The 139804-nt window shown below is 41.2% G+C and overlaps 4 protein-coding genes across 4 annotated transcripts; 3 read left to right on the forward strand and 1 right to left on the reverse strand.

Annotated features, from left to right (window-relative positions):
* Positions 1–52156: 52156 nt before the first annotated feature.
* Positions 52157–58382, forward strand: smu1a (SMU1 DNA replication regulator and spliceosomal factor a). Its single transcript, XM_070913185.1, has 12 exons — positions 52157–52258; positions 53033–53243; positions 53743–53895; positions 54161–54271; positions 54479–54607; positions 54771–54890; positions 55026–55142; positions 55531–55658; positions 55805–55931; positions 56091–56258; positions 56576–56728; positions 57206–58382. Exons 1-12 carry the CDS (start codon positions 52233–52235, stop codon positions 57302–57304), a joined length of 1542 nt encoding a protein of 513 aa, XP_070769286.1. The 5' UTR covers positions 52157–52232; the 3' UTR covers positions 57305–58382.
* A 751-nt stretch (positions 58383–59133) lies between these two features.
* Positions 59134–77531, forward strand: LOC139291031 (probable carboxypeptidase X1). The gene is made up of 15 exons (XM_070912920.1): positions 59134–59458; positions 61019–61147; positions 64310–64419; positions 64505–64644; positions 65073–65157; positions 71421–71580; positions 71674–71765; positions 72621–72744; positions 74691–74887; positions 75002–75181; positions 75361–75558; positions 75669–75765; positions 76183–76322; positions 76603–76705; positions 77099–77531. Exons 1-15 carry the CDS (start codon positions 59134–59136, stop codon positions 77404–77406), a joined length of 2388 nt encoding a protein of 795 aa, XP_070769021.1. The 3' UTR covers positions 77407–77531.
* A 2969-nt stretch (positions 77532–80500) lies between these two features.
* On the reverse strand, positions 80501–94301 carry elp1 (elongator acetyltransferase complex subunit 1). The gene is made up of 36 exons (XM_070913021.1): positions 94234–94301; positions 93117–93318; positions 92642–92794; positions 92389–92470; positions 91871–91951; positions 91644–91729; positions 91325–91515; positions 90995–91118; positions 90779–90872; positions 90011–90241; positions 89760–89930; positions 89411–89489; positions 89086–89241; positions 88818–88924; positions 88161–88264; positions 88009–88062; positions 87806–87911; positions 87205–87320; positions 86956–87029; positions 86593–86671; positions 85961–86040; positions 85709–85846; positions 85163–85248; positions 84903–85051; positions 84250–84373; positions 83666–83763; positions 83083–83284; positions 82868–82929; positions 82680–82742; positions 82500–82560; positions 82270–82383; positions 81971–82070; positions 81711–81838; positions 81191–81342; positions 80863–80941; positions 80501–80612 (listed from the first exon to the last, which is right to left on the reverse strand). The coding sequence occupies exons 2-36, from the start codon at positions 93264–93266 to the stop codon at positions 80545–80547; spliced, it is 3942 nt and encodes a 1313-aa protein (XP_070769122.1). The 5' UTR covers positions 93267–93318; positions 94234–94301; the 3' UTR covers positions 80501–80544.
* A 4898-nt stretch (positions 94302–99199) lies between these two features.
* On the forward strand, positions 99200–116020 carry arhgef37 (Rho guanine nucleotide exchange factor (GEF) 37). The gene is made up of 15 exons (XM_070913676.1): positions 99200–99314; positions 99678–99789; positions 102373–102881; positions 104812–104941; positions 105437–105584; positions 105686–105885; positions 106089–106219; positions 107290–107394; positions 108277–108390; positions 108634–108803; positions 108917–109064; positions 109266–109394; positions 111451–111646; positions 112862–113031; positions 115775–116020. Exons 3-15 carry the CDS (start codon positions 102384–102386, stop codon positions 115991–115993), a joined length of 2358 nt encoding a protein of 785 aa, XP_070769777.1. The 5' UTR covers positions 99200–99314; positions 99678–99789; positions 102373–102383; the 3' UTR covers positions 115994–116020.
* The last annotated feature ends 23784 nt before the right edge of the window (positions 116021–139804 follow it).

Consider the following 139804-nt stretch of genomic DNA (forward strand, 5'->3'; position numbering starts at 1 on the left):
GGAAGTCGGTGTGAATGCTGGACGTTTAAAAGCTGATGTTAAACTGGATTGCTGGCTTTAATTTTTATTAAGAAGCAGTTGAATGAGTATGAAGACTTGGACATGAGGGAAAATACCATGTGTCTAAATACAATGAATAGGATTCAAAAGTTGATTAAACCTCATTGCTTGAAAGATGTGGAACATTTTAAGATTTGCTTCTAGCTAAAAGTATGAATAAAGAGATACGACTTTAAAAGTGCTTGAAAAAGTGTGAGGATGAGTCCTGTATGTGAGTGTGTGTGTGTGTGTGTGTGTGTGTGTGTGGTGTCAAAAATGTGAGAACTGTAGTTTAAATTGTGGGAATAAGAGCAAGTTGAAGAGAAGACTTTCAGAAGATTTTACAGCTCCTACACTTTAGTGATGATGTCAATACACACTAATGCAAAAATCTCAGAAGGTCTAAAATTTCATGAAATTTGAACTACGATTGTTTAAAAAGTATGAGAGCTATTACTATTTATTACTTAAACAAAGTTGAATAACAAAGTTGAAAACCTGTTGAGGACACAAATATGTGGCACGCACAGACTCTCAGAGGGGGAGGTTTAGGGTTAGGGCTATTTTTTGGGTTCATTTAGTGATATTAGTGTTTCATTTGAAGAAAAAAGAAGGGAACTTGAGACTTTGGGCAAAAAGAAAGCGTGTAAATGTCTCATTAGGGTTTAGATATGTGCTGGTTTTTCAACCCCTGAACATCCAGTTTCAACTTTGAAGTTTTCCTTCAAGTAGCTTCAAGGTTGGAAAAACCATCATCTTATTCCACACTATCTGACAGCATCATATTTTCATAATCAGCTTGTTCCAATTCTTCAGTGACACTGTATGATATTTATATTCAATAAAATATTCAAAGTCTATAGATCTCTATAGACTTTGAACAACTTTGGCTGCACAGCATGAGTTCGTGTTGACAGAATCCTACTGTTCGGTCCGTGGGGTTTAAGAGGTTAAAAAGGGGCACAAATGGCACAGGTAGTCCATCCCATGCACACATTACTCTGCCTTTACAGAGCGTCCTTTCCACTCTGCTGTTAAAAGGTTTTTTGAACGACTTACCAGATCTCCGTCTTTATTAGTGCTAAAGTATTTCTCTCACTTCTGCTACAAAGAGTATGTTATTTTAGGCCATTTTGTTCCATTCTCCAAACTTTCTTGAGACCAACAAGAGAACAAGTACGTAATTATATTGAAATGTCTCTGGGCCACTGAGAGAAACCTGTTCACTCCACAGACTTGAGAGGCATTTGAGAAACAACCAATTTTTCTCCCTTGTGTGTTGAGCGTGGGGTGTGGCGCGGGGGTGATGTTTATTGGAAGAGTATGAGGGGTGTGTAATTGGCTCCTTGTCTTGAAGTGAAAGAGAGGGTTTGGTAAAATCTAATGCTCTTGTGGGAGTCTCTGAATAGGTCCTTTTGTTGGAGCGATGACGAGTCATCAGTTATTGTGGGCTGCACAATAATCATCATTTCTGCAGGGAGCTTCCACAGCATGTACACTCACAGGCTGGTGAGACGGGAGGAACAGAAGCTTGTTGATATCAGTTTTCAGTGCAATTAATTATCAATCACTCCATCCATGCAAGTCCGTGTCATTTTGACAGCAGGCTAAGCAAGGCAGTCCAAGATGCTCAGGAGGTAGAACAAGTCGTCCAAAGCAAATGTTCCTCGACCCGCTATGGACCTGCATCTTTGGTGTTTGTATGGTTAAATGCTTGAGGGAACATTTTCTGCGAGCGCTTCCTGCACATTTTATGTCTGCAAATCTTTAGACTATACTAAGAGGAAAGATGGCAGGATGGTTATTTCCAAACATGTTCACATTAGATGTTGTGGTTTAATTGAGGAAGTTCACTGAAAGAGGAAGATGAGAAGGACAAATAGAAGCAAAGAAAAAGCAGAATAGTTGATATATGCGACGAGGAACCAAAACAATGAGCCTAAAGAGGCTAAAATAATAGCATAAATTATTAATATATTATTTGTATCCTGCCGAATCCCTTGGACTGCAACTTCTATCTTCAATTACATAGATATAAAACTATTTTTTTCTTCAGTTGTGTGGTTTCTGTGAGACGATATTGGGTCAATAACCACAATAGAGTGCTTTTTTATTGCTGAATTATGCTTAATGTCTTGTGCAGCTAATGATAAAAAACTGTCCCCTGTCCCTAACCGTTGCTGTGTCTTATGATTCATTCATTCATCTACAATGACAACGCACATTCATTAACAGTTCTGAACATGAATTTTCGTCCAGGATTCCACATGAAGTTTCTTTGGTGCCATGTCGTGGTGGTTGTTCTCACATTCACGGCATTAGAAAGAAATTGGCACAAATAAGCAGATGAGTGTTCATATTTTTTTTCATAATACATGAATATTTCATTTGGAACGATGAAAACAAAAACACGCACAAGAAGGCAAAGATAGGTGCTGTTTACATAATGAATATTTTATAGGGTTTATCCAGACACTCAAAGGATGGTAAACATGAAGGGAGTGACTAACCATGTACAGCAGACTAGAATAGTGTCGATGCAGGGTGCAAATCCAGCCAGTGGCAGTCTTCAACCTGTACTGCAGTCTTTCAGGTTTTGGTGCATCACAGAGGATATAGTAGCAAAACAACTGGCTTGCTTAAAGTACAGACATGCCTTCTACCTCCCGCTTATTTATTTATTTTTGGTTGGAGTGAACGGTTGGGTCCTCGGGGTCCCTTAGACTAATCAACTGATGTATGGTCATCAAGAAAAACAAAGTACAGTAGACGTTGAATCATCATCCATTTTACACTGTTTGTTTGAAACTATTAAATGCATAATCACTGGAGGTCTTTTTCAGTCCTTTTCAAGTGTGAGTACTGTTGTTACGGTTACCTCTTATTAAATGTACCTTGCACACTGATTTCTAATGGCAGTTAAACTATTGACCAGAATTACATACCAGGAGTCCATTTATACAATATTAATTCTCACCTGGCAGCTAATCAGACGCAAGGATACCCATGGATAAGACACTTCAGCTCTGACCTTTTGCACTGCTCAATATTGGTTGCTTGTAATATGGGTGATGTGGGAAATTAAGCGCTAAAGAAAATGTGTAGCGCTGAAATACCTCAGTTTTCAAAATGTCACTCAACAGTTTCTCCTAATCCAAATTTCTGTACAAGTCAGTAGTTATACCCCAAGACGTAGAAGTTAACTGAACAATGTTAATCTTTCTTTTCCATCACTAAAATGTCCCATGCTGTTGAAGTACTACCATATTAATATAATAGTTTCCTCTCATACCTCAGATGCTGTTGAAGATTTTCATCAACAGTCGGTTCACTCTAAGTTCACGAAGACACTGTTGCTCTGTCATGTTGGATCAGACATTTCATGTTCTGAAGGGAAACACTCCGACAAGAGAACACAGTGAACAAAAATAAACAGCTGTACAAGACGAAGCAGTGCAACGAGATTTTCTCAGACTTATCTGACTGTTGTTTGGAGAAATGACATGAAAGTCTTACCAAGGTTTAACAAAAGTTCTGCAGAAGCTTCTCATATTCTAAGAAAGACAACTTTATTTATAGTGATTTAGTGATTTACCAACGTACTTTCTCCATGATGGTAACTAAATTTCATCTACCAATCTACTTTCCACGGTCCACGGACCTCCCCCACAAATGTTTTGCATCAAGTTCAACTTTGGTGAAGCTTAAAGCCCTGAAACAGCAAGCCGTCTTGACAGTGCTGACCTTTGAGGGGAAAAATGGAAAAAGCTAACATAGCTTATTAGCTGTGTTTCACCATCCACTATTATTTAACTCTCCTCTGTTGTTCTGAGTATAAACTGCTCTTCAGCAGAGAGAGACTGTTATGAGACAGGAAGCGATGGTACAAATACCTCTTGTGTGAAATTACTGTACAATTAGCGACTGTGCTAAGCTAATGAGTTTCCTAACTCATTGTTAGCAAGTGTAATAACTTGGAGACCTTTATTTTTCCCCTTCAATAGAATTTTATTGAATGAAATGGTGTACAATGGTGAACAAAATGCAAGTGGCTACAACAGAGCAGCAGAAAAAAAGAGAGAAGCTCACAAGCTATTGTGACGCTAGCCCAGCTGGCTAACAAGTTAGCAGTTAGCTCAGCAGCCACAGCAGTTCACCAACTAGCCCTGTGAGTATCACTACGTCACCACGTTTCTAGAACTAAATATTTTGCACAGATGCATGGATTAATGTCACTGTACCAGTTTCAGGTGTGACCAGGCCTTGAGGATTCTGACTTTGGCTCACCATCATTGATGGTTTGTGTGCCCTTAGGAAGGAGATTTTTAAAAAGCCTTGGCACAATAAAATTCAGAGAGTATTAGTTTTTTCTTTATTTTACATCATATGAGTAACTCTCTTATTCCCAGAGAATCTCAAACTAATGAAATCTACCTGTAGTTTAAGCTGGATAGAGCAAAGGGTTGCATTGCTGATACACATGCAGTTCTGTGCAATCATAGAGTGTATGCAAATTCCAATATCCCAAATTCTTCTGGGCCATTTATTCTGGCTGTCTTTCATTGTGCAAGTCAAAGCTGAAGGAAATAAGTTCTTACCTGGTGGCTCACCCAAAAGCAGGCTGCAGATTTTAGCAGCTGGATCAAAATGATAAAAGGAAATCAGACCTGGGATCAGAGCTCTGAGGAGGTGTCAGGTTCTGTTTTCTTTTCTTGATTGTAGGAAACCTTCCTCCACTCCTTATGCATGCAACGTGAAACCAAATAGGCTGTCGCTGCACTGCAGTCAACCTCAGTAGGTAATGGGACCACTGATGGTGAAAACAAAATGTTTGATCAGGGCTGACTCATTTTGGCTGATTCCCAGAAGAAGACAGAAATAGCTCTGGCATGTATGAAAAAAGGCCAAACTAGAAACTTTTTAGGACTTTAGGAAATGTACTTTCAGAGGAATTAAAATGTAAACACAGCAAAGAGCAACACATTCTCAAACCTTCCAGACTTCCAGACACTGAACTTCATGTGGTACAATATTACAAAAGAACAGCTTGTGAAAAAGCTTGGTATCTACACAGTCAGTTTCAGCAGTTAAAAAATGATTTCCATACACACCTCAGGCCTCGACAAAGCTTTCACTGGAGTTAACAAATAACCAGTTACCCCATGATGCATTGAGGCGCCTTAGTCCCCAAGCCAGTTTAATTAAAATGATCAATCTTGAACACAGTGGAGGTTTGCCTTTGTTTGCATGCTATGCCCTCATATTGCATTAATATAAATGATTAATATCTAACGACAGCTTGTGTGGGCTTTCGGGGACCTTGTGTGGGCCACAGGTGTGCCAGAGAAAGTAAACTCAATGAATCAAGTTTGAAAGAAATTTCTAAACTCAATCAAGTTGGAGAAGAAAGTTCTCAAAGGTCATCGCAACTTTCTAAAATGTCAAGTTGTTATTTTTTCCAAACCATGGACTTCAGTTGCTGTTTGGGGACACGTATACAGCCTATTCCAACATTTGAAAAACACGTTAATACAATTATTTACAACCCTCAAGCAGTTAAATGCTGAAGGCAGTAAAAATGTTTTTTTCCAAGAGAAATGCAAATCTTGGTCGTTGTTAAGGATCCAAACATAACAGCAACATAATAGAAGTGGACAGTGCATTATGTTCCAAAGGTGTGTGAATACATTAACACCTGCAAGCTTGACATTTTGGAGTGCAGACATCTGATGAAGAGCGCAGCACTCACGGCATCACCTTGCAGATGCTGATAATTTCCTACACTCTGGCTCTGCTTTCTTCCTTGTTGCATTTATCAGACCCATCTCATGGTGCAAAACATCCAGGCAGAAACATCTGCTTGACAAAATGGAAGACTCAGAAACACACTGTGCAGACGGTAAATGGGCACATCATTTTAACCAAATTATGTCAAGCCTAAAAAGTAAGCAGGCGTGTGATGAAAAACACTGAACAAGGATGCAGTTTTCTATGAACACCCTTACAATTTTCAAAACATTAAAATCTGGAAATTAACAACCTCATCCTGAGATTTGAGTAGGCAACATGACCCCTTCACATAACAAAGATACACGTGGGTTGTATGAATGGGTTTGAGGTACACCAAAATCCACAGCTCTCAGCATGATGAATCAATTCCTAATTTAAATCCATTGTGGTCAGGTGGCTACAAACATGCTAGCACATTAGCTTGTTAGCAATAGTGCTACCACACTCAGCCATGTGAGCTCCACTTTACAAGTCGTAGCGGGGCAGGAGTGCCTCTAGTGGCCAATACTGTCGTGGTTGAAAAATGCAGCTTTAAAAATTCAAGGTGTTATCCGTTCCTACCACTTGAAGCGTTGAACCTATACAGGTCATTGAAAATGTTTTTTTCAGCTCTACCTCTCCATATATACATCATTATCTCTTCACATCAGCAGGTCAATCCACATATATTCCTGGAATCACTAGCAGGATGTCCAACCAAGACCAGACAAATACTGTTGCACACACACAGAGGCGGAGGAGGCAGGAACGCTGTCCTGTCAGATTTATTAGGAGCCTTAAGGTCACTGAGGCTATCATCACACAGCCTTTATTTGATTTGGGCAGAAGGGTGAAATCTCGTTATACCTCCTAATGAGCAGAAAATAATACCCAGAACCCGCAGAGATTGCGAAGGCCTGTCTGGCACCTTGTGTTGCTGACATTTCTGTCCCTGCTCAGGCTTCAGAGGAAGGGACAAGGACGAGCTTGGGGACAGAGCAAGTGTGCAGGGACACTCTCACCCGAGCCACCTTGGAGGACGTGTCTTCTTCTGCTTGTCTTCCCCCGGTGAGACGACCGTCAGAGAGCGAGTGCAGGCTGCTAATGAGGGCAAAGCTCACTCGCCGTGACTCTCAGCTCATTCCGAAGGTCGCTGTCGTTACCGGCGCGTACACTGAAATAAGTGAGAGGAATGTGGTGTTAAGGCAAATGAAAATTATTCATCGTCACGCTGGAAGAAATGCCATCCATTTTCTAAAGACAGAAGCAAGAACCTAATATCCTAATTTCAACTTTTACTCATTTGTACATCAGGACTAATTCAGCATCTGCAGAGTCATAAAGTACACTGTATCACACCAGCTCGCCCAGACTGGTTTTCTTGTTTTTCATATCTTCTTTTTTTTTAACAGATAAAAGATGATACTACCCACAGTAGTCTGAGTGATGGCTGGGCATTCTGAGAGGCATTTTAATGTTCTTTACAATGTGAAAACGCTGAATAGCTTGCTTTGTTAGGCTGGCTAATGTATGCCATTAGCGCTGAAACGAAGAGTGAGAGACCAGGTGAGATAAAACATTAAAACTGAAAACAGATGAACCCTCAAAATAAGGAGAGAAGGCTACAAATACTGCAGCTTTCAGGACTGAATGTGCAAAGGATGAGTCATTTAATACAAGTAACCAATTAGTTAATTCAGCAACCTAAAATTCAGACCACCAAAGAGAGTCTCACTTTGTGAACTTTTGACCCTGATGCGGTTTCTGGCTGAAACAGAAACAACAATGAGCTGCATCAATCGGCTGTTCGTGCCTTGTTTAGCCTGTTTGATCTTTAAGACTTCAATTTTACGCTTGTTTTCTAGCTAATCTACGAGGACTTTGGGTATCATCTTTTAAACGTGTGTCTTATAAATTGGAAATTAAGTAGATGAAACATGTCATTTTTCTTACAGTCTGAAAATGTTAAATCATGTTCCTGAAGACATCAGTGTAATAAAGTGATCCGTGTGGGAATATCAGAGATAAATGAGATGGAGGTGGATATTCAGCTGTGTTCCCACATGTTACTGTCCTTCCTTTCCCTATATGGCAGATCTTTCTATCTAAAACAATAACACAAATGTCAGTAGGATTTTGTGTGCTACAGTGTAAAATCATCTGTGTTGATATATATACCATCTTTCATTAAGTTCTGTGCATGAATTGAAAAGTAGCTAAGGCAAACATCCAATTTCATCAAGAGGGGAGTGACACATATTTGTTAAAAGGATTTTTTGTGTTTTCCCCGTTGCCTCTACTAGAAAGTGGTGATATATAAGGAGGTTCCCATGGAGATGAATATCACTATATCTTCTAAATAACATGAATATTTATAGTCTGTTACTTCCTTTGGAAGCTTTGCAGTTGCGTCTCGTCTCTTTGCAACCACACACTGTTAGAGGTTCACTTGGTCATGATGTATAAGCAACTTCTAAAGTAATGCAAAATATGTAATACATAAAAGAATATACTGTACATATGAAACAAAGAGTGGCGAGGGAACTTGAATGCTTGTTAAACCACTGTTGAAACACACCCCTTGTCATTCCACACCTGTTCATGCCACAAAGAAATATACTGCCTCTGCCAGTCACCTGACTTTGTTAGCTGTCCTTCATGCCTGACGTTGACCTGATCGGTAAACTAAGCTAGTCAATTAAAATGGAGGACACTCGCTAAAAGTGCTCTGCATATCAGATAATCATGACACTGAAGCGTGAGAAGCAGTGTGCGGAAGTATTTTCATAGATGGCAAAATTACCTACAAAGACAATGCTGTTTGCTGACTTTGTACAAAGCAGCTGCCTGGCTTTCAGTTAAACCTGAATTTGACTGCTTTTGAGTTCACCTCCTCATTGCATGACAGTCTGTTCCTCTTTTCAAACTGTGGTGAAAGTTATTTACCCAAAAAACATTTAGGCTCATGACAATTAGCTCCAAGTAGCTTAAAGTCAACCCATTAAGTTATATTATTATTATATCTGCAGTTATTTTTGCAGGTAGAGCATCTCTGCCGTTAGTGACAATCTGCACAATTACAAGAAGATTAGGAATACTGTGCGTGTATTTACATACAGATTTATTGTTATGTTATTGTTTGCTTTCTCGTGTCTTGATGATTTTCTTGATGGTGGTCTTGTCCCAAGGACCCATATCCAGCTCCGGTTGGATTAAAATGTTCTCTGTTCTATTATTCTATTATTTTAAATAACCACAGGAAACACTTAGGAACACAATTGACAATTTGCACAACACTGAGTTGTGCTCATGTGCTAAACCCCACACATTTAGTCCTCAGTGCAGGTCAACAAAAGCTAAGCATTATTATTATTATGCAAATACTAATTCACCCTGCCTGTCGGAGGCACGAGCAGCAGTGGCTGCTCTCTCAGCACTCAGGCTAATGTAATATTACACAGACGTCTTCAGGCATCGTGGTTATGTCGGAGGCCCCTAAAAGCTTTGAATGGACTCAATTATGCCTTCATCAGAATGAGTGAATCAGAATGTATTTCCCTTATCTCCCTTTGCCCCAAGCACCCCCCCCCCCCCCCCCCCCCCCTCCAAGAAACAGACGTTAAAGCCTCCAAATGCAGCTCCCTAAGAGATTAGATCCATACAGGCCAGCTGCAGTAACATAGTCAGAGATGGAAAATTAAATCCAGCCACCAGCCAAATGATGGAACAAGAAAAGTTAATAGTGGTTGGCTCTCGCTTCATACAAATGTAACGGTTTGATGATATGTTTATGATAATATGTCATATTAAATGTTATATATCAGCCAGCCAGTGTCAGCAACTGCTCATTTGATTTCCTTTGTCAGCACAGAGAAAGAAATTACGCGGAGATATACATATACATACTCTCCACATAGTATACATCCTTCAGTCATGCCTCTAAATCAGTTGTTTTAGCAAAGATTAAAACCATGAGACCAGATGATGAAGAAGGTATAATTCTCACTCTCTTCCTACTTGCTGGCTGGGTTTGCGTCTAATGTGTCTCTCACATTAGAAATGGTGATCAGGCTTGATCATATTCCCTCTAAGAGAAGAGCTTGACTTTAATGTGAAGAAACAGAATCTGCTGCAGTTTTCTTTGAAGTCTTTTGAACTTGGATTTTTAACTTTCATGAAGTCTCTTGAACTTGGATTTCAAGATCTGACATGTGGGTCCATACTGTCCAAATATTATCACAGGGCCAAGTCATACTGTATTAACCTATCTACCTATTTGGAATCGGTACATGGCACATCACACGTACAAGAAACAACATAGGCCTCAGTGTGTTTTAAATATAGTGCTTCAGATAAGGCAACAGTGGCCAGGTGTGCAGAGCTGTGACAGTAAGTTTCACACAGTCGAACACGATGAATGCCTTCCAGGAGAGACAGCCCAAAAGTGTCTCCTCATTTGTACAAATGATCTCGTCAAAACAACAAAGACACAGAGTTCTTGGAGAGAGATCAGGGATGCAGTAGGAGGGAGAGGAGAGTAGGAATTCAAGATATATGTACACGTTTACCATTTACCTCATACCTTATTTCTAATTGTCCGTCATGTAGCGACATGAAGTGAAATATCAAAACTTGCCATTTTGTCGGTCAATTGCGGTGCATTAATGGATTTTTATGCTTCTGATCATGTGTAAATCTCTGATTTTACAAATAATGTATTCTTTTCATGTCCTCCATTTTTCCAAAGGTGGCAACCAGAATAAACCTCATATTTATAGTATTTATGTTCGAAATTCTAGAGAAAACCAATACATACAGATACTTATTGAAGCAAAGAAAAACCATGACAGCAGGATGTACTGTAGCTGGACTGGAGATGCTACGTGAGGTCCGACACTGTGCCATGAATGAAACAAAGAACAGGAAGGATTGGAGTGCTGTGATTGTTGCCGGAAAAATCATGTTATGTTTGCACATGAGCAACTCCTCTATCAGTCCTCTGCCCCATGTGGGACCAGTCCCAGTCAGATGAATACATATCATATTACCTCACACACAAAGATGAGAAAATCCATTAAAAAAGCTCATGTCTTGGGAAATGGCAGAGGCTGCGAAGAGAGAGAGACCCAGCACTCTCTCTCTTTCTGTTTCTCTTCCTTACAGGCTGCGTGGTTTGCATAGCGCATGTGATGAAAAGCCGGTAGCCATGTGTATACTGATGGCCGTTTCTTTGTCCAGTACCCCCTCATTTTGTGCTGAGCAGATCTGGTTCATTTCAGAACAAATCGGTTTGAGGAATATTACACCAGCACAATAAAAAGTGTCATTATCCTGCTATCTTACAGCAGTTTGAAGTCGTACCTTGGCTGTGCTGCAATCTGTTATGAATTTATGAGGATTGGTTTTTGTTGGCTTCATATATTCAGGAAGATTCTCTCCAAAATGTCTGACTTCAATGTGAATAATGACTGAAGTAATGCTGTTTCTAGAAAAAAAGTAAGATTTTGATGGATGTAATCATCTAGGTTTTGCTAAGTTGCTTTGGGCACGTTAAAAGTTGGTTATTCCAAATGGCAAAGACACTCTTTATTCTGTCAGGTTTAACCAGAAAGCACCACACAGCACATTTATGTTTACCAATCTCACCAAACCGTATTTAGGCTGCCTCCCACTACAGTGCTGTATGCACGATAAATAAATTCATGCAGCTTGCCACATACTGTCTCAAGTGTCTTTCCTCATCTAAATCTTTGAGCATGTGTGTACATGCAACTATTTTAAGCAGTCATTGAATTTTTATGGAAATGTTCAGGCCCATGCAGGAGGCAGCGTGATCACATAAAGTAGAGAAAAGTGAAGGTGAGGAGATCAGGGCGCGTGAATAGGCCTGTAAAGCAATGGGAATTGTCGGGTCTCTGTAAATAATATTGACTATATAAATAAAATTGAATTGAATTACCTTCAAAACTACCATGCTGGGTTATTATCCAGCCTCATACTGGAATCATAAGTTTAAACACGTCAGTAAGTTGTCTGGTCTGTCCTCTGGGATCATGTTATTGTTGTAACTAAACAGCTAAAGTGCACAAGTTATTCATCTTCTGGTGTGTTTGGTTTGTGTTACCAGACAGCCTCAGGTGCTGTGCATGGGCACGTATTGTGGGAAAACCATGATGGATTGCAATCAGATTCCTGATCTGGCTGACGGAGACGTATACGTGTGGTTAAATGAATGCGTGTTAAATTGCATGTGGAGTTTATCTGGATATAAAACAGTGCAAACAGGACTACGGTTTCCCCCAAAATGGTTAATGTAAAATAGTTAATAAACGTAATATATGCAATTTATATATGTAATTTGTAGGAGATCAGCTATTTTAAGATACATCATTGTAGTGTTTTCTGGTGACCTGCTTTGCTCTAACGTCCAGTCTGTTGCATGTAGAAAACTGGCATTCCTGTAATGTCAGCAGGCAGCAAACTCAAGTCACTTGCTGTGTGCTGTCAGTTCAAGGCGTGTCGTGAGTGTCGGAAGCACCCTGAACTCTCAGTGCCACGGGCAAGTCCAACACTCCTCAAACACCCGGATCTCTCACTCGGCTTTGAGAGTCGATGATGACTGAAGTGAATGTGAAAAAATAACTACTTTCCCTTTAGCCTGTTAATTCATTATTCAAGGCATGTTGCTTTTTCGTTTTGCTATTTAAAACCCTGCAACCAATCAAAACATTTACATTGCTTAAACAAACTTAAATAATTTTGTAGTCTTCGCACAAACTACAACTGGAACCCCTATATCTTGTTTATAACAGCTGTACAGATCAATAGCTTCATTTATTGTCATCTACATTTGAGTCTTTCAGGGGCACAGTTAAAAGCAGACCCACTGAGCAATTTAACGTTGATTACGTAATTGTATTTACTAAAACTGGGTTGTAAATAGCAAAAACGACTGTGGGCGCTATGGGAGCTAAAGCATAGTTACCATGTTAAAGTCACCTGCAGAGCTCTGTGGGGAGCATGTAATGAGTCAGCAGGTAGTTATTATGTGCTTTGCTAATGGACAATTCTCATTTAATAGACACATTGGCGGTGTTTCCATACTCACACACAAAAACACTTGCCAACATTAAACGGCTGAAGCAACACAGGTACGCTCACAATCCAATTTAACCTGGTTAACATGGTTAAAATACCAAACTTATACACGTGTCAAACTGGTTACTTAATTTAATGATATTAGGGGATATTATGATATATTTTAATTGTATTCTACAGTACTATTCAATTATTTTTTTTAAATATTTTAAATAGTATTGTATATTCGCTGTATATTGCAGGATATATCTAATAGTGTACGTAGCTTATCCTAGTATATTTGCTGTATAATTTCCATGTTTACCATGATTGTGTGCAACATCAGATGTGCACGACATCATTTTGAAGTCAACACTTTTGAGACCATCTCTTTGCTCTGTATTGGGAGTAATCTCAGTCAAAGGGTGGGTGGCTGGAGACTCAAGCTTTTGCTGGCAGACGCTTTTGCTGTGAACAGGAACACTCTGTTAAATGGTTTATTCACAGCAACCAGAAGAGTCAACTGAGAGGTATCAAAGGTTCAAGTTAAACCTGAATACCACCGTAACCAGAGCTCAGCTGCTATTCACGCATGTAAACACAAATATTGGCTGTTGCCTCAGAATAAATCTGGGACCTTAAGGGTTAAAGGACTAACTGAATTTCCCACACAGTTTTCCTTTAGTCAGAGGAGAGGTTGGTCCAGAGACTGATCGAGTTGCAGTCTAGACTGTTGAGACAGAATGAATAAAAAAAGCAATAACTACTTTGTTCCACTTCAGTTAGGGAGATCACGGGTGGGTAACTTCTCTCTTTGCCCTGCTGATAGTTCTAGTTGTTATAGTTCTAGTTTAAAAGTTGTTTTAAAACTTCATTGTAAAATTCACATTGATAAATATAACGAGATAAAGTGATGCATGTATTCACAGATTGTTTCTGAAGACATAAACGCACCATCAAAGGTAAAAATCTGAAAGACTGTAACAAACAATGAGGCGCCGTGAGGTGAAAATTTGACTTTTAAACTGTCACAACTCCCGCCGGCTCCGAGAATTCATTGTGTTGTCTGCTCTGTTTACTCAATTCAGATCCAGTGAGCCCTCTTCACCTGACCTTCCCCACCAACATACTCGCCTGCTTACCATTTACCTAATCAGCCCCCTAGAATATAAACCGAGCCGTCTCCTCTCAGTCTAAGCCAGCCATTGCTCTGCCTGGCTGACCTACTGCCTGATCCACGCTTTGATGATTCTCTGTTTACCGACTCTGATTGTCTACCTGGTTTTGACCCTTCGCTATTTCTTGATTCAAAGAAGTGTGCATTTTTCTAAGCTGTTACATAAACATGTCATGTCATTTACAATTATTGTGGAATTAAATACTGTTAAATACTGACATAAATTGTCAGACAGTAATTTCAACCCTCACATCCAAGTTAACAGCTGACTTGAGCACAGCTCTGTCATCGCGACAACGGTTTGTCGTTGTTTGACGTCATGCTATCCTATAATACGACCAAATGAGATGAGATTAAATGCTTCACAGTGATTACAGTCCTGTCATTGTGGCAATAACAGGAAGACTCATGTAATCCAAATGAACAATTAGATTACATTTCCGTACATTAGATTACATTACAGTGAAGCAGATTTATTTTGTTTTAATTAGTTTCATTTGACTAATGCAAATTCCTGCACGATAATGCACCTTGAAAACAGTGCAGCTGAAATTGTGTGATGTCATTTACCTTCTTCATTCATCATTAATCAGCATTAACATTAACGTCGTTCTCATCTTGTGACTCGATCTTCAGTCCTGAGTGCAATTTGAATCCCAAAACACCTTTACTCGCTACCTCCTCTTTCTTTTTCAAAATATGTCCAAGTCCTGATTGTCCAACATCAATATCCCTTTGACCTTCATTCCTCAGTAAATAGCACAAAACCTCTTGAGACATGATGATTGAACGCAGAGCTTCCCTTTGGCCTTAGCCGTTGCTTGTTAGCTTTTAAGGAAGATTGACTAACAATACGTTTTTATTTATAACAGAGGCCCGTGGAGGGGCCACGTCGGCAAGCAGGGTTACAAAAGGAAGAAAGAGACCTGGACCATGTTTTGTCAGCCAAGTGCTACTGTATATCTTCAGCCTTATATAATATACACTCTAACGTTTCAGAGCATATAGTTGTAAAACCTAACTATACTGTTAAATGATTTAATTTCACTTCAAATCTTCTCATTGGGAGCTTAACTGCATGAGGAGGAGAGGGGCTTAACAATCCATATTTGGCAGAATAATCTTTATTCTTTATCACAGCTGTGATATTTTCTTGGCATCAGATCATCACAGTTATCACAGTAGATTGAGTCTAATTTGGTGTACTGTGGACTCATTTAACTAATCAAATTTAAGACAACATGCACCAAAGGATTGAATTTAGATAATATTAAGTAGATGTACATGATGTACAATGAGCCATATTATTAAATGATACTGATACTTAGATGTTAAACAATAAACGCAACAGAAGTAAAGAGCATTCATACTCGCTTTTTGGAGCTAAAGTCCAACTCTTCCTATCAGCCTCCATTTCATCATTTAGCCCACATTGTGTGATAAAGAAACACACTCTAATCATGTTTTATTCCTCGTCAGCTCTGCAACTGATTGGAGCCGTAATGACTGAAAAAGTGTATTCTTTGTCTGCAGGATGTGGTGACAGAACATTTTGCTGGCAGTACATCCTCTGATTTGCATTCTAATTAGTACTCTAACAAAACGGTAATAGTCTCAAAACTGTTGTTGCCAGTTCTGCCTGCACACTCAGTTCGCTCTTAATGGCAAAACACATTTTGGAAAGCAAACTTTCAGATTCTGGCATTCGCAACATTCGTGAAGTGCATCTTTTTCCACACCAAGTTGGCATTTCAACAATGCATTAACCAGTTTCACAAGCAAATTACAATATTGGATTTTCCAGTATTGGTATAGCTCACATTTAACATGCATTTAATTAGATAGTTGATAGATGGAGGTTTTAAATTGTTATAAATTAAATTGTGCATCCCTTCAGGCATCAGCCCGTCAGAAATAAACTTAAGCAAAGCCCAGAACTCATACCTGTTTGCTCAATGCAAAAAATCGTAATTGTTATTATTAATTATTGTGATAATCAAGTTCATTGCTGATTTCTCTGCCATTTCGTATAGACAGAGCATAACTATACCAAGTGAGAAAGGAATGGTCAGTTCTTAGTTTGGGGTCTGTACTGGTCGTACTGATTGGCTGGCAGGTGGTGGTTCAATTTTCACATCAGCACATAAAAACTGAGATCTGATCAGCAGTTCCACCCCTACTGTAATTCTGTGTGTAAGGCACATTAAACTACAGGTAACTATAGCAACAATACTTTTGCTTAATGCTACATTACCAGATAATAACAAAGTTAAACTTTGAGGAAAGGATTGTGATTGGAGCCTGCCTTGTTGTGGTGTTGCAGGTGCTGACTTTCCTCTCCACCACTTGCAAACCAAGCAGTAACAATCAAAGATACTGCAGTGTCTCAGCAGGTCCCCAGCTCCTCCTGTCCACATGTTTAAGTGTCCTCGGGCAAGACACTGAACCCCAAATTGCTCCTTACGTGCAGGGGAAAATTGTAAAGCTCTGCCCTTGTAATGAATGTGGTCTCACCCTTTTGTAAGGACCTAAGAATTGTGTTATCGAGACTCCCATCTTCCTGTTTCTAAGGCTTTTTCCTCCCTGACAGACATTTAGAAGAAACACTGAATTCTTGCAGTTTTTATATAAAAAAATAATCAAATTTTAAAGCAGAGCCATTCTATGTTCTATATATTGTTGTTTGCAGACCGGGGGCTTCCAGGTTTATTTCACAGCAATGCATCTCCAAGTTGTTTGGCTTCTCCGTCACGTAGAGCGACAAGCCATAAATCTCAGCAGCTGATGAGGCCGCCTGGAAACACAGACGCTTTAAAGTCAATCTCCCTCGATGCAAACTCACCCCAGCTTTCTCGAGGCAGTCCCCTTCCTCACAAACAGAGATGCCACTTAAGCTAGAGCTGCACTTCAGGTTTCACATTTCAGTGCAGAATAAATCTTCCAATCATCCCCAGGACGGATTGGTGTCACACAGAGAGCTGTCTATATTTTTATCTGATTTTGGTCAGAGTTTTGATGGTCTGACTTTTTTTACAGCCTGGTCTCACGAAATTTTGACAAAGTCTGTGTCAATAGAAAAATATATCCTCCAGTTCTTGTCAGTAAGTGAAGTTGCAGAGAAAAGTTAACTTTAGGGAGCACTAATGACCTGCTTCCTGTAAGTTCTATTGGGATTTCTTAACAATGGCAAATAAATCTTCTCATTCAGGTTTGGAGAATTAATGGAAAAAGTATTGGCAGAATAACAATAAGGTCAGTGCAGCATTTGACACAAGCCACAATATGTGATTAGGGACAACTCTACATAATCTGTATTGAATGGCCCTGCTAGTTTCCCTGCACCATCATTGTCACATTTCTTCTATTGTCACAATTATAGATCTGCAAATCCCCCGCTGTTCAGAGCTGCCATTTCATTACCATAAGGTTGACAGAAAAGAGTCGATGCATTGACTAATCATTTATCATAACCACTAATGTGTTTTAAAGATTGAAATAAGCTCAGACCAAGCTCACAGTGTACCACTGTCTTCAGCCAACACATTTATTGTCCTTATTTGCAGACTCATTTTTTTTCTTCAGCAACTTTTATGTGTTCTGTCTTTGCAGGTGGGGAGGTAACAGGAGAGATTCCTCCTCTGTCAGTGATGCCTGATACCAGAAACATTTTGATCCGATAGAAAGAAGGACAACTTTTAATTGGTATACAGTCTACGTGGACACTGTCTAACTCTCTAAAAGGTGTTCATGTGTCTAACTGGGCTTCTGTCTGCTTGCAGCTCTGGGTTCTCTGGCATAATGCACATGGACACAGAGACGTAACCTGAAGTCATTCGGTATTTTGGGTAGTTCGACATCAGACCGAGCCCGGGTCGATCAAGTAGTGTTTGTAGTATACGAGACGCCATGCATCTCGCATGCATAGCGGGTTTATCAGAGCTTGTTTGGTGAAAACTTGTTAACTGCTGTAGTTAAAAATGAGGTTGAAATGAAAGAGCAGAGATTGAATCACAAATTAAATGTGCTGTAAAACCAAAACAATGAGCAAAAAACGGCTAAAAAGCTCTGTGGGTTTGTCACTGAGCATTTTCACATGACACAGAGTCATTTGATTAATTCTTAATATAAAAATATTGACTAGTGGAGCGTTGGACTATTCTTCATTTGGCTTGGAACCCTTTGAAGCTGCCTTGTGGACCTTTGGGTGTTCCAGGGCCCCCGACAGCAAACCACTGCTGCAACCTTTGTGCTGTGGAAGGAGATCGGCTGCACTGCGCAATTTGGTTTCACTTTTCCTTCACCAAATAAAAGACAAACACTATCCCAAGACGCAGCAGGGGAATAGTGCTACACCCGTCAGAGGGAATAGTTAAAAGCTCTGCTCGGAAAGAAAAGCATTCTGGGGGTTTTGAAGCCGCAGTACTGCAGAATTGAGCAGAAACTTGATGGCAGCGATGGCGCCTGCTGCTCGCATTCATACATCTGCAATGCATCTACATGAGTGGAATATGGTTGTTTGTGTTTGCGTGTGTTCTCCCTCTCCCCTTCTCCGTTTTCTTTTCTCAGTTTAGTGTGATTTTCAGACATGAATACAACACAACTCGCTTTACAAAAACACCCATTACAATTGGAATCCATCAAAAGAATCTCCCTTTTTCAATCTGATGTCTGTGACATAGTGCACTTGTAAAGGCTGAGCATGCTGTGTATGTGTATTTATTGTATGTGTGCATGTGTGATCTGCATTGCGATGTTCTCTATGTTCACTACAAGCAGAGACGGGGATTTGAAAGATTTCTGCGTGGGAGTTTGAAGCTCCCTACAGTGTTTGGGTTGTGTAGCGAACAAAGGCGGCGCATGGTGTTCATGTCTCCCATGTTCCCCGGCATCAGATGGTAATATTTTTGGAAATTGGGGCAATGAAGCAGGTCTCTGATGAAAAAGCAGGGATGGTATATAGCCTTAAGTTGCCTGAGGGTGAGGGGGTGTGATGCTGTGTGAGGTAATTAGGATCTGTTGGGAACTGACAAGTGATACAAGACAAAATCATTTACATCCAAACAATGGTTCAAAAACAATATTTGCATAATGAAACACAATTAATCTGCATATTGTGTATTTACTTTGGCAATCTGTGGCTCAGAGAGGTCCTAAAGAAATGTCTGTGCTATTAGCAACCATGTGTCAAACTGTCACCGAATAAGACTGTTATTAAGACTGAGAACTGCCTCAGTCACTCTGCTGTAAATTGCCCTGAATAAGGGCAAAAGTTAAACACCCCCAAACAATTGTGGCTTTACAGCTGTGACAAATCTCCCAGCAGCCACGTCTGGCTCCATCGCTGAGCTCCACAGAATAAAATCTGGTCGAGAAAGCTTGTGGTAACTCCTAAAGTCCAAATGGAGTCCCGACACAATGATCAATATCCACGGCAGAGTTGTGTAAGTCATATGTTTGGCCCCGTCCTGAGAGAAAAGCATACAGGTTTATAAAAATGGATGTGGCTGAACGTCTGCACGCTTACTGCTCCTTGCAGACATGGTCGAAACAACCCTGATGAAGTATTGATTTTTGGCCTGGTCTGGGTAATGAAGATAACTTTAAGCATTGACAGAATACGTAAACGATCCTTTGGTAACTGCATGACTGCCTCTGCTACATCTCGGAGCTTGCCTCCTTCAAAACCTTAACGGTACTTTGTAAATATAAATATAAATGTAAATGTAAGCAAATCAAATTGGCCACAGTGAGATTAGGAAGCAGTGAGCAGTAACAAATCAATTTGGGCCCCACAGCACAAATATCATGAAAAACAATAATGTTTCTTGGAAAAATTGCTCTAAAATGTGTATGTGTCCCATTGTATGCTTCTCACTGCTGTGTCTAGTGTCTTCATTTCTGTATATTTCACTGCTGGTATGGTCCTGTTCTATGATAATCTTTGTTCTCTGGTCATTTTTCTGTTTGATTGGCTTGCTAATGCCGAATTCACGCCATGTTGGCAAACCTGATGTTATAACTTGGGAGTTATTAAAGACTCACTTTGCAAGCTGGGTAGTCACAACATATACACGGAAAAGTAGCCTAAATTAGTTATATTCCAGCTAGGCTTTATTTCATTTTGGATTAGCAGAATCTATTGTGTGAGATGAGTTTTATGGCATTAGTTGAATTTTATTGACATTGCAGTGCAGGCAATGTTAACTTTACAGCCATTTTGTTAGAAATTCCCCAACATCCCCCAAGTAGAAGAACTGTTTTCTTTCCCATTCGGCTGCTCATCATGTACAGTGATGTGAAAATGCTCCTGTTGGGGTAGTATATCGCACTTCCAGGTCACTTAGCTTTTCTTATCTTCTGTTTCTTCTGCAGATTGGTACGTGAGATAAAATCAAGTTGCGAGTTGCAGATTTATGCGTTTCTTCTTCTTGTGATTAGAGTATATTGGTAGCACTATGTACTGTGTACGTATACAAATGAGATACATATGTCTTTGGCTCAGACCTAATCACAAAAACAAAGAAGCAAGCAAGTATCCTACATAGTACAGAATCATTGTCTGATCAAAAGGTCAGTATATTTTAAATCCTCCCTTCAGCAAGACACAAGCTTCTCCTGTAAAGTGACTTTTATTGTATTGAATTTGAAGCAGGATGTTTAATGATTTTTGTTAAATACGAAACATATATGGTTTTAGTATATTTGTTCCACCTCCTTTAACTTCTCCGCAGTTTAGTGGTTTAGGGCTGATAAGCGATTTGGAAGATAACTTTCCTCTTTTTACACAAGATAAGATGTTTAAGAAAAGTTGCCCCTGTATCTGAAGCCCCAGGATATAACAAGGACAGATAACAGAAACCACAACAGAAATAACACAACTGCCACTGTATACTCTTTGAAATATGTTGTGCCTCTTCACTGCTTTTCTGTTCAAAAACACGTCTTTCCACAGTACAAAGTAGAGCTCTGCATACCCATTCAACTTGCTTACATAAGGCTTAGTGTTCTGTGCATCACAGAACTGATGCAAGGACAACAAACTGTTTGTATATTTCAGCTGTATCCAGAACATCACAGGAGATTATAGACAGCAACATACATGGGAGAAGTCTCTGTATTTGAGACTAATCTGGTGTGAAAGAAAGATACCAGAAGAGTGCTTGAGATGTGTTTGCCAATTTGTGTTATTATTTGAGAGCAGGCATCCATGTATTTTTGTATGTATGCCAGTGCATGTATGCATGTATATCAGTAGAGAAGCCAAAGTATAGGTAACATACAGAACAGCCCATAAACACAATTGTTAAGGCAAAAAACAACAGTAATTTGTTGGGGGGGTCGTGATAAATAGTGTTTGTACAGGTTATTATTCTCTTCAGGCAGTCGATACAAGCTAAAGCAGGGACAGCAAACTCAGTACGGTGTGGTTACAATCTGAAAGGACAGCATGAACCTGCAGGAGCAATAAAACACAACATGCAACACCAACAGGGTAAATGGCTGAGGCCAACCAACTTAAAACTATAAGAGAGAAGTAAAATCATCATAACTTACTAACTTTTTAAAAGGAAGTTCACAAAGAAACTGTGTTAAACTCACCACACACCAACAGTAAGATTAGCCAGGCTAGCAAACACAATACTTACTTAGGTTTTCTTCATTGTTTTACCTTTTGACGAAACTGTGTCCCACAAACCATTTGCAGCACATTATATTCTGCTCAGCTATCTGTAACTGTTGACAAGACACCTTGAATGTCAAAAGAAATCTCTTATTATTATTCTTATATTGTGAATTTAAAAGATTAAGATTTAATATTCAACATTCCTGAAGCCCAAAAAGCAATTTTGTGGGGAAGAAAAGTTTGGTGCGTGCACAGGTCGAGCAGCCTTTAAATGAAAGCATCTTGGATCACATCTAGATGTCTCGTGTCACTTCTAAGACTTGCTTAAACGAAGCTTTAACACATGAGAACATCTGCTTATCAGTCTATAAAGAGGTGCCATGTGTGAATGTCTGTATGCGTACATGCTTGGCTGTGTTCATGTGTGTGTGTCTGAGACCTGGATGCAGTGTATCTGGGTAGACTGGCAGTGGGTAATTAAAGTGCCCATTTAGCAGCGGTGCTTCTTATGTCCGCCTTATAGGTGTCAGCTGTGGAGTGCAGTCCTCTTTATATGTGATGGATGCTGTAATTACAGCAGGCGGGAGAGCTGGAGACTAAAGTTAACTGGAAATAAAATGCAGTTTTCCCCATCATGTGACCCTTTTTAAAAGGATCCACGTCTCTCAGCCAACAGTTTCGAGCCATTTCAAAACTTTTTCGTTGCTTTAGATTTGCAGGTTTTGTTTGTGACATCTTCACTTTTCAGACTCAAGTCCCGAGGAGTTTGAGATAACTTTGCAACTCCACCGCTGTGGATCCTGGGACAAATGGCTTCTGGGTGCAACTTTGCAGATGCCACAGATGTATAGTCTGCCTCAGAATCTGTCATTTTAATTTAACTACATCAAAGGATAAATCTAGGTCCTCTGAATAATGCATTGCACCATGGGAAGCAGGATACAACTCCTGACAGCTGCAGTTTGAGGAACCTGCAGAGGGAAGAAGAGAGACTGCTAGAGACTCACAGAAAGAGTGAGTTGGGTGCTCCTCGGCTTAATTGCATTGTGTTTGAAATCCTGCAGTTCCTCAATAATCGAACTCTATCTGAAATTATCAATGAAAAACTTTTTTTTCTGCTGACACAGCTTTTTTCCCTGCCTCCGCTGACAGAACGTTTTTCTCCTGCAGGTAAATGGAGGATTGTTGTTTAGCATCTCAACTAACGGTGACGAACTGCTCCAAGGACTACACACATGCTGTACACCGGCAGCTGTAACTATCTCTTGTGCTATTTTTGGGAGTTAACCTGGCTTGAGGGAAAAGATGGGTGAGAGCAGGCAAGTTCCAGGAGTTATCAAGATGTCTTTGCTTTTAGTTAGAACCACAGCAGCTCCCAGAAGGACAGTCAGGATGTTCTGACTATAGCAGAACAGAATGGTACAAAGACTGAAGAGCTGGCTGGCCCTGCTGGCTTAAAAAGACCACTCAGCAGTTCACTGAATTGAGGCAGGAAACAAAGGGAAAAAAAACAATAAGACGTCAAACCATTGTTTTCTCTGTAAACCCACACAGCGATGTGCCAGGAAGTGTTATGTTGCTGAGGTACATACTGGGATGATAGAAATATATCAAACAAAGAATTTGAGGTTTGCAAGTATAAAAGCCAATTAGGAGATTAATAGGAAACATAGGAGCAATAAAAGATGTGAACTAGTAACTTCATGGTATGCACTGGCCCACAGGGACACCCCATGACCATAAGAGACTACTGTCCTCTAATGTAGACCAACCTTTAACATGGCGAAGCCTAAAGACAAACCGGAGGCTCCTGTGTTTAGCGTGTGTTTACTGTGACTTTATTCCTGACAGAAAAGATTAATAGAAATAGTGTTTGGGTTGAAATCTGCCTGTTGACCATCTGCGCAAATCTACTTTTTCCCCGACACAAACCTTCTGTACGCAGCTCTGGAGTTTGATTTACAGAGAGAAAAACATGTCTGTTTGGTTTTCTTCACAGTGAGTGCAATTATTTTCATCCAGTATGAATAAACATTTTTGACAAAACTGATTATGATCAGACCTGCACAATAACAGAAGGAAAGGAAAGAAAGGAAATATCTGACAACGACTATCCAACAGTTTTTCAGTTTGCTCCGTCCCTGAGGTTGATTTCCCGGCTTACTGAGCAGCTCTACTGGAAGTATGTGACTAATGTGAAGCTTAATCAAGGCAATTGTTTGAAAGGTCATCTAATGAGTAGGAGTGAAGATCATATGTTAGCCTTTATCCCTCACTGCGGGATGCCGTGGTGAGCAGGGAACACCTGCCGCCTCCTGTCAAAACATAAGCTCATGTTAATTACCTGACGTGATCTCCTTGTTTTACCAGTTCGACCGTCGGCCGCCAGAAAAAGTAGTAAAGATCTTATACTGATGGTTTGTGAATACTGGATGCATATTTCATATAATTTTATTTTAAAGCAGAATTCAGAAGCTCCTTAATGGACTCATATCCATTCTGAGCAAAAAGATGTTTGATTTGTCTACACACAAATGTATCTGCCAAGGTGCGAAATGATCAAAATGTTCACAGATAACGTACTTTATTTGTTTTCCCAATAATTTGTGCTCTTGCTTCTAAAGGTTTTCCCAGATGAGGACATCAGATATGACTTCTAGTGGGTGCGTTACATTATTGAACCTCCTCTGCACACCTAGAGAATGAGAAGGAACCTTTCAGAACTCTTACCTCATTCCATTTGCGAGATACGTGGTTCTCCTCCTGTCTGATGTTGTTTTCCCGCAGTGGTGAAAGAAATAATACATTTTCTACATATATTGGACCCCTTTCAAGGACCACTGGGTCCCTTAGCGACACATTTCTTTAAGCAGGTGCTCACAAAAAGCCCAGTAAATTGATATACAGTACAGTTGATCCATTCATAAATAGCTCGATTTAGTTTTTCCTGATTATCTTCATTGCTTTAGTCTTACTCTTTCTTCCACTGTAACATATGTAATATATGCAAATTGAAAAATCCACCAGCCACATTACTGGCACTAGAAGCAGTAACAGAAGTACTATTACACCCTTCCTGATTTCTGACTCCTGAGTGAACCGCATTGCAGCAGATTGCGTTTTTATGTTCCCATGAATCATGATCTCAGTTGGCTGCAGTCACTTTCATCAGCCAAACCACACTCTTTACAGTCCTCTGTCAATGCTGCCAGTATTTAAAGCCAAGGCTTTTCAAAGTGAGACATCCCCCATTGAAACAAGGCACAAACACCCTGCACTCGGTATGATGTGATTCTATAGGATAACCACTGGACTGTAAAAAGCCAAAGATCACCTGAAGGCCAAAGCATGACTAGATTTAATTTGCCCCCAGCATAATTAGTTGGCTGGGTCAGGCTGTGTTTATGTTGGGGTTTCCCATAATTCATTTCCTCGAACTGAATTTGCATTAATTATTTTCCTAAGATACGTACGATAAGATGTACCCCGATGTATCTGAGGATGTGCCTGCCAGAGGACAGACGTCTGCCCCTCAAATGAGTCATGTCCACCGTTAGTCATCTTATTATTCTGAAATATTTTGCCAAATTAATTTGTGTCTAGGCTTCTTCCACCCATGGCTTCGCCTTCGCTTCGTCTTGTCTTGTCTTCTCTTCCTCTTCCCTCCTTCCTCTCCTGTCTTCCACTTTTTTGTGGTTTTTCGTCTCATCTTGTCTCCTCTCCTCTCACTCAGAGGACTCCTGTGGATACCGAAAGGTCAGTGACTGTGAGACTATTAAATGCGCACACACGCACCAGTCTGCAAAACACCACAACATTATGGCAAGGACACACATACATCTACACACATACACATCGCCAGTCCAGCAGTTCAGGATGTGACACTGACTAGAAAATAGCGTGTGCAGGTTGACATGTTTCTGAAAGAAGAAAATCCCAATCGGTGCCCTGAGACGTTGCTTTAACAGGTATGAAACACACACACAGCTGTACCATCTACACAGCAGATACAATATGAGCCATAGACTGTGACATTTAATTCACACTTGTTTGTGGCGCAACATGGTGATACATTGAAAGTAATTGGTGCGTCTTTTGAGGAAAATGCACGACATTTGGTTGAAATGACAGGCTGACAGTATGTTATGTGTCACCTTTATTCACATTTCTATATAAAAATATACAAAAGCCCCAATTCATTACCTTGTTTTGTCATAGAGAGGGAGAAAATTACCTTCACCTTAATGGCTGACAAGGTAAATTCATTGTATGTGCACAGCTTTCAACTCACACATGCTGATTTTAAAAGAAAGGCCGTCTTTTACTCACAATTTATTACGTTCCCTTCTACTTTGCAGAGCTTTTATTTGGTGTTGTGCTACTTTCTACTACTAATGCTACTTATAGAAACAACACTTCCTTAAATTAGAAGACTATGTACACAATGTGAGCCGCACACCACTCAGTTTCACCGTAAGTAGAGTTTACATTTGCGGGAGCAGGTCAGAAAACAGGGAGATATCTTACTCAAATATAATAAATTATACTTGAAATGGCTGAAATTGGGATTCGAGGCTTCTCTGTAAGGTGCATTTTGAATAAATGCCTGTTTCTCTTTGCAGCTGAGGCAAAGGATAAAGAGAATTTGAGGAATACAAGATGACAAATAAAGAAAATGGCATTGATGTGCTGGATCAGGCAGAGGGATCGTTCCTAACAAACCTCAAAATCCCATTTGATGTGATGTCTGTGTTATAATATCAATTGAAGGATTAAAGTTACAAATGCATTTTCAACAGCCTCAAAAAAGAGACAGAAAAGCAGCTTTTCCCCGTAGACATAACTGCAACAATTTGTTTTTTATTACAAAAAAACAAGCTTCACTGGTTTCAACATGGTGTCTTGTGTTTTTTCTAGGCTCATGGAAAGATTTTCATTCAGAACACAAAATGTTAATTGCTTTTTGAAAACATTGTGGTTGAATTTAGATTGAGTGTAACCTTCTCCTTTCTCCTGCAATATGCTCTGAGTCAATTGACCTGGTCAAATAAGATTTAAATCTATTATACCCGTGTGTTTGTGAGGTGCGAATGCTTTGTCGTCACAGTGGTTTGAGCGTTGTTGCTTTCTTTCCACCAAATTGCCATTAAACATCCCTCTGCACAGAGTCTGTTTTCACTGCTGCACTCTGACGTAAAACTCTGATGCTCCTGAGAATCCAACATCTGTGATGCAGTCTGCCGTGAAGTCCTGTCACATGCTAAACCTCAAACTCATTCTGTCGATAGAAACTTATCTTTTTCTTATATTTAAGTGAGCAGCCACATGTCCCATTAGATAGCTCATATGTAGTCCTGGATCAAATCCTCATAATACAAAGAGTCATTTGGGGATATGCTTTTTGGGCCAGTGTCGTGTGTAGGGTGGGCACTACAGCCCAGCACTGTTCCTGGATGCTTGGTCCAGAACCAAACAGCACACAGACAGTGACTCTGGTGAACATAGTGGAGCTCTGGAGCTTTCTCATAAGGTGAAAGTATGTCGTATGTCGTGTTTACAGCTTGTTCCACTGCCCCCAAGTGGCGAAAAATAAATAAATAAATTGAGCGACACTGCTGTAAATTTCAGATTTTTCCCAGCAGCCTTGAGGCACTGTACCCCAGTGGATGGTGTGGTTTCAAACAAACTGCAGCCACTCAGCGTGTTCTTCTACTTTGCTTTTTGAGCAGCAGACTGTACGAGGTCCTGCTGGAGGAACTGTCTTTGAAGGAAGCCTTGTCACAGAGGCACAACAGCCTGCGGGGCTCCACGCCTCAGTGGATGTTATATTTTGGTGCAGTCTGTTGTTCTGTGTGTGTGTGTGTGTGTGTGTGTGTGACGGACACTCGGACGTTGTCTCTAGCAAACAGTGAAGACAGCTGCTGACAGGGATCCGCTCTCAAAGCAACCCAGTCTTGTTAATTCAAAGCCTTTCCGCAGAAAGTTGCTTCAAAGTTGGAGAGCTCTAACAAGCTCTAAAACTTATCCAGGAAGCTTTCATGTCAGCGCTCATCATCTCAGCCACGTGTACTAGTCGCCCGCTAATGAGACTTTAGCCTCCGCACTGTGATCCTGGCCTTTCTCTCTGGTCGTCGGGTGATGTGTTAGATGGCGAGATGCAGAAGATGCGTTGTGGATAAAGTGCTTTTAAAAGCCTCATTTGCCGTTGTCATGACTGATGTGATCGCCCACCCCCTCCTCAGTCACACACAAACACTCATTGTGGCTCTGCTGTGAATTTCATATTCCCTTCCCATGTGTATACTGTTGTGTTTGTCAGAGACAGAACAAAAGACAAAAAGAGACAGAGAACAAGAGACAGAGACTCTCTGTGTGTGTGTGTGTGTGTATGTGTCCTTTCTATTTCAGGCCTTAAGAGCGAGGATGTTTTTGGAAAGTGAGGACATTTTGTTAACACTTGCTTTTAGGGTTAAGTGTAGAATTGGGTTTAAGGTTAATGTTAAGGTTAGGAATATAGCTGTGATGGTGAGGGGCTAGGGAAAGCATTATGTCATGGGGGTCCTCTCAAGTATAGCATCAGAGCTCTGGCATTTCCTTACGCCAAGATCAGAGTAAGCCTCCTGGAAATTAATGTAATGTTAGTTAATGTCCTCAAAATTGATTTCCAAGCTTTGTTTCAGTTCTTTTTTGTCGATCTCTTATTGTAAATGCTGCATACTGTTGCACAAAATGGCCTTAGTATATCTGTGAGGCGCTGATGGGGTCGTTGATCAATACCAATGACTCAACAACTACTGGCCTCGAGCCTTTAAAGCTCCTCCACCGCTGCATTTCATTGATGGAGGACCGACCTTTCTGTCAGCAACAGACATCAAGCGACATTTCATTCAAGAGACCAAAGACAAATGACTTTGATTATTCCAGTAGCCACCATGGTGACATTTTACCTCTTTACCAAACATTTCCGCTTGTTTCCCGCTCTCATTAGCTGGCTTACTTGTCAATATTGTGATAATTAGTTGTTTATGTCATTTGCAGGTCCGGCCGGGACTTTATCTTTTCAACTCTCATGTAAAAGCAACAAAAAATCCTAAAGCTTTACTTTCCTGCTGCAAAAAGTGCAGGACCATAGAAAATCTGCTCTAATACGACAGACTTTCAGCTGTGTATGTTAATACGTTCACACACAGGGTGTTAAGGGTGAAACTAAATTAATTACTGACCGACCCAAGGAGGATATTGACTTCCACCTCTGAGGTTTTGTTTCTTCATTACCGACCAGTGTTGTTTCATTGCGCTGGCTGAGATATTGTGCTGACAGCACAGATGTGGTTTCTTTTTTTTCAGTGCAGAAAGAAGCAATTAGATCTACTGAATCACCAAAAAAAAAGCTGCTTTTGGCAGGAATCTGTTTGTTTCGTTGATTGTTTTTGTGTATTTCATTCACTGGCCAGTCCATTTTATGCGTGCATCATTAAGACATTACCAGCCTCTGCTTATTTACCTTAAAGGTTGCTGGAACCAGCTCAAACCTGTGCAAATTAAAAAAAAACGTACTGAATTTTGAATATTTTGAGAGAGAAGTCAGTGGTTCTCCCACAAACTTCAGCTGAGTCTGACTTGTTTTGGAGCCAGCATCTTTCAGCCATTGAACCTTGTACTTGTGCACTGGCTTTTGCATTCAGCTCAAGTGGTTTCTTTTTGGTTTCCAGTTAGCTGAAATACATTTTCATGCAGTTTTGTTCCCAAATAAGGTTACAGATCAGATACATCATCTCGTCCCAACCTGACTGAACCAAGCTCGTTGCCGGTGTTACCTTTTCTGTGATAGCTGAATGCTCTTCCAACTTGCATCCACACAAAAATTTGATTCAGAACCAAACACCAGAGGCTGCGTCGGATTCTTGGACAGAATGCCATCTCGGATTGGCTGCGAGCTTTGACGAACCATGGTCACAGCAGTAACAGCTGACTGCATCACTCTCATCTCTCCATGACAGCTAATTAGAGATGAGATGTGTGCCCGTTCACCCAGATGAATGACAAGTTTCTGCTGAAGCCTGAGAGCCAATATAGCCAACGGAGCTGCCTGTAACATGAGGAGAGAGCACAAAGGAGGTTTGTTGTCGGCCATACTGTGCGTGCAGTAGAGAGGGAGATGGCGTGACTGCAAACTTACTGCGTCTATAGTAGTCGTAGCAGTAAATTATTCAGAGCCTGTACCTCAGTGTTGACATTTCCACTAATGGCTGCAGAGAGTGATCCCACCCAGCTGAAGCGACTCAGGCTGCCGACTGACTGACAAACGTACTCTCACTATAAATAGGCCAATCGCAGGTCCTGCTTGTTCTTTCTACCCCAGCTTGCTACGAGGGAGAAATTACAGGCTGTTAGTGAAATCACAGGCTGTTGTACCAATAACAGGAATGAGCCATTTGTGACATGCTGTGTCATTCATTTCATGTAATTTCTCATCATTACTGAGGTCTTTATACAGCAGACAATCGCTGAGTCATTATGTGAACCGGAAAATATCCATGAAAGCAGAGGGAAGCACTCAGTATGTGTGAGTTAAATGGTAGTAAAAATAAAAAAAAAGGATAATGGGAAGTTGTGAATAAGGCACATGTCAAGTCGACTTGCAGCAGAGGTCTGACTTCACAATATTAGAGGCCATTTAGGTGAGAAGACCATCATTTGAGAGAACCCATTTTCACCCATGTTTTTCGTGTCTCAACCTGCTTTCAGTAAACTTCCATGAAATGAGCTTGATGAAAGGAGACGGGTGGAGAGAGGTGGTGTGGGGGTGTTGGGAGTTGGCGAGGACAATTTTGACTGTCAACTCTTACAACCTCAACCTAAATTCCTGACTTATGCGAGCAGCGTTCTATTGTCAGTAAAGTTTATTTTCTTTCACTAAAGCTGAGCTTCAATTAAAGCCACTGAGTGTAGAATGGTTATGTGATTATTTCAAATTACTCTCATGGCATAAAATGAGACAATCCCAGTAATAATTGGTGAAGTCAATGTGTTGCTTTTAGCCTCATTACAGTATCTTTGTGTCCCTGGGTCAATCACAGTCGACCAGTGTCGGCCGCCACCACTGGGGGGCGCCAACGTCTGAAATTTAAACATTTTATACATTATGGTTTTAAATTAATTTACATACCGTCACTTGACTGTTCTTTAACTTTTTCTCATGATGACCATTAAGGGCTCAGTGACACATTGTGTGGACTCAAAAGCAGGGCTCATACATAGCATACGTTTGGTAAGAACTGCCTTCACTTGAGATGGGATTTGTCACTGTCACCCCTACTGTAGTTGCTTGTAACAGAAATGTGTAACTGTTAAGACGTTCAGCAGAATCTTTGATAATGGTCACCTGAGTTAAATTATAGTGTAATTATTTCATAAACTCTGTAAGTGGAGAATTTAGTGAGAAACTGTTATTATTTGACTTGAAAAAGCAGGTTCTGAAATGACGGGACAGATAGTGACATGCAACCTGGCAACCTGGTTATGAATTATCTATCACCATGATGTGACCAAATTAACATATCATGCCCCCTTCATCTATCTCTTCATCTATGTTTGTAACTCTCAACATATGATGTACATGCTGGTTAATGTGTGCATACATTATAAATTGTAGTTGGATATACAATGACGACACACTGTAGTAGCTTCCTTCATATCATATTAATACCTGTAGTTGGGGCAGGTTGTAACACATGCACAATGTAATTCCTGCTAAAGGGAACCTGCAGTGTCTTAATCTTATCATGCGTCCTATGTATGCTGGCTTGAATATAGTAGATTTTAGAAGCTTGTGACTTAACCTGAGCTATGAGGAATTTCTGAACGTGGAAAAGGAATCAGAAACACGTATACTTTTGGAGTACTCTTTATCAATCCACAGTCCTCCATCTGCTCCAGATATTGCATTTAAACCAAAACAGCACCCGTGTGTGCATGTGAAGCAACATTACTGGAGATGAATCACCTTTCCCTGACTAAATAAAGGTTATAAAAACCTGACATTTGTTCCACCCACTTGACGCCGCGGTAGCTGGCATGTGGTGACACTGAGAAATGCCACGGTGAACGGCGGAAGTGTGCGCGCTCTCTGACACGAGATGCGAGCTCACACTGCTGTTGTGCATGACAGTTTTTTTTCATAGCGGCTCAAGTTGCGAGAGTGCTGGAACATGACGGCCCATACGTTGGCTGCTCTCAACTCTCAATGGGTGAAACAAGCAAAAAAAAAAAAAGAAAACTGCCTAAAAAAACGGAAAAAAGATTGTTTTCTGGTGAAAGACACAAATTCTCAAACAGCAAGAGAGATGATGTCAGGGTCTTTGTGACATGGAGTCTCTGAACGCTGAGAGGATTCAGGCTGGCAGAGAGAAACTGGGTTTGTGTTGTGGCTGTCCATCACAACAGGGAGACGAGACAGAGCTGTGGTGACAGGGTGTGTGTGTGTGTGTGTGTGTGTTGGGGGTCAACCGAGGCACAAGACTTATCTGACAGTATAATGTAACCACACAACTGCAGTGACATTGATTTATATCCAGGCCTGATCTACCTCTTCTGCCTTTTTATATTAATATGAAATGTGTGAAAATATATGTACATATATTCTTTTTGTGTGTCTGGTTTCATTCAGTCTGTCATTTGCTGCAGGATGAAATATTTTACCATGCACTTCTGAGAAGCAAAGTAGACGGCGAAGACGGTTTTGATTTTTTTTTTCAAGTTTATTTGCACATGAAATGAATAAAAACTGAAAGGAAATTGAAAAGGAAAGGCGGAGAATAAAAAACACAAACTGGAGGTGAGATGATGAAACTCCAATGGGGCTACAAAAACAAACGGAGAAAAAAACACACCTCATTCAAGCTGTCATTTGTTTGGGTAAAAATTCTCAGGTGAAGGGTGAATCAGAAAAATGTAAAATTGTCACCTGCTCAGAGATTTTCCCTTTGTCTTATGGAAATTAGACTCAACACCAGACCTAATGAAGTGGAAACAGAGACAGGTAGATGGGACAGAAGTCCTCATTTTACACAATGTTTTTATGTTTTGTTTTATGACAAAGAACAAATCCCAATCCGCTCAAGTTGGTAAATAATTGTTCAGCGGCCCTGTGGTCAGGACCGGAGAGTACCCAGTAATGGTAGCTGACCGCCTCCCCAGATCGCTGATGGAGGGAGATTGGACTGACAACACTGATAACGTTGATCGCTCCATCTTCCTCCGCGCTCTCATTCGTCATTCTGCGCCACCTTGGTATAAAGGTTACACATCTATCTGTCTCAATGGAGCTGCGGCCGTTGTTCCAGGCGATGAACTGAGGTCTTTGTCACCGGGGCGAGAAATTAACCTTGTCATCCACCGACCACAGCGGCTGATGAGTTCCAAAGCTCCTAGCTGAAGAGGTTATGTCCTTTATAACGACTCTGATTTGGTTTATCGACAGTATTCTGAGATGTTTATACATTAAAACATGTCAGAGTTTGAATGGGATAGAGCAGTAAAGTCCGGGGCCCTGTTCTGTGTGTGTGTGGACAACTGAGTTAGCTTCATTTGATTGTTTATTTGACACAAGTCTGGATTTTTTTGGTTCTTTGAAGCTGGCTTAAAATTGATCTGCAGCTGTTGTCATAGCAACAAGTCCTTAAGCCCATGTCTGCAGAAGCGCAGTCACGGTTAGCTGGATCATGAACAAGAGGTTGAACGCTTACATACCTTGAAGAAAAGGAGTTGTTTGTGTCTGAAAATGTCTCCTTTTCTTATAGGTATGATGAAAAATGTTGATTCACTCCATATTGTAGCCCCATTTGTGAGCAAAATAGTAATGTTGTCCTAGTTGAAAACACACACGCACACACACTGCTTCTCGGCTTTTAGGCTATCTCTGAATTGTGATTTTCTCTTTAAGCAAAGTCAGCAGGATTGCAGACCTACAGGAAGTGTGTATGAATGAGGGAGAGAGCCCTCAGGCACTGGTTTCAGAGTAAGACAGCCCTGAGCCTTTGCAGACGTCTCGGCGACACATGTCAAACTGTGTGAGGCTGAACACTGGGACAAGACCCCGATGGCTGGTGGGTCTTTCTAAGAAAATCCCATAGCTTTTAGGAAGTTCTACGTGTTATGTTTGCAGTTTGTTTGGACTAAACAGAAGAAGAACTGTGTCCACCCGCGTGACTGATAAGAACGCAACATCTGGATGCAGCACCTGGTGGCTTTCAAATATATAACAACTGAAAATAAGAAACATGGAAAATAACCAAAAAGCATCATGTAGATAATCTGACATTATCAAAGCATCACAATCACGGCAGCCTCTTTACTACAGCAGCACTATGAGTGTGATAACTGTCTCATTGACAGAGGGAAGTGTGTCTCTCTGTGGACTGTGAACTGAAGACAGATATTCATGATTAATTCATCTGTAGCCTTCTTAATTTGGGACAAGTGACTTAATTTCTTACTACTGCACATGGTCAGCTCCCCTCTGCTGGGAACTTGACAGTTGCTTGGAGACACAGACCTTCCCAGCAACACTTCAGCAGCTCTGTAGTTTCAACATGAAATAGCACTCACAAGCTTTTGTAGAGAGGACGGAGGCATCTTAACTCCTCGTCTCTCGCTGGACGTACAATAAGTCCCCGCCGTTCACTAAGAGAGCTGCCATCCGATAGTGAACTTGTCCTGTGTTTTATCAAAGCAGCGAACCCAACAAAATGAACTCCTGCTATTAATAAAAGGAGAACATGAATATTTCAGTAAAAAAAAAGGTTTAATGCATGCATACACAAAGTGAACCAGATTATATCTTTAAAAATTGTATATTATTAATTGAGAAATGTTCAAAACGAGAGCATTTATTCTTTGTTGTGAATACAAATGTAACCTGAAGATACGCTGTGAATCTTTCTTGTAAACAGACAAAGTTCACTTTACATTCATGTTTACTTCCAGGTAGTCTTACATAGCCAGACTTCTGGGGGGGGGGGGGGGGGGGCGCTCTGGCTTGTTTGTTTGTCTTTAAAGCAGTCACATTCGTCTTGGGAGGCGCTGAGCCCAGGATGCAGCATATCGCTGAAGGGGAGGAGAATACCGACCAATGGTAGACTTCATCCGGAGAGTCAGACTAACTCATCTTCCCGCCCTTTTGCTGGCGCATTGCTGCGTTTCTTGGCTTCCCCTCAATCACTAACTCCATATCTGCGTGGTTCAGTGATTTTCCAGCGATACACTGGTGGCTGTTTCTGCCTACAATCACAATGTCGTACGTAAGATTAAGAACGCAGACGTCTGATGAGCCATTGTGGATTTGTGGATGAGATCAACGCAGCTATACAGGTTGTTGTACTGTACAAAGGTTAAGTGCTCCTCGACTGGACATGATGCTGACGGGATGAATACGCTGAATATGTTTTCACTGTATATCTGCTCATAGCAAGAAAACCATGATTAAGGCTCTTGGTTAAGGTTAAGGAAAGATTGTGGTCTTGGTTTATTGTTGTCCTATGTGATAAATATATTTATAACATTTAGTATATAAGTATATACACAAAATTTTTAGTGGACCTGGGTTGCTCTACTGGTTACATTTGTTGTGATTTTAATTTTGTTAGGAAAGTTCAAATGTTTTCAAATTAGTGAAGAGTGGATGTTAAAAAGATGCTTGTTGTTCACAGTGAGCACCTGACATTAGAGCACCTGCCCCAAACAAGACTGAGGTGGACCAAACAATTGCAGCATTCGTTTGGCCTTGAAGCTAATAGAGTCTGAATGGAATCACATTTCCCTGTGAAATTCTTTATGCCTTGTATCTCTGAAAGCAGACATTGAGATGACACTTTTAATCCTCTGTGGGCGAATCTATGTATAAAAGTTTCCCCACGCGACATCTGTGAACTTGTGACTCCTTCTCAAACTCATTTCTCACTGTGAAATCGCACAATTGCAGCGTAAGATCAGTGTTATGAATTGCCATGAAAACAAAATTCATCAAATCTCAGTAAAAGCCAAGTGAATTTCATGGCATGACTCCTCACCCCGCTGCAAGATAAAGTGGCACTTCAACTGCAAACACAATCTGCTTCCCGGCAACTATTTTGAGAAGAACACATTCACTTATCTGCCGCTCGAGTGGTCACCAGAGACCAGCCGTGTGTGCAACATCCAGAGGCAACATGTGATTAAGCTATCAACTAGCTGCTCAACAGCCATTATTTTATTGTCATACAGGATGAGAGGACATCCGCGGGAAAGCCAGAGGAAGAGGAGGCTGACTGGCGATCCTCTGAGAAGGAGCCGCCTCAGGGAGGAAGCTGACGGCTGAGGAAGCACCACAACACTTCTGTCTCTAACGATGGCTTTTTACCTGCACCAGGCAGAGATAGAGGACATTATGCACAGTCACACACACACACACACACACACACACACACACACACACACACACAGACTGATGAAGGAGCCTCTAATGGCCTAATGGATACACCAGAGCACTGGAAAAACTCTCCCATTACTGTGTCTGAAGATGGATTGATGCTCTCTGAAATCTCTTTCCCTGCCAGTGTGTCACTGAGGTCCTCCCACAGGGGCCAAAATGACATACAAGATTTAAAATTGAAGAAGAATGTTTATCTGCCAGCAAGATATCTCAAAAACAAACGAACAATGTTAAGGTAAAAACAGTGGACCATTAAGCCTCGGTCTGAGTAAATACTTCTGAAAAGACAGTAATCCATATCTGCCCTTACAGAACAAACATGTCGGTAAGTAATGAAAGAAATAATGTTACGTAGTGGTGAGTGATTATTTTATTGCCAGCAACAGGCTAACCATCAACACTTACCTGTCAAAAACCTTCTACTGGGGATAACTGCACCAATTGTGCACACAAAATAATTTGCTGTCAAATGCGTTCGCTCCTTATATACAAGGATAATGTGGGAAACTCTGTTGAACACTGTAACACCAGTGACATGTAGCAACATGCAACGCTGTCTTCTAGAAAAAATGTTTATATACTACTAATTTGTTTTTTAGGATTATTAGACTATTACTTTAAAGAGGCAGACAAGAAGTAGCTTTGCAAACACTTTTATTAAAGACTGAATGTAATACGGGTGACATGTTTCTTTGAAAACATATTGTAAATTTGTGGTATATAAACAGCATTTCTAGAAACAGGGTTGGTCCATGAGTCTCTTGCCCCGGAGCAATCTTCCTCTCATGCCCACTCAGGGACACTTTAATACATTAGAAATGTATTTGAAAAAATAAAAGAACCCAAATATATTGAAATACATGCCACCGTATTGGTAACAAAATAATTTGTATGTTCAGAAATACATGCAAAGTCACCATGATATTTTTTACATGCCAACGACCATTTACAATTGCACTTCTGTTGGATCACAGTAGCATGTATTTCATTGAGTTGTTAACATATTTTAGCCGTAACTGCGACACTAACAGTGATTCCAAAGCGATGAGTGTCTGTAGGTCGAGAAATCAATCTGTTGATGTTGTGGTTCAGTAGTTGAGTTTTAATGCAGTCGCTGTTGAAGCTGCAGATGTAAAACTTGAACTAAATCAGATTTGGATTTTAAGCTGTAAAAGGCTAAAAAGTGTAGTGGATAAATTGTGAATTGCATCGAGGAATTCTTCTGCCCGTCTCTGAAGATGAACTCTATCAAATGTACCATAATTTACCATAAACTAAAGCACAGCAAAATGCTATTGATTTTTGTCCAAGGGACTACTTTGAGTTTCATTGACTGCTCGGTATAAATTGCAGAGTCAAATGCATGCTTTCATCGTGAGGAGCCTTTCAACAAGATGGATATTAGGAGCGTATCATCAAGCGTAATGGAGTGGAGGTAGTGAACATACAGCCAGGACTGAGTGCGCTGGAGTTAGGAGAGGGATTCTCTCTATACAAGTGCTCAGTTTTTGGACTTTATAAACTAAGTCTAAGGGTGATGTCCACTTTCCAAGGGGGGGGAAAAGCAATTCAAACACATCCGAACATTATACTCACAAGACGGAAGATTGATTAAAACTGTATGTGTGAGTGCATGAGAGAGAGAGCTCGCAGGAAAGCAGGACGGAAAGATTTATTGCCTTGCGAGAATATAAAAGACAAGGGAGTGAATTAATCAGAGCAAAATGAGATGACCTTTAATATCATGCTGAATCTGCCCTGAAATTCCCCTGAGTCGCTCTGATTGTGTTTGGCATGTTTTTGCAGCCCTGCGGCGGAGAGGCCGACTTCAGGAGAATGAGTTTGATAGTCGATAAAAGAAGCGAGAAGATGAGATCTCATCCATTCAGATAAGATCTGCTAAAGCTAAAGGAGGCCGTTTGTCACCCGTGTCTGCAGCTTTTGTTTATGCCTTTTCTATTTCCAAAGTGTCAACTAATGGACTGGTTTATTTTCCTCATGAATACTATATTCACCCTCAGCAGGTTCTGAGCGACGTGTTGTCTGGCAACGCTGGGTCCACCAGGAATGTGATCAAATCCAAATCCTTATGAATCCTTTTTTGGATTTATAGGTTTAACTTACTACATTGTTGTTGTTGTTGTTGTTGTTGTTGCTTATTTGTGACAAAGACCAAGTTATAGACAGAAAACAGAAGAGTGCTTCACCAAGATTTCAGACATAATTTGAAATATTTTAATCCAGTCATTACAAATATTTGGGCAATTGCAAAACAAGTGTGCTGATAAGGCTGGCAGGTCTACTGATGGAACATCTTTGAACATTTTCATTTGGAGAGGTGCAACTGAGTTATATTTTTATAATAAATCTTTATGCTAAGCTACGCTAATCAGCTCCTAGCCTCAGGTACAAACTTAACGCACAGACATGAGAGTGCTATTGGTCTTTTCATCTAACTCCCGGAAAGAAAGCAAAAAGGCGTACTCCCCCAGATGTTGAACTGTTCCTTTTTTTGTTTTGCCAGATAGACCACACAGTGACCACCTGAAAAGAGAGGGTGAATATAATATTCAATATGAAAGTCACACAGACTACACTATCATTAAACAATTAAACGAGTTTAAGCAAACGAGTTTCTGCAGATAAGACTTGCTTGATGCTTTCAGGAATAAAAAGATAAGTGAGCCATTTCACAAGACTTAAAGTAAACACTACATTATCGATGAGAAAGAGGTGCATGTGACTTTAGGCTCACATGCCCCGTCATCCTAAGTTGATGCCAAGTTGATTTATCTGAATCTGGCCTTATAAATTATTGACACAGTCTGTGCTATGAAAGAGCAGCCAACCCCAAAAACTCTAAATGTCATTGGTGTTAATGAGAAATACACTTTTGAGTGTCTGGAGAAATGTCACGCTGTGGAGGTTAGATCGCAGCCAAGTAGAGAGCATCAGGGCTTGATCTCATTTCCGCTGTTAAAAAGAGAAAGTTTAGCTTTAAGTGTGTGTGTAAGTGTGTGTGTGTGTGTACTGTTGGTGCCGTTTCAGTGTGTTTTTCTTGCACAATTTTACTGTGGAAGTCAAAATATAGAAGGGATTGCTTTCCGAAGATGAGCTATATATCCCATACTGTGCTTCATCCTTCTGATTTAGGCCCTAAAATTTGATTAAACCCTTAATGATGTGTAGGGGGGCGAGGCTGGCTCAGCATTTCCAGCTAGAAATAATGAAGTGGATAAATCCAGTTTTAAACAAGACAAAATGTACATTTCTGCTATCTGATGAATGGACATTAAGGGTTTGGGTTGTTGAGAAGGCTGGGAGAAAAATGTCCCTCTTATAATGAATTATAATATTGTATGACTGGAATCTCTTATATGTAAGTGCAGAAACACTTAACCACCAGGCAGACCAGGATTTGTCCTTTATAGAGTATCTCCCAGAGTTTCAGGGCTCAGACAGCGATTAACACAGCAAGACTGAACTGCACTGGGAGGACCCCGACCAAGTTCAAAATCCACATCTGTTCACAAATTATTAACACTGAGAGGATTTCAAGAGTTGTACTCTGAAATACTGTGTAAGTATTTGAGGGGAAAGGAAAAGGAGTTTCTCAATATGCTACTAATGTGGAAGGAAAATGGAGCTACACCGTCAGGAGCCCTTGAGCAAGGCAGAGAAACACCGAACCGCTCCGGTGGAGCTGTTCAATCAGTGTTAAACAGAATGTGGTTTTATTAGGCAGCATCCCGGCGTGAATTAATTTAACTGTGACTGAGTCTGATCACATTAGCGATAAAGAGAATGCATGCTCGGTCAACTTTCCCCGGAGAAACAAGATAAGATAAAATAAGGTTTATTGATCCCTGAGGGGGACGAGGCTCGCTGCAGCAGCAGAGAACAGAGATGTCAGTTCATGAAGAGAAGATCTACAGATACTAAGAAATAAGAATGAAAAAGTAATGAAGGAAATAAATAAAGAAAATATATTAAAGATCTTCCTGATTTTTAATAACTAAATGTAATGGTATGATGTCATGTTACACTGACTATGAATACAAACGGAGAGAGTTCATATGAGGAGACAGAAGATGGAGAGAGACTTTAACTCGACACTAGCAGGACTTTTCTTTTCCCTGCAGGATACTGAGTCAGGATTTTCTGACACTAGTCAACAGGACACATCATTTAGCCCTGAGGCACTGGCTTCCGCTTATATTCCCACAGCCAGCAGTGTCCTAGGAGCATGATTTTATATTAGCAAAAGAAAGCTGCACAGTTTCCCAGTTGAGTTTTTTTCTAGCTGGACCACTATGAGGAGGAACTTCTACAATCCGATTTTCAATGAAATGCAGTTCAAGGAGAATATAACATGTTTTTCAGGAGTGTCTTTCTTCTGTAGTTTGACATAGAGTATGTTCAGCTGGAGCAGTGTAAAGCAATGGTAGCATAATGCACCATGAAACCAAGAAGACATTGGATTTGAATAAACATTATACACATAATAAAGTAAAACGTCTGTTTGTAGAAACATGCTTCTGATGGAACATTCATTAACAAGGTGGAAAACTACTATATAAATACTACAATTTTATTATACTTCATATTTTCATGAAATTCAACCATTATGTGAGATTAAATTGTCCTCTTTGGTTGCTGGAATTAAAGTAAATGAGCTCAATATTCAACATTTTCATTGCATTTATGTGAAGGAGCTAAAACATGGACTTTCACGTCACAGACCTGCCTCTCGTGTCTTCATTAACTGTGGACACACTGGGGTTTTTTTCCTCTCTGCAGGGAGAAACCAGCACTGGCATCCTCCTGTACTGGATTTGCTTTCTAGTCTTATCAGCTCTCCAGTGTTGTCTTGCGTGGGTTTTAATGTTGTATAAGCTTTTTACTCCACTGAATAGAGGTTTGGAAACACCTCTGCTCTCTGACATCATTCATTCCCTCCATTCTCCTCGGCCACAAAAGACATTTAGTGTTACATAATGTCTCCCTCCAACAGAAGAAGCCTGAGGATATTTTTTTTCTTACGCCTCTTCTCAGAATTAAATCAGCAAAATGGGATTGATAATGATTTTCAGAATAAATATTGACTAAAAGGAATGTGGAGAGTCGCTAGAAGCAACAGCCTTTGCATCCAGCACTCTTTATTTTCACTGCAAGGCTAAAGGGATTGTGTGCAGCTCAGTGCAAAGGGCACATGTTAAAGATATGATTCATTGTGTGTCTAAAAGTAATAATCTGCACATTTTCACATCAGCAAATGTCTGTTACATATAGTAGTGATGAGTTGAAGTGTTTCTGGTTTCCACTTTGTCTTGAAATAAATAGAAGAAGAACTGGGCAGGTAGGATGAGCATAAAATAGCCATCGCTGAGCAGACAACACATTTTTTGCTATCTACAGGACTTCATCAACAACAACAACAACAACAACAAATATGGACTATTTTTGACTGTAGATTTCGGGGAAGTGCAGTGCAGAGCCACATCACAGAAATGAGTGTCTAACACCAAAACATCAATCGAGATTATATAAATTATATATATATATATATTGCATTTAGCGAGGCACGACCAGATGTGCTCCTGGCAGCAAGAACTGAGGTGGAGACGTGTCCGTTCAGGTTTAAAATGTTGACGTTCGAGAGCAACATTTCTATTTATCCCAAAGCTGCTCGAGTGCATGAATGTACAGAAACAGCAGAGTAAAATAAATGAAACAACATGAGTTCCTGGTGAGTTTTGAAATGTTTCTGAGTCACCGCTGTCTCTCACACACATCCGCAGCTGGTGTGTGTGTGTGTGTGTTGTTAGCTAGCTATAGCAGAAATCTGCACTGTTGTGTCAGTAATAAACACAGACTGCAAAAACATTCCAGGGGTTGAATTCACACAAATACATTTTATTTTTGGTAAATAACAAAAATATATTTATTATTTGATTTCTTTGAACTAACAAGGTGATCACTGCACACATGCAACAGCAGCAGAAAAGCTGCATTGCTGTCAGCAGAACGTGACATAACGCTTTGGCGCTTTTTATTTTCATTTTAATTATATGTGCGAGGAGCTAGCTAGCTCCCTCATAACAGTACTAGCTGGATAACATTACTAGCGACAGATGAAACAAGCAAACATTTTAGAACTGTGACACAAAATTGTCACACCATGTCCCTCAGAGGTCAACAGTTTGCTGTTGGTCAATGGCACAAAGATTTGCTTTGCTGTTGTGAGCAAATCCTTTGAACGCGAGTTTGGTGTAAAATTTCACTGAAATAAATGGAGGTGTGACTGTGCCCTAAGACTTTATTGTCCTAAATCAAGGACAGCTTATATGACAATATGTTACAAAATGTGGAAGACATAGAAAAACATCAATCAAAGTCCAATCCTACGCAAGTGCGTTAAATAAAGGTTGATGGACCAGTATGAATCGAACTGTAAGGCACATCAGATAAAAAGCATCCACTTAATGACTTTGTCTAAAAAAACATTGATTTAAACGTTCAGATATTTTCTGAAGCTTCAGGCCGATTCTGTCTCTCAATCAGTAATTAACATTCAAGCTGCAAAAGCTTGAAACAACAGAGTGCGGTCTGTTCCACCCGTTCAATTAGCCGGGAGCCAAATGTTTATGCATCAGAAACTTTTTGAGAAGATGCTCATGCTTCTCTTGACTTGGCCCTCACTCCTCACACATCACGCAGAACTAAGTGAACACACACATCCACCTGTGAGTTTCGTTTGATTAGCAGGATATGTTCTGTGTTTCAATACTTGCTCTTGGGGGGGACTGAATATAAATGTGTTTAATTGATATAAATAAACACATAAAGAAAACCATGTAGGATGCACATACGATACACCACAATCTCTACTACAAAATCCTCTCCAGCCCAGAGTAGATCTAGTGTAATGCGATGGTACAGTGTGAGATCACATTGCACCGGCAAATGTCTGCGGCCTCCCCGGCTGCATCAGACAGCTGTGGAAGATGATACCACATGATGCTGCAGCCGGCGTGTTCTCTTTCTCCTCACGTCCTGCTGATCGTACTCCCCCTTTGAAGCTTTGAAGAGATTGACGGATGCTCACACTCTGCTTCTTCTGCTTCACACTCCAGTCCACCTGTATGTGTGTGTGTGTGTGTGTGCGTGTGTGTCTGAGTGCGAGTGAATGCGCTGGATAAAAATTTGCATCTGTGTGCATGTGTCTGTGTTTTTGTTCGCAGGTGTTTTCTCTGCATCGGTGAGCATTCATCCTCCAAGAACACGGCAAAGTAAAAGTGTCTCCTTCGGTCAGCAGCTGATTTTTTGCATTTGTGTTTTTGCCTAGAATAAAGTCATATGCTGACAGAGAAGCATCGTATGATGTGTATGTTTTTTAAAAAAGGGACATAAAATGACGACCAACAGGCCGTTGGGTCTAAGCTTTGTTTCAATGGAGCAATTTGTATGATTTTTCCAGGCTTTTCTCTTGTGGAATGGTGGACAGTTTTACCTTCACTTTTTTTATTTGGAGGGGTAAATCATGACTCCTAGACACATGTGACCTGTGACAAGGGGTCCTAGGTACTGCTAAGTACTGACGTCACAAACCACTGAGGGACTTAGATTACAAAAAAAAAGAAAGAATAACAGCATAAATATCCATTACCGGCCGTAATATCAATGTAACGTCAATTACACCCAGCAAGAGCAAAGTGTTCAATCTATTTCTAGAGCGTTATCAGTTGTGGGTTAAAAATGTATAGTTTGAACAGATCGGTGGCACCAGAGGAAAGACCACCTGATTATTAAAAGGTTTGGGAGCATGAATGTGCCATGTAAATATCTTGGCACTGGATGTTGGGACGTTCTAGCTGCAACCCAGCAAAGGATACGTGGGTATAGGAAACGGGGTGGATAAGAGGACAAATGTGTATCTCCCATTACGTATATGTGATTTAAGGAATTGCACGTGCACACAGAACACATCCGTCATGATATCTGTGATTAATATTATATTCTACAAACAGATGGCAGGAACATTATTAATCCAGACAGGTTTTTTCCTGACCTTTCCTTTGCACACTGGAATGTAAATGAGTGAGTTGAAGACTTGGTAACAAATGTGGAATTTGTAGGCACGTGTTAGGGACAATGTTCACGTGCGAAAGCAAATGGTATGATCACAGTGTGTATTCTGATGTTGATGTCTGTTGTATAATTTGTATATATATACTTTCACATGCTTTTAGTTTTTTATATGTTTTGTAATAAGTCCTTGTAAAAGAGAGCTTGCTCTCAATGGCTCTCCCTGTTTAAATAAAGGTTGTAATAATAAATACAATTCTCGGTAGTGACCTATGAATCTAAAAATAAGACTTCACGTAATTTCATCTTGACGGACAATAATTATATCTTTTCATATCACACATTATAAATCATACATTTAAAATGCTGATATGAATCTGACTCTCATTATTAGGCTGTGACCTTTGCAAATGGGTTATTCCCTTACTCTCATTCAACTGTGATATCCAGGCCCATTGTTATAGAGACAAAATGCCATTGAAAAAGTAATATAACACAGAGTGGTGCCATAGGACAGATGAGGAGAGGCAGTGACATTTCAGATTTCTTGTTCCATTTCTGCAATCGAACCCCTGAAAAACCCACGAGTGATTTTCAGCCCGATCCAATATTTGAAAAGGAACCATGCATGCCGGGCCCGTCTCTATAGATGACAACTGCCATGGGGCACGGTGACAGTGCACGGCCCATTATTTCAGTTTGAAACCGGCTCCATGCTGGGATATGCTACTGTGGAACAGTGAAAATAGCCTCAGTCAGAGAATGAAATGTCGAGGACTTCCTTTCAAAACCAACGGGTTCTCGGAGGCCAAGTGGACAGTTGACATGTATGCTAACATGTGACAAAAAAGCGGTGTGTGTGCTTCAGGAAGGGGCCTCAGGATTTGAAGAATAAGGAAAAATTTCTACTGAAATACTTTAGTTAAATACTTCAATATGTCTGTATCTTGTTTCTCATGAAGTGCACTTATGTCTTTGTTTGAGTGTTTATATCCCATCAACTAGCTTTGTTCCACTCCAACAGCACACGTTAATTAAACCACCGAGGATGAATTTATTCTATTATTGGATTCTCTCTGCTGGTGAGTATCCCAAATGTGTCTGAGTCCCCGTGCACTTCATGCGTTGGTGCTGCTCAGTGCGGCGTGCTGGAACTCGACAGCAGAAAACAATACGATGGTAATCCTTAACAAAAGGCAGGAAAATTGGACCTGAATATGTTGCCCTCTTCCCCTCAGGACTGCATTCCCTTCGGTAGGGGCTGACAGAAGATGGATTTACTTATTATTGTGCCTGTGCATGCCAATGAGAGAATTACTGGGAATCAATAACTCCCCGGGAAGATTGTGAGGGCCATACAAATGCACGGTCAAGTCAGGTTACAAACGAGGTAATCGATCCAGTAAAAGTAAGCAGAGAGGCCTAAGCATTCCTTCAGCTGTATAAATTATTAGAGTTACTAATAACACTTACTAAGAAAATTACCACCTTAATTAACTGCAAATAGCCTCCCTTTGTCTTGTATGTTTTGCATAATAACCTCATTTCAACGTGCCGGATCTGCCTACTGTGAGCTCTGTTGAATGGGTTTCTGAGCACAATTAGGTTTTAATTGTGAGCCTCAATAATGATCAGAGCCTTTTTGTGGCTCTGCACCTTCGAGGATTTTACACTATCATATGAGAAGTCAGTTTTATTCTTGAGGCTGGTTTGACGACTAGAACAAGAAATGTCAACAAGTCGCTGTTTCCTTCAACAGTGCAGCTGCTCAGTGAGTGCGTAGTATGCTTTCAGGAGCTGTGGGGAATCCTTACCTGTCCTCGTACCAAACATGAAAGTGAACATAGTTTCCAGGAGGTAAAGCATAAAAGGAAGAGCATTGTGTCTTCATTTTATGCTATGAAGCAGCTAACTAGCTAACTAAGGGTCACATTGTGGATTATGATCTTGAGATTAGAGGACTGGCACATTTGGTGTGAAAGCCTGGCTGAAAGAATGCAGTCTTTAGAGGCAAATATTTTACATGTGAAGTTGGCAAGGTTTTACCTGTTTTTATTCTTCACACAGCTACTTAGGTCACCATGAATCCCTTACAGGGGATATCTGGGAGGCATTGGGATTCAGCCAAAGGCTACGGAACAAATATACCAAACATGATACCACAGGAAAGGTGACGTCTACCCCCATGTTTTGATGGCCAAGGATTAGAATGATACCATATGCAACATCATAAACTGTTCAAGTGAATAGTTATGAATTTGAATTCAGAGACGTTGTGAGAAGGAATTCACAGGATCTGAGAACCTTGGCTGGACTTTACAATATCATGTCTGTTTTGAGTTGTGCACAAATAAAAGAAGGAGCAATGGAGCAAATTTCCCACTAAGGATGCACTGACACAGCACCTCAAAAGAGCAGTTTGCCAAGAGGGGACAAGCACCAAATATGCCATCTCCTGCAGACTGGGGCTGGATGGACTGGAGACCATTATGGTCAACTCTTCCACAGTCCATCCTTGAACATTGTGGCTGCAAGAAAGGCTGCCGGGGGCCATTGGAAATGCAGAAAAGCCTCCTTAAAGTGCCAGTTAAAAAGTGATAGGTTCAACAACAACAACAACAACAATAAAACAAACGTGTTTCTGAAATACATTTTTTGCAGTAAATCTCACATTCTTTTTAAGCGAAGTTGCTATGGTCATATTGAATATTGTTCTACTCTTTACAGTCACTGTATTGTCAGGGGTAATGAACAAAAGGATTAAGCTTTTAAAACTCTACACAACAGGCATGCAGTTGACGTGACATCGTAAAGTCTTGCCAAGGTTCTCAGATGCTGTGAATTCCTTCTCACAATGTCACTGAATTCACCATTAACTATTCCCCTGAACAGTTTATGATGTTGTATATGGTATCATTGTGATCCTTGACCATCAAAACACAGGAGTAGGCGTCACCTTTTCTGTGTTAACATGTTTGGTTCAAGAGATATGATGCAATCATACAGTTCAGTTACGGCGGGAAGCAAAATGGCTGCCATGGCCACCACGAGCCGTTTTTGAGATGGCTCCATTTCTGAAAATGTGCAGGGCCTCAGACTGTACTAGAGTACCATGTTTCATGCTTTTATGAAAAAGCGAACATATAACCTCAAATTTGGCACATATCACCTGGACTATATGGACCTTTCCATGAGACGTAGCCAGACAACACATCGTATGGTCATTTGAAGCATACTGAGGCCTTAAGGATTGATTTTTTTTTTTGCAACTTCCAATAAAACAGCATCAAAAGGAGTCAGAAACCTTTGAAGCGATTGCTGTTTTTCTGCTTTAAGTCCCGACACTACTTTGCAACTACAGACTGTCATGCAAGCTTTTGTTGCGTCTTCAGCAACTAAGAATTGGCTGATATTTCACATGTCAGAGCTCATAGCCATTGCGACACTCCAAAAAGGCCTTCAAAAGTCTCCAAAAGCATGCCTTTCATACTCACTCCAGCTTATAGGTTCTGGTATGTTGCATGAATGTCCATAAAGCCCTCCAGTGAATTCCCAAACAACATGACAAAAAGGACGCCTCGAGTTGTAGATGTCAGACTTGTGCCAATGCAAGCGAGGGAACAAGCAGAGATAAACCAGTAATTGAAAAGAAAGAGCTTACCCCACTCAAAACCATCCACTTGTGTCAGCACTTTGTGGGTATATTTTATTTCTGTAAATACAACACGGCCCTGGGAGCTTTTCAGCTGAGGAGAGGAAGCGGCATTTCCCCCGATAAGTTAATAGCCTCTATTTACATTGTCACGGGTAAAAAACGTGCCCTGCTGTGTACCTCTCTTATCCAGACTGCTCAGGGACTAACATATATCAGTTCACATGTGCGCTGCCTGGTACAGCGCCTTACCAACACAATCCCATTTCCAGCTCAGTGCTTTATCACCTTGATGACCTGTAATTTATCGCGCTCCAATGCAAACTGCCACGGCATGAACGAGCCCAATTCTACGTCTCTGAAGGGGTTTGTGCACCTCCTCTCCAGCAACAATGTGGCTCCTTGTTCCTGTTTTTGTGTCAAGAAGATTGAGAATATCAATAAGTGTTTCTCAATTAGGCCTTTTTGCCTTTCTAATGGGTCCATTGAGAATAATGAACATGCCAATAGGACTGAGGATCCTCCGCCTGGACGATAACACCCCTCACCACCCCCAATCATCAATACCTCTCAAACATATGCTCACAAACACACACACACCTCCCACCCCCTACTACTCGTGACTCGAGGGCTGACTGACTGGCGGAGAAATCAACCATTTGCAAGGGGTTGTGAGTAGGTTCTCAGCAGCGAATTAATGGACCCTTCTTCGTTGTGTTCGGCCACAGGGTACACTCAAGGGCAAAGCTCTTAAAGAGACATAAACAAAATCAAACAAAAGCAATGAGGCTTTGTCGTCTGATTTAGCTGTTTTTATTCCGTTTTTGTTTGTGATGTTCTCTGCATCACCTGGTTACTGTAAATGTTGTATAAAAATGCCAATAACCTTTTAACTTTCGTGCTCCGTGCAAGTTCACATAAAAGAGACATGAAAGAAAACAGGAATATAGGAACAGTATGATGGATAGATGGATATATTTGCCTTCAAGTCCAACATATCGATTTCAATTTCTAGCTCATGCTAAGAGTTGACTGGTGTGTATCCTCCTCCAGCAGCTTGCTTAGCCATGTCCGGAAGCATTACATTTTCGGGTTGTCCGTCTGTCTGTCATTCTCTTGAACGCGATATCTCAGGAAGGAATTTCTTCAAATTTGGCACAAACATCCACTTGGACACAAGGAGGACCTTGACAAACACATTTTTGGCCATAACTTAAGAATTGACGCGGTAATTCTAGTTATCTCTGAGACCGTCTTCACCAGAAAAACAATAGCATCAGTCATGTGTTCCAGTGCTTAGGATTACCTATGTGTACTCTTTCCTTCCAAGCAGCCCCTTGCTGTTGTGCAAGTAAAGGCTTTCCCCTCTAAGTTAAATTCAAAACCATCACAAAAAGTCTTAAAGAGGGAGAAAGGGGTAAATGAATGAGCATACAAAGGGTCTGACTTTGACACCAGAGACCACAGTTTGTGTCCCGTTTTCAACAATACCTTTTGGTAATTTAAGGTGAGCTTTCTGTAACTTTAAGCCAGTAGCTTAAATTGCTTTAACTTAACCAAACCTTAACCACAGATCATGCAAAGAAGAGTTCATATGCATTGTTTGTGGATATGGAGTTGCTTTGTAAGGCACTGAAAAATGTTGTATTTTGCTGTTTATGTATGAGGACTAAGTCTTAGACTCATCAAGAAGACCACTCCAATGTACATTCAACCGATTACAGTGTGGAATAGGTCTGCAGAGCTTTTGGACTAAACTCCATATTTGTTGCTCACTTGTTCATATTCCTTAGACAGTGAGAAACATCTCACTTGAACAAGGTCCTTAAGGTACATAATGCTCCACTCAGTGCCCCATTCATGTTTTTTCTTCCGTCATGTATACATATAGATCTCAATCAGTTAGTGTGAACTGGAAAATGTTGCCTCAGTGATCATTTTTCTAGTCTGATCTGGATCATGAATCTAACCCTGAGTCAAATCATCATTATAAAATGTTGTTTTTTTGGTATCTGCATCTTGGTAATGTGCAGAGCTCAGTTGAAAAACAACATGCATGTTAAGCATCTTTGCAGTTCAAATCTCAGAAAAGCCAGTGCATCCTACTCCAACAGCTCACCTGTAATCCCCTCTTTAGCTGACAAGACATCTCAAAGATTTACTATTATGTGTAACTTCTTCTTATCTGGTTTTATCCCCATTATAAAAGTAATGCCACTGAATCTCAGCTATGATATCCAGCAGGCATTCCTGCTTCCCATGTGAGTTTGTGTGCATTTTGTTTTGTAATAATTGGCACACTCAAAGTGTCTGAGTGTACTACCTTTACTCAAAACACAGAACGCAAGTGAAAACACAGAAATCAAACTATAGAAAATATTCATTACGTCCTTCCTATGTCATGTCAGTACTGAATTTTGTATTTAAATGAAAGCTACAACCCAGCATACAGATCCAGCCCTGCACAGATCCCTGGGTGCTCTTCCACCTCCACTTCTTCCTCATCCTCATCATCCTCTCCCTTCCCTCACTCTGCAGTGTCGTCACCTATTGATTCATTCATCTGTTCATCTCTTAAACAAGTTGCCCTTGGCTCTATGCCTTGTTTTGTTATTATTGTCAGAGCTGTGAGTATTCAGTGTGACCAAGTGGTCATTTCAGTTTAGCATTTTAAATGGTTTCCATGAGAACACAAGAGACTGGGATTGTGTGGACTGTGCCAGAAATGCAGAATTGTTTGTAGCGTGTTGCAAAAAATGTGATTCAGATAAACGCTTATTTTCCAGAATAGTTAACAGGGTTTACTTCATGAATATCAGGATTTGGTCATTTTGACCAGAGTGTAAACAAATGACACACTGTGAACACTAAAATACTTTCCCTTTTGCTTTTTTTGGCTTGAAAACATTGTGAGAATCATAGCTGGGAAGTGTTTTGATGGTAATGTGTTCTAATTATGATGGAAAAGCGGAACTTTATTTCACGCCGAGAATGGCACCTCACATAAATTTAGAATTTTCTTTGTTTTTCTCAGAAAGGATGAAGTGATTACATTACAGCCTTTTGTGTCACTGTCATTCTTCCAGTGTGGTGGCGTCTCCCTCATTGGTAAGCATTCCCAAAACAGCCTCTGCTTTGTCATGCCAGAAGACGACAAAATTATATTGACGTCTTTCTCCTGCTCCTCTGTTGATATATTCAGAATGATTGCGGTGTTGATGGTATTGTGTGAAAACACCGCTCCTCCCCTCCCCATCCTCTGTGCTTCTCCTCATCGCTTCCCAATATATTTCTCCATCTGCAAAGGAAAATGAAACCAAACAAGGTCTGCTGTGTTCTTGGTGCCAAATTCATTTCCAATGTGGAAGGGGCTCACGGTGGGATTATGTCATGATTGCCCAAAACAATCAAACACAGGCCATGGGACTGCAGACTGAAGTGGTGCTGCACTGAGCATCATCATCATCATAACCTTGAAAGACCTTCACTGGCAGAGAGAAGAGAGTCAAGGGGACCTCTGAGTCATAGCTGTGCAGACAGCGCCCTCTATTGATCATCTTGGAGAAAACCAATAGCATTAAAGGAGATGGGGGTGGCTGTGCATATTAACGCTTATGATTAGCATGAAAGGCTCACAACACTCACATTATAGGTCCAATTGTTGAGTCCCAGGGGACAAAACATATCTATGCTTTGACTTCATATAGAAGGAAGAAAACAAGTCCAATGAAAACACTATTGACAAAATAGTCATCCTGATATATTCTCTTGTTCCACTAGTTTCGAGCAGAAAGGTAATCCTGCTGGTGTCCATTGGAACCTCTTCAAGGACTCCATTTTAATAATAACATATGTTAGGAGTATATTAACTCTACTATTTGATAACTATTGTGGATGGACGAATGGATGGAGTTGAATTAAATTGAGAATAATTGAAACACATTGACTTATTATTATTATATTTCCATATGTGTACATTTCTTACAAAGCTTACAAACCTCTTGACATGAAAACAATATATAACATATCCTAGACTGAAATTTAGATACATTGATTTTATATTATTATTATATATAATATTTCTGTATCTGGTAATATTGTTATATAAACCTCCCTTCAATTTGTTGGGACATTTTGAGCTAGAAAAACAACCCCGATCCTATTTAACAGTCTACTAGTCTTACTATCACAAATTCAGAGGTGATAGAATGAGCGTTTTATTTTGAAGATCCGGGACTCCTCGCAGCACTTCCGTGTTTGCGTCTGTCCTGCGTGTTTCCTGCATCTGCTACACATTTCAGCGTATCTTGTTGCTACTATTTTGAGATAAATAACCATGTCTTTGGAGGTGGAATCCGCAGAGTAAGTAGTCCAGTTAATTACTCTTAAAGCAGGGTTATTTCTATTATAAATCGCGTGCTAATAACTCCACATTTGATCATATTTAATGTCCGCGAGGCCTAGCTCAGCCTCTTCTGCAGCCCACTAGCGTTAAGCTAAGCTAACAAGCTAACTTACAGTCATCCCCATGGAGGTTGTTTGCTCTTTTTTTTATTGAAGTGAAGGTAGTATCAGTCTGACGTGTCGCTCCGTTGTGTAAAGTATTACATTACATTAGTTTGTATTTTCTGTACTCCTCTATGGAGTAAATAAAGTTAGAGGATAGGAGAGTTTGGATAAGTTAGCATTAAGTTAGCTAACGTTAACGTTACACTGCCAGTTGCCTGAGATGCTGTTCTGACCGGGGAGGTAAATTACTGAAATTTAAGCAGCGTACAAATTATTAAAGTGACGTTTACTATGTTTTAACGTTATATATTTACAATAAAGGGAATTTCAACTGCTGAAATGTCAACGTCAAGGCAACAGGGTGGTCCGTTAATACATAAGATATTTCTATATCTGTGGCATTTCTACAGATAACTAAGATAGTTAGATAACTAACACTACCATGTTCCTAACCACTTAATGCTACTTCACTTTGGAGCTGGCAGGAGGAAAACAAATGCCCAGAAGTCAATTGATTGTAATTTAAGTTTCTGTTGTTAAATCATCTATTTAACAAAATGCAATTTGAATTGCTTCTGAGCTGTCTTGCAACATCCAAGTGACCCGGGTCTTGTCTGTTTTCCGCAGCGTGATCCGTCTCATCATGCAGTACTTGAAGGAGAATAATCTGCACCGGACTCTAGCCACCCTGCAGGAGGAGACCACAGTGTCTCTGAACACTGTGGACAGTATAGAGAGCTTTGTGGCAGACATAAACAGTGGCCACTGGGATACTGTCCTGCAAGCCATCCAGTCCCTCAAGCTGCCAGATAAGACCCTGATAGACCTTTATGAACAGGTGAGGTTTGGATGAATTGTGGTCTACAGCTTATCTTACTGTCAACTTTACGTTATGCTCACGCAGGATCTTGAAATCCTCCTGCACTCCCAGTGCATCCATAAGGTGTTTGAGGAGAAACATTAGCGCCTTATTTTATTTTCTCCCTAGTCTGCTAGTTTTGATTGTTTGAAATTTCTGTTTTTTGTAGATATGGCACTCATCAGTCATCTAGCTGCTCATCTCTAGTGTTGTCTGTTCCTTGGTCTTTGTGATGCATGTTGTCCCATTTCATTTCCGTACAGATCCTTGAACTAGATTCAGATGTCTTAAACTTAAGTTTGTTTAATCTTCTGTTCTTGCTAATCCTTTCTTGATTAAGATGTTTTAGTTTATCAGTTTTGAGATAAGAAGACCAAGCATTTGTTCTGCTGTTGTCATTGCTCATGTCAACAGATCTTTCAGTGAACGAACCTTGCGGATCACGACTGAATTTGACTCTGTGTTGTTTCCTGACCAGGTGGTGTTAGAGCTGATTGAGTTGAGAGAGTTGGGTGCAGCCCGTTCACTCCTGAGGCAGACCGACCCCATGATCATGCTGAAACAGACGCAGCCAGAGAGGTACATCCACCTGGAGAACCTGCTGGCTCGCTCTTACTTCGATCCCAGAGAGGTGAGTCCAAACCAAACGTGTAACAAGATGCAGTCATTCATGTTCATCCATCCATCCATCCAACCATTTTAGGATCAGTTGGTCTGGCTGGTCATTTTGCTTTTGGCTTCTTAATACCAAAGACCCCTGAAAATGGGGAAAAAGGCTAAAATAAGCCTTATCCTTTCACTAAATACTGTTAGTAGGATTTTCCACCCTCATAAGTGTTGCATACAGAGAACAGAGTTGTGTGGAGGTTCTGATGGTTATGTTTCTTGTTGTCCAGGCTTACCCAGACGGCAGCAGTAAGGAGAAGCGCCGGGCGGCCATTGCCCAGGCCTTGGCAGGGGAGGTCAGCGTGGTGCCCCCCTCCCGTCTCATGGCTCTGCTGGGACAGGTAAGTGACCTAAACCTGCTGGTGTGATGAGTGGCATTCCTCAATAAGAGACTCACCATAGAATAACTCATTTGCATCTTAATCCTGACATATGTGCAACATTTGCATAGTTGTCTCTATTATTTTTCCCCATACGTACAAGTTATGATTCACCCAGATAAAGTGCTGATGATGATCCTGTTCACTGTCTACATTCTGCTCCTTCAGTCTCTGAAGTGGCAGCAGCATCAGGGCCTGCTGCCTCCAGGTATGACCATCGACTTGTTCAGGGGTAAAGCTGCCGTTAAAGATGTAGAAGAGGAGCGCTTCCCCACCCAGCTCGGCAGACACATCAAGGTACCCACACTGTCCCAAAGTGTGGATGGTAGAAAGCAACATTAATGGGCTGCTTCACTGTTCCAAATTGTGCATTCAGCCAAGCATGCTGTCATTTTAATTTTACACTTCCAGGATGCATTTCATGACTCTGACGTGACTTGTTTTTTTTTTCCCTGCACAGTTTGGACAGAAATCTCATGTGGAGTGTTCCCGCTTCTCCCCTGATGGTCAGTACCTGGTCACTGGCTCCGTGGACGGCTTCATCGAGGTCTGGAACTTCACCACCGGCAAAATCAGAAAGGTAGCTTGTGCAAAATTAAGGCAAACAAACCAGACTTACTGTGTGGTTGAATATAACACTACATTTACACTCATTTACATCATTTCAAAATGACTTCTGCTGACTTGAAATAATTGTATTCATTGTGTCCTACAGGATCTGAAGTACCAGGCTCAGGATAATTTCATGATGATGGACGATGCAGTGTTGTGTATGGGCTTCAGTCGAGACACAGAGATGTTGGCCACTGGAGCTCAGGATGGAAAGATCAAGGTGAAACATTACTTCTATTTCTCTTTTTGCTAAGTATAAGAAAAGTTTGCTGAGCAGGTTCTTCCTCTAGCACACATGGGTTATAGTGCTGTTTCTTTAAAACAATTGTACCAAATATCAGCCTATGAGGAGCTGGTTTATGGTTGGTGAAAAAACATGAAAACACCTGTTTTTTGATGAGGTGTGAAGGACGTCTAAACATATTATTTGTTTATTGATTATTGACTTTGAGCTATGAGAGTAAAGTGAGTGACTATTGAATCCTATTATTTGCGGTAAACACAGTATTCTGTATTTGCACAGTATGAGTTTCATACTGCTCATGATAGTTGCCTGCAGCCGCAGCGTCATGTTGAAAAAACAATTGGAAGTCTTTTTGTGTGTGTAGGTGTGGAAGATCCAGAGTGGTCAGTGTCTAAGGAGGTTTGAACGCGCCCACAGTAAAGGAGTAACATGCGTCAGTTTCTGTAAAGACAGCAGCCAGCTCCTCAGTGCCTCCTTCGACCAGATAATCAGGTAAACTCATATCTGACCACCTTCACCCTTTAATTGTTCTCCAACTCCAAAAAGACCCAACGATTCCTCTGCACCTGTGCTCGTTGCTGAACATCTTTTTTAGGATCGTTTCATTAACATGCATTAAATTCTTCTTTTTGCTCAAGAATCCACGGACTGAAGTCAGGTAAAACTCTTAAGGAGTTCCGCGGTCACTCCTCATTCGTGAACGAGGCCACTTTCACTCCAGATGGCCACCACATCATCAGCGCTTCCTCGGACGGCACCGTCAAGGTGAGAGAAAATGCAAAAATAAGACGTCTCCATCGCTTTTTTGCAACTACACAGTAAACATCTTAATGGTATTAATCTACCTGTACGTAACGCTGTGTATCTTTAGCCACGTGTGTCTGAACTCATCTCTCTCATGTCACTGTGTTGGACCTGCTCCAGGTGTGGAACATGAAGACCACTGAGTGCTCAAACACCTTCAAGCCTCTTGGCACGTCGGCCGGCACCGACATCACAGTCAACAACGTCATCCTGCTGCCCAAGAACCCGGAGCACTTTGTAGTGTGTAACCGCTCCAACACGGTGGTCATCATGAATATGCAGGGACAGGTCAGTTCAAATCATTACTGCACTGAACAGTCCAGCAGGAAACCAGAGCACAGTATTACTCCAGAAGTGTTTTTAGGTGAGACGGCAGGTTGTTGAAATGGGCTCATGAGGCATTACATAAACTGTGGTTTTGTCTGGTTTGAAGAAATTCATTACTCGTCATTTAGAGCTCATGATGGGTTATTTTCCTCTTGAATAACGAGCAATAAACATGGAATAATGTAGGTTCTTTAAGGTGTTTGCTTATGAAACTGAACCTGCCTTCCAGCCTGCCTTTTTACATGCATGCTTTGTGTGTGTTTGAATGCACTGCGCAGATCGTGAGGAGTTTCAGCTCCGGTAAGAGGGAAGGTGGAGACTTTGTGTGCTGCACCCTGTCGCCCCGTGGCGAGTGGATCTACTGTGTGGGAGAAGACTTTGTGCTCTACTGCTTCAGCACCGTCACCGGCAAGCTGGAGAGAACGCTGACGGTACGTCGCTGCACTCGGGAGCACAGATCAAAGTGTCCAAAAATATCACAGCACGTTCCCTCTTCTGCTTCTGCTCTGAAAAGTTCTGACTGTAAAGTTTTGATTGAAGTCTTGAAAGTGAGGGTGAAGCTCTTTTGTGGTGCTCATTAAAAAGACAGAAAATCAGCATCAGCATAATCTTATTTTTATTGAACTTATTTGGAACAATCTTCTGGTCAATGAAGATGTGCTGGGGTCGGTATTTTGTTAATATCGCTCAAACATATCTTGCAGTTTACTGGTGACACCCTCTTTGTGCTACTAACACATTATTTTATAGTTGGCACAGTTTTGTTACTGGAACTTAATTTAATGTTAAATAAAATCTTTTCTAGCTCAGCATTTTACAAACTGAGAATTTTTTGAGTTTTCCGCTATGCAGCTTCCTTCATTTTAAATGATAGATTCTTGCTCACATCTTGCTGCTCCTCCCTCCAGGTCCACGAGAAAGATGTGATCGGTATAGCCCACCACCCCCACCAGAACCTCATCAGCACCTACAGTGAGGATGGTCTGCTGAAGCTCTGGAAGCCTTGAGGTGTTGACCCCCAAACTGAGACTGGACGTTCTCACACAGCAGCTGCTCTCCTCACTCTGGACACTGGCCGGCCCGTTTTGTTTTTGTCATTTTACATCACTGGGGGAGTCATTGTCTGTCGGGTCACTGTGGACTCAAGGTTTTTGTGTACATGTTGATCTCAACACCAGCTGCGTGTTTTTTGATGCTTTTTTTAAAAACTTTTTTACATTGGAGCCGTACGATTGAATATCGGAACCAAATGGAAGTTCGGGTGTTTTGGAGTGTTTGCTCAGTAGAACCTTATTTACCTGAAGCTGAGAAACTGTTTTCAGTTTGTCCAACAAAGGAATTATTTAATGCGTATCTTATAAAGCAACATCATTTGCTTTACTTGTCGTGTTGTTTGAGTGGTAGAAACTCTTCAAAATGTGAACCAGACATCTGATTATTACAAATACTCGAACTTATCGTCACCAATATTAAGAAAGGTGCTTCCGTCTTTGTCCATATTTAGAAAAAAGTCTCAAAAAGTTTCAGTCATTCATCCATGATATTGTTTCAGTTGCAGTTGAAATAAATATGGTTCTGCTGTTCAACACCCTGAGCTTCACAGACGTTCAGTAACTTCTTCTGGAACAGAGAGGGGAGGGGAGTTGTCAGACGTTCGGGGAGGGGAGTGTAGATAATAGACTCAGTTCTTGTTTTGAAAATTTCACTTTTTTTTTGTAAATATATTTTTTATTAGCAATTTCGTTTTTTCCAAGAACACCTGGTTAAATTGTGTTTTGTTTGTTTTTGTCTTTTGTTCCTTTTAAGTTCCAACAAGAATTGAATGGCATCACCCCCAAATCCTTTTATATATATTTTGTTTGCTGAAATAATTTAGTTCTTTCAACACGGAGAACCAAATAATGCATTCAGTGTATCATCTTGCTGGATGTACACTTTTCCCTTCAATATATCTCACCTGAGCCATTAAAGCGATTTAACCAGAACAGTGAAGTGAGCATCTTTAATTTGTATTTACCTGTTGTGTTTGAGAGCTGGAATATGGAAACATTTGAAGTTGATCTGAAATTTTGGGAGAACATAATAAAAGAACCAGATGTCACTGCAGCCATTACTAAACATCTTTCTATGCGGACTTTAAAAATCCCTGGATAACCAAATTTGCAGCCATGCATGCTGCCTCTGTAATAGAACAAGGGAGTGATGAAGAGTTTGATCGCTGAATAAACTGGTGGGACGGTTGTTAGTACAGCAGCTCTGCAGAGAGGAGTGTCAAGTCAGCCAGCAAGTCACATGCCAGGATTTTGATCACGCCTTCAAAATAGAAGCATGCATTCACCACTTTTACCTGTTATGAACATCGGACAATCGGGAGCAATGAGAATGACAGTTAAGCAACTATTCGGTCAATGTGAACAATTTTAAACTTGTATGTTCAGCTTGCACGGTTATCTTGGATAATAAGCTGAAGTGGAACTTCTGTCTTATAATTATTAGATAGAGCAGCTTTTTGTTCCTTATCATAATGACTATAAGAAAATTAAGTCTTAATGTCAGTAACCTGGGGTTGGTGAATTATCTGCCTTGCCATACCCAACTAACATATCAAGCTTGAATGTTTGAGTATGTAAGACTTCTGTGTTGCACATTTGAGACGCTGGACTTCACTTATATATCTTTTTCTTCACTACTGTTTATTACCCAGCTTTTATTTTTTAAATCTGTGACTGGAAGTTGTTTCTGCTTTGTGGGTGACTTGATGGTGTTGCAGAGCGGCAGGTCAGGGAGGTTGAATGAGTGTTTAGTGTCAGAGGGGTTTCTGCAGGGAAGCGTTACTATGGCAGGAGTTCTGCACTTCAGTCTGCTTTTATTTCTGCAATGTGGCTCATTTTTACTCATTTCAGCCATGCCTGATGATGACACAACTACAGTGAGACCCAGTGTGGATTCAGATGCAGCTTTTACTACAACTGAGAGCCTTTTTCCTGCAGGGAAAACCAACGCCACTGAGGTTGCCACCACAGGATTCACAACAAGTTATAGTAAGTCAACAACTAAACCTCCCAAAACCACCACAGCTTCTGAACATCTGACAGAGGACACTGGTAAAACAGCAGTGTCCAGAAAAGACACTGAAGAGGAAGATGGTCCTTTGGAATTAGGTGAGTGGATATTATTATTTTACCTTTTATATGTTGGAATTTCAGTGCTGTTTATTCCCCATGGAAACATAATGTTTCTGTGGAACTGTGGTATTCAATAATGAGTACACGGTAACCAAATGTATATATAAAGCATTCTTACAATATTATTTTAAGGCCTGTATAGTTTTTAATGTGACCACCCAGTTATGGAGACTGTACATTGGTGATCATATAAAGCCTTGTGAAATTTGTCATAGGATCTCTTCTTTGGAAAGATCTTCATAAGGGCAGTTGTGCTAATCTGCCCAAATGCTCTTGTTTACAGCCTTATTAATTGTTCACTGGTGTCTCATTTCTTTTCCCAGAAACAGCCATGCTGGTAAGGCTAAACTTTTAAGTGTGCAGTAATGTGTTAGGAAACAAACAAACATGGCCTCCCCTGAGAACAAAGTAACCATAACTTTAATTTGAGGTGTAAATGCCTTGTTTAGTTTGAAAATATGCACAAAAAACTACAAACTTTGGGCTTGAGGAGTTCTGGGATGTTCTTCAGGTCCCTCAGACCGAACCCCAACATGTCAGAGGCTCCAAATGTCCATGACCCAGTGATTAAGGAGGTGCACAACATAACAATAAGGCAAAGAATTTTTAGGGCTCCTCAAAGCCTGATTTCAGAGTGTAAAGAGAGCTCTGTTGGTCTTTGCATATCTGCGGTCAGAGTCAGTGTCCGAGGGTTGGGGGAGGATGTTCCACATTCTAGCCTGTGTGCAGTGAGACATTTTAGCCGTGTGGTTTCCACTGATGAAAACCAGATGGGCTGTGTGATGCCTCAGACCAAAAAAAACCCCAAAAATGAAGACCAAGACCCCTCACACTCGGGTTTCGTTGCTCATGCAGGCGTTCATTTAACTGTACACTCACTGAAGCTGTGGCTGCAGCCAAATGGCGATTATGTTGATAGATGAAAACATCTGCAACCAAAAAAACACTCAGCAGCTCAGCAGCATTTACATTAATCCAGTCTCAGATTTGAAAGCTGGTTTGTGCTGCTTGCTGTGGCTCTCCATGGTATCCTCTGTTGGTGGTAAATGAAGCTGTAACTTCCCAACCAATGTTAAAGAAGTAGTTCAAAATACCCTTATTCACTCTCTTGCCAAGAATTTGATAAGAAGATTGATGCTTCGTTCATGTATTTACATTAAATGTAAAGTTACTGCCAGCAGCGCTTAGCTTAGCTTAGCATAAAGACTAAAAACAGAGGGAAACAATTAGCCTGGCTCAGTCCAAAAGTTCAGAAATCCACCTAGCAGCAGATCTAAAGCTCACTAATGAACTTGTTATATGTTGTTTGTTTAATCCGTACCAAAACTGAAGTGGAAAAATGACAAATTGTGGTTTAACGGGGGCGATGTGCCGGACTATTTCTTGGCCGGGTGCAGTGACTTCCTTTCTTAGTCAGCATTAGAGGTTATTTATTTGACCTTTGGACAGAGCCAGGCTAGGGGTTTCCCCCTGTAGTCATGTTCTACGAGGTATGCCTGTTTCCTACTATGCTTAAATTGTTTTGCATTTTTGTAGAAAGGAGGTCCACCAGGAGCATTAAGGTAGCAAAGAAACCCAAACTCATCACCAAGAAGCCAAAGGTTGTTAAGAAACCTCAGGTCAAACAAAGTGTGAGCCCATCAGCGGCCACGGAGACAGTCCCACGTATGTATGGGGATTAGCCCTGACGTATACAGTATGTCAGTCAGACAAGGGTCAGACATTCCTGGCAAATAGTTTTAAATGCTTTCACTAAACATGAGGGGTTTCCTGTGTCTGTACAATTCAAGTGGTGACCCATTCATACCTTCTACATCAACTTGAAAAGGTTTAATGGGAAACGTGAAGCTCACTGGGACACTGAATTGTCAGTTGGGGCAAACCCACCCAGGAAAGCATCAAACAAACCATAAAACTATTTGCTAATTTAACACTACGTTCAGACCCAGATCTGATTCATGGGGGTCCCATGCTATGACAGCACATACTGTATATCTTAGCTTGTATACTATAAAGACGTGAATTAAATCTGCTGCTTCAAACCATGAGCTTCACTGCCGTCCTAAAGGAAAGCACAGACTCACCACAAATAAATCTCTGATAAACTGTTGATGAGAAGGCTGGCAGCAGATTCACCTCTCTCTGCACCAATGAACACTGAGAAAATACTGGTGACAAAATGACCTGCGAGTTGAGATTATTTTGTCATACCTACTGTTCAAAAACGTCCATGCTCCACACTGGATATATGCTTTATTTTATTTCATTGATTCTTTTAGAGATTTTATGTTTTGTTGTCTTAGAAATTATTTCCAAAGCCCCAAGTACTGTGTACGTTATATCCCAAACTTTGGGTTTTACTTTTTTCCTGCTGAAAACGAATCCCACACAGAAAACAGCTGCCAGTCTTCTTGATACACAATAGAAAGGCGATCAGAGAGCTTTCTGGCCACAAAGATGTCCCACATCTTTATTCACTGGCCTTTTCATGTCATAGAGACATAGAAACGTCTCCTATATTCTAGTCTCAATTTGCTCCCAGTCTTTTGTCCTTTCTTTGATTTCCTATTTGTCCACCTTTGTCTTTTCTCTGTATTGCTTCTCTCCAACCAGTCATTGTGCTGTGCTTGGCCCACCAGCTGCTTTGTGTATATGCCATTATAAATGTGTGTGTATGTACATATCTCACACATTTGTGTGTGTGTGTACTAGACCAGGAACTGAGCCAACTGAGGAGGTGTGTGTATGTAGAGCGTCTGTATATATAACGTGTGTGTGTACAGTAGAGGGAAAAGGGGAAGCAGAGATTAGCTTGTGGAGGTCAGCCAGAAATAAATGCTAAATAAGCAACTTGTCATGTCAAGTCAGAGCTGATGCTGGAGTCGGATTAACTGTGAGTGAAATGGCAGAAAAGTTGCCATGTTGGGAAAGTAAGTAAAAGTGTAAAAGTAGAAACTTACAACATGACAACAAACACAGACATTTTCTTGGTTTTGTCACGAAAGGTCTATAAACACTCTATTAAAGTTTCCAAATGAAGTAAAGTGTCCTTGTTTGATTCCTATAGTTCATCATTTTCTGTCGCTGTAAGATGTCAGCTGTTGTTTTGATGCGATGTGTGGTCACAGATAGCACACCAGGTAGACTAACGTCACCTCCTGAGCCAGAAGTTTGAAATCCTGTCAGCGTGAAGAGAAGAACATCGTAGTAGTATTTAGATGACTTGTCCACATCAGCTCCAACGTTTTGCCTACAGGTGGTCTTACAGTAACATGTCACACTTAAATGGACATTACCTGCACTTTTGCACAACTAATACTTCTTCAAAGCCTACGTATTGCCCGGTAGCATTCTTTGAATCATGAATAGGGATCTCCAAGCCGGAAGGTCATGTCGAGGAACCCAGAGAGATGAGAGTCAGCGTGGGGGGACGTTTCTTTCTTTCATCTCAGGGCTCCATCTTCACCCACAAAACCACATTTTTCTTTGTTCGCATTTCAGGACGACCAAGTGCCCAGAGGTTTTGTCACTTTGCTATAATGTACAATACATTGAATGTTTTTCTCTTCTGGGCATCATTGTCAGTTTGCCAAGTCTCTCTGGCTCAGCTTCAATAGTTTCAGAAGTTTGTGGTTTGGCAGGAAGCCACCGGTCAACAGCAACAAAGAGATATTACTTTTTAGCGCTCAGCAACATTTTGAGTCACAAGCAGCTCAGCAGAGACCCAGTTGGACAACAAGGCAAAAAGGGGGAAAGGGTCTTTAAAGGAAATGCCACCTACATTTAGCATTCATTTATACTGCTTCTATATGTGGCCGAGACTTTTTAGCAGCCAGTAAAGCTTCCTGGCAGGAAGAGGCGGTTTGAACCGAGCTGAACCCTCCAGACAATGAGAGTCTGTCTGAGGCTGTAATACGGCAGCAGAGGACGCTGGACAGAAACGTCACCCTCTATAAGAGAGTGGTGCTCTCTCTATTTCCTGCTCTCCTTTCTACTTTTCTACTCTTTCAGTTTGCTTCTTAAGCTTGATTTCTAAATCCATCAGTGTTGAAAGAAGTCTTAAGTAAAAGTTGTAATACCTCAATATGACAAATACTCTAATTAAAAACATGAAGTAATCCCTCATTTGATATTTGATGATGGTGGTCTCTGAAATCTCCTATAGGTGTTTAGTTGGGTTGAGAGGTGGTGACTGTAATGGCCATTGTAGCATGTGATTATAATGTTCAGGGAGCATGTGTGGAGGCATTTGTTTTAATCAGCTTTTTCCTTCAATCTGTCAACTGTCATTTGTCACATTGATCAAATGTGAGAAATCTCTTTCAGTGTTATATAATAATAATAATTCATGGGCATTATATAACATTAAAATATATCTTTTGAGTAGTTTGAGTTGTACTCACATGCTTTTGAGTGTGTGCACATATGTTCAGTATTATAGACTGTATGTACATGTGAGTGTATGTGTTGGTATAACTGCAGTACATACACTGTGTTACTGCAGTATACAGAGGAGCAAAGTGGGTTGAGATGCTTGTTCCATGAGTTTTTTTCTCAATGTAAGCTAGAATTTGAAAGTGTACTTAATAATAAACTCAACACAGAGAAGATATTTTTCCCCCAGCAGTGTGGTACGTCTAATACGCAGTAAATACTACTCTGAGTACTCATAAGCCTCACTGGCAATATGGAACCGGCTGGTCTTTTTACACAAAAATGTAACTAGAATTTTACTTCTGGAACACTGGCTTCATCTTACTTTGCAACCTCTACTGTCCTGCTAAAATAATATTCAAATGGTGAATAAATCCCTGCTGACTGTGACAGAATGTCCTCCGTTGGGTCTGGAGTCACTGAAGGTCAAAGACACCCAGCTGAGAGCGTCTTCCTTCAAACGCCGAGGCCTGGGCCCTCACCGCGGCCGACTCAACATCCAGGTAACAACACAGACCAACAGCAAACCAGAAGCTACGCACAGAGCAGCCATCACTGCAGTGTGTTTCCTGTGTGTGTGTTTTGCAGTCTGGGATAGAGGATGGTGATATCTACGACGGAGCCTGGTGTGCTCAGTACAGAGACAAGAAGCAGTGGCTGGAGGTCGACGCTCTGCGACTGACTCGCTTCACTGGTGTCATCCTGCAGGGTCGCAGCTCCATCTGGAGGTCAGCGCTGAAGTTTATATAGTTTATATAGTTTATATATTACAAATCTGTCTTTTCATTTTTAAACAAACACTGAAATCATCTGTCCTTCAAATTAAAGCCAAACGTCAGCACTCTACCCTCATAGGCTTTGTTTTATTACAAATTTAATACAAAACAATGACACACATAACATATTTTGTTCCTGCACTGTATATTTTGGCACGTTTTTAAGACACCAGACTTTCTCTGTCTTCCTCGTTTTCTCTTTCTGAACTCCAGGTAATATTTTTTGATTCATCGTATAAATAGAAAAATAAGTAAATGCGTAATCTTTTTCTCTAAAGGTGGGTGTTATTACGGACACAAACTCTCCTGCAAGGTTCTTATGTCTATAACGTGTGGCATGAAGTGTACTCTCGAACTACATGTGTCTTGTTCACGCACAGCTGGAACGTGGTGTATACCTACAAGGTGCAGTTCAGTAACGACTCGCTGGTCTGGAAGCCGTGTATGAACGGGACCGAAGAGGCTGTGAGTGAACATCTTCTTGTTTCTCTTATCTCTCTGAATTCTTTTGTACGTTTTTCCTGCCTTCACATTTCACTTTCCAAGCTGGTCTGGTATTCAAACCAACGACGTCCTGGTCTCAGGCTCCCTCATCTGTGTTTCAAGGCTTTTGTTATAAAGGGGGTAACAGCCAGTGGGTGAATTACTGTGTAATGACTTTCCCTCCCTCATTTTCTCATAAAAACAGACTGCAACTTGTGCATGAGTTGCAACATGGAAGAATGGTATTCTAACACATTACACACACACACACACACACAAGTGTTAAAATGTATTTTATAAATAGAAGGCTCAAATGAAATTTAAGGAGAGAGTAATACGATGAATCAATTCGTACAAGTCCTGTCAATACAATAACATTCAGAAGATGGCTTCCAGTATATTAATTTAAGGTATGTTATAACTTTTGATAACTTCCTGTCCTGAGTATTAGGGCCACTATTAGAAAGAAAATAAATCTGAGATTTCCAGAAAGAAGTCAGTTAGGAGAAAATAATTATAAGTAATATCTCCAGAATAAAGTCATATTATTTTGAGAATAAAAAGAAGGCTGTAGCCTACAGTTAATTTGTCTCCTCTGCTTCATCCTCGCGTATACAAGGTACAAGCCACCTTGTATTAGGCACCTTTGCTCTGTTCTGTCTCCCTCCTCCAGGATGCTTCCCACTGAAATGCTCAGGGACGCAGCTGTGAGCTGCACATCATCGAAGGTGGGGATGAAGTTAACATTTGTGTGGACAAAAAGCCACACGGAGGTGAGATTTAGATGAGGTGAGACAGTCCCGAACAGGGTGATGTGTCTGTCAGGCGGTCTGAGGGGGACACTACCATATCAGCAGACCAATAACGTCCTGCACAGCAGACTATAGGAAAGGTCATTTACATAAAGCCCACTGAGCTTTAATCACTTTCTGATGCCATGACTGAACTGGTCTCAGCTGTCTGGAGAAAACCAGGTCCCTGCTGTACTCCAGCTGCTGCTTCATATTGACTCATACATCATGTAGGCCTAACTGGTTTCATTTTCTCTGGTAATAAGATCAGGGGCTTATTGGTGAGACAGGCAGCTCTCATCTGTTTACTGCCACAGAGTATTCAGGTCTCTTCTCTTTTTCTTGTAAACTTACGACTTGATTCTCTTTTTTCATGAAATATTATGACTGAACTCATTAAATCACGACTTTTATTCTTGTATCATTACGACATTTCTCTTGAAATCATCTGTCTGTCTGTCTGTCTGTCTGTCTGCGTGGGCCTGTATCACTGTTCATGGTGTGATGACGCTATGGTTATGGTTTGGCTTTAAGGGAAGTAAAATTAGTAGGTTACCTTGTTAAGGATGGGGGGCCTTCGTTGTCATGGTAACAATAATAAAGACGCGGTTCAGGTTGTGGAACGATCACAGAGATGCTTTTTAAAAAAATACCGACAACGTTTATTGTCACAACAGCAGTGTCCCGTGGTGAAACAGTGTCCCCTGGTGAAACAGTGTCCCGTGGTGAAACAGTCTCCTCTCGTGGACTAAGCGGCTGTAAAGTGAAGAGTTCAGGCGACGATGGAGGGCAGCGGTGAGATGAATACAAGAGTTACTCGGAGCACCGAGACCGACCCGGTGCTTCCACCAACACCCCGTCATGAGGGGCGGGAAGCGGCGCTGCGATTTTTGGCAGAGAGGGTGCTGAGCGAGAAGGAGGGGGAGGAAGAGGAAGACCTCTGCTCCGACGTCATCATCTCCTTTATTAACCGCCTGGAGGACCGCCAGTGGGAGATCATACGGGAGAGGATGAGAGAACCAGTAAGCAGGCCCAACCTTCATCTTAGTCTTACAAAGAAATTAAGAAGCAGTTGGTTCTTGTTTAACGAGCTGATTTAAACCAAAACATCCAAAGTGCAGAATTATTTTTTTCTCCTTGAATCCATTCAGCAGCGCGACTGAACAGCGAAATAAACAGACCAAACATGATTAGAGCTGAATATGTGCTGGAAAAAAAACTTGTATCAGTCATAAAAAGTTTATAAGATGGTGGTAATAAACTTAGGCTGCTGTAAATCTTTTAATTAATGGGCTTTAATCCCCTTCATTTGCAGCATTAGGGGACTGGTTTCTAAAATAAATCATAAATTGAAATCTTTAGGGTGTCACTTGTTTTGCTAAGATCTCATTTAATTCTTTAAGGCTTAAATACACCCAAGTTGAAAAGTTAAGAGATAACAATATGTATTATGTACAGGCTGTGTAAGTGAATTTAAAGTAAAACTGACCCAGACTCTAGTTAAAGTCACAGAATAACTTATTTCCAATTTTGTAAAAGTTAGTACGGTTGGTATTAAACAGCTTCTAAACAGGTGCATTTCCTCTCCAGCTGACGCAGGCTCACCTGGCTCAGGTGTCTAAGAGGATCGTCAGGGTGGTGTCTGAGCTGGTCTTCCAGGTGCTGGTCCCGGCCCTGATGGTCCGTCTGCAGGCCGAAAACTTTTCAGAAGCTTCAGCCAGCGAGACTCAAGGAGGAGGAGGACGCAAGGAGACTCAGAGCAAAGACAGCAGGTAGGAAGATCCACCTCTCATTCAGATCCACCTTATAACAGGTCCCCACGGGGGCACCCTGGCTAGGTTTCTGGGTAGGCTTTTGCTTTAAGGGGCCCCCTCCATATCTTTATTGAAGCCTGTGAAAGAAAACCAAGTAGGATAAGTTACGTTTCTGTCTGGAACACGGGCTCTGGAAAAAAAAGCACTTATTGGAAGATATATGTTATGTACTATCATTAAGGAAATTGCCAAGTGTGTTTAAACCAATCAATAACTTGTTTGTTGGCAGATCCTCCCCTGTGATGGTGAGACCCTTCGTTGGAGATCCTCTCCAGAAGTATTTTGGAGTCAATGAGGAAAGTCTGGCCAGGCCGTTGGGCAGCTCTGCCTTCCAGTCATCTCCCAGGAGCATGCTGGAGGAAGTAGTGCAGCAGGTGAACCAGGGCCTGTCTGTGCCTGCTGCCCACACCCCTCCTCTTGAGAACTCTGCCAAGGTGGCCTCATCGCAGGACGTCGAACAGGAGCTGGCAACAGAGGTGATCTCAGCTCTCATTACAAACTTGGATTACTGTCAAGAGAAGACAGAAGCAGGCGAGAAGAAAGAAAGCAATGCTGGGAAAATCCTGAAACAACTGGTCATCAAAACGAGGTTCTCGAAAGGGACCAAGGAAGAGACAGAAGACAGGTGTGTGGACGAGTTTGATCTGGACAGTCTGGAGGACACTGTAATGGGCGGCTGTTGCTGCTGCTGGTACCTTGATGAGAAACTTCAGAGCTGCACCAGCAAAGTAAGAGTAGCCTTCAAAAAGAGCCAAAAGGAGGAAACACCACGTGCGGCAAACCCTGAAGTCAGAGGTGGATCACGTCTTCAGGGCATGGCGATAATCTATCCAATGACCGTGTGCTCTCAGGAGGTGGTCAAAGACCTTTCATGCAGGAGGCTTCGTCATACCAGCCTGGAGGAACTGAGGGATGTCCTCATGAGGTCACTGCTCATGTTTTCCTTCGAGAGTTTCAAGGCAATGGCCTCTTCATGTGAACCCTACATGGCCTACGTGGACTCTGTGGCCTCAGATATGCTGGACACTGTAGTAGACAGTGTAAATCAATTGTGCCAACCACAGCCAAGGAAATCTACCTACCCATGGCAACCGTCTGAAAACACCACAGTGTCTGAGGCCCAAGTAGCCTCCACAGCGTTGGCGCTGAACCTCAGCTTGCAGGAGAAACTGCAGAATTTTTTCAACCTCCACAAAGAGGCTTTGGACAAACTGAAGAACGGCGAAAAGGAAAAGGAGATGAGGACTTTGTCTGCCGTTCTGTCCAGCCATAATGACAAGAGCGCTGAGGACACCCAAGAGGGCAGTGTTATGCACAGCATCCACAGCACAGGGACTGGTTCATGTGAATCCAGCATGACAGGTGTGGTGAGGTCTTTCCTGGATGACACGGAGCAGTTGTTAAAACAAGATGGCAACACGGTCCAGAGTGGTGATGCAGCCTTGACCGGGCTGGAAGAGCTGATCAGCCAGGACAAGCTGTCCACCTTCTCTAAGATGCTGGCTGACAAGCTCACTAGCATGTTTCACCAACAGAAACTGAGTCTGACCCAGTCGCTGAACGCCAGCAGAATGGCATGGTCTGATTCAGAACTCACCCGGCCGACAAGATGTCCTATTGTCACGCCCTCTGAGCAGGTGTACTCATTCGTCGAGGAGGCTGTGAAACACCTGCTGGCATCGCTCGTCTTCCCTCCGCCATCCTGGGGAATGGGTCACATGATCGAAGTCCAAAGCAGCAATTCATCTGCTGCTAACTGGGCAGAGTCAGTCAAGAAGTATGAGTCCATCATCGGTGTCTACAGTCAACTGATGGCCAAGCAGGTGATGGGAAGCCTCAACAGGACCTCTGCTGCCTTCAGGCTCCAGCAGGAAGTGGGAGGTCTACAGTCTGTGGACGCCCAGGATGAAGGATGTTCTCCAGATGAAATGCTTGATGGAGTCACAGAGCCAAAGAAAAAGAAGAACATCGTCTATTTCTTCCAGGAACTTCCAAACAAGATCAGGAGGAAATGGGGGACAATGAACAGCAAGGAGGTCTAAGAAGTCCAGCTGCCTACAGAGAACAAGTCATTTTAACATCTATTTCTAACATCTATTTCACCCTTAACCCCCCGACCCTCCTATCCCCCAACTCCACCCTAACCCCAAAAGCCTTACCCTAACCCCAGCAACCCCCTAACTCTCCCCACACATTCCACCCATCCTCCCCCAGGACTAAATGTTAAAATGACTTGTTAACTTCCCCCCATTCACTTCCAGCTGGCCTTAACTCATGTATGAAATTGCACCTTTAATTTTACATCATATGTGAAGATAAAAATAAATTATTGCGATGTCATCTACGTTTTCTCTTAAATATTTGTCACGTTCTGGTGTGTTTTTGATGATGTGGTTCTGTCTGAATCTGTCAGAGGGGGTGGTTCACCAGAAAGAAAGATTCAGTAACCACATAAGAGATAAGTAGATAGCTTATTTGAAAATGTATTTGAGTAAACGTAAACAATGAGAAGGCAGGAAGAAGATTTCAGGTGAGACAACTAAAGAATTACTCTGAGCTGGCTTTTCCACTGAAATAAAACTGATATGAATTGCTGTGAGACAAGGAGACATGCAGGTGAACCGTGAAATTTTAGGGATTTTAGTGATGAGTGAGTACTTACCGACTATAAAATTAAACACTCTATTTCCCCCTAAGTTATAGTGCCAAATGACATAGTAATTTCAAGAAAATGTCCTAAAAATTAACAACTACATACCAAAATTAGTAGCAAACTAAGGGGTCCATAAAATAAAACGTTACTAAGATGTTATTATGGTGAATCTTCTCTTAATCTTTTAATTGTAAAGTGGTTGAATTTGCTCATGTTGAAACTCATGCAGCAGATGTTTAATGTCAGTTTATGGAGGAATATCAGGAAGGGAAAGTCTTTAACCCACAAGCTGTTACCACCATTCCAACAAAGGCCTGTAAAGGAAAGTTTGGTCACCAGTGTTTGTTGATGAACATGTAAGATACTTCTTCTTTTACAGCATGTAAACAGCCTATCAGTGAACACTATTTGGCTGTTCCTCCTTTTCTTTTTTTTTTTTAGGAAAAAATACGTGGTAATAATGCAACTTGTCTTCACAGGGCTGTATGACTTGGTTAAATTTATCTTTGGTTAGTCAGGATGCCAAAACTGGTTTGGAAACATTGCAGCCTTGGTTAGGTGTGTTCATCCGAGTGGTCTTTAAGATGTGTGTGCCACAGCCACAGCTGACCATGAAGTGTCAGTCATACAAAGATTCTTTTTCCATGGGGCATCAGACTGGTTTAAATGTTCTCTGGAGACACATGAAACATCTTTAATGAGTCTGTTTATAGCTCTTTTTGTATTTTGTTCAAATGAGAGCAGAGTGGAAGCTAGAAATCATGATGCAATGATATAAAAGTAGTCGCTGAGCCCAGTTTTTAGCCTCACAGTGGAGATGGACAGAACATATTAGGCAGGCAGAAAGAGGGATGACATCATGACGAAGGTCCCTGGCTGGATTTAAACATTGTGATTTCACGTTTTGCATCTTAAACCACTTGTCTCACAAGACTCTCAAGATTCCTTATATTTCATTTTTATATTATATGTCTCCTTGTGCTGCAGGTATTTGAAGGAAACCAGGATATAGAGACACCTGTCCTCGCCCTTTTCAACACTTCCACGGTGGCCCGTTACATCCGGATCAACCCACAGACCTGGTACCAGAACGGGACACAGGGTGACATCTGCCTGAGAGCTGAGGTGTTGGGCTGCACACTCCCAGGTACAAGAAACCAACTGCTGGAAACAATGTTTTATGTGGATTTAATTTCCACTATGTTTGGTCGCTATAACACACACCTTTCTCGTTTCACAGATCCCAATAATATCTACCCATGGCAGACAGAGCCCCCAGCGTCTAAAGACAAACTGGACTTCAGACACCACAACTACAAGGAGATGAGAAAGGTAAGACACTGTATGTATATATCATGACTTTAATGTATGATGAACATTTGATGGATCAACCGTTTGAAAGAGGAATTACAACCCCAGTCCCATGGAAGCTCCCGCCATGTGTGGTCTGGTCTCAGTCTGACCAAAAAACAAATATTATGGGAGTTTCACACCTTCATGACAGCTTCCTCACTGAGCTGCCACTACCAGCGGTCTGTTTGGAGACACCGTCCTGCATCTGATGGTCAGAAAACAGCCCACAGACACAAACACAGATCCACATTCCACATGTGGAAATACATTCAGCACATTAACACAACTTAAACTCATAAACTCAAGTTTATGTGGGGACATGGAGACTCGCCATCCCCAATAATTTCTTATAAATCATTTGTCCCCATCAGTTACCTCTCTGAAATGACTTGGGCAAATGATGCAGGTCCTCAAAATGCCTTGAATTAAAATGTACAAACAGTATACACCTCATTACTTTGTTTTCATGGTGAATTCACTTGTTAACAACTATACCACAAGTTACTTATCGATGACAAAATGCTTAATTAAGCATCAGTGCACAAATATTCAACAGTGACAGAAAGAGTGTTTGAGGCAGGACAATTCTGAGCATCTGTTTTTGTATGTTTTCAAGTGTTTTGTGGCTTTGATAGTTCATTCTCATACGTAAAAAACTGTATTTTAGACCTCCTGCTGGTGTTCGATCCCACGCCTCCATGTTCTTCTGCAGTATGTTTCCCCACAGAATATCTTCGTCACTATGACCACAAATAACAAATGAGAGAAGAAGTCGTATCAGAATGAAGGAGGAATCTGCAGAAAATCCATCTGATCTAATTGATCTTTTCCCAGTTGATGAAGTCGGTGAACGAGGCGTGTCCTGACATCACCCGCATCTACAGCATCGGGAAGAGTTACACAGGTCTGAAGCTCTACGTCATGGAGATCTCTGACAACCCTGGAAAACACGAACTGGGTGAGACACACCGGAGACAGATGTGAAGAGTAAACTTTCAAAATCTACCAAACCTGTTGAAAAGGAAAAATCTCACTGTCAGATTGGTCATTGTTTATCTCTAAAATGTAGAAGATCCAGTTGCTAACATTTCATCATTTTCACCAACCAAAAGCTACAAATTGTTGTCCCGACCTTTTAAAAGGTTATGAAAGTTAAGTTAAAAGTTAATGATCACTCTTTCAAAATAATGCATGTCAGATTTTTCAGGGGAGCTCTTTATGTGTTCTTTCATACATTAAGGGTCAAATGTTATGAGTTAGAGAAGCTCAATGAAATTATTTATGGCCTAAGAGCAGCTCAACCTCAAAGAAATGTGTCTTCAACTAAAACTACAGCCTCCTGTACTACACTTCACACTGCTTCTGCTCCAATGAGAGGAATCATTGAATCCAATGAAGGACAGATGCTTTGCCATCAAATGGTAATCTGATGGGTCAGAGGGTCAGAGGGGGACTTCTACAGTGGCTGCCACTGAATCCCAAAACTACAGTCCAGCACTGTGTGAAACATAAAGCGATTCAGACCAGAGTGGTAGCTCTGAGGTGGACAAATGTTTTCTTTGGCCTCCTCAGCTCTGCCCACATGGCAGCAGAGTGGAGAGGTTTTCCCACCAAAACACATGGCAGAGAAGGCAGCACGGAGGAGCGGGAGAGTGGAAGGCCATGCACGTCCATTCAGTCTTTCAAATTTGTATTTATTTATCAAATGTAATGTTTCAATGCAGTTTCGTTTTTTTCAAGTGTTAGATAGATCAGAACCGGCTCTGTTAGAACTTCCTGTTCAGGAGTGCGTATAATTGGCGGCCTCTACAAAGGAAAACATCTGTTTTTCCCTCCACTCTGCTCAGTCAGTGACCTGATTTTTCTGCCCATCTCAAAGTCTTTTTTTCCAGAGACCAATGTTGGTTTGGTGCGATGTCATGTTCCATGTGTTGGAAGGATCTTATGTGACTGAGTTTTCAGTATTTTCTGTCACAGTTGGAACACGCAAACTGGGTTCAAAGTAGTCAAATATCCACCTCTGCTCTGTCCCTTTTTTACTGTTACGTAACTTCCATGAATGTTGTGATCTCTGGGGTCTCTGTCTTTTGTTCGACTAAAGCTTTTATGTTATGTTGATGCTGCTGTCTTGGCTGGGCCACTGAACTAAAAATAGTTTAAGTTGCTCCACTCAAAGACTGATTCAAGATCTTCAGTAGTGTTTCCAGCCCCAGTTAATGAAGTAAACCCGTCTCCGTGGAGTTGTGAAATCAAGAAAAATATCATTCAGAGTTGCTCTCTAAAGCACAGATTAGCAATCAGGCAGATTAGCAATCAGACTAATCTGCCATTTTGTTTTCACTTGTACTGAACAAGGCTTAGAAGCTCCTTGAATATAGAAAAGGATATTGTGCCTTTTTCTGCCTCCAAACCTTTTACAAACTCAAAACTTCTAAATGAATATGAATTAACTGACTGCACCGACGATGCACCATGTGTGAAACTTATCTCAGTGTTCAGTGTTGTGTTAGAAGGAGAGTGAGCTGAAACTCTTCCTCATGATCACTTGTGAGGAGGATGTGTGACATTTCAGAGCTGCCCGTCAGTGTGATATATGCAGAACAAACAGGAAACAGATCCAACTCTTTCAATGGGGTCAGTGAGAGATCTGTGCAGGGGGTATTTTGAAAGCACAGATCGTGTAGGAGTATTACAGTTTTTGAGGACTCTTTATCCTCCTGCCATCTACTAATGAAGGATTTCTAGTATGTTAAAGTAACTAATAAATATCTGATGTTACTTTTTCTATCTATATGAACTCATTTTGACTTTGGACAACATTAGTAAAGGCATAAAACATGGCAACAAGGCAGAAGCAGTGCTCTTAACTCTATTCCTGTGTCTGTGTTTTGGCGCCCCCTGCAGGAGAACCAGAGTTCCGATACGTTGCAGGGATGCATGGGAACGAGGTGCTGGGCCGAGAGCTCCTGCTCAATCTAATGCAGTACGTGTGCCAAGAGTACAAACGGGGCGACCAGCGCATCGTCCGCCTGGTCAAAGAGACTCGCATCCACCTCCTGCCCTCCATGAACCCTGACGGATATGAAATGGCCTTTAAAAAGGTGCCTGGAGATGCATTTCGAGTGTGTTGTAATGTCCTTGATGACTCCAGACTTGAGTGCTTAGTGACTATAACATAACAGCAAAGGGTCTTTCCCACTGTCTTTAATCCGCAGGGCTCAGAATTGGCAGGTTGGGCTCTGGGTCGTTACAGCTACGAAGGTATCGACATGAACCACAACTTTGCAGACCTCAACTCAGTGATGTGGACCGCCATCGAGCTGGAGACAGACCGCTCCAAACTCATCAACCACTACTTCCCCATCCCTGAGCAGTACACCTCCGAGGAGGCCTTTGTAAGTTTTGTGTACACACACTTTGGAAAGTTAAAAACTTCTCTTTCCCTGCCTCCTTATCTCTTGATGATGTGTCTGGTCCTGGCAGTGCTTTCATATCTAATCTTTAGGGTGACAGGAACATTTGTAGGGCCGTATGGCTTTGACACTCGTCACTAAATCTCCAACTCCAACTTTAGGTGGCACCAGAGACCCGAGCTGTCATCAACTGGATGCAGAACATCCCGTTTGTTCTCAGCGCTAACCTCCATGGTGGAGAGCTGGTGGTCACTTACCCGTACGACATGACCCGGGACTGGGCACCTCGCGAGCACACACCCACCTCTGACGAGAGCTTCTTCCGCTGGTTGGCCACAGCGTACGCCAGCACCAATCAGGTTGATCCTCCTCCTCCGGCCACTTCCTGCCCTCATTCTCAAAACAACATCTTCAGGAAAGTGACGACACCACTGTGCACTTAACATGTTCCTGTGTTTTATATAACCAGGTGATGTCCAACCCAGACCGGCGGCCCTGCCACAACAAGGACTTCCTCAGATACAACAACATCATCAATGGAGCCAACTGGCACAACGTACCAGGAAGTGAGAATGTGGTGTTTTTCAAAGTAAACTTAATTTGATGCAGTGAGAAGTTTTTAAATTGGCATTCTGTTACTATATTCATGTGTTTGGTAGAGTTTGGTTTGCTGTCTATATTCAGGTGAGATTTGGGTCTGTCCTGCAGGTGACAGACCCCTCTGATTTTATCTCTTTTTTAACCCCATCAGTCCCACTGTTTTTTCCCATGAACTGATTGGTGTATGAATCAATCTACAAATAGTCCTGTTCTTCACCAGTAAAGTGAGAAGTATAAGTAAACGGAATAATATAGCAATGATATGAAACAACTTTACAAAATGGCAGAAAGTGACAGATTACAGCTTTAAGTCTAAAAGAGATAAACAACCTCAGCAAAGAAGAAAGCTCAACTGAAAATATACCTTTCTGTGTTACCTGCAGGTATGAATGATTTCAGCTACCTGCACACCAACTGTTTCGAGGTGACGGTGGAGTTGTCGTGTGATAAATTTCCTCACGCCAGTGAGCTTCCCATCGAGTGGGAGAACAACAGAGAGTCTCTGCTGGTTTACATGGAGCAGGTCTGGCTGCTTTGGTTGAGTTCTAATATGTCGATCATTTCAATAATGTCTTTTTCTTTTCATCCTCAGTTCTTCTTTTTCTTCTTTTTTTGGTGTTTTCCACTATATCTTAATTTCCTTCTTCTTCTTATTCATCTTCCTTTCATTTTAAAATGGTCTGTCAGTTGAACAGCAAAAGTTAGAATATCTCTTATATGTTGCTTTTTACAGTTCATTGCTGTTTTATATCTACAACACCAAAACAATGGCAATGTGCCATCTTTTTCTTTTTTTTTTTTAGGTCCACCGTGGAATTAAGGGTGTGGTTCGTGACAAAGATACCGAGGCTGGTATAGCAGATGCCATCATTAAAGTTGATGACATTGATCATCATATTAGATCAGGTACAGTTTTACATCTCACATCAGATATTAATCCAATATATGAACTAACACATGAAGTTACTGTTACTCCTCTTCATTGTCATCCAAAATAAACACTTTGTAAATTAAACTATTACAAAGATTTGTCTTACAAGCTCATTTGAGTCATGCGCTTCCTGGCACACATCTATATGAATCTTGTGGATTGTTCACTTTAAATTTTAAATTAGTCTGAAATGACCTCTTACCTGTATGGTAATATTAAGTAATAAAGTGCTTTAACAGTACAAAGGCCAAAGGATTTGGGGATGTACTTCCACCATATAATTTAAACAGTATTTGATTTAAATGTTTTCATCACATCCTGAGTGTTACTTCAGGTCACTGTCAACTTCTGCTGTCTTTTCTCACCAGTTGCTGATGGAGACTACTGGCGGCTGCTGAATCCCGGTGAGTACCGCGTGACAGCCAGCGCAGAGGGCTACTACCCCTCCTCTCGCACCTGCCAGGTTATGTATGACTACTACCCCACGATCTGCGACTTCCGCCTCACCAAGATGCCCAAACAAAGTCTAAAAGACATTTTGGCAAAGGGGGGGAAACTCCCCAAGGACCTGCAGCTACGACTGCGACAGCTGCGCCTGCGTAAACTCCGTGTCACCACCAAGGCCATGAACCAGAGGCGTGCTGCTGCTGCTGCCAAACGGGCAAAGAGGGTGTGATGATGATTAAAGATAACATGAGAACAAAGCAGGACTTGGTTCACTTCACTCTGGGTTCAGAGACACACACCTTCACTGGATTCATGTCACTTTTTCTTTTTTTAAATGCCGTTACTTACCAAGGACAAAATACATTCACGCCTGAGAAATCTTCATCCTCTGCTGTGGAGCAGCAGAGCAACTGGAGGGAACAGTTCCTTTCTTCAGGCCACATTTATGGTTGCTGATTAAAGTCACATTAAATGTCTTTTTCATGTTTGCTTCCATGTTTCAGGCTGAATTGTTCTGCTCTCAGCAAGGTCACAAGTTCAACTCTCACAATACAATAAAATAAACTGTTGACCCACATGAGGCCACAGCCAGTTAACTGAAAACAACCTATTTATTTATATATGAAAAAAACATTTACATGACATTGTTGTGGAAAGACTGAGGGTGAAGTGTTGACTTTCAGCTTTCAAGATGTTCACATCAATTCTTTGCTTTTTATACACAAGGCTACAGTTTCTACACTGAGTCTTGATGTAAAATTAGGCAGCACTTCACACTCATCGTCACTGTTTGGAACCATACTATACAGTGCATCCGGAAAGTATTCACAGCGCTTCACTTTTTCCACATTTTGTTATGTTGCAGCCTTATACCAAAATGGATTAAATTCATTTTTTTCCTCAAAATTCTACACACAACACCCCATAATGACAACGTGAAAAAAGTTTATTTGAGATTTTTGCAAATTTATTAAAAATAAAAAACCTGAGAAATCACATGTACATAAGTATTCACAGCCTTTGCTCGATACTTTGTTGATGCACCTTTGGCAGCAATTACAGCCTCAAGTCTTTTTGAATATGATGCCACAAGCTTGGCACACCTATCTTTGGGCAGTTTCACCCATTCCTCTTTGCAGCACCTCTCAAGCTCCATCAGGTTGGATGGGAAGCGTCGGTGCACAGCCATTTTCAGATCTCTCCAGAGATGTTCAATCGGATTCAAGTCTGGGCTCTGGCTGGGCCACTCAAGGACATTCACAGAGTTGTCCTGAAGCCACTCCTTTGATATCTTGGCTGTGTGCTTAGGGTCGTTGTCCTGCTGAAAGATAAACCGTCGCCGCAGTCTGAGGTCAAGAGCGCTCTGGAGCAGGTTTTCATCCAGGATGTCTCTGTACTTTGCTGCATTCATCTTTCCCTCTATCCTGACTAGTCTCCCAGTTCCTGCCGCTGAAAAACATCCCCACAGCATGATGCTGCCACCACCATGCTTCACTGTAGGGATGGTATTGGCCTGGTGATGAGCGGTGCCTGGTTTCCTCCAAACGTGACGCCTGGCATTCACACCAAAGAGTTCAATCTTTGTCTCATCAGACCAGAGAATTTTGTTTCTCATGGTCTGAGAGTCCTTCAGGTGCCTTTTGGCAAACTCCAGGCGGGCTGCTATGTGCCTTTTACTAAGGAGTGGCTTCCGTCTGGCCACTCTACCATACAGGCCTGATTGGTGGATTGCTGCAGAGATGGTTGTCCTTCTGGAAGGTTCTCCTCTCTCCACAGAGGAACTCTGGAGCTCTGACAGAGTGACCATCGGGTTCTTGGTCACCTCCCTGACTAAGGCCCTTCTCCCCCGATTACTCAGTTTAGATGGCCGGCCAGCTCTAGGAAGAGTCCTGGTGGTTCCGAACTTCTTCCACTTACGGATGATGGAGGCCACTGTGCTCATTGGGACCTTCAAAGCAGCAGAAATTTTTCTGTAACCTTCCCCAGATTTGTGCCTCGAGACAATCCTGTCTCGGAGGTCTACAGACAATTCCTTTGACTTCATGCTTGGTTTGTGCTCTGACATGCACTGTCAACTGTGGGACCTTATATAGACAGGTGTGTGCCTTTCCAAATCATGTCCAATCAACTGAATTTACCACAGGTGGACTCCAATTAAGCTGCAGAAACATCTCAAGGATGATCAGTGGAAACAGGATGCACCTGAGCTCAATTTTGAGCTTCATGGCAAAGGCTGTGAATACTTATGTACATGTGATTTCTTAGTTTTTTATTTTTAATAAATTTGCAAAAATTTCAAAAAAACCTTTTTCACATTGTCATTATGGAGTGTTGTGTGTAGAATTTTGAGGAAAAAAATTAATTTAATCCATTTTGGAATAAGGGTGTAACATAACAAAATGTGGAAAAAGTGAAGCGCCGTGAATACTTTCCGGATGCACTGTATATTTGTAAATTTGTTCACACAATACTGTATGTTGGACATGTTTTGAAGTTTGGAAACGAACTACAAAATTTAGATAAATTTAAGAAAATGATGTGCTGTTTAAACCTTTACATCCATTAAAAACAAAGGATTCCTTCCTGGACTAAAACAGTATTAAGACATTTCTCTGAACTGCAAACACTCCACCATTATTTCCTTTTTTAGCATCAAGTCAAAACAGTATGTAAGGTTTTTATAACAACTTGTATCATAAAAGGGGTTATGTTTTAAAGCTACAATCCCAAACTCCTGCAGACCCACAACCACGTCAGTTACGATGCAGGAGAGTGAAACCGATGTCTTTAAAAGGCATCACGTCTGATTTTAAACCGAGGTGAGCACCTACATAGAAAGCCATTAGAGAAAGACAGGTGGGTGAGAATCATGCAGACTCAGACAGTCATCTGTAAACAGGAAAACATCTGTTGATTTCTTGACATTTTGATGACTCATCTCTTCACACAGAAACAAAATTGATTGAACTGATTAACCTGAGCCACATGTATTTTCACTACAGGAAAATCTAATGAATTAGCTCACACCAGTACACTGAATGTAAAATATGAAACATTATAATCCTGTAGGGGCTCACTGTATCTGTTATTTATTGAATATCTGCTCCTGTGGGTGTAGAAAGCTGTAGGAAGAGACCCCTCACTAATTGGACTGGTACCAAAACCTGTTCACATAAATGATTTAAACAGTTTCTGACTCGATTCTAAATTCTGGAAATATCTGGATGTGATGACATGTTGTCAAGTTTCTGAGCTCCAAAGAATGAACACATTTGGTAAGATGAGACATTAACTGAATCTTTATTTATTACATAATTAACCATCTGACTTTACAGTTAAAAAAAAAAAAGATTAAAACAAAACTAATTTACGTAAGAATAGAGAGCTTCCACTTGACACCGTTTCTCATCTTTGGTGGCGTCAGGACCTCAGCAGCTACAAAGGAAAAACAAGGAGAAACAGTGTTGGAAACAGGAAAGTTACTGGAAATAGAGAAATGATGAGATGACCTCATCTGCAGTGTCTGAAATGACTTTCCATAGATCCCTTCTTTCTTTATGCTTTACTACCATCCCATTTCTGAGTGTTTGCTCACATATGGCACACATCAGACATGCATTAAGAAAAATGAAGTTGTGCAAACAGGGACCAGTGAGCGTTTTATGTGACTACAAATCCTGCTGACCTTGTTGTGGAGCTGCAGGTCTCTGCTGCTGCTGGAAAGACGCCATGATGCTGTTTGCAGTCGAGTTCGGCCCAGTGAGCTGAAGAGCAAGAGTGAGACCACAGTTCAATTAAAACTACAGAAAAGAATATTTAAAAAATCAAAAATAATATGAATAATAGTGCATTCTCCTTCCACAGAATGGATGTCACCTATTAACTTAACTAAATTCCCATTTTATTTGGTTGCTTTATCCAATAATAATAATAATAAGTACTTTATTAGTGTAGTAGTAGTAGATTAAAACAATGTGAAAAAAAGCATAAACATGTGATAATGTAGTATTTACCGGAGCTTGACTGTTCTGCAGGCCTTCAGCCCACACATCAGGAACCGCTGCCTCCATCATCTGCAGAGCCTCCTCGTAGGCCAGCTGCAGCTTCTCCGCCTGCTTGTCAAACTGGAACAGCACCAGAGCCTTCAGCAGGTTGTGCACTTCCTCTGCGGGGTGGGGGGGGGGGCAAATGAGCCGTCAGTCAAACTGGATGAATTAAACTGCAATTATACAGACAACTGCTCTAAGAAGGAGAAGAATGCTTCAGTATAGTTTGGGTTTTGTGAGCGCATGTCTTGTAAATGCTGATTAAATGCCCCTCTGGAACAAAACCACCTTTCCCATCTTCCTTTGCTGCGTCCTACTGTTTTACTGCTGTCTCTATACTGTACACTACAGGATTGTGGTAATTCTTCATCAAGCAGCCTGGAGGGAAACTGCCATATCAAACACGGATGGTCTCAACATTATTGAAGTTATTAAAGATATAAAGTAAAGAAAATCTAAATTTTTAAGAGCCTTTGAGTGTTTGTACCTCTCATCTTGTCCACAGTGGTGATGATCTCCCCCAGAGCGAACATCAGCGCTCGGTCCTCCATCGGGCTTCCCTCCTTCAGACTCAACTTCTTCCGCTCTGCTTTCCGACGGTTCTTTGATGACCTCCTGCAGGCAGAGCACGGACATTAAACATTAAACATTAAACATGTGAGCAAAATGTTCATTATTTTTCACATAACTTTAGAACTTTACAATGTGGAAATCACCAGAATCTGTTCGTGAGTGTGTTTGTCTTACGAGGAGATGCGGGAGTTACTCTGGGAGTATTTGGAGCCGGTCATCACACTGCTGGCTTCAGAGTAAAGCTCAGCATCAGGACAGTCTGGACCATCTTCATCTGATGATGAAGACAAAGGGTTCAATGTTGTTTGATTTAATTAAGATTTCCACCGCAGAATAAAATATATTTTCTACTTAATTCAATGCTCAATTCCTTCCTTTCAACAAAAAAGCACAAGTGGAATTATTTCCTACTGAGATTAAGTATGACGTCCTGTCAACTCTGACTTATTCTGTCAATTCTGACTTATTCTCACCCAGCATGTCCAGTCTGGCCTTCTCCTTCTGCTCTCGAACCACAACCAGTCGGGTCCTGTGCCGCGTGAACGTCGCTACCTGAGCCTCCAGGAAGGCAGTCTGGGTGCTGACAGCTGACACAAGACAACATCAGAACTTTTATTTCTGGTCAGTTTAAGAATAAACAATAGAACAACAACTGACTGGTTAGCATGAGAAGGCTGAACAGGCCAGACTGAGTGATCTTTACCTTCCAATAGAGCAGGTTTGAGGTTGGTTTCAGTGATGTCCTGTCTGTTGTGCATGTAAATCTGAAGCAGACAACGACAATATCTCATATAAGCCACACTTCACTTATATGCATTTTACAGAACGGTTGTGTCAAAAGTAAATTAATAAATAAAAGTAAAACATTTTTTTTTTTACTGACCAATCGGAGCGCCTCCTCCCAGACTGAACCGGTGATCAGAGCCAAGATGGCCTCCTCACAGTCCTATTGGAAACAGACAAATGCAGACTCTTCAGCGGGTGATTCTTCTTTTAACTATGAAATCAAACTTAACAGGATCATTTCACATTTATTGTTGTGTTGCAGCTTCTTGCCGCAGAGGATCTTACTTTGGCGTACTGGTCCAACAGCAGAGCAGCTTCTGAGTACCGTCGCTGCTCAGTCAGCTTCTCTATGAAAGAAGGAAACAAACTATTTTAGGATTTATGTGCAATCACACCCTGGTGGAATTGTACCGTGTCTCACCAGCTAACTGGCTACCCGTCTGTCTGACTGCCGACCTGCATGTCTATCTTTCAGTCTATCTACCTGTTGTTATGGTTACCTGCCAGGTCTCTGGCCAGCAGAGCTAACTGGTCCGGCGGTAGCGGGATTTGCTGCGCCACACAGATGGCGTTTCTCCAACAGGAGCTGCTGGCGAACGCCTGCAGGGCGCCGACTGCCTCACCGCATCGCCATAGCAACAGGCCGGCCTGCTCTGCCTGTTGCTGCTCCACCAGGTGCTGGGCGTAAGCACAGCTCAGAGCCTAGAGGTCAAAGGTCGAAGTTCAGGGGTCAAAGCAAGGCTTCGTATATTGCTTAAAGGGGCCCTGTGGAGTTTCCATTCAAAAGGTAAAAGTATTTTAAATCCGGCATTCTTCACATTCATGTTTAGGATAATCTTAAAAAAGTAAGTTAACTGAAAACTGGTGTTTTGCAGATACACAACCACCTAAACTATTGTTCACTGATACAACCAACCATACTGACCTAAACTGAGGTATAAAAAGGCACAAATACTTTAATTAACATTATTATTACATATTTAAAAAGGTCAAAAATGAATGACAATTGCCATTGTAAATGTATAGCATTTAATAGTCTCACCACCAGCGTGAGCAACTTGTGGGCTGAGTTTGTGTTTGTACCTTGTAGTGAGGACTGTCTGCTGTGTACAGCCGCAGGGCTTCACTGTAAAGTTTCTGCTCCTTCACCAGCTGCAAAGCTTCAGGGAAATGTTCCTCTCCTGAACACGAAGCACAGCAGAGATTCAGATTAAAAAAAAACACAGCTTGTCCAGAACATCATCACATCATTTACAGCTTGCTCTTCCACTTTCTTAGATTAACAGATCAAAGTATTTATTAATGGTTGGTCATAGGTAGTGCGCATTTCAGACTGTAAGTGAAGCAAAACGGCTACGTGTCTTATGATGAGACATGATGCCATATTGACTTTCTCATGTTAGCCAGAGAATATTTTCTTTTATCAATCATGTACGCAGAACAACAACTTTCTAATAACTGGGATTCATAAGCCAATAGTCTTGAGGTACATCTTTAAATATTTCCACGTTTTGATTGATCCATTCTAGTTGTCATCAAAGGATTTGGGAATAGATTTTTTGGGACATTTACATGAGTCTTGTATTCCCCGAGTCTTGGAGAATCTAACAGCCAACTGTGGCTTCCTGATAAAAAGGGGCAGAGCTGACAGAAACATTTCGACTGACCACACTTGCTGAGGTGATGCAGGGCCTTCCTGTAGCGTTTCAGGTGTTTGTCGATGGTGTAGTGCTGGTAGTTTGTCTCCAGGCTCTTCAGCATGTTTAAGAAGGGAAGGTACTCTTTGGGGTCCTGCAGAGAATGTGGACAAAAATGAACTGATAGAAACTAAAAAATAAGTCCACCAATCACAGCTTAGTATATAATGAGACAAAAATGCAAAACCACCAGAACATTTTTTTTCTGGACTGTTGAAAATGCATCAAAAAATTCTGGATATGAAAAAAGTTCACCACAACTTAAACACAACTTGTGGCTAATTCAAATTTAGAGCTGATTATTTAGTGTAAGTTAAAATATCAAGAGTAAATCTGTGTGATATGTTGTAGCTTGAATGCTCTCGTTTCATTTTTACTCATCCTCTGGTGTTTTGGTGCATAAATCTGCATATCAATGAGGACAACATTGTTCCTTGAAAACTTCTAAATGCTTTAAGGTACAGAGGTCATAAATATAGCAGGTGGTATATGAACAGAACGGAGGGCTTACTGAATAACCTCATTTGACACACAATGTCATGGTACTTTGGATTATTTGTGCTGCAAAACACTTTGTAACTTTGGTAAGTTAAGTAAAACAAGATAATGAAGCCGTCTTGTACCTTCTGGGATTTCTCGGCCACCATGAGCACGAGGTCAAAGTCGTACGTTCCCAGAGAGTGTTCGTACAGGTCGTTCACGTTGACGAGGAAGAGGAGGTACTTTAACGCCTCTTCAGCCCTCACAGCATCGGGAGCTTCAGCAGGGTTCACTGGACAAATACATAAACACAATACACAATGACGAACCAAAAACAATCACCTGATCCAAAGTCTTCAGTTGAGCTTCATCACAAACTGCTGCAGGTCATCAGTGTGCTCACCTCGAAGCTCGTGGACTTTCTGCAGAGCGACCTCCAGCTCTGGAACTGTCTTCTTCACATGAGCCGTCAGTATGGACAGAAAGAACCTGGATGGTTGACAACACGATCGAGGGGAGAGGAGGGGAAACTACTGAGCTACTCATTTATGTATACGGACTAAATCATTTTATAATGAAAGGTTAATATGTCTCATCTGAATTGGAGTTTTTGGAGCCAGCAGCTGCCACTGAAAGACTGCATTAGGTTGTAGAGATATATATATATATATATATATATATATATATTGCATTTTTCAATATTTATGGGTCACCATGTGTGACATGTCATGTCTCCTCAGCTTTTTGCCTTCAAGTCTCAAGTTAGTCGGGTCTCACAGCAGACAAATCCAAGTCTTAATCTGCAGCTGTGAATCACTGCACCGTTGTCTCCTCCATCAAAACTACAGAGGAGGTTGTGTTTTCAGCTTATCATTATGCAGTGTTATTATGTTTATACTTGACTTCCAATCTTAGTAGATGTTTCTCAATACATTTCAGTATCACTGACTTGTTTGGACCCATTGATTCCATGGCGCTCCGTAAAGCATCACAGACTACGTCCACCTTCTTCTGCCCAGAAACAAGCTGGGCCTGGACCGGGATGCTCTCAGGACGGGGGTACATGCTGCTGGTCGTATCCTCCTCCCTGGGTACCAAAGAAAAAAACATTTGCAGAATGTATGAGTTAAAATACCTGTTAAAACGGGGAGTTGTTTTTGCTTAACTTAAAACATACTGGAGCAGATCTGAAGAGTCTTACTTGAGCTCAGTGAGGAAGAGGTTGATGTGGTTGATGGAGTCGAGTTGTGTGATGAAGGTCTCTATGTTCTCCAGGAAAACCTGCAGGAAGAGAAAGACATGCACATGGTGTCAGTGTTTAATCTTCATTTATGCACGTGTCATAATTTAGAACAGGTCAGAGACAGAAACAGTCAAAATACTGAATAATATCTATTGACACATACTTTACTATTTGAGACATTGAGACATCTTTATAAAACTGACAGAAATAAAACTATTACCTCTTTGAAACTCAAAAATATAAATGCATATTTAAAGCATTACAAATGTATTACATTTACAATTGACCAAATTATTTTGTTGATGTTTCCAAATATCAGATATCTCATTTAGAAATCCTACTTTTCATTCATTTACACCGTTTGTTCCAGTCTTCCCTTCATCTTGTATTAAACAGGCCAAAACGAATTCTTTAAAAAGGTATCTTTTAGAAGATAAACTCATTTATAGGGCGTTTTGTTTTTGTCTGGCCGCATTTTTATTTCAGAAGTCTGTGTTTAACGAAACTGTGAACAAGAAACATGTGGAACTGCCAGCTGTGGACAAAATAAAAGATGTGACGTCATAAAACCCGTGAAAACATTTATGTACCTTTGGGTTGTGGTCATAAATGAAGTTCAGGTTGATCCTCAGCTTCTTCATACACTCAAAGGCATCTCTGAACCTCAAACTAAAAAAACAACAGATAGGATGGAGTTTAACGCTCAAACTACGATGCAATACAGTATCAGGCTACAAGTCATGACATTTGATTATGTTTAAGTATTAAAAAGACTAAGGTTGGTTAAAAAATGACAATATAAGACAACAGATGGATTTGGTGTATTTAAGATCAGTGTTGGTCTGGGAGGACTGCGAGTCATTGAGATTAAGACTAGATTCAAAAGTGATGTGACCCTCAACATATCTTGAGAAAAACAAGCAGGTGATACGATAGAAGAATATTAAACTCACCTGTCCAACCACGTCCGGAGCTGAGCCAACACCAGCGCTCGGTGATGCACCGTCTCCAGGTTCCCACGAGGCATCTGGACACAAACACACCAAAATACATCAGAGGTCAACGCTTACCTCTAGACTCGTCATTCGTCATAATAATAGAAAATGTTTCAAAATGTTTAATCTGCATCTGGATCTCGGATTTGCGTGAAAATAGACTCAGTCATAGTCCGTGAAATGTGTCTGCGTGTGTGTTAAAAGGACCTGTAGAATCACTCTGGTGTCTTGCGGGACCACAGTGACGATCCTGGATCCCCTCTCCACCCGCCGCAGCGCCTCGTCATTCTGACCTCCGTCTGAGGCCAAGGCCGCCTGCAGCCCTGCGGGGTCAAAGGTTATTCAACTCAGCTGTACCACAAAATACACCGGCGGCTGCACCAACCTCACTACTCATTTCAGAGGGACAGAATCCACATTTACATGGATGACACTGACCCTGGTACAGAAGTAATGTCTTTTCACTACTGTTGGTGCGGCAGTAAACATAATTATTAGGCATTTATTATTACTTGAAATCAAAATAGTGCATTTATAATTTCACTATTGCTACTCATAATTCATAAACAAATGAAAATAACTGTATTTCAGTCTGAGCTGAATAACATCATCTTTGAATCTCAGTGTATTGGCTCATTACAAATTTAGCATTTTTAGTTAGGGTTAGCATTCTAACCCTAAGTAATATTAGACCATCTATATAAATGTATTTTGACCTGAACAGATACACACTCAGGACTTTGCTCTGTGTGTGTGTGTGTGTGTGTGTGTGTGTGTGTGTGTGTGTGTGTGTCCATCTCCATCCTACCTTTGACACCGAGTGTGCTCAGTTGGAGGCAGCGGCAGGTGTGGGAGTGTGTGGTGATGAGGAGGAAGTCGTTGCAAATGGCGAAGGAGGAAATATTGGAGGCCAGCTGAGAAAGACGCAGACATAAATGAACAGATTTCCCAGTGGCCCTGTCTCGGGATGAACATATTGAGAGAGCCGGTAAAATAAAGTTGACAACATACCTCTGTGTCTCCAGCGTACAGGTGGGATCTGTCCGTCAGGCCGAGTAGATATTCCTGATTACATAAAGGCAAAGCAAACATATGCCTTTAGGCCTGTACCCAAGGACTCATTTATAATTAGTCATGTAATGATAAAGTACATGTGTTTCTACCTCCCCACTGATGCTGCAGAGGGCCGTCTGAACGCAGGGAACAGGGAAGTTGATGCTACATCCGCTGGAGTCACGCCAATCCTCCACTGACAGCTGAGGACAATCTACACAGAAATAAAAAAAAAAAAAAAAAAAAAAAGATTACTTAGACTTTCTGTAAACTAATGCAGATGACATGCTTCTACTGTGACCTTGGTTATTAAAGAAAGCATCAACATTTTTTTCCATTTAAAAAAACGGAAGAAAAATGTCCCAAAAAAATATATTTTACATTTGTTATTTAATTATTCTTAATTTTAAGAATATTTTTATCTGCATTTAGATGTGTATTTTTCCTGCAAACTAACAAACAAACAGACCAAATACAGAAGCTTAACTCATACAATTTATTACTTTTTAAGGCCTTTCATGTAGATCATTTGAGATTTATTTATTTAAGGACTGTGAATATGCTGTTATAGACTGACTTATGACTCTACCAGGCAGTAAATCTTTGTACGGATCAATGGTACCCTCTTATCTGGGAGGCTACAAGTCAGACCCTCTGGACAATCGCTATGTTTGTGTGCTTTTGAATGACCAAATAATACATTCAGAATTAATACATTTCCAACAAAACACATAATTCAGCAGCAGAAAAAGAGATTGGAGACTGACCCCAGAGCAGCTTCCTGATCTGTCCATCCTCCAGCTGTAGTGCCACAGTGCCAGTCTGGGAGCAGTGAACCATACTGACCACAACGCCGTCCACTTCTTTCTCACAGCTGAAACATAAAAACACTGAGCTGAATCATGACTTACAACACGGCTGTGGAATAATTCACTTTAATGGATTCAATGTAATTCAGTTCATTTGTAAGCTTAACGACCAGGCTAAAGGAGGCTGCTGCCGCCGCTCCAGTGTTCTCAGTTCAGCCCTGCTAACCTGACAGCGAGTGTGTCATCAGCGTCATGAGCAGGGCGGAGCATCAGCAGGGTGGAAGAGGTTGGCAGCAGGCTGGAGCTCAGACCCACAAACAGCTCGTCCTGCAGCCACAGCAGCTGCCGCAGGGCCAGAGGCTCCTCCTGGAGAGCCGTCACTCTGCAGGAAGACAGCAGGAAAATCAGAGCAACAGGAGAGAAAAACAAACACGAGCAAACCATGAAAAAAACAATGGGCATTAATCAGATTGTTTGGCCTACAATTTCAGTACTGACTAATAATTTTAGGCAAATGTTGGAAACAGCAGCACTGAATGGTGTTGTGTTACCTCAGGGTTTTCTGGAGGACCAGGGGACGAGACATCGTCCGGAACCCATTTGCTGTTTTGTCAGCCTGTTCTCCTAAATCTGGACACATAATACAATCAGAATGACATCAGAATAATATTTAGACCCACAACAAAGAGATACCCATAAGCGTTTATGACACTTTAAAACACATGAAGAAGAAACGCTAAAATGTGAGCATCGACGCACTACCCAACACCCCTTGGGTATAGAGGATGTTTAGTCTGGATTTTGCCCCCACCCACCCATATTTTCCTTTCTCAAATTGTAACATCAGGTGACGGATGCAAAAACATTCAACAAACTTCATTTCTTCATTGTATAACCCACCTTGGCTGTAGACTGAGATCTGCCCGTCAGAAGTCATCGCTGCCAGCTGATTGGTCCTCTGAGGTTGGCAGAGGAAGGTCACCTGGTTGACTGGTGAGGTCAGCTGGAGCTCAAATGAACACATGGGGGGAGGAACCACACACTGCCTGAAGGTTGTCACCAGGATTTTATCTGAGGGGGGTTAAATAAATATTAACATCATGTTGGAATCATCCTACAGCTCTGTGTCCTCTCGTCTCATTGGCTCTCACCTCCATCAATCACAGCCACGTTAGCGTTGTCGGTGGCATCCAGCCCGGGGCTCCGCTCAGTCGTCCAGCCCCAGTCGTAGGTGATGGTGGTCCAGCTGTGAGTCACCATGTGGAGCCTTAGGGGGTGCTCAGGGTCCCAGCAGACACAGACTGGAGCCTTCTGAGAGTCTCTGCCAAAGTCCAGGCTCTGCTTTAGATACCAGTGGTAGTTCCCCACCGTCCACAGCTGGACTGCAGGGGAAGCACAGACACATTTAAAGTGGGTCTTTCATATAATTCATATACAAAAAATAAAATAAAATAAAAAATGGCAGACTGTTCAATGAAATGTTTTTTATTTCCTTCACTCATCATTTTCATGGACCAAATATTGCAAATTCAACCAAAGTAATATTTGGCAAAACATGCAGACAGATCAGCTCAAACACAACCTTTTGCAAAGGTTTATGGATAAATACATTAGTATAGCATAATGTCAGACAGATTGATTGGTTTGAACCCTGTAATGTGGAGGGTCATCTATAGCTATTACACAGGCTCTGCTTTTTTAGCATTTACAGTAATATTACAATAAATGGCAAACTTCTGTAGGCAAGCCACGGAAACATCTTCATTGTCCGAAGTCAGATTACTGCAGTTCATGTAAACGTGTCTTGATTGGATTTTAGCAACTCTTCAGACAATGATTTATGTCACTGATGAGGTCCAACATATTCAACATTACATTGATTGGCTGAGGGGGGGGGCTACAACTTTAGCTGAACTTACTGTAAGTGTTGACTTGTTTGTCTTCTCCAGCAGTCATGTCCTCCAACCACACAGCTAAAACAGTGGAGTCACTGTTCCACAGCAAATCCTTCACCTGAAACACACACGCATCAATCAAAGTATTTTATATTGCTTTGGAAGAATTAAAATCACGAACTGAAGTCCATTATTTGATGCTTCTAAAATCGTATGTGAGTCAGATGTAGGTGAACATACCTTGGCCTGGTCTTTGCTGAATGGGAGGGTGAAGTCTCCATGCAGCAGTCCGTTCTTCTCCATGAAAACCACACTGTGTTTGTTGGGATGACGCTGAGTGCTCGCTATCAGGCTGCCTGAGGGTCTGCAACAACAGGACAAGATTTAACAGAAATTCACACTTCTAATATTCCAAAGAGGTAATTCCACACCAATGCTGCTTATTCACGAATGTAAATGGTTATTTATCCAGGAAAGACACACATTCATACATTTCTCCATATGGAAAGAGCAAAAACTAAAGTTAACAAAATCAATGTAACGAACTAAAAGCTTTGGCAGCATTCTTACTTCCAGCAGAGCGCCTGCTCCAGGCCGTTGATGGGCTCGCTGGTGGCCTGCAGGACGCCCTCTCTGTTCCAGACCCGGACCTTCCTGGCTCCAGTCTGAAGACAGACAGCACTGACGGCAAACAGCTGACCATCACCTCTCCACGTCACCCGCGGCCTGCGGTCGTCCCAGGCTGCAGCCGGCTGCACCTCCTGTGGGTGCACGTTTACATCATTCAGAATGTTCTATTTTTTATTCGACAAATGTTTTATTCATTTTCAACTATTTTTGATATGTTTGTTCTTTTCAAGCTATGATGTTTCTGTAGTCGAACACTGACCTGAGTCTTCTTCTGTGCTGCCTGTTTCCCCTCTGAGCCGTGGAACTGAGTCTCCTTCTTCCCCCAACCCACCGTGATGAACTTCCCTGCAAAACACACCATGTACAGTAGATGAAATATTTTACATAAACATCATTATCATTTAGCCACATAACAAACCCTCTGTGGGTCCTGACCTCAGGTTGGGAGCCACTAATCTAAACAGAGTGCATTTGGAGCCACCGTACCTTCACCAAAGTCATCCTGGTGGATTCCGATCTCAGTGATCGGCTCAAAGTCTTTGGTCATCATGATGATCGTTTCCTGACCTGTGAGCACAAATTATTAGTGATGTAATCATTTCCTTAATATGTTTAACCAAGAATTAACTAAACACTGACCTGATGCTGAGGTTATATATGTATACCTAGAGCAACAGCGTGTCTTGACCACACTCATCTTATAAAGAAAACTGAAACTTTTGATCATCTTTGACAATTTTCAAACAAAGACATGATGCTACCTTAAACTATCAATGACCAATGACCACCACTTTATGATAACCCACCTCATTATGAAGACAGTAACAACTTTATAAACGTTTAGAAAACTGGATTGAGTAGGTACTGGCCTGACTCGTACCTTATTATTGTGGTGCTTTGTTCTGTGTGCAGTGATGCAGAGATAATCTGACCATTCAACTACGAGACTGACAAAACCAGTGGGGGCTCTCTGACTCACGATTCAAATAATTAAACCTACTGACCAGTAGTGAGAATGACGAGCTCTTCATCAGGACTCCAACTCATCGACGTCAGGCCGCTGTCCACGCTGCCGACACACTCTAACTGTGGAACATGATCATACACATTTTGTGAGGACCCTCATGGACGTAATGCATTCCTTTGCCTCTAATCCTATCCTTAACTTAGTACTACTCCTAGCCTTAACCCTAAAGCCAACTCTTAACTGCTACACAGCCGTTTGAAGAAACTTTCCAACTTTTCTGTGCTGCTAACCTTGCAGGTGTTGAGGTTAAAGAGGACGACATCGCCACCAGCTGTGGCCAAACATGACGACTCGAGTTCAGCCAGGTCCTGCAGTCCAACCACCACTCCACTGCCATCCTCAGGAAGAAAACCCTCAGCTGTCAACGAGGCCTCACTGACCACCTGCAGAACAGAATGGAGAAAGAAAGATGATGATAAGTGAACCAACTTTCACCTCCACATATAGTTTATAACTAAGATTCCTAACTGAAATGATGAGCCTTTCCTCTATTACTTGTTTGAAATTCCAATTTGGACACATCTCTAAACACATTACTATCCTCAACTAGATAAAGCTCAAAATAAATGAGAGTTAGTACACCGTTTAAATGGAATAATGGACCATCGACAACTAAGCACAATTTTAGCTCTCATCTGCCAGCACTGAGAAACCCCGTCTCCTCCAGAGACAAAGGGACACGTACAGATGTCATCGCCAGCTCACCTGGCCAGTTCGTGGGTCATACTCTGTGATGGAGTAAGGAGAAGCGACCAGCAGCGAGCCGGTGTCAGCCCGCACAGAGAAACACTGTGGGGAGCCTGGACCCTCCAGCTCCGAGCTCCGTAGGCTCCTCAGCAGCTTCAAGTTCCGCATTTTACCTCACGACAGACTGAAAACACACCGAGCCTGAGTCTGGACCCGAAGGCTGCAAAACACCAGAAACAGCAAAAATGAAACATGTTCAGCACTGAAACAACTGACTGATATATCCATACAATATCAAGGCTGTGATAAAAACACCCGAACCCTGTTAATATAAAGTTAATCGTTTCAGATTTGTAGGATTTGGGGCTCCAAGTTTCACCTCCACAAGAAATTCAATACATTTAACATTAATTATTTCAGTAATGTATCAAGTAAACAAGCATTTTTTTTTATAACTTTTATAACTAATGTGTGTTGTGAAATGTGAAAGATATTCTGCTTTCCTGTTTCAGGTAATTGTATCATCAATACTATGAGAAAACGGAGCACTTACAAGGCATCATTGGACTCGGAAATTACTGTATGTTCTCTCTTGTTAGTTGCTATCAAAGCAACAACATCATCATCCATTATCGGACAAAGCCCTGTCCAACAGTTTTCAAACCTAGCTGTTAAATTTGGATGATAACGTCAGTACAAAATAAATTAAAGGATTTTTATTCACAGGTTTATCCTATATCATATATCGAAAGGATGCTGCATAATCAATTGAATATTTTCTAATAATATAACTTTATCTGTTAGCCAGTTTTGTCGAGCCTTGTCTCACTGCTCTTTAAAAGGCATTAGTAGCTTCACGACAACTATATAAATCCGTCAAAAGCCAGATAGGTAACATAAACCGACAATAACGGTGTAGCTTTAAAAGCACTTTGACAGTGTGAATAACTAGTTTCTTAGCAGTTTAAACCAAACTGAAGAAGGTGAATGGTGCAGGGTGTCCGAAAATGGAACTGGATGTGCTAGCTTACCTTTAAACTAGAAGGAGCGACATGATATTTAGCCGCAATAATTCCATTAACAAAATGACAGTTTTGAAACGTAATCACACCATAGGAAAAACTGTAAAACATACCAAGAAGAAACAGCTTGAAGTGAAAAAAACCTTCTAAATGTCCAGCATCAACAACACAACATCATGCATGTGGCGCTGTCAGACTCGTAACCTTTAACCTCTGACGCAGTTACGTGCGGTAACGGGGATGTTGCCCCCTGGCGGCGTGGAGTAAACGACAACTGGTCAAATGATTTTTAAATTTAAAACTATTTTGATAACAACACAATGGAAATTAATGTTGTTTATTCAATTTCACTGCAAGTTCCATATACACAAAATTAAATGCGTCAGAAAGCAAACTGAATAAGTTGCAAAATAAGAGAGTTAAGGTCCGAAGTTTCTTGAAGACTTATAAGATCATGAATTAAATCAACTTGAATGTGCTTCTTTATGCCTCACCTGCCTGTGCATTGTGCGTTTTGTTTGATTTTATTCTTTTATTCTTCCTGTTCTCATATATTTGTATATGTTACTATATTTATATTTATAGTTGCTTTCAGTAGGACAAATATGTAGTAAATGGAAGCTGTGTAGGACAGAAACACTTAGATATTCCCAACTATCGCTTAATCTACACTTCAAATCAAATAGGTGGTATATAAACATTTGTACCACATACTAATATTATATGCATGTTTATTGTTCATATTACATTATGCTTGACCATATCATACACATACTTGTAAATATCCCTTTAAAATACAGTTGATCCTGAATATTGGAAAACTGCACTATTGGTTTTTGCACATAAAGCTAGTATACACATAAGTATTTTCAGCTCAGCTAAATTTACTTTGAGTAGCTGAAGTAAAAGTACTCATTCATTGTTTTACTATTATATATATATATATATATATATATATATGCTCTAGATGTTTAAGCTTGAGCTAATTTTAATGTATATACTGTTAGGTAGTTTAAATGTATAAGCAGCATGTTTCTTGTTCGGCTTTTACTCTGAAAACAACATGGATGTTGCGTTTACAATGCTTTTATTTTGTAAAGTAGTGACCGGACGTCGCGTTTGTCCGTTGTTGTCGCGAGCCTGACGGGCTGCTGACTGACAACAGGTGAACGAGAGTTCAACGTCAGAAACGCGGAGCTCAGGACATCAGCGCGGCATTAAATACGTGACGAGAGGACGGCAACAGAAAGGTAAACGTTTTATCACATTTCTTTGTCTTTCTCCAAACACAAGGCAGCACGCAGACCGCATTATTCCTCAACCTTAACCCAAACGAGGCTTTTTATGCGGTAGTTTGCTAACGAGATCCTGTTTTCGGGGTTTTAAATCCTCCGGCGGACATGTGTAACGTTACCAAGTCAGTTAAGAAAGAGATGATTAAAAAAAACAAAAACAAACCAATGTGTCGTCTTGATTGGTTTCCGCCCCTTCTCCTCTCACTCATAATGAAATCAAAACAGGCAGATGTTATTTTGCTGGTGTCAGTTGTTACACCCCCAAAATACGTTATGCTAACAGTCTAAATCAAACTAAGACACTGTTTCACGGTGGACAGGCTGAAGACACGTGGGTAGGACATCTTTCATTTACACTCGTCAGGGTGAAATTGACATTCCTGTAATATGTCCACTTGTTGCACATGGCGCTATGATTGTTTGGCATATGCGCTAATATTTCTCATAAACATCTCATAGACATCTGAGTGTGTGTCAAATTTGTGCTTATGAATTATATCCATGTATTATGTGTGTGCATTTCCAGTTACTGGTTAAATCTGTGTGTATATTAAATGTCATGTGAAGCTACTTAATGAATGCAAAACTGTCCATTAACTCAAATGGGGCAGCCAGGAAGGCCAACTGTAAGGCCTCTTAAGAGACAGCTTGCAGTCGTCGAGACCAGACAGACTGAGAGATAAACACATTGTTGGTGTTTAGTCTGTCTGAATTGGTTTATTTCAGTTCTCCACTGATTAGGAGGCCAAGGTTACCACGATGTTTCCTTCCCTTTCCGCTGCCTCTGGTGTCCTGATTGGAGCTACACTGAGAGAAGAAACCTAAAGCACACAGGTAATACTACAATTTATGATCGGTTAATCATTGCCATCATTCTGTGTACCATCGTGGTGGATGTAGTCATACCTTCTTCATCATCCTCAGTTCACAGGTTAGCCATTAGGACGCTAATTTGAAGAAAGAAACAAACATCCAGTTTGACTCCCCCTGTGGAAAAACATGTTTTTTCCACTTTATAATTCATAAAAACATGTTTTTTCCACTCGGTTTGTTGACAGTTTGGAGTCACAGAGGTACGCTGACTTTTTCTTGACTCTGTTCATGTATATCATGCATAACTTCCTTTTCAGTGACATATTTCTGTCTTTTATTTTCTTCTGCAGTATATTTCTATTAGGATACGATGCCTATACATACTTGACTAAAATCTGCTATTCAAGCAGCTAGTGTGAAAACTAAACAAGACAAATAAGACAGCGTAAACGTACCCACTATAGTTCAGACCAAAGAAAGCAAAGTATCTGCTGTCACTCACTTAATGCTGACTGAACAGGCTGGGTGCTTTCATTTTCAGCCTTGTCATCTTTCCTCAGCTGTTTGTCACTTCTTAGTCTGCAGCAGGAAGATCTGAAAAACTTCATGACCGAACTTCCTGTTGATGTAGGATTGAAGTGTGCTTGTATCTTGAAGCTGTTATCACATATCAAAGACTGTCAGTAGTTTCCTTTTAGCACACTACCAAAGTCAAGCTATGTTGCTATGTGAAGACACACATGTACAGAAGCCAGGAAGAAATCAAACCTGCAATTACAGTTAACATGGTTCTACATTTAGCCTTCTTACTGAGTCTTCACTCCACCCACAGACAGTCCTCAATCAAATCTATGAGAGCCTTGTTTTTTGAAGACTTTTTGCACTCAGACTTTCTCATTCCTTTCTTAATATCTCCATCAAGGACATTGTGTTTTTGGTCCTGTTTGTTGTTTGTTTTTAAAAACATATTGACAGACTTAATGAAATTTGGTAGAATTTTGAGATTGCTGCGAATCCAGGATTTTCTTAGTATTTTGGGGTGTTTTTATGTAATTTTGGGCATTTTATGCCTGTATTGATACCCAACAGTAGAGAGATGACAGGAAATGAGAGAGAAAGTGATGGGAAACAACATGCAACAGGTCTCTGGCCGCATGCAAACCTGATGTGTGGTGGTTCATGGTCAGAGCACCTTAACCCCTACGCCACCAGGGCAGCCCAGTGGGAGCATTTTTCAACATTTTGGATTTAATGCAGATCAGAACTCAGGTAGAAAATAAAAACGTTACCTATTGTCTATTATAAGCCAACTAACAATCAACAACAAAAAGCACAACAGCTTCTGCAGTTTGCGCAGCCTTGGCAGAGGTATGCTGAGTGCTTTGCTGAGAGGGAGCATTTTCCTTCTTGGAAGGGAAGGTTTTGGCTCTGAGAAAGATGTTGGCTCTCATAGGTCACTGTGGAGAGTTGGATGAGTGCTGGATGTGTATTGTCACTCTGCAGAAGCCTTATTCTTCTGCAACACACCTTAAGTTGTCATCAGATCAACATAAGTCAGCTGATAAAAGAATCCCGTCCTGCAGCATTCCTCCCTGACATGCCGATCTGATGAACCAGATTAGCCGCTGCCTTCCTGCCTCCCTCATTCCAGACTCATCGAGTCTGACTGCTATGAATTCCTTCATTGTCTCAGGGTTCATACTAACATCCTATTCTAATTATTCTCAGGGCTCATAAGCACATACTATAAGATGGCCATTTGAGTCTGTGTGTTTGGGTCGCCATAGGTTTTGAGATTGAGAGTCAACAAATGTTCTGTTGGATGCAGAAAAATAGAATATTCCCACCTTAGTTATCCCGGGAAAGCCCAACGTTGACACCTTCCTCTTCTGATACAACATCTAAAGTCCAAACAAAGATGACAGAGGTAAAAATGAAAGAAGTTGTGATTGCATCCTGCCTGCTCTGTCAGTAATAAATCTCCACCCTGTTACTTTTTGGATTTGCTGCAACATTGCCTGTCTGCACTATATCAAACAACAGATTTTCTGTGTTGAAGGAAGGTTTATTGTGAGAGATGAAAGACTGATCATGTGAAACCGCAGTTACTGAGACCCAATACCTCATGAAAGTTAAACTGGTGTTTGAATGTGTTTTCCAGTTTGCCAACAGGTAACACAAGGCCTTTACCTCCAAGTGTTACTAAACAGAGTTACATGTCATAAAAGCAGCATTTTACCAGGCCACAATTTCAACTTCAGCGCCATCAACAGGTCAAAATTTGAATTTGTCCAATACTGTGGCTTATTACCAAACACATGATATTCCCATCAGCCTCAGTTGTACTTTGGATTCCATGCTAATTAGTAAAGGTTAGCATGCTAAACTAAGATTGTTTATGTGGTAAAAATCACTTTAGCATTGCCATTGTGAGCATGTTAGGATGCTGATGTTAGCATTTAGCGCAAAGCAGCGCTGTGCCTCAGTACAGCCTCACACAACAGCTAGCGTAGCTGAAGACTCTTCTTTTTTTATACTTTTAGCACCACAAGTGAAATTCCAATCTCTTCCATTGTATTGTGACAGGTGTCTCTAATTAACTCCAGATTAAACAAAATCTATTTGCACGGCTGGATACCTTTAGGTTACATTTTGGGTGAACCCTTTAATATTTAACTGCATGGTTATGCTCTCAAAACACACAGTCCTCTTAACTTTCATTGGAATACCTTTGTGCTAACTAGTTGCTGCTCTTTGGACATCATGCACTTTCTTTAATTATTTGTTTAATTGTTTAAACTCTACAGCCCATATAAATCTTTTATTTCCGGCTGAAAAAACCCAAAGGACCGAGCTGTAAATCTCTTTTTGCTACCTTCCACCAGAAAATCCAGACAATCCCTTTGCAATTGGAAGAGGATGGGACGTCCTGCGGTGCTTTTGTTTCCTGTGAGAGGAAAACTTCAGTCACTTCAACGATCTGTCTTCATTGGTCCGCTTAGTGTTTCATGAAATCTCTCTGGATGTCGTCTGATTGGTCCTTCATTCCACTGTGAAGGCTTGTCAGCCAATCAGCATCTGCCTGGGTGAGTGCCACTTCCTCTTCCCACCAGCTGCTGCAGTCAATCAGCTTATTCAGCAGCATGAGTGTGTGTGTGTGTGTGTGTGTGTGTGTGTGTGTGTGTGTGTGTGTGTGTGTGTGTGTGTGGCCACCCTTTCCTCCCCCTCCCCTCTTTTTCCTCTACAAAACAGCCAGCCCACCCTCCTTTCCACTCCCATCCCCCCTTTCCTCACACACACATACACTGTGTTTTTCTCTCACACGCACACACTTGTGAATAAACACTCACACACTCCTGCCACATGAGGCCCAGCAGCAGCCTGATGTGTGTGAGTCACTGGAGAAAGTTACACCAGAGCGTGTGTGTGTGTGTGTGTTTTCAATGCAGCAGCGTCTCTGCAGCAGATTTCTGCTTCAGTTGTGACAGAGCACAACAAGACAGAGAGAGAGAGAGAGGGAGATCGAGGTTCACCACAGCTGAATTGGGGATTCTGCACCAGGTAATGATCTCATGTAAATGTTTTTTAATGATACTCTGTCACTCTAATACACACTGTTATCGTCAGCATGGTGGAGAGTGTGCTGTGTTTTCGGTTCGCCTTGTGGGCAGCAGATGTCTCCGCCTGGAGCTCTGACACACTTGTTTTGGGATGTAGAGAAAGTTTTACAGTCAGGTTATGGCTTAAAGTTGTCTGCTTTGCTGTGTGTTTGTGTGCCATAATTGTTGTAACGTAATGCTTTATGAGGAACTTAGAGGTGAAAGCGGAGTTTCGATACCTGTACCAAAATGATACTTGGCGCTCTCAAATGTTAAATTCTGTCTAAACACAAGCAGCCTGTGAATAACTTTTCCTGAACAAAATATTAGAACAGCCAAATGTTTGATGAATAAGAAGCTATCTGATCAAGCTGGCATTGAATACCTGCTTGATCAGATAGATTCTTATTTATCAAAAGTTTGGCTGCGAATTGACTTTGGTCAGTACTGAAACCGTATTGAGGCTTGATACCCAGCTATGGTTGCAAATCTCAGTCATCTCCAACTCTGGGTCACCATATGCTGCTAAACCCCTAAACCCTTTGTTGGAGGGAAAAGATAAATCTGTGAGGTAGGATTAGATCAAAATGAATGACAACAGTCACAATAGCCTATTTTAATAGTGATGGACACCTGAAAATTATAATGCAATCCAGTGTAGCCATGCAGCACTTCTCTGTGACCCAACATCATTTAACAGAACCACAAACTACAGCCTTCAATACATTTGAATCTCCTCTCTATGAAATAATGTGTTACACAGCTGTAGTTTTAGCTAGGTGCTGCTAATACACTGGCAGCTGAGTGTATATATAATGAAACAGAGTAAAGTGTATGATAAACAAGTGAATAAACAGTACTTTTTAGTAACATATTTTTGTAGATTCAAAGAGATTCACTTTATGCACTAACTACATCAAATGTGAATTGTTTGTTTTGCCTGACATTGTTGCAGAAACACATCAGTTCATCATTTAGTGCCATAAATACTCACATTCAGTTCAAACAGACAGTGAAAGACCTACAACACAACAGTTTTATTGTGTACATTCATGCAGCAGGTGAGAGTTTAGTAATGCAATGGTGCAACATGTGAATAGACAGTTGTGCAGAATCAGACTATAAGGGCTGGACATTGCTGGACATCACAGAGTATACAGAGTATGTAGAGCATAGTGTAAAAAACAAAGCTATCGGTAGAGAACTCCGGTATCGTACGGACTGTGATTCATGGAAGAAACTCTGAGCCTTGTTGCTGATGTTGTCACGAGTAACTCCTCACACAGACATTATAATTTAATCACAGAGTCAAAAATAAAACTGTCATTTCAGTCTGTCCTTTAAAGCCACAGATGACTGTTCAGCTGAACCATGTAATGGCTAATTGTCACAGCGGTGGCAACATTAGTCGCTCTGTAAGCAGCTTGCCAGCCTCCCGGTGGGCCAACACGTGGTGTTCCAGCTCAGACGATCTGTGACAATGCATCACCCCTCTCTGCATGTTTGTGTCAAGTAAACAATATAAACAAAGCCATCTCATCTGCAGCTCTGCTGGTTTATGGCGTTATAAAGGCCATCTTAATATGAGTCCACTTCCAACAGATAAACCTTGAATCAAAAGCAGGAATGTTCACGTTATCTGCCTTGAAATTCTTTGAATTTTCCTGTGAAAGTTTTATCTGGCACCATATGTTTAGAAAAACATTTCTTGATCTCATTCTTCACATTTGAGGGTAAAAATGGAAATGTAGTTTTCATGACAATAACTCAACTCATACTACACACATGTTCGTTTTGTCCTTGTAAACAGTTACTGCATTGATTGCAGACAAGTAGGTCCTTAAACTGAAAAGATTGTTCACGTAAAACTGAAACTGTCTCCAGCAGCATGGCAGTTGTCTTCAACTAATTTAACACGTTTCTTGCTCCTACAATCTGTATTTTTTCACCTAGTCATGTAAATGTGCCTCTTATGACACGTCTCTTCACTGTTTGGACAACACAGCGCTGTTGACACAGGAGACATACAGGGAGAGAACTGCAGCAGTCCTGTTCTGCTAGCTGGTTATGTTTCCTGGTTGTTTTCTGCTGCCTCTGTATTGAGCTTTGTAACATATTCCCAATTTAAAATCACTGTTCACTCTAGTTAGTTGAGTTTTGACTTACCTGAGGTATTTATTTTGCTAAGTTTGATGCTAAAGCTGCTCATATGTCACCACAATTAGACGACTGAGATACTGTAACATTTTCTTAATTTCTTGGATCCGTCTGGTCCTCGCTGGAATGAGGAAAATTTACACCTGCAGCGGTTGCCCTTCACGCTGATAACTCACACAATCACTAATGGTAGAAAGCTTTTTCCACTAACCGTACTACACTATATTATTTCTATATGCTTTTAAATAATAAAATGCTTTTATAATATTGGAGAGATGCTTAACAGTGACTGTGAAGAAGATAAAGAACCTGTTACTCATGAAGAGATATTGTTTGTAACAACAAAAATACAGTTAAAACATGAAAACACATTCTTTCTCTCTGACAGTGATCTCCAACATGGAGGTTCCCAGAAGGCCTCAGCCCTCCTCCTTCACACTGGCTCTCCCTAAACCGGCCTCATCTGCTCTGTCACCCCTGGGAGCTGTAGAGAAGGTCTCCAAGAAAGATCCAATGACAGAGAAGCTCCAGGAGAAGAAGGATGGAGCCGCAGAGAAAGATCAATCTGGAGAAGAGCCGTTTAGTACAGAGGAGGAGTCGGATGTGTCTGTGTTTGTGGATGCACCAGCCGACACTTCAGAACTTGTAAATACAAATGCTTCCATTGTGGAAACAAATGTAAGACTTTCCTCACAGGATAGTTTCTCAGAGGAGAGGTTGGCAGAGGAGGCAAGAGAGGCCAAAAAGAAGACTGAAGAGGAGGAAGCTGCTGCTAAAGAGAGGGCAGCCCAGAGACAGATGCTGGCCACAGAGGAGCTGGTCCAGTCTGAGAGGAATTACCTTCGACTGCTGCAAGTTAGCACTGTGACCATCAGGAGCAACCTACAGAAACTACAGGTATGAATGAATTCTTATGGAAAGGTTTAAACTACTGAAAAGGGCTGCGACTAACATTTTTAGTATCATTTAATCTGTTTATTATTTTTCCTTTGATTTGTTTCATCTGTAAAATATCCAGAATTAATGAAAAATATCCATCAAGTTTTGTGAGCCCAAAGTGGTGTCAGTTGCCAACAGTCCAACAGTATATAACAAAGAAAGGCAGCAAATAAAAGAAAATAAAAATCACATTTTGAGATTTACTGGTTAGCAATGTTTGGCATTTTTTCTTGATACATGAATTAATTAATCTATCAAAATTCAAAAGTTATTTAAGTCATTCAGGAAACAATTACTATAAAGTTCATGCACACCAACAAGTCTTATAAACAGCTGCGTCAGATCAAAAAGTAAAGGTAAAAGGTATTCGTTTACGACAAAAATACATAAAGTTTTGTACAAGCTCTCTCTATCATCTACCACCACATGATCCCAAACTGGGGGCCTGTATCGCCGGTTGTACAGGTTGTACAGCTCCTAGGTCGGAGTACTGTACAGAAAAAATGTGTATGATTTTGCTAAGAAAGAGGCTGCGAGATCAGTTGTGTTCAAAGCCTACAGAGCCAAGTCTCATGTACTCAGTTCATGTGCAAGTAAACAAATCTTTAACCGAATCAGGAAACACTGAACATAGATTTAGTTGTTGTTTAGTGTTAAAAGGTCTGTCAATCAATTTTGGAACAATAGCAGGTTTAGTTCTTTGTTTTGAATATGTATTATAGGACAGCCCTGTTGACTGTGCCTTTAAATAAAAAGTAATCACTACATCTTGAATGGGCACTGCAATATCCAGAGGAACCGTAGTGCGGAGGCTGCTTGGTGGTTTATTACTGTTGGCTTTTCATTATGTCTGAGGTATTGCGTATTACTGCTAAATAATCATTTATTATCACTGCGGTAATGAAATGAGGCCTCGTAAAACATAATGGAATCAGACTTTATGAGCTGTGGATGAGCATAATGGTAACACACCGAGGGAACGGTAGATGAAGGGAAAGAGACTGACGTGAAAATCGAAAGGAGTGGAAGGGCTAAATTATAGGCTGATGACCTGTTAAGAGAAGGAAATGAATGGTTGGTGTGATTATGTGTACATTTTTACAATGTAAAATTGAGAGACCAAATGCAAATGTGTGGAAATAAGATGAAAGATGGACTTGAAAAGGGTATTAAAATTATGGGTAAAGGAATATGAGGATGGAGAAAGGGCAGCAGGAGAAAGACTGAGGGAAGCAGCAGAGTGAAGGACGGCTGCACAGAGAAAAAGAATAAATATGTGAATGAATGGCCCCATTGTCAGACAGCAAAGTTGTTGGTTTGTTTTCCGTGGCAATGTGCAGATTGTTCATTCTTCCAGCGCTGCCCACTATTCTCTCATTAGAATAGAATAGAGCTAAACAAAACGGCTCTTTATCAGCTGTGCATTAGCATTTTTCTTGTAAGGGAGCAGACACGCATGCACGTGTTGCACAAGATCGACTTTTCATTTGAATACGTAAATAAATCTTCTTTTTAAACTCTACAATGTTTTTATAATAACAGTGTTTAGCCGGAACAGTGGGGTCCAAGGACAGAGCTATGGACGAGCACAAAAATGATAATCCAACAAATAAACAAGGTTCAAACCAAAAATATGAAAAATGAAAATGAAAGTGGCTATGGACTGTGGTTTATGTTTGGGGGAAATGAAAGAAAATGATTCAAAATGAACTCTCCAATACTTAGCACATCCACTGTCAGGGGAGACGACTTTTGGTGGAGTTAAATGATGGTGTTGCGTCTGCATGTTCGTCTAAGCTACATATTTAAATAGAATCTTTTTCCACTCTGCAATTCTGTACATACAGGAAATAATTAGCGCATCCTTCTGTCTGCTTGCCCACCACAGCCACCTCTAGCCAACCTGGACAGCATGTTTCTCTACATAGAGGATGTGATTGACGTGTCAGGTCGACTCCTCAGCCTGCTGGACCAGAAGCAGGTTCGGCCTGGAGACCCTCTCTTCCTGGAGACACTCTGTAAGGGATAAAACTGAACTTTCACTTTCATTTTCCTTTTGTTGGCTCCGAATCTCCCATCTTATTGACTGGAGTTGTGTTTGTTACCTGACAACATGAGCTTGTTCAGCCTTCCACCAGGAAATGCTGATATTGCTGATGGTTTCACAGAGGTTTTCTCTCTCTAGATCAACTGCTCTGATCACACTTGTTGACAGGAAACAAATATCTTCACACGTCTTGTTGTCAGAGGTGGTTTTCACATTCATGTGAGAATCTAAATGAGTTCACACCGACAAATTCACAGTCTCAAGCGAGGTTTCTAGATGTGGGCATGAGTGCGTCTCCAATTGAATCCAAAGTTAAGACATGTCGCTCTACATTTTACTGTGTTTGCACATGAAGTTGTTACGTCTTCCTTTTGGTGCCCTTACAAAAACAAAAACTGAATATATTTTACTTGTGCGCTGAGCATGATTTCTACAAGTGAATAAGGAAAGTTTTGTTTCCCGACAGGTGATTCGTTCCTCAGCCTGTCTTCAGACATTGAGGCGGCCTATAAGGAATACCTGGCCAACTACAACAATGTTACAGAGGTGGAGAACAGCTACAAACAGAAGGAGGTGCTCTGGAATGAGATTGTCAGAGTCATCAAGACCTCAGCGTAGGTTTATATCATCTGTTGTTTCACACTGGAACCATCTGTACATAATATTGCTTAAAGCATTCAGTTCTGAAGTTCATTGTTGCTGTTCATCTCTCCAGGCCTGAAGTAAACGCCACCTCTCTGAGTTTCTTCTTGGTGATGCCGGTGCAGCGGATTGCGCGCTACCCCCTTCTCCTGCAGACCATCCAGAAACACACTGACAAAACCCACCCAGCGTATGCACTTCTGGAGCAGACCGCTCACACCTCCATCGCCTTGAACTGTCGCATCAATGAGTACAAACGCTTCAGAGAAGTTGGTGAGACAAGTTACCATCAAGTCCACTATTATCACGTATCACTTACCATATAAGCAGCAAGGTAGAGGAAGGCAGTAGTGCTTCTGTGAAGCCATGTGGGTTGAAAAGCACCCAACACAGTGAATATGTTGCTCAGAGTCACAATTAAATGGGAGGACTGGTACTGTACTCCAGATTAACTGTCCCGCATACTGTGATTGTAGCTGACAAATACAAGAAGACAGAAACCCTGACCATAAAGGACAAGATCAACCGCCTCAACACCCACAGCATCGCAAAGAAGACAGCGAGGATCAGCCAGCACATCAAACATGAGACTGGAATAGCACCTAAGGTAGGATAAAAGTTTAATAACCCTTCATGCTTGGTTGCAACACAGGATCCCTGCCAACTCTACGATGCTGTAACTGACCCTGGTCAATCACTGTCCCTTGTTTGAAGTCCGGCATTGGAAAGGAGAACCTAACCCATAAAGATCAAAGAGGCAACATGTTACAGTTACGTTGCAGGAACTCTTCCGGGCCTCTGAGCCATCAATAATCTTCCAGTTCACACTCTCCCTTCAGCTGCAATGCAGTAGTTAATGATTAATCAGATTAACCTGCAGAGAAAACATATCATTTGAACCGTGAATCGTTTATTGAACCTGCTGTTTGCTCTGGCCTGCTACACTGCGCTCTGGTTACACTCGTCAGTCCAACAAGGTTTAACAGGTCTGATCAAAGAGTTCACATCCATGAGCGTCCTCACTTGTCTCCTGAGGCTTCATTTTTAGTAGTTGCTGACTGGATTACATTTTCCTACTTTGCCTTTTGATCTTTTTACATTTCTCATACAGTACGTAGGTTGCAGCTGCATTACATATACCTCGAATATAACGGAATCACACTTTGCAAAACCCAATTTTCTGTGCATTCAGAAATTTAAGTCTGTTTGCTTAAGCTCGGTGATTTAAAAACAAGTGCAGCCACAGCCTTAGAGGACCTTCCCATGTGTGTATTACCATAATTGTCGTTGAAAGTTGAACATTGTATGACTTTGTAGAAAAGCAGTAAAGCTCTGGAGGAGAGTAGGAACAAGCTATGTGTCTAGAAAACCATGTTTACAAAATACACAAATATATATGTGTGTGTGTCTGTGTATATATATATATATATATATATATATATATATATATATATATATATAGACACACACACACACACACACACACACACACACACACACACACACAGTGTAACTGCACATGAAAAGCAGTGTTTAGAGCAGTTTGGGAGCAGATGTGATCTTGTATTTATAGACCAAATACCCACAACCTTTTAAATTACTGACATACAGGGAAATAAAGCATCTATTTATCTCATTGTATGACAAATATATGTCTCCGTGTGTGTTGTGCTGTAGCTGGTGGATGAGGAGTTCGACGCCCTGGAAGGTTTCTTTTATGTTCTGGAGCATGGGATCCTGGAGCTCCTTGAGAACGTGGAGACGTACCTGCACCACCTACAGGTTAGCTGCATTTGTTCTACATAATGCTAACTTATAGATAATGCCTGTTACCATGGAGTTGATTTGTTAAAACCTAATTACTGTATTGCTTGGATGCTTTAAATGAAATTGAAAGATTACATTAGCCTTTGCAGGAAGGGACAGTTTTACAGTATTTGTTGGTTGTCTTAAGAAGTTTAGATCAAGTTTTAAGTTAATAATAAATTAAAGGGTTATTCTTAGCAGCTATGACTGTTTGTTGTTGATAAGAATGAGGGTCATTATGAAGGGCATTATAGGTTCACATGTGAGGGGAAAGTCATACCTTGGACACTTTGGGCTCCCGAAGAATTAATTTTACATAACACACTTGTCAGCACTCTTCCCTTCATACTAATTCAGTTGCACATTGAGTACAACAACCAACCAGTGGGTGAAGTGCCTTGCTTCAGAACACTTGAGAGTCTTCAGATTGCACCAGTCTGTCCAAAGACTTGAACCGGTGACATCTGGTCACTTGTGACCAGTGGAGAACTGGAATAAGTGAAACATAACTGCATATTTATTCTGGAACATGTTTATGAGTCACACTGTGTAAACTCAGATGCTCCTGAAGTCCCTGAGGTCAAACACATGAGCTTCTGTGTACCTTTCCACTCTAAAATTACCCTCTGTTGAAACAGTTTTTCCTCTATTTTCAACCAACAACCATCAGTACTGTGTCACCAGGCCAGGAAAATTGTCCGCTTAACAACCTCTAATTTGGACATGGCAACCAGTTGGAACCTTGAAAACAAACACTGGTGAATTCAGGAATCCCATAATCTTTCGTCAAAATGAGCCTGACGGACATCAGAGACCTGAACAGGGTTTGACAGCTTCTTCTTCTTTGTTGGTCTGCAGGGGTTCCTGGCCTGCAAAACAGAGGAGTTTGACTTGGATATGGATGGAGAGAAGGCACCTATCTGCTACAAAGAGATCACAACTGCCCTCAGACAGTGGATTCTTCCTACATTTGTGAGTCTCTCCAACATTTGCATCCACATACCAGTACGAATTCTTCGCTTAAAGCAGCAATACCAAACATAAACAAATACTGAACTACAAATAAATATGCTGCATTATTGAGCTTAAGTTAAAAACATAGTATCAAGAGTGAACACACTGGTTGTGAAGAATGGAGCAGGCCAGTCAGATGAATGATGCATTAACCAGAACAGCGTTTGTCTGAAGATGAGTATCATCTCTTCTTCCATACAGGAGAAGAGGATGAGGACGTTAATCCACAAGCCGCTGTGTGCGCTCCGTGACCTCCTGGTGGGCCCGAGGAACCTGATCAGGAAAAGGCTGGACAAGCTGCTCGACTATGAAGTGATTTGTGACAAATCCAATCTGAGCTACGAGGAACAGGCTGTGGCCAACACGTACAGGTAGAGAGACAGAGGGAGCGTTTCCAACTTACAGGTTGGACTGATGGGTGGAAAGTGTGTGGCATCATTTGAGTGTTGCAGGGTCAAAGATTAAACCTCTGTTCTCCTCACAGGACAATCAACACGTTGCTCCTCAATGAGCTTCCTCAGTTTAATGGTTTGGCCCTGCAGATGATCTGGAGCATGTTGGGGACATTCAGCTGTCTGCACAAAGACCTCGCCTCGGACATGGAGCAACTGTTCCAGAGCTTTGCACAACAGGTAGTCTTATATGTTCGATGTGTTACCCACTTGAGCCTCTACACTGTAGATAGATAGATAAACATTTTGGCTACAGGTTGTAATCAGTGTGTCGTCCAAGACAGTGATGAGCTTCCTTGAGAAGTTAGTGGGGTGTTCAGTTTTTTTCATTTCATTTTGTTTCACACTCTCTATTTTTTTTTTATCGCCGTCTTCTTCCAGCTCCCCCACAGCTCTCTTGACCCCACTGCATTCTGGGGGTGGGCGGAGTCTGCAGTGCTGGAGGGTGCGAGGAGGCTGGAGACTTTGTGTCGAAGTGTAGAGGACACGCTCAATGCGCCCGTCGTCCAGGTTGGTACAAACAGAGCTGGATTAGTAGTTGTGTCACAGTGTTTTGTTTGGTTGTTCAGTCAGAATACTGGAGGACAACTTGCGGCTCTGTGCATAGTTTACTGTGAAAGTCAACGGTAGATCAAATGTGAACAGACAGACATGGTGATCAACAGACCGTAAATTAACAACACCCAGCACAGCAAACAATCTCATCGGACGCCTGACCTCCGTCACATTTCCTTGTTTCACAGATTACGAGAGGTGCACAAGAAATATGAGACTGACATGTTTAGTACAAAACATGCACACAACACTGCATGTTCCACAATTCAAAATTGTCACGCAAGGTGCAGGACAAAATGTCACAGGAGACACCAATGTCCTGTACTAAAGCTACTAAACATAACACACACTGGAGTGAGTGATGTTCCATTCAGCTAACAGACTGCTGTTACTGGAAGCAACAACTTCAAAAGGGTGACCATGTACTTTATAATATACATTGAATCATGGAGTAAAATGACCAGAATGTGTTGTGTGCATACGAGTAGCAGGAGTCACTCCTCTGTCATAACAGTTGTAGATAATGTCTGTAAGTATAGTAATGTTTACTGCAGACCAATGTAGCTGCTCATCTGTACCCACAGTTCACTGAAAAGTCAGAGGTTGTTTAAAAATATCCTCTCTCTCTGAGTTTACTCCACAGTCCATAATTATGATTTTGTCTCCCAGTCTAACCACAATAATTCTGTATTTAAAAATACACACAATTGTCCAACATATAAGTTTGTAAAACCCTTCAATCTATTGTTTACCTCTACATTGACCACAAGATATTAGTCTTTTATGCTTACCTGCTACACATTTTGGTTCCTTTCATAAATAAATACAAATGATGTATCGACATTTGTGGTCTCCAGAGGATTAATACCTGACTTTTCATCTAGCGCCACCAACAGGTCATTTTTAATGAAATCCATCAAAAACTAATGAACAAATTCCTGCCAGCCTCAGACATATCTTGTCGTATTTGTTAAAAGTTTGAGTGGAATGATTGACAATAGGTTTTTGCATGTGATTATTGACGTGTTTTCTGTAAGGTATGTCGCTGCTGTCAGATGTCTTTAAACTGGGTCACATTCCTCAAACCTGCCAGGAAACTTGCATGATAACACCTACTGAAAGAGCAGGTTGCACAGTCATGTTATGTTGTCATAGGTTATGATAATAACCTGAGATTAGATTTTAACAGCTTCCGACAGGTTCTAATTGTGTACTGTGTGCGCACATGTTGTCATGTCAAGTCATCATATCTGCAGCTTTACATCATCCGTTTGTAATTACAGTCATAGATGTGCTTCTTCTTGTTCTGCAGCTTTCTTAATCTCTTTCCAGTATGTTCACATATTCAGTGACAGGAAATGTCAGCCTGCCAGGCCCCACATGATTCATTTCCATGATTTTGTTTTCAAATGTGTACTATGATTCAGGATAACAATCATTTTATTCATAATTTTATCAAAAACATTGAGATTATTAAAAAGAGTATTTAAAGTACAAACGAGAAAGCTTGGTCCTCAAATTACTGGCTTTTGATTGGACAACAGCGGGGTCTTCTCTAATTTGAATCACATAAATCATCATAATTAAGGCTGTCTGCACTCTGTTAGAGGCTGAAACTAAAAACTTTCGATTTTCTACTTAAATAATTAAAAACAGCCCTTAACTCCATGTTTTGGGTTTTACATCAAATTAACATGTAAGAAATATAACCCCCACAAGTTTGTATAACTTTGTAAACATGTCTAAGTTTGATTTCCAACTTGTTTTTAGATAATTCAACATACCTGAAGTAGAGTAAGTTGGTTTAACCTGTACAAGTTTCTTGTGCTGGTAAGCAGCCAAACACACGCTGATAATGATGCATTTATTACTTCTTTGTTACTATATTGACCAATTTCTGCTCAGCTCAGGCCTGTCTTGTCCTTTTTACCTTTTTCAGGTCTAATTAATATTCAGTTTCCTTGCATTTCACTCCACATTCTGTTCTGCCTTGTCTTTTTTTTCCCATCAGCCTCTGAGTCCATCCTCTCAGCGCCGCCTGAAGCAGCTAACGGATAAGCACGGTTCAGGAAAGATCTACCAGGTGATGGGGGCGGTGGTGGGCAGCCGGGACCTGGACCTGAACCTGGCCAAAGGGGAGCTGGTGGCCATTATCAGTGAGGCAGACAGCCGCGGAGACAAGCGAAGATGGCTGGTCGACGCAGGAGGTAAGAACCAACATTCTGCTACTGGGTAACTGGTTTTTGTGTTTTTATTTGTTATGTCTCAATTTTTTTTCTTCTTCGATTTGCTGTTTGAGTTAATTTAACTGAAGATCTTTTGTCTATTCATTCATGCTGGCTTTTTCTGCCCATGCTAACTACCGAATTATTCTAATTATTCCAAAAGTGCAGCCATTACCTCTGAAATTTGAATACACCTGAAAGTTAGCTATTATTTTTGTTTGTGGGGGGTTTCTCAATGAAACCTGCAGACACATTTATAAGAGCATCATTTGTGATTGTGGCCTTGAAGTGAAGAAAAAGAGCAGGTTGTCGTCATTTGATATATGAATGAACAATATAGCTGCTATGACATAATGCTCTGTTGGCTAGCCAAGGTATGTTTGATGGAGATGAATTAAGAACTGATATATTTGCGAATGTGGAGAGTGTGAACCATTTCCTACAGTCTCTAATTTATATCTGAGGTTAAAATAGATGTTTGACAGCTAGAAAACCAGGAATGACAGACGCTGCAGAAACGACTGTAGAAAATATTGTCATTGTCGTCCAGTGCAGCTTTTCTGTAATGCAGCTCTTTGACGCCATCTTGTGGGTGTTTGTTGTTATTGCAATTACCCAGCACTCTAACACAGGTACAGTAGTATGTAGTATAGGTTAGTAAACAGGCACTTTGGAAGATGGGTGGCAAATTTTATTGGACATATTCTGAAAATGGGATTGGCTTTAAAACTGTTAAAGTGTGGTTAATTTACTGTTATAGTAAATGTACATAAAGTGTTTTCATTCATTAATAATTAACACGTAGAAGAGGTAACATACAAGTTTGGATACATACCTTATACTATTACGTTTGTAAAATCTAGTTTTAAATGTTAAGAAGTATGTTTAGTGTTATTAACTAAATGACACAACAAATTGTAATTTAAGTCAAACTTGAGCACCTTTCAGTTTTGGACTGTCGGTCAGACAAAACCAATTTGAAAACGTCAGCTTGGGCTCTGGAAAAATGTGAGGGCCATTTCTCACTATTTTCTAACATTTTGTCGACCAAACACTACATCTATTTACTGAGAAAATCTGCTGATTAATAGATAGTGGAAATAATTATTAGTTACCACCTCAATATATAAATACATGCTAACGCTTTACATCATTTACATGGACAACACCTCCTTTATCTGTGTGTGTTGCATGCAGGCAGAAGAGGGTACGCTCCATCTTCGAAGTTGCTTCGCTATCACCAGCCAACAGAGGACCCGCCCCCTTCGCCACACCTGACCCTGCCCGACGGCGTGACAGGAATCAGAAGACACTCCTACACCCCCGAGGGCCGGCCACTGAGTGTCATGAGCCAGCCGTGCTTCCAGGTGATTGATCGATTGATTGGCCATATAGATAGAAACTTCACACTCATTACACAGGATCCCTCTACTGTGCAGACGAGCTGATTAGATGCTGGAGCAACATGCTGCAAACATTTGCCGTGTGAAATAAAATAGTGTTTGATGTATTGCATGGCAGCGCAAGTGCTCCTTGTTTATACAGAAATAGACCATAGGCCACATATGATAATTCGATTGGCTGTGACATCGACTGGTTTAAATTATCTGACATCAGACTCCAAACTGTGAGTGTGTGTTCATTTCCTAAATTAAACGTTACAGACTCGGTGTGGGTCTGAAGCGTTAACTGATCGATGTGACAGCGTTCTGCTTCGGAAACATCAATCTGTCACATGTCTGACTGTGTGTGTGTGTGTGTGTGTGTTGCATGTCCGGCAAGTGTAATCGTGTGTGTGTGTGCGTGTTATTAATGAAAAGGACCTGTTTAACCTTGTAAGTGGGGTTTTGGAGTGAAGGGTTGAGAGTTAAGTTATTCAACGCAGCACTGCAGGCTGCGATTGAGCGCATTCATGTGTGTGCGTGTTATGTTGTGAGATTGATTTACATTTGCATGTGACTGCGAGAGGGGAGTGTCATGGCTTGTAAATTTGTGCTGGTTTATGTGGATGTGTACATGGGAGTGAGGGAGATTTAGGTGAGTGAATGAGAAAGCAGGAATGCATTCAGGCACCAGGTGTGTGAGTGTGTGTGAGTGTGTGTGTGTGTGAGAGATATGCCTCCACACTGCCTGTTAAAGTGAGTGATGGCTCCAGTGACCTTTTATGGAGATGGTTTTTCACGCCCCCACCTCCCCACGTCCATCCCTCATGACCCTGAGTCTGCTCATATACAAAACATACACAACATACACACCCCCGGGCCCGGTCCTCACTTTTGCAGGTAAAACATTTTTTATCTTTTTCTGTTCTTTCATCCACAGTAAGCTGCTTTTTTTTTCCACTGCAGCGACATTGCCACCTTAATGTTGCTGCTACACCTTCATGTCTGTGATCGGTGGTGTGTTTTTTAAGTTTTATTCTTATTAGAAAATAGAATCCTTAGTTTCAGCTCCTGACTTAATACAGAAAGCCCTAATTCTGCAGATATGGCATTTAAATCAGTTGTCAGCTTGTCATCATTCCATTACATTTCGCTATGATTGTACCTTTTATATGGTTAATAATTCATTAGATAAGCCCTTGTCATATGTCATTATACAAGACATATTTCTTGTTTTAACAAGATACATAGATTTGGTGTGATAACAAGTTTTGTTTGGTTGGTTTCCTGTTAAGATGAAATTATTGGGTATTAAGTAATAAATGAATGAGAATAGTGTCATAATAACATGAAAAATATACAATGACAGCGCCTGTACTATTTTGGAAAAACAAAATACTGGTCACCAAAAGTCAGAGGCGACAAAATGCAGGTTTAATCTGCTCTGATCTGTTTTTCTCAAAAGAGTTATTTACACTTCTGTCCCTACGAAGAGCTCCCTCGCCTTTAAACAGACTGTCCTTTCTCCTTTGTTGGAATTATAATTACATTTAGATCTCTCATCCCTCACCTCACATTTCTCTCCTGTCATCCTTGAAAACAATGATATTATTAATAATTTCCGGTCTGGCTTCTGTAGACATGCAGGCAGTCTCAGTTAATTCTCTCTCTGTCTCTCACATTTGTAGCCCGACCATGTTGTCATGACCGAATATCAACACCGAGAGGCGCCGTCTAGCTACACCACTCTTCTGTCCGCTCTTTCATTTCCATCAGAAACAGCTGCAGCAAATATTCGCCCAGCTCCTACAACATGAATCACTCTGCAGCCGAGAGCCATAGTCACTTTACTGATTTTTATTTTTTCTCCTCCTTGTCTCTGCCCGGCTAAATGCTAATTAAATGCTAATTGGTGTAGACCGTCAGGGCAGGGCTAATGTCGTAGCTGAGAGGTGAGCTGAGGTGAAGGGTTTGTTAATGACACCGAGCAGCCGGCTAAACTCCGCTATTAGCACTGCTGGGGCTCTCTGTCATACCAACACAGGGCTCATTAGGAAGTGTGTGTGTGTGTGTGTGTGTGTGTGTGTGTGTGTGTGTGTGTGTGTGTGTGTGTGTGTGTGTGTGTGTGTGTGGTGATGAGATGGGATTTGTCAAGACATAACTAGTGGGCTTAACCTTTTCAGAGAATATTACAATGATTTGTGGTTGTGTTCGTGTGCGTGTTTGCATTCTTGAAGTAATGTGTTTTGAATTTTCACTTTATTCAGGGAAGCCCTGATCAAGTTTTCCCGATCAGAGTCCTTTTGATATTGTGTATCTGTGGATACAGAGGCCGATCCGACATTTATATTTACCTAAATAGTGCCCAAGTCATTTTTCACCTTCATTTTCGTTTTAAAGATACTTTTGGGGCATTTTTGCCTTTTATTATATAGTGAAACCCTGTGGTAAGGTAAGGCTGCAATATCAGCAGGCTGAGGAGAACAAACGCAGTAGAGAACAGTAAACACCAACAGACAAATTGAGCCTGAGTTTCTTAAAATGGCCACTTTACAGAGGATAAACTCTTTTGAGTTATGTAACAACATGACTTTTCCTCGGATGCCACCCTAGAGCCATATTAAAAAAATGTTCCCCTGTACTACTACTAAGGATCTCAGAGTAACTAAGTTGTACCTGGCATGGCCAACTTTTACTCTTGTTGTTGACTCAGCATCCTCTGTTCCAGGTGTTTGCGGCGTACGACTTCAAAGCGAGAGGAAACCATGAAGTTTCTGTTTGGGCCGGCGAGCCAGTTCGTGTCCTGGAGCCCCACGACAAACGAGGGAACCCAGAGTGGAGTCTGGTGGAGGCGAGAGGTGGGCAGAGAGGCTATGTGCCCTCCAACTACCTCACAATCATGCCTATGGGAACTGGGTCACTCGGCACATACCAGCCGTTCTGCTAGGAAGGAAGGAGCGGACAAACCACAGCATTAACGGGGGTTTCACTAATACTGTCTTCAGAAGGCTTGTAGCAGTGTTTTTTTAATGAAGCTGCATCTGCTTCTCAAATAGTAGCATGTAACTACATAGTGAAGAGCAGTTGTTTTGATTTTCAATGTCAAAATCTGTGTTTTTAAATAGACATTAGAGCCATAAACACAATAGTTTGATGGCGTCAGTGTTTGAAGTAAAAAAGCCAAATTCTGTTGACTACCTTCAGTTTTACAATTTTCACCCAGTTCCTGTGCAAATGTTCCAAAGTACAAGGAAAGTAAAAGTCATGTCACGTCAATTTTATTTATATAGCCCAAAATCACAAATTTTGCCTCAAAGGGCTTTACAATTGGAACAGCATACAACACCTTCTTATCCAACTAAAAATATATCTTTTCAAAAGTGCTCTCCAAAGTGGAGATGACACAAGTCTCACATAATGGTGTGGACAAACACATTTGAGCTTTAAAAACACTGACATCTGACTGTCATGTCGTCCAAACTGCAGCTAAACATCAAAAATGACTTGATGGTGCGACAGACAGAAAGCCACTTGGCAGAAAAAGCGTGAAGCTGCCGGCTCAAGCGACTGGAACATGTGCAACAGAGGATGTTTAAACATTTGTGCTGTTGTTTAAACACGTAAAACAATCAAAATGCTTTTCGACGAGGATAACGGTGTTTAAAGATTTTTCTGCTTAACTGTGGATATGGCTCTACATAACCCTTGACCTTACTAGTGTTAATATTTGTGACACGCTTGTACTGAAGGAAGCTGCGGTCCTGGTGCTGATAGTTATTTGATGTCTTGCTGATGGGCACTTTGGCAGCACAGGAGCTTGCTGAGATGAAGTTTAACTCTGCATTTTAAAGCTGAAGGACGAGCTTCAAGTTGCACTGCAAATTTTTTATGGCCATCGTTTCAAAGCACCAGAGACGGGAGTGGGAGAATAGTTTTGAAGGTGAATGGGGGGGGGGGGTCATCTGAACTGACTCATATCCCATGATCCTCAGCAGGACAAAAGGACACTTGAATTGAAAACGATAGACCTGCATGTTCTCGCTAGTGTGCCCGTGTGCTACCGAGCTAACTGCAACACTTAAACACAGAGAGAGCAAAAAGTGTGTGTGTGTGTGCATCTGTTTGATATGAAATTGGGCTGACAGGTGAGTGTGTGTGTGTGTGTGTTGGGTCTCCTCCTCCTCACCTGGAGGCAGGAACAGTACTGTATCGAGACTGACAGGTACACAGCGCTCTCATCATCTCAGACTGTGTAATGTGATGTAAATGTAAAATGTCTCCAGGGCCGAGGAGGAGGGAGACAGAGAGAGGGGGGGGGGGGGGGGGGGGAGAAGGTGGAGATGTAAAGACAGAGGAAGGATTACATACAGGAAGAAGAACTTAAAGAGTTGGAGGGAAAATGAGGGGGGGGGGCATCCTGTTAGTCTTTCCCTCTCTAACCATAAGCTGATTTCCATTCGCTCTCCTCTTCCTACGGTCACTCCTGTATCTGTAAAGGTGATGTGTTACTGTTGTGCTTTCATTCTCTCAGTTCCTGTAACAGCTCCTTAAAGTTTTTGCCTAAAAAGGGTTTAATCACAGATGTGAAATAGTGTAGACCCGGACTGAAGCTACCTTCTTCTGTATTCATAGGCACCTGATGATGCTTGTTGCTATGGATACTGCTCAATCAATGCAGGTCGCGTCTCCCTGTGGCATGTCTTCAAGTTGGCTGGAGTGTGAAAAAACATTTAGCTACAGCAGAATTTAATTGTTTTTGTCGGTTTAGTGAACATTTTCCGCTTCAGTATCTTCTTGTCACAAAGTTATACAGACCTGTATGACAAGAGGAAACATGCTGCACTGAAAAAAAGTACCATGGTCTACTTCCACTTCTCTACTTGACATGGAGGCAGAGTGTCTTTTCCATACATTTTATTTCTGTGCATTTAACTTTTAAAGTCGGTGCATTTTAAAGTATGTGTTTTTAGGTTGTGTGTGCTGTATGTATGTACAGCTAAAAATATGATCTAATGGTAAAAAGATCCTGTTATCGAATAGTCATTGGTTGGCCCACCATATTGAGCTGTCCTATATCTGACAAACTAATTGATAAGCATAACATAGTTTATGTCTCAACGTGTCTGCATTAATAGAAAAGGCCAAATCAAAAATGCACCAGCTAGTAATGTAGACACACCATATTAGAAAAGAGACGAGAAAGTAAGACTCTCTGTTGTTTAATGATTAAGCTCCTCCCCTTTCCTTTAATGCTCCAATCACGGCTGAGCAAGAATTCGGACAGCTTCCTTGGAGTAGAACAAGCTAGAGGAGGAGGAAACTCTGATGTACCCAAAAGTGCCTGAAAACTAAACAAACATGGACGCCTCACATCAGCCAAAGTCCACCTTTCAATACATTTGAACCCTAATGTAATGCATGTAATGTTATGATGTCAATGAACAGCATTTGGATCCTCGCACGACCAACTCTGTAAAAGTGAACAGTGTCGAAACAATAATTTCTCTGCTTCAAGAGTAGAATTTGAATCTTTCATGAGAAAGAAATTTGACATTTTCGAGAGAGAAGCGACATTTAAATCTTTGATTGTTTTTCCAGCGTGGTGGCGTCCGCTTGACAGTGACTGCGTATGACATTCCTGAAAGGGGACTTCTTGTTCCACGAGCACATTTTGCATGAAATTGAGGCTTTTTCCTCTGGATTGTGCTGTATCAGCTGCTGTGGACGGGAAGCAGAGGGAGGGAGGGAGGGAGGGAGGGTGGGATTCAGAGCTGCTCAGCTGGAGCTTAGCTGTTCCCATCCGTCTGAATGTCAGGACGGAGCAGAGCAGCAGGAGGGACTGAGAGACAGAGTGTGTGAGAGACGTTACGTATATACCAAAATACCAAATGTCCTCAAGGTTAGTAAGATGAAGGAAAATAAAGACAATCCCCCATCCTGTCAACATTTTACCTGCTGTCACCTCTTCATAGGCCAGTTCAGGCTGTAAAGAACAATTCAGCCAGGTAATGGCATTAAACCTTGCATTTCTATTCCACTGTTTAGTATTTACTTTTAATTACAATGACAAATAATGACAAACTAACGGTGTGAAGCTGCTATTGATGATGATTTTTTTGTGTTATTTATAGTATAATATTTTCTTATTCCCCAAGGAAACTTGGAAAAAATGTAGATACTGTAAAAACCAAACTTAATTACTTCACCACACACTCCTGGAAAAGATCGAGAGCCATGTGCTTAAGAAGTAAAGGGTGTATTTTTCCATTAAAATCTTTTTTCATCAGAAACTGGATCAGATTTAAGCTAGGTTTAGTCCTTACATGTGTGATGTCCTTACAGAAGTGTGTGTGTGCATGTGTGTGTGCCTTTATTACTTATAAAGAGGCTTTCATTTGTCAACTCTCCACCACTAGAGGGAGTAGGAGACCTCGGTTGCTTGATGAGAGCGCCTGTGTATTTCACTGTGTAACTGGAAAGCGTGTGTTTGTGTGTGTTAGACCTCTTTACCTTCGTCAGTATTAGTGCTCGCCTGAACATAATCCTGTACATTCTGTCCATATTGTTCAGTTTATCTGATTTTTTTTTTTTTTATTAACCTGCTGTCAAACCAACATGTGAAGTGCGACATGTTTAACCTGCTGATGATCTGGTTTTACAGTCTGTACAGCATTTCTGTTCGTAATGTATTGTTTTGTAACTGTGCTCAGTCATGCTGTTGCTTTAACTTATTTGATGCCGCAGGGCTACAGGACCTGACGTGAGTCATGAAGTCTTTGAAGTTATGATGTTGAACTCACTCACACACACGTGTATTCACACAGCAGATGGGAGTTTCTGCAGTGCAGCTGTGGTATCTGTCAGGGCAGCTGTGAACTGACTGTGTGGCTTCAATAAAACTAAACAGAAACCTGTTCAATGTCCTCATGTCACTTCACGCTATTACAAAATGCAAAAAAAAAATAAAGATGTAGGTGTCACATATATGATGTTAATGGCAGTCTGCACCAATGCAAACCAGTGCGAAGGAGACATCTTTTGTTTCTTTGGACTGTTCCTTCATCTTCTGGAGCTGTAACTGTAATTATTTTCATTATTGAGTAATCCGCTGTTCTGTTTTTTTTTTTCATGTATTGCTTAATCATGAGAACAGAATTGATTAGAACATATTTTAATGTCCCCTTGAGAAAGGTTGTCTTGGGCTCTGCACTGCAATTCCACAAACACTAAATACAATATTACAGAGACAATAAAGTAATAAAGAGATGCACAAGCACATTCAGTACTCCTCACAGCTGTACGTGGCTATTACATCAATCCCTTCTACTGGTAGTTTAAGATACCAACGCACGTTGGTGGAGAAGTTTGCCGTGTCAACGTCAGGGAACTTTATATCCTCTGCCAGAGGTTCGGTTAGGATCTGAAACTGTGCTCAGGGCCTGCCCTACTGATGGACACTGTCCATCCATTAGTTATACCCTCATATCCTTTGAAGGGTCGCCGGAGGGGGCTGGAGCCCATCCCTGATGACATTGAGCTGGAGGCGGGATAGACCCTGGACAGGTCACCAGTCATTCACAGGGCTGACACATACAGACAAACAGCCATTCACACCTACAGGCAGTTTAGAGTCGCCAGTTAATCTAAGCTGCATGTCTTTGGACACCCAAAGAGTCCAATGTGATGTCGTAGAACGACTTATTTTGTCCAAAACCCAAAGACCAAAACAGTGATATAAAACAGAAAAAGTAGCAAAACCTCACCTTTAACAAGCTGAAAGACCAAATAAACTGCAAGTGTTTTAACTTCTTCAGCTAAATACACAATTTAATAACCCATTGGTTTCCTGAGAAGTGCTGACAAAAGATCGTGTGTCACGAAGTTTTGAAGACAGGACAGTTGACAGGTATTTTTGCTTGATAAATTACTTGATTGAAAATAAAAAAATATATACTTGCATTTCACTGTGAAGCAGGTTTTAATTACACTTGAAGTGCTGTTGAAACAATAGGTATATGTAACCTAGATGTCTAAACTAACAGAAAATCCTCACAGGATAATAAGATTTTTTTTTATACCAAATTTAGCCTGCAAATCACAACATCGGAGCTCAATGGGCTGCCTAGTCTGTCAAAGCTTTACAAGTCCTCGTTCTGTTGGAAAGGTTTATCTGAAGTTGATGTGAGTTATTATAATCAAGCAGATATCTTAAAAGTCATTTTAGTATAAACTTCCATCCATTTCATTTTTTTATAAAACTCAACCTTTTTGAAATCCATCTACGTATTTTCTTCTCAGATACTTTCACCGCCTCGGTCACGAGTTTGAATCCAAGACTAGCTGAGAAAATCTGGACTCTGAAGTTGGCGGAAAAGAGCCTCTTGCAACAACTGCCACTGTGGTGCCCTTAAGCAAGGCACAGGACCACACAGACTGTGTCAGCTGAGCTGTTTCCTCTCTGGAGAAACTAGTTCTAGCAGATTCTTACAGACTGAACATGTTTGCAGAGTAAACACAGCTCCTCACAGGTTTCGCACCCTGCAGTGTGAACGGGCCCGCTGCCCAAACTGGTCGGATTCTTTACACAGCAGCTGTCACGACATCATCTGCAGCTAATCTAAAATATGGTGTTTACTTGAGTGTCTCCTCTCTTCCTGTCTATTGGCACATCCTGTTCTCAGCTCGTCATTTTATTCTTTCTACTCCGTCACTTATTGTTCAACACATAACAAAACAATTCTTGAATTCCTATTTTCTATGAGCGACCTTAGTCGTTTTTTTCCAGAGCAGCAGGTGAGTCTTTCATCTTTATACACTTTCAGTGCAGCGGAGTGCAAAATAAATGCACAGTATACACACACACACATTTATATGCTGTGCTGCGTTTAGCTTTGTTTCTGTTTCGGGTGAGTTCAGTTGCCTTCAGTGTACCGTTCACCTGCTGTGTGAATGTAAAGCAGCTCAGCAGCAAATATTTCCCAGAGCAATAAAAATGGGAAAAATGCTGTGACAGGTTTTTTTTATATTCCCCAGATACAATTCATTTTGTTAGTCAGCCAAACCTAAACACCTAGTTTGTGTTTGTCACTTCCTGTCACATGCTGTTGGCGAGGTCAGCTTTACCTGTTTTGTTCTCTCAGCCATCATCAGGTGTCCTAATGGCTCATTTGTCTGTTATCGGCACCATTAGTGTTTTTACTTTTAGGCGAGAGTTTGTTTGCGTTATTAATAAAGAGAGTAAAGAAATGGAGAAAGTGAGACAAAGAGCTCCCAGTATTGATTCATACTGAAAGAGAGAAAAACACAAGATGGCAGATATTAATGGCATGAACACACAAAGAGGAGGGGACAGAGACAGAACCAGCAGTTTGCCTCTGCGAGCTGTTTCAGTGGGATTTTGGAAACAACGTGACCTCCAGAAGTTTGGATAACTGCAGGAGGAGGTTGCAACGGACAAATGCACTGATTGGTTTGGGCATTAAAGGTAAACTGTGATTTTGTTTTTACAATAATAATTCAGCTAATGTGATACGACGTGCTGATTAGTGAGCTGTAGATGTGTTGGTAGGCATATCACTTCCCTTCAGGCAGAGCCAGGCTAGCTGTTGCCACCTGCCTCCAGTCTTTATGCTATGCTAGGCTAATAGCCTCCTGACTCCAGCCCCATAATTAACACACAAACATGACAAATCAATCTTCTCATCTTACTGTTGGCAAGAAAGTGACTGAGACTATTTTCACCAGAAAAATCTCAAGCATGAGATTTTATCAGAGAAGACAAGATTACCAGGTTAGAAAATGATCATTTTCATTGTTTACATCCCAGCGTAGTCTGTAGCATCCTAGTTAGCTGCCCTGAAGATATTGGTAATGATGGGTTATACTTATATATATATATATATATATATATATATATATATATATATATTACGTACTGATACTGCACTAATGTTCCAATTATGCGAACAAACAAAACAACATACAAACAAAACGTTCATAGATCCACTAGAAGTCAAAAAGCCCAGACTAGTAGCACTTATTTTAAGTATTTTGGGGACATTTTATGCTTTTATTACAGAGATAGAAGATTTCTTTTATATGTTTTTCCTTTTTTTAGGTCAGACTTTTTCATCTTCTGTACTTCTTAAGAGCTCCTCTTCTTCTTCTGCAGTAGTTATACTGTAGTGGTCTGAGGTCAACATGGCAGCTGAGCTTTCTCATCTTATAAAACATTTTCAGTCATCATCTACTGTGACTGTACCTCATTGAAATAATTCCAATAAATATACTCAAAGTTAAAGAACTGCTCGTCTTTGGGTCTAACAATGTGTATGTTGCTTTTTAATGGCTCTAACCTCCATGTGCGCAGCCTGCTGCATGCTAACTGCAGCGGTAGCGTCATGTCTGCTGTGTTTAAGGCTGCCTGTGGATTCTGAGCAGATGAGAGTGTGTGTGTGTGTGTGTGTGTGTGTGCCGAGCGTCTCCACAGGGAGCATTAGCCGGCTTCAGCGGGCACTGGAGTGTGAACTGGAAAGGTGGTTTGGGGGCTTTTAGAGTGGCACTTAGTGAACAAATGCTGCCTCTGTATTGGTGTGGAAACACGTTAAGGCGTGCTCAGCGCATGCTTGCATGAGTAGATTGCCTTGTGTGTGTATCAGCTTAAAGATAGACATATGCATGCTTGAGTACGTTGTGGCTGTATGTATATTTGTGAAAAGCAAACTTTTCCTGTGTGGATTTTCTGTTAACATCTTCACTCAACATATGTGTCCATTCAAGCACGCGTGTTCAGTTTTAACAGTGGCATGAACGTGTGTGTGTGTGTGTGTGTGTGTGTGTAGCTTACATCAGCAGCAGTTTGATGCAGAGGAACACCTTCAGCTATCTGATAACCTCTGAATGAATGAGTGTGTTGGTCTTAGTGTGTGTGTGTGTGTGTGTGAGTATATGCCTTCCAGTGTGTGTGGGAGGATGCACAAGCCCGTGTGTGTGTGTGTGTGTGTGTGTGTGTTGCTGAGCCTCAGCAGTGTAACAGTGAGCAGATCTCAGGCTATAAATATCTTGTGCACTAACTGAGGCTGAGCTAAAAATAGACACACAGTTCACACTGCCGCCTAGAGGGAAACTGAAGAACGGCATCCAGGCCTGACATCACGAGACACAGCCAGAACTGGCTCACATTTGTTCCTCAAGCACCACAACACAGAGTGTGTTGTCATTAAACTACAGTCATCCAGACTCAGCTGGCTGTCATCTTAGACATTTTGACTTGATTAGTTTTCTTTTTTCTACAGGGAATGAGATATTACTCATCAGTCATCAGGCTGCTGACACATGAGGCCTGTAAGACATCACTGCAACACTGGAAATATGTTGGTCTTTAATAAGCTGGTGAGTTTAAGGGAATTTCTTCTTTTGAATATTTTTTGGGGGGATATTTTATACCTTTATTTAATAAGCGACAGTAGCGAGATGACAGGAAATGAATTGAGAGACATAAACTGGAGACTCTGCAGCTGTCAGAGCGACAGAGTTCCAGGGAAGGACGGCACTAATTTCTGGACGGACAGTAATACAGGAAACAGTTTGAGAGATTTTCAAATCAAATAAATGAATCAACTAGTGAAAGAAATCTCATAACACACTTGAATTTCAACAGAAAAATTCATCTTGTTATTTGGGGGGGGGGGGCGGGACAGCGATGCAACATGGCTGTGTGTTTGGTTGCAACGAGTTAAACAGAAAATATACCCGTCTACTGTATATTCCCACCTACATTTTCAATGTGATTGTTCTCAACTCTTCTTTCTTTACCCTCTAAACTGGGCCTCACTGTGTTTGTTTTATTCTGTTCAGCATCTCTGACATACATAATGTTACAGAAGCAAAAGCAGCAGCATCAGTGTTTGTGTGTGTTTAAAGACCGTAGTTTGTGATCTTCTTTCCACCAGTATGTGAAGTCTTCATCCTGGTTCAGAAGCTGCCTGTGTGTGTATGTGTGTGTGTGTGTGTGTGTGTGTGTGTGCGTGTGTGTATTCAGAGCAACAACGGTCAACCAAACTGTTCATGTTGCTAAAGGCGGCCTCAGGGTGAGAGCGAGCCATCTGCGCCTCTGTATGCAAGAAGTGTGTGTGTGTGTGTGTGTGTGTGTGTGTGTGTGTGTGTGTTGCACAGTCGCTGCCTTATTTACAGCTGATCATGGAAGTCATGATTCATAGTTTAAGAGGAACGCACACACACACACACACTCTGGATTGGTCTCAGCCAACTCTGTCACAACACACTTGTGAGAGCGAGGTGCAAAGTGTGTGTGTGTGTGTGTGTGTGTGTGTGTGTGTTTGTATTTGGGGTGACAGCTGATGTCTGAAATTAGGAGCAGCCAAAGTCAAACACCCCGAGGAGACGGTGCTGGGCTGAGCTGACATGACAAGCACACACACACACACACACACACACACACACACACAGACACACAGTAATATCCTTTCTCCCACATCTGGGTCACCAGGAATTAAAGATGCTTCATGCAGCATTTTATCATTAATAAATCATCAGTGTCTCACGTCATGTTTTGTCTTGTTTATTTTGTTCCTGCTTATTTTCAAGATAAATCACTTTGTGGTTACAAACTTGCAGAAGTTGTGAGAGGATGTGTGTGTTTGTATGTTCCTCGCAGAAATTATTACCATTACGTCATAATGAGATGAAGATGCTTGTCCTGTTTTTAAAGAATCTCTCAAATGTACCAAGAAATGTGACTTAGATTTGGTCCCCCTTTCAGTACAGTACTTTTAGTAAAGCGTTCTGCATCAAACATGTAATAAAAGCCGGATAATTTTACAAACCTGTTCACAGACGAGCAGAATGTCTTTGTGAGTCCCTGTGATTTTGATCAGGCACTGGACACGCTAGCAGGAAAACCACAGCAACCAGGAGATCCACTGATATTCAAAAACGTAGAGTTACTCCAAACAAGGAACAGATGCACAGTCGTCACCAGATGTGCCTGCTGATTGCTCAGTTGTAATGAGGCTGTTGATGCAACAGACCTAAACTGTTTGTAAGACAGAGCATAAATACATATCAACACCCAGGATTAGGATTAGGTGTATCTAATATCATTGATTATTACACACTGCGGTATGTATTCTGTGTGTGTGTGTGTGTGTGTGTACAGTACACTCCCTCACCAAAACACACATGCAGACAACCAAAAACAGGAACTGATATATATACATATATATATATATATATATATATATAAACACTCACACACATTTAATCCTGAGGCTCAGCTCAGCTATGTCATCTGTGCTATAAGTCTCTCTACCTTCATCTGCTTCTCTCTCGCCATCTCTGACATGTGGCACCAAGACGCCAACTTATTTTAAACATGACTGTGAGTGTGTGTGTGTGTGTGTGTGTGTGTGTGTGTGTGTGTGTGTACAGTCATCATTGAAAGCTTAAGCTCGTTACATTTTTTTTTAATTATAACGCAGCCATCATGAAATATACAATAAAGTTCTGACCAATCTGTAGTAACTGGATTTTTCCATTTTGCTGCTGATACTATCTGAGGATGTTTGCGTCATCATTTCTGTTTGGCCAAGTTTTACTGTGAAGTGCAGTGAAGTTATTGTATCCGTGACAGCTGATCTTTGACCCTAAGCATGGATTTAGCGATTTAGCAGCAGGTGGAAGAGAAAGGGAGGAAACTGCAGTGTTTATATCTATAATCAATCCCTCTCCCAGGCATCTCTGTATTGATACTTTTGGTATTGATCTGTCCATCACCTCTGAGGCTTGGAAGAGGATAAAACTCTCCCAGTGAAATCATCAGTAAAACAGACGACCAACTGTGTTAGAAAATATCTGGTCCTTTGAAAGAAATGACTCAAGACAGTGTATATATAGATAAGAGAAGTTAACTACAACTCAAAGGGAGCATTTTAGTAAGAATCACGCAATCACCAAGCTTAATTATAATTCATTTATTAACTACAATCTTGTGTTTACAATTCTGACGGGATTCAAGTCTCTGACTGGCTTCTTCTGCATAGCAACAGCAGCTGAGGCTCATGGGTATCGTAGAATTTAGAGCTAACCTGAAGTATAGTAGTTAATATTATTATTAAGTAATTATCTAGGAGACTCCAGTGTTTGGCCGGCTGGAAACTGGCCTGGTGTCCTCTCCTGTACTGACACCAGTTCATGTAGGTTAACCACAACATGCAGACAGAAACAAAATCAGAATACTTATAATACACTTAGTGTCCATTACTGTCTGAACGGAAAGTTGCTCTCCATATTTCACCTGCAGCGTGCCGCCCTCGGGTGTCTATATCCCTGCTCTCTCCCCCCCGGCATCTGCCCCCAGACTGGCTCATATTACGTTAGATCCACCTTCTTGAGGTTGGCAACCAATCAAAATGACAAACGATAACCTGCGCCCGTGGCATTAAAAGAAAACTTTCAAAAGTGTATTCACAGTTGAGGAAAATACTCCAGAAACCAATGGCCTTCCTCCTTCATAACTCTATAGGTAGAACTCGAATTCATGGCGGAGCTTCACGCTGGAGGTTGGGGAGGTGTTTGGAGACCAGAAGACGTAGAAAAGAAAGGGCAGTGTGTCATTTTCTTATGACAGTGTGAATATGAAGTATACTGCTGCTGCAGACTCCCCCAGCATAAATAAAGGTTAGAAAATAATAGCACACACTCTCAGTAAACTGATCCACGGTGCTTCAAACGACCCCAAACACACACACACACACACACACACACACACGCTCCAAAAAAACATTACAGCCAGTTGATGTGGTGCAGTTTATATTTAGGCAGAGACCCTCGTGCTCTCACACATATCAGATGATTGTTGTCATTAAATTTGGAGTGGCCTGATGACACACTGGGATACACACATGCATGCACGCTACACACAAATACACACACACACACACACACACATGTAAATTCTCTACCTCCTCCTCTGCCTCTCTGCAAGGCATAACATAACACACACACACACACACACACACACACACACCCTTATCATCATGTTACAGCCTGAACAGTCGCTCTTCGTTAGCTGCCTTACCGGCGTTACATTATACAGAGAGTGAACGCAGCTGAATGACATCTCAGTTAAAATACGGAGTAAACTAAATACAGTCTGACCTAAATGTTGTTATGTTATTTGATATTACTGAATGAATATTCAAAATAACTGCAATGCGTCACTTTGTCTGCAGTCCTACTATTTTTACCAGCTGGAGTGTGATGCATTGTTTTGAACTTGACCTGTAATTCAACTTTAAAACACTTTAAATTACGATCAAGACAGACTCGTATAAGAACAGGTGACTTTACCTTGGTTTAAACCAAATGTTTACTTGGTTTCATTACTTACACAGCAATGTTTCAGGAAGCTTCAGTAGTATTGACACTTGATGTATTGCTTTCCTCATTCTAAGTCACAAGGCTTTCAAGAGATGCCCAATTAGCTATAATAGGTGGCGACTTGTTCCACTCATGCTTGTTTGTTGTAAAGAGTAAAGGCCGAGTTTGCTTCAGCTTTTGGAGCCATCACACCCATCAAGCCATGAGTTACACAATAAAGTACAAACAGCTGCACATAAAGTACGAGTGGAAATATAAAGCTAAAAGTTCAAGTAATAAAGATACTATTACATCAGTCTCTATGCTTTCTCTGGAGAAGAGCATCAGCCGAATGCCTAAATTGTAAAAAGTGGTGAGATCGTGTTTATGACCCACTTCTGTCTGTATGTGCTCAAGCAGAAAATCTCAGAAACATCTTAACAGCAAACGTGCAGAACGGTTGGCCATGGGGCGACAAAGACCTGATTCATTTCTAGGGAAAATCTCACATGTGGAACTGACACATCTTGACACTCTCATAGTATATCAGTGCAGTGAGTGTCATCGAGTTCAACTTGCATCTCTTTCATGTCACTCTTAAAGTCTCTTTTTATTACAAATCATCCCTCCTCCCACTCTACAGCGCCCATATTTCCTGTTGCACGTCTCGTCTTTCCCAATTTCCAAAAATGATGCTCAAAGCAGTTTTGCCAGGAAACAGTGGCCTTTGATGCTTGACCTCCTTATTGTCTTGTTATACTACTGCACCCATTGAGTGAGTGAGCGTCAACAAAAATGCCTGAGATGTAAATGTTAAATATATCTACATGTCAGATTTCTAAGATCAACAAAGATATAAATGCTCATAAACTGTTTGTCTGCATTCTCAGTAGCATTGCCAGCTGCTCAAAGAAACTGCAGCTTGTTCTATGCATTATGAAAAAAACATCACACACCTTTGTACATCCAACCATCCACCCTTACCTCCCTCTTATTAGGCTTTGATGCAATAAAACAACGTCATGCAAATTCAGCCTTTGCTACTGAGTCAATATTTGCTGCTGGACAAAAGGTTGCTTTACAAGAAAACAAATTTGAACAACCAATGCTTTTGTTTTTCTGGAGAGGACAGTCTCACATGATTTATTACTTCTAGCCCGTGACAAGTGAGGCTACAAATACAGAACAAGGCAATAACTACAGGTTGAGACCTCCCTTCACTTCTCTTTTCTTTTCTTTCCCCTTAATTTCCCAGAAAGAGCTAAATCCAGCTGTGACCTTGCTCTGCTCGATTCACCTCTGAGCTCCACCTCGCTGAGCTGTAAAAAACTGAAATAAAAAAGGGTAAGTGGCTATCTGTCTTGGAGGAAGAAAGGGAGGATGGGAAGATACAGTAAAGGAGATGGAGGTGGAGTAGAGGGAAGAATTTGGCACAGAAGAAAAGATGTTTTGGAAATGGAGCAAGAGTAAGAAAGAAACATGAATATTAGGAGGGGAGGTGGAGTAAAGGCAAAAGAAGAAGGTGATGGAGAATGAGTAGGAATAAGGGGATTGTATGGGTAGGAGAAATGGAAGAGGAGAATGAAGAAGGGGTGAGGAAAAAGGAGTGGGGTAAGGGGAGTTGAAGGACTATCTGGTCAAAAGAGGGAAAAACGTAAAATGATGTAGAAAGAGGAGAAAATGACAGGGAGGCAGAAGATAAAGAAGACAGAGGAGGTCACGTTCATCACTGAACCCATAAAGACCCCGTCAATGTAAAGACAGGGGCAGACGGAGGGCAAGAGAGGAAGAGGAGAAAAGGCGGAGGAGCTGAAGGATTCCAATATATCAATATGGAGGAGAGAGAGAGGGGGGAGGGAGCGTAAGTGATTTTGTCAATAAGATATTCTTCTGTTGGCCTTGACTCACTGCTGCCTGTTTGACTGTTCTGGGATCGTTTTTTATCCCTTAACCGGCAGCAGATAAATGACACGTTTCACTACTGAGAGGGAGGAGGTCAAACCATTTTACTGCATATAGCATACATATAAAACCAGAGACTGCCATTCCGTTTTTATGCCCATGTCTCTGCAGTGGACACATGTTACGGTCTTAATGCTTAGAAAATTGTTGCTACATCTATCTGAAAATGATGGCTCCTGAAATACAGCTGTTTTTTTGCAAATAGAGACCTTAAAGGAAAAGTCTTATATTCGTTGCTTTGGTCATCGCACCTATCGGCTGTGATAACGGGATAACAGTGTCAACTAAAGCAGCCACACACTATCACTATCTGTTAGCATCAGGTCACGTTTCATCCCTCTGTATGTACGTGTTTAAATCCTTGATTATAGAAATGCAAATACAAGCAGAAGAAGCAAAGAAAAATGCAAATGGGATACAATAATCGAATGTACCGTGTGTGTGACTCATGAAATGCATGCATTGACACAGATAGGGAGAATGAAAAGCATACAGTTTGTGTGTGTGTGTGAGAGAGAGAGAGAGAGGATGTGTTGGGTTTATATCTGAGATTGCCAGAGGTACATGGTGTCCATTACAAACTCAGTGTCTGTGGTGGAACTGATTTAGACTGCATTCACACACACACACACACACACGCACACACACACATACATGTTTAGTGTGCACACCCACACAGACAAACACAAAACTGCACACACTTTTCACACATGCTCTCACACACACAGCAGCCGGTGTCAGCAGAGTAGACAGATGCATGGTGACAGGGCTGCAGTGCACTGGATTAATACACTTAGTGTTCCACATGTCAAACTGCATCACTGCAATCACGCACATTTCAGGCCCCCCCCCCCCAAACAGTCTCTCTCTCTCTCTCTCTGATTACTTCTAACACCACAGCCAGCTGTCGAATCATCCAGCCATCCAGTCAACCAGTCGGTCACCCAGCAAACTGGTAAACATCAAGCTGACAGCCCATCACCCGCCCACCCGTGTACTTACACAGGACGCCAACCGACCTGCCAGCCACACACATAACTACCCACAATGCCAATGCACCACGACATTAACCGACCAGTCGTCAAAACAGCTAGCCTCACCTCCAGTCATCATTAAATACAGTCAACAATCCAAATATTATTGACTCATGCCGCTCATCTAGGACACCAGGCCGACCAGCTAGTCAGGGTAGCCGAGGTAACAGCCCTGATATAACATGGACACAGACGGCAGCGCATACACGGGGCCGTTCTGAAAATACTGCATGGATGTGTGCAGTCAGTACACTTGTAGACGTGTGCTACAGTCCGTGCGGTCAAATCATAGACGACAGGCTGCACAGGATATGCAGGTGGACCTTCCAACATTTCTGTCGTGCAGCTACATGGACGTGACTATTTGCCTGAAGGCGTTAATCACATTGGATGTGTTCTTAGCAGGGGAGAGTGACCTTTTCTCATTTATTTTAGAAGCGAAGGAGACTTTGAGTTGCGTCCCTCTTGCGTTTTTGAAGGAGTGGCCTGAGTAAGTTCAGATGAAAGCTCTACACACTTTCAGCTTTCTCTCTGTTGTCCTCTCCAAAGCTCACAGGCTTGTGGAAGTAAAAACAACAAAAATGGAGGTCTTGTCCTTTGTTGGTTGACATAAACAAAACATTTGAAGCTTGGAGGAACATGAAAAAGTGTCCAAACCTAGACTGAATTTGTCAAAACTGTCAAGTCCTGTTGGGCTGGGGTTACAGACCACTATAACCAGCGCTTTGCCAACCACCTGCCTACCCACATACAGGTAGAAATCAGCCAGCTCACTGCCAAACACTCAGGCTGGCGCTGCTTTACCAACCAGTCAGTTGTCAGGCAAGCCAGGCAGACAGACAGCTAACCAAGAAAAGAGCCAGCAAGCCACCTGCACATAGACCTTTTCCACTATGTTAGAGAGCCAACTGGTAAGCTGGTCATTCAAGGTCGATAAACAGTCGAAGGTCGAGCCCATAAGAGGTCTGACACATGGAGAATGCTGCTGTCATGAAAAAGATGTCATGTGTGAAGATCAGAGGGGATCACGAAGCGCTTTGTGTGCATGTGTGTCGGTGCATTGCTGGTAAGCTACAGGCATGCTTATGTGTGCATGTAGAGGTGCTGATAGGAGGTGTCGAGGAAGCTGAGGGTCAAGAGGGGAGCACGCTGTCACAGTAGCAGCATTCATGCCATTTTAGGATCCCCCTGCTGCTCTTTATGGCCTCCAGTCACCTCCTACCATAGGTGGTGTTTATTTGGGCTCCCTGCCCAAGAGGCCCACCTACACCCTTATAATATATTCACGTACTGGACCTCCTGTGATCGCTCATGATCGCTAAGACACTTTGTTGCTCCAGTGGCTGCAACTGCCTGGTAAACGTCATAGAAACATTGTTTTGTTTTATCAGTAAACAACAGCGGGCTCGAGTTTGGGGAAATAGATTTACGACAGTAAGATTGCTGGGTTGAATACCGAGGTCAGTAAGGAGTAACGCTTCCTTCCTCCCTCAGCATCTATTGTTGAGTTGCCCTTGAACAGAACACGGACTCCCAGACTGCTTCGGCATAGCTGTGAATTGCCCAGTGTCCTGTCCTAGTGCACCGGGTAGTAATAAAACTTTATTTTTATCGCACATTTCACACAGAGAAAGCAGCTGAAGGTTCTTTACAAGCAGCGCTACTTCTGTGTGACATAGAAGGGTAAGAATCCAGAGAGAACACAGCAAAATAAAAATATTAAGAGCAACGATTGTCAAAAGAAACAAAATAAGTCAAGAGAAGCTGCCTTACAGCTTCACAGGAGCTTCAGTATCAGGCAGACAGAGCAAGTGTCCTTCCTCGTAAAGCTCCCCGCAGGGTATCACGATATGACCCAGACTATAAAAATGGAACAAACGGTACAAACAAAATGCAAAAAGTGTATTTCTTCCTCAGCAATGCACTAGATCAGGCCCTTTTTCTGGTGTTGTTGGGTCATGGTTCTACCTATTTAAAATCAAATTTGTAGACTGTGGATTTACAGTAAAGGTCTCATCATAAAATGTACATAAAAGCTTTTCCCTGTTACCTTGTGGCCTTGGGTATTTCTTTAGATGCCACGTTTATGTTAAAATTGCACTCTTGTTTGTGTGTTTCCATAAATATAAGTATACTGCATATTTGTGGTGATCCAGTCAACCCTTCGTCAATTAAGTATAATTCAAATCTTCAACTCAAGTCTTTCCCAGTGTTACGACCCAGGGCCTATTTTTCATTCCCAGTCTGTCCCTGAACGTAGCCCACTCCAGCAGTTCCCATTTAGTAATTTGCTCTTAAGATTTGACTTCATTTAGGCAAATAATTTCAGTCCACAGATGGCAAGCTTTTCTGTAATGGAATATCTTGATGAGACAGGTGGATTTTTCAGCGCCTTCAGTGCACTTTTAACCAAACTGTGTAAACTCATTGCACCCTTTTAAAGAATGTTATCAGATTGATGCCAGAGAGCTCAGACAGTGTGTCAGCATATTCTGCCTGCTTACACCTGGATTCAGCACCATACAGTCACACTTTCCCAGACAAAGTGCTACTCAGCAAAACAACACTGGCTAAAAATATTGTTGTGTTTTCGCTTTTTTCCCCGAGAAGAAAAGAATATCTTACATTTTAGCTCACTTTGTTTCTCCCAGATAGTTACAAAGATTCATTAATAACCTCCCAATGAGCGGTTTGTTTTTAGGTCTCCCCCTCGTCTCACTCTGAAGCGTCTTAGTTTCCAGAGAGGAATTTGTTTGTTGGCTGCGATGGTGATGGAGCTGTAAACTCCTGTTAGACCGTGACTGCAATCCCTGAGCAAGATCTCAAAGTGTTTAAAGTTAAGCCTGTTCCTTACAGTGGGCTTTTTGGAAAGAGTCTGTGCCACATGCTTCCACTGGCTGCTGTCCAGACTGGACACACACACACACACACACACCTTAGCAGACACTAGCATGTTAGTGTTTACGCCAAAATGATAAATGCACCGACACTTCAGTCACAGACTTATTATTGATGTTTTTCCTCATCCAAAGTCAATTATGTAAGAAATTAAAGCCCCTAAACTCTAATCAATATTTTTATAATAAAAATGACAATGTGAAACATAGTGCAGCATTTAGCAGCTAAAGAGCCAGATATTTACCTCCGGAGTTGGTAGAGACCAAAAGCAGAGCAAAAAGAGGGAGAATATTTCATATGTTTCAACTCTGCTGCTTTCTTACAACATATTTCCTCCAAATCTGTTTAACCACCTGTAGCTGTGAAGACATGCATACATGGTTGCTGTTCCAGAGTCTGTTATAATAAGGCTTACATGTCAACAGCGACGCAGACTTACGCTCTGTCATTAAACAACAAAACTGTTGACAGTGTAAGCAGCCAACACAAAGGATTTCAACCAGAACCCAAACACTGCTGAGCCTGATATGGGAGATGGTGATTTAATCGGAGTCCATGGGAAGCAGCGCTGCAATATTCACACCACAATTTACCGTAGAGAGTTTTTTTTACTCATTTAGATCTATGGCAAAACAAGGAAATATCACATGATGGTGTTTTAAGTTAAAGAAGGATCTGATCTGTGGCTGCCAGGCTTTTTACATATTTCATTACAGGGAAGAATCCCTTGTACCTTCCTTCCTCAGCTACTATTTTCTCTCAGTGGAGAAGCTGGAATGTGTTTTAGAGTCTGCCAAGGAGCTGCAACCTGAGACCTACAGTATGAACTCCACATCATTGCTTTCCCATCCAGGTCGTGAAGCTCATTTAACAGCTGAACTTTAAGTCACGCTGTATATTAGTGTCAGCAAAACCGTGAAAATGTAAACGTGATCCTTGGAAACTAGCCATGTGTTGCCGTATGCACTGCCAAACTACTAAAATGGTGACACTGATACACGTGTATCCCTCTGTGGTCTGAATGGAGCGTGGATTATTTTGAATAATGTCTCAGGTAATAAAACTCAGTTTGAATTGTGAATTAATGGCTTCAGGACTTCAGAATGAAGGTTTATATTCTGCAGCGCTGATATTGAGCATTTAAGTGAAATGTTGATGCAGAGTCCTCGTCCTGCAGCATACCTGTGCACCTCACCACACCTGTAGTCTGTTCTCATACTTTTATGTGGTCTCCGCCTGCTAATTATGTGTCTGGCAAACAGCGCACACAGGCTGGATCTGTGCAGGCTGGTGGGAACATACCATGTTTTACTGTTGTTGTTGTTATGTTATGTGATGTAATGTCGTTGTTCTGGATGGTATTTGTGGCATAAAGCATTTGCATGTTGTGAAAGTATAACTTGGAACCTCCCTCAGACTGTGGAAAGACATTGTGATGCAGAATCATTGGCACTTAATGGAAGTCTTAAGAGTCATAAAAATGTGCTTACAAAACAATGTACACGAAGACCATTTTCATCAAGAAGGCTACTTATACTGTGCAGTGTTATGTACGCCATTATGTTATTACACTTTCACTTTTTAATTGGATCCGAGAGGGCACTATAACCCAGTGGGCCTGCTGTGTTGAGTATGGGTGGGACAAAAGAAATGTGTGTGATATATCGTAACATTTTGTCTTGTGATATTTTACTCTTTTACGTCGACATAATGAACATGTTTAACTTGTTTTAATAGTTATTCTTCGGTTGCGTGCGTTTAGCGAATATATGGGTATGGGAATGAAAAAAAAGGGTTCACTTGCTACCTTTTTTTCTGGAGCTTTCAACTGTCTGCTTTCAGAGAAGAAGTGGGAAGAGGCACATCAAAATCTGGCTAAAGCCATAAACAACGGCAGAGACAGATAGAGACACTCTCCTGGAAAACCCGCTCCACGTTTATGAATTCAACTGGCAGCTTTTTTTCTGTAGACATAGTGTTTCATAATGCAGTGGCAGGGAGTGGACTGAGAGTGTATTGTCATGTCTCAACAGCTCCCCTTGGGAACCCTCAAGTCATCACAGATACACAGGATGTATTTGTGCAAAGTTAATGTCATCATAGTATCTTATATGTAGTTTTGTTATCCAGCACGGAAACAGTTGCTGTGGAAACATCATACCGGGAATATTTTGGATCCTGTGCTTCCAATCCCGTGTTTTTCCACATCCCAGACAAGACAAACATTTCCTTGCTTGGTAGGCGTTCAACAGAGGCAGACGATACTGCAGTGTGCTCCCTCTGTTCTCTGTCTTTGAGCAGGAGTGTGTGTGTGTGTGTGTGTGTGTGTGTGTGTTTACAGAGTCTCGACACTGACATGTGAGTTTATTTGGGACCAGGCCAACTTGAGTTGATTAAACTAAATAGTTTGACATGCTATCTATCCATCTGTCTCTCTATCTATTTATCTCTATTTGTCTGTTTTTACTTGAGTTAGTGTTACAGTCTTCCCTCTGGCTACTCTTCTGTCCACCAGCTGTGCCCAGCTGCCACCACTAGGGGGCTGCGGGGAGTTGTTCTGTCCTCAATAGATTGATAAATGCCAGTAAACGATGTACTTTCTGTCTGTCTTTCCCTGATGTGAACCACAGAGGCATCATTTAATGTTTCAGTCTCCTCCACAGACATCCTATTAGCACTGTGATGGGCTATTACACACACACACACACACACACACACACATTTGTAGCTGGAAAGGATTCAGCGGCAGTAACATGAAGTGAAGGTGGAAAATCCTGTTGGCACATTTCGTCTTGTACAGGTGAATATATCTTTTGTAGTGTCACGAGTGTGTTGATGAAGCCACCGGTCACTAAGTGTGTGTTTGGAAAGAGAAACCAACATTTACACAAGCAGATGCTCCATCATCATTCACATTTTGTATTGCGGTTCGACTCATGTGTCAGTGGGTCAGTATATGTTTACTGTAGAACCGAGTCTTTGTGCTAAGCTATGCTAACAGGCTACAGGAGATAGCCTTATATTTCAGAGAGGTATTGATCTATAGCAGTTTAAGTTTTCCTTTATTTTTGTCTGAGCTCACTTTCCTTCTGATTTCTGTGTTTGTGCTAAACTGGGCTGAACAAGCATCAAACTTGCATGTAAAACATGCGACAAAGAAATGAAAAAGAAGATGAAATATAACATATAACATAAGCAGTTTATAGTGAAAAAGCTGACAGAAAGAGAAAGAGAGAACGAGTTAGCAACTAGCTGGCGAACATAAAGGAGCATTTAACTCCCATCACCCAAATCCTGGTCTCTGTGTGTGTGTGTGTGTGTGTGTGTGTGTGTGTGTGTGTGCTGAATGGCTGAAAGGGAGAGAGAAGAGACTGGAACTGTTTTTGTCCCTCAAGGACATTTGTCCAGATTACTTTCCGAGGTGCACAAGGCTTTGGGAGAGATGGGTACAGGGAGTCCAGAAGATAAACCTTTCATTAAGAAGCTCAGTCCAGATTGGATGACGTCAGGTGTGGACTGGTCTGGACTGGACATACTGGTCATCTGTCTGTCTGTCCTCACTCTCTGTTTGCATTTCTACTTGACATGAAATCAGTTAGTTTGATTTCATATCAGTTGCTAACAAGATGTATAGCAATAAATATATTTTACAACAACTGGTTGAAGGATTGTGTCCATATCGGCATGTAGTACACCATCTGTGGTAATCTTAGAAATTCCTTGCCATCTTTTCCCCCACATTTTAATTTTTTTTGCATTCTTTCTTCACCTCTTTTCTCATATTTTTTAATCTCCTCCCTTTTTCTCTTCATTTCTCCTGCCCCTCAGTCAAGACAAGGAGATAGGAAACTTTTTGTCACCTAACTCCTCGCCTCCTAACTGCTCATCTATTTTCGCCGTGTTGTAAATATTTCTTCAGTGCCAAGAAAGTTTGACCCTGATAAACACCATGTATTCCATCTATCACATGTTTGGGTATTTATTAGTATTTGTATATGTGTGTTAATGTGTATGTGTGTGTTGTCCACCCATACATCAATCCTGCATGTGTGGATAACCTGCAATATGCCAAGATTTATATCAAAGTCAATACACTGCAATCCCAAAACACATTTTCTTTCTATGTGTGTGTGTGTGTGTGTGTGTGTGTGTGTGTGTGTGTGCTAACAGTTCTCTCGTCTCTCAGACTGAATTCATGCTGCTCCTCTTTGGTCGTCTATTAAACATGAGCGTCAGTATCTGACTGGCAAGCAGCTGCCAGCTGCAGCCACGCTGTGTTTGGTGATGAGGTGATTCGAAGTTCAGAGAAGTGAAACATTTTTTTTCACCAGACTTTAATCATCTGGACGGTTGGGGTAGGAAACTATTTAGCTGTATACCAAGATACATTTCAACCAACATTTCACAGAGTCCCCAAAGTTGAAACAAATGAAGCTGCAGATATACAGAGTAGATTTATTATAAATAAATTACTGATTATTTGGCTTGCAAGCTAAAAGAGTCTTGCCAGCTCTAGACTACTTAGTTCTACCCTAATTCTCTGTTATATTATTATACTTTTGTAGTTTTGCTATAGTATTCCTACAGGAATGATAACAGTGTACTCACTAAGCTAATTGCTGTGATTTGGGAACACAGTGACAACGTCAAAAAACCCAGAAAAGCCAAAACACATGAATGATCAGATGATCATAGAAGTTGCAAACACACTCCCAGCGTAGCAAAACATATTTAGAGGAGAAAAAAGTAGGCTAACACTAACATTATTACCCAATCTGTACGCTGAAAACATCCATCACAATTTACAGAACGACATTCTGCTTCAACTTACTTTTGAGGTAAAACGTGCACTCATGTTTGGTTTTACCTCAAAAGTAAAAAAGTGGTTTAGAAAATCTGGGTGAACTGAAGTCTGATTGTCTGACTGCTCATGTTTCTTGACCCATCAGACTTTATTGTAGTAATGTTATTCCCAGAACTTGGTGTTATTATATGTTGTCATAACTGAGAGGAACGATAGCCAAAATAAGACCCATGTTGTATTAAACCAGAAATGTCCTTCAAATGACTTGTGTCGACTTCAGCTGTTGTTTTGGTTAATAATAACCAAATACTTCATTTTGTTTGACAGTGATGTATACCAACAATGTAAACCTATTCCACTACATTTAAAATTCTAACTCAAGTGAAAGTACAAAAGTATTATCAGAAATATACTTATTGTATCAAAGAAGATACCTTAAAATAACTTGTACTGCAAAAATATGTCCCCTGTGACTGATATATTATCATATATTACGTTAAAATACTCTCTGTCGAGGGGTTGGGTCCCTTTCACAAGATAAATCTGGTGAGTGGAGAGATGATTAATGGGGTTGGGGAAAAAAAAGTTCTGCTACACAGACTACTACTACTCAGTTTTTGGACTTTTCTCTAATATTTGCTTTTTTATGACATATTGAATAATTTTACCTCTTTGAGTCTTG

This window comes from Enoplosus armatus, chromosome 10 (assembly GCF_043641665.1).
Source record: "Enoplosus armatus isolate fEnoArm2 chromosome 10, fEnoArm2.hap1, whole genome shotgun sequence".
NCBI classification, from domain to species: Eukaryota; Metazoa; Chordata; class Actinopteri; order Centrarchiformes; family Enoplosidae; genus Enoplosus; species Enoplosus armatus.

Coding starts and splice junctions, on each gene's coding strand:
- elp1 (XM_070913021.1), bottom strand. CDS start 93,266: ATGCGGAACTTGAAGCTGCTGAGGAGCCTACGGAGCTCGGAGCTGGAG. Junction 90,242..90,778: donor CAAACAAGTCAACACTTACA/GTAAGTTCAGCT, acceptor CTTCCCCTGCAG/TCCAGCTGTGGACGGTGGGG. Junction 85,847..85,960: donor CTCTTCCTCACTGAGCTCAA/GTAAGACTCTTC, acceptor TTTGGTACCCAG/GGAGGAGGATACGACCAGCA.
- arhgef37 (XM_070913676.1), top strand. CDS start 102,384: ATGGAGGTTCCCAGAAGGCCTCAGCCCTCCTCCTTCACACTGGCTCTC. Junction 108,804..108,916: donor GCTGTGGCCAACACGTACAG/GTAGAGAGACAG, acceptor TTCTCCTCACAG/GACAATCAACACGTTGCTCC. Junction 109,395..111,450: donor TCAATGCGCCCGTCGTCCAG/GTTGGTACAAAC, acceptor TTTTCCCATCAG/CCTCTGAGTCCATCCTCTCA.
- smu1a (XM_070913185.1), top strand. CDS start 52,233: ATGTCTTTGGAGGTGGAATCCGCAGA. Junction 54,891..55,025: donor CCACCGGCAAAATCAGAAAG/GTAGCTTGTGCA, acceptor TGTGTCCTACAG/GATCTGAAGTACCAGGCTCA. Junction 56,259..56,575: donor TCATGAATATGCAGGGACAG/GTCAGTTCAAAT, acceptor TGCACTGCGCAG/ATCGTGAGGAGTTTCAGCTC.
- LOC139291031 (XM_070912920.1), top strand. CDS start 59,134: ATGGCAGGAGTTCTGCACTTCAGTCTGCTTTTATTTCTGCAATGTGGC. Junction 64,645..65,072: donor GGTCGCAGCTCCATCTGGAG/GTCAGCGCTGAA, acceptor GTTCACGCACAG/CTGGAACGTGGTGTATACCT. Junction 76,706..77,098: donor TGATCATCATATTAGATCAG/GTACAGTTTTAC, acceptor TTTTCTCACCAG/TTGCTGATGGAGACTACTGG.